The sequence below is a fragment of the Petromyzon marinus genome, chromosome 21 (assembly GCF_048934315.1).
Source record: "Petromyzon marinus isolate PM22_M1 ecotype Great Lakes invasive population chromosome 21, UKy_Petmar_22M1.pri1.0, whole genome shotgun sequence".
Classification (NCBI taxonomy): Eukaryota; Metazoa; Chordata; class Hyperoartia; order Petromyzontiformes; family Petromyzontidae; genus Petromyzon; species Petromyzon marinus.
Window position 1 is genome coordinate 3,144,572 of NC_133687.1, and position 144,179 is coordinate 3,288,750.

The 144,179-nt window shown below is 51.8% G+C and overlaps 4 protein-coding genes across 4 annotated transcripts in view; 2 read left to right on the top strand and 2 right to left on the bottom strand.

Annotated features, from left to right (window-relative positions):
• The first annotated feature begins 14,649 nt into the window (after positions 1-14,649).
• Positions 14,650-16,554, top strand: LOC116944499 (trace amine-associated receptor 365-like). The gene has a single exon (XM_032958157.2). It carries the CDS (start codon positions 14,650-14,652, stop codon positions 15,754-15,756), a length of 1,107 nt encoding a protein of 368 aa, XP_032814048.1. The 3' UTR covers positions 15,757-16,554.
• Positions 16,555-29,716: 13,162 nt separating this feature from the next.
• On the bottom strand, positions 29,717-99,122 carry ENPEP (glutamyl aminopeptidase). Its single transcript, XM_032957908.2, has 23 exons — positions 93,303-99,122; positions 86,744-86,956; positions 72,401-72,531; positions 71,741-72,078; positions 67,007-67,148; positions 63,308-63,439; positions 55,348-55,468; positions 53,939-54,093; positions 52,638-52,751; positions 51,457-51,591; positions 50,647-50,712; positions 50,396-50,461; positions 49,091-49,257; positions 47,454-47,536; positions 43,955-44,085; positions 42,611-42,666; positions 42,156-42,303; positions 39,496-39,569; positions 38,226-38,327; positions 34,531-34,701; positions 33,833-33,973; positions 32,531-32,612; positions 29,717-31,351 (listed from the first exon to the last, which is right to left on the bottom strand). The coding sequence occupies exons 2-23, from the start codon at positions 86,934-86,936 to the stop codon at positions 31,208-31,210; spliced, it is 2,892 nt and encodes a 963-aa protein (XP_032813799.1). The 5' UTR covers positions 86,937-86,956; positions 93,303-99,122; the 3' UTR covers positions 29,717-31,207.
• Positions 99,123-100,579: 1,457 nt separating this feature from the next.
• Positions 100,580-107,400, bottom strand: LOC142925532 (uncharacterized). The gene is made up of 3 exons (XM_076068413.1): positions 106,655-107,400; positions 103,856-103,965; positions 100,580-103,306 (listed from the first exon to the last, which is right to left on the bottom strand). Exons 1-3 carry the CDS (start codon positions 107,307-107,309, stop codon positions 101,837-101,839), a joined length of 2,235 nt encoding a protein of 744 aa, XP_075924528.1. The 5' UTR covers positions 107,310-107,400; the 3' UTR covers positions 100,580-101,836.
• A 21,283-nt stretch (positions 107,401-128,683) lies between these two features.
• LOC142925533 (glutathione peroxidase 3-like) overlaps positions 128,684-144,179 on the top strand; it is a 19,035-nt gene continuing 3,539 nt past the window's right edge. The window contains exons 1-4 of the mRNA XM_076068414.1: positions 128,684-128,877; positions 131,401-131,554; positions 135,906-136,017; positions 140,498-140,597. Coding sequence (XP_075924529.1) covers positions 128,806-128,877; positions 131,401-131,554; positions 135,906-136,017; positions 140,498-140,597 — 438 coding nt within the window. The 5' untranslated portion in view covers positions 128,684-128,805. The remainder of the gene's footprint in view (positions 128,878-131,400; positions 131,555-135,905; positions 136,018-140,497; positions 140,598-144,179) is intronic.

Below are 144,179 nucleotides of genomic sequence, written 5' to 3' on the forward strand. Positions count from 1 at the left end.
TCAAGGATATTGACTTTGAGGGACATCCTACAGCCCATTGTGCCATAGTTCTTCACCAAAGTCTCAACCAGCTCCACGTAGTTTTCGACCTTGTGATTGCCCAGGAAGATACGAACCATTTCGACAAAGCTGTCCCAAGCCGCTTTTTACTTACTAGTGAGCTTCTTGGGGAATTCATTTCACTCCAGGATCTTTTTTATCTGTGGTCCGACGAAGACACCGGCTTTGACCTTTGCCTCAGACAACTTAGGGAAGAAGTCTTGAAGATACTTGAAGGCTGCCGACTCCTGACCTACAGCTCTGACACATTGTTTCACAAGGCCCAATTTGATCTACAGTGGTGGCATCAGCACCTTCCGGGGGTCCACCAGTGGCTCCCACTTGACGTTGTTCCTCCCCACAGAGAACTCGGTCCGCTGTGGCCAGTCCCACCTGTGGTAGTGCACCTTGGTGTCCCTACTGTCCCAAAGGCAAAGATAGCAGGGAAACTTGGTAAAACCGCCTTGGAGACCCATCAGGAATGCCACCATTTTCAAATCTCAGATGACCTCCCAGCCGTACTCATCATACTTCAAGGCGTCCAGCAAGGTCTTGATGCTGTTGTAATCCTCTTTGAGGTGCACCGAGGGAGCCAGGGGAAGAGACGGGTACTTGTTACCATTATGGAGCAGCACGGCTTTAGGCTCCTGGATGAGCTGCCAATGAAATGGCGCCACTAATTCTGGTTACAGGCGACTCCGATTGCCTCGAACAGACTGGTCACATTGTGGCAGAAGCAGAGCCCATCTTGACGGGTGAAGAAGCTGCAAAAAGGTTGGTGACGCTTCCTCTGATCTGCGACTTGCACACTTTCATCCAACAAGTTCCACTGCTTGAGCCTAAGACGTCAAAAACTAGGCAATTGGACTTAGTGACACCAAGATCTCTGATCAAGTCGTTGAGATCTTTTTAGTTGGGCTAATATGGGTTTCTCTCCTCAGCTCCACCTCTGAAACTTTCATCTGGATCTACAACGTCTTCCTCGCTCTCTGACTTGCTGCTCTCGTCTAAAGACAGCTGCTCTCTCTCCGGTGAAGTTAGTACGGGGAACTCGTTGCAGTGTGGCACCGGGGCGATGGGTGAAGGAAGGTCTGGATACGTGATAGCAGGTGCATTCTTGCCAGTCCGACGTTTGGAAGGATCCGCCATGCAGAAGAAGCAGTTGATTGAGCGAACTTCATGGCTCTATTTTCCCCTCTGTACCATCCTACAAAAATACATTTATTTCTCCCGTTACTAATGTGTAAGAGATTGTCGCAACATTTTTCATACATTATCTATTTTTTCAATAACATTGACAATGGTAAAACAATTCAAAAATTAAAAACTTTCACGATACATGTTTTTAAAACAAATTTTATAACATAAAATTCCGAGCAACGATTGCTCATCTTACCTTCCAAAGTTTTTTGCATTTGCTCGCAGGTGAAATGAGGTGCCCAGGGTTTGTCTTGATCCCCAACAGGCATGCCGAAATGTGCCTTGTAGGCCTTACACATCTTAGCAGATGCATCCACAGAGTACTTTCTCGCTCTTGTCTTAATAAATTGGCCACAGACCTAGCAACATGCGTCTGCTGGATGCTTGCAGCCTCTTGATGTCATCTCAGAAAAATGCAGATATGTATCCACTTAGGCAGCTGGAGCTAAACTGAACTGGTGGGCTTAAGGCCCCTGTATTTATACTACTATTTATATTACTGGAAAGTTCTAGAATTTACTCCGAAGTTACTCCGAAGTTTACTCAGCACTGAATCTATCTGGAATGGTTCTGTAAAATAGGTACAATTTCAAAATATCAATGTACTGGTCACAAAAGCAAAGTTTGTGGAGAATAATAGCCATTTTCTGTACTTTCGAGGCATAAGCAATTAGGAAATAACACTTACTACCCAGGTACAATAACAGAACATAGTTACACAGTGATATATTCTCATCACATTTTAGCTGCTGCGCCAGGAGTTGGATTCGAACCGGCGACCTTTGAACTCCACTCGTGACCATGTCCCGTGCTGTGCCCAGCGTCGGTAGGCCTTTGTCCAGCAGTGGATGGATCATGGCTGTGCGTAGAATACCAGACAAAGCACTGTCCATATAATCAGATCTCGAAATCAGCCGCGGTCTATCCAATGCTGGATGAAGCTCTCCCGACAGCCATCAACGCCTGCTCACAGCCACAACAACAATAACCACAAAAACAATAATAGCAGAAACCACAACAATAACCACGACAGTAACCACAACAACAACAACAACAATAGCCACAACAAAACCATAACCATAACAACCACAACTACCACAACAAACTCAACAGAAACCGCGACAAACCACAACAAAAAACAACCACAACAGAAACCATAACAACAGTCACCACAACAGTAACCACAACAACAGTAACCACAACAACAACAATCACAACATGCAGAGGATGCACAACTGGCGTCCCGGGGGAGACCTGACATCAGCTGTGTGGAAAATAAATAAAAAATTAACAAGTCAATCGCCTTGGAATTTCAATAAATGATCACGTAAACTCATTAAATCATAACATTTCAAATTGTGCTTACTACGACGGGAGTCCACAGGTGTCGTCATCCCAACGTGGGAGGGTGGCTGGGGGGGTAAGGGGTGTGAAAAGTCTTCTCTAATTGAGGGCAAATCTCCAGGTGTCCACACACCCTCCCCACCACCTTCTCCTCCCCTTCTTAACCCCCCAAGCCTCCGGCGGGACACCGCGGGAGCGACCTCATAAACGGTGCCGTGAGACGCGCGCAGCCACGCAAGGGCAGACAGACAGGCGGGCAGGCAGACAGGCGGGCAAGCCACGCGCCCCAGGCAGGCAGGAAGACAGGCAGGTAAGCGCCGCACGCGGGCAGACGGACCGACGGAGGGAAGGACGGAGGGAAGGACAGAGGGAAGGACGGAGGGAAGGACGAGGGGGGAAGGACGGAGGGAAGGACGAGGGGGGAAGGACGGAGGGGGAAGGACGGAGGGAAGGACAGAGGGAAGGAAGGGGGAAGGACGGAGGGAAGGAAGGGGGAAGGACGCAGGGAAGGAAGGGGGAAGGACGGAGGGAAGGACGAGGGGGGAAGGACGGGGGGAAGGACGGAGGGAAGGACAGAGGGAAGGACGAGGGGGGAAGGACAGAGGGAAGGACGCAGGGAAGGAGGCACCGCGCAGAAGTCTCCGCGCCCTATCCCAGTGACATGAACTCGCAACGCGACGTTGCGTGCCCGCGGCTTTAATGCCGTGGCCTCGAACATAGGCAACGAAGTATATGTATGTAAGGGAATATCGAACGGACGACGTTCCGGGCAATTGGCCTTCTTTAAAGCACATGCAAAAAAAGGGCCATTGTGCTATGAAAACGGTCGGGGCGTTGCCCGAAACGTCGTCTATATTATATATGTGTTGTTGTTCCTGTTAGGGCCACCCAGTGTTATTGACTGACGCACGTGGTAAGTGGCTGTGCTTGTGTCGCGCTGTCAACACAGCAGCAGCAACAACAACACCACCACCACTGTGTTCAACCACAACCACCACCACTGTGTTCAACAACCACCACCACCACCACCACGCTGTGTTCAACAACCACCACCACCACCACCACACTGTGTTCAACCACCACCACGCTGTGTTCAACAACCACCACCACACTGCAGATCACAACAACTCACCCACTTACTCACCCACTCACCCACTCACCCACTCACTCCCCCATTCACTCACCCACTCCCCCATTCACTCACTCACTCACCCACCCACTCACCCACTCACTCACTCACCCACTTACTCACCCACTCACCCACTCACTCCCCCATTCACTCATCCACTCCCCCATTCACTCACCCACTTACTCACCCACTCACCCACTCACTCCCCCATTCACTCACCCACTCCCCCATTCACTCACCCACTCACCCACCCACTCACTCACTCACCCACGCACTCACTCACTCACCCACTCACCCACTCACCCACTCACTCACCCACTCACTCACTCACCCACTCACTCAGTCACCCACTCACTCACTCACCCACTCACCAACACACACACACCCACTCACCCACTCACTCCCCCATTCACTCACCCACTCCCCCATTCACTCACGCACTCACTCACCCACTCACTCACCCACTCACCCACTCACCCACTCACTCACTCGCCCACTCACCCACTCACTCACCCACTCACCCACTCACTCGCCCACTCACCCACACACACTCACTCACCCACTCACTCACACACTCACTCACTCACTCACCGACTCACTCACTCACCCACTCACTCACTCGCCCACTCACCCACTCACTCACCCATTCACCCACCCACTCACTCACCCACTCACCCACTCACTCACTCGCCCACTCACCCACTCACTCACCCACTCACCCACCCACTCACTCACCCACTCACCCACTCACTCACTCGCCCACTCACCCACTCACTCACCCACTCACCCACTCACTCACCCACTCACCCACTCACTCACCCACTCACCCACCCACCCACACACTCACTCACTCACCCACTCACTCACCCACTCACCCACTCACTCACCCACTCACCCACTCACTCGCCAACTCGCCTACTCAGCATGGCTGCTGCATGAATAATCCGCGATAAGTCGTCACATTATGCGCCGTTTCGCATACACGTTGCCGATTGACGTTTGGAACATGCTCCTTGTATTAAGTGTAAAGTTTCTCGCATGCGTCCTTGTTGTTATCTTTTTATTGCGCAAGACATTATTTTCGTGCCATATTGTGTTTGTTTGTTATGCAGCTGCTGTGCTATCACTGCGACAGGTAAAAGGCGCGCCACGGTGGCTATGAGATGTTAACTACCTCGCCTGGTATGCAGGAGGTCGTGGGTTCGATCCCGACCCTGACACCTGCTGTGTATTTGGAGTCTGCGTCTCTCTCATCATCATCATCACGGTGGCTATGAGATGTTAACTACCTCGCCTGGTATGCAGGACGTCGTGGGTTCGATCCCGACCCTGACACCTGCTGTGTATTTGGAGTCTGCGTCTCTCTCATCATCATCATCACCACGGTGGCTATGAGATGTTAACTACCTCGCTTGGTATGCAGGACGTCGTGGGTTCGATTCTGACCCTGACGCCTGCTGCATATTTGGAGTTTGCGTGTCTCTCTCATCATCATCATCATCACGGTGGCTATGAGATGTTAACTACCTCGCCTGGTATGCAGAAGGTCGTGGGTTCGATCCCGACCCTGACACCCACCTGCTGCTGTATATTTGGAGTGTGCGCGTCTCTCTCTCTCTCATAATCACCACGGTGGCTAGGAGATGTTAACTACCTCGCCTGGTATGCAGGACGTCGTGGGTTCGATTCTGACCCTGACGCCTGCTGTATATTTGGAGTTTGCGTGTCTCTTTCATCATCATCATCATCACGGTGGCTAGGAGATGTTAACTACCTCGCCTGGTATGCAGGAGGTCGTGGGTTCGATCCCGACCCTGACTCCTGCTGTGTATTTGGAGTCTGCGTCTCTCTCCCATCATCATCATCATCACGGTGGCTATGAGATGTTAACTACCTCGCATGGTATGCAGGAGGTCGTGGGTTCGATCCCGACCCTGACACCTGCTGTGTATTTGGAGTCTGCGTCTCTCTCTCATCATCATCATCACGGTGGCTATGAGATGTTAACTACCTCGCCCGGTATGCAGGACGTCGTGGGTTCGATTCTGACCCTGACGCCTGCTGTATATTTGGAGTTTGCGTGTCTCTCTCATCATCATCACGGTGGCTAGGAGATGTTAACTACCTCGCCTGGTATGCAGGAGGTCGTGGGTTCGATCCCGACCCTGACTCCTGCTGTGTATTTGGAGTCTGCGTCTCTCTCCCATTATCATCATCACGGTGGCTATGAGATGTTAACTACCTCGCCTGGTATGCAGAAGATCGTGGGTTCGATCCCGACCCTGACGCCTGCTGTATACTTGGAGTCTGTAGTGTCTTTCTCACTCTCCGTGGTCGCGTGGATTCTTTCCACGGGTGCTCCGGTTTTTGCCCTCCACATTTAGCGACACGCGTTTGGATCATTTGGCTGCGACAATAACAATGTCCACGTGATGACAAGCACACTCGGTTGAACTATCGTCTGTGGCCAGGTCGCTTCTGAAGCAGAGTTCTGTAGCAGCTCAGTAGGGCCTTACCTGGCACAATAACAAAATATATACATCATCTTCTTGGTGCTTTCGGTAAAGTCACTACGTGTAAGGGAAACAATAAAATAATAAAAAAATATAAAACGATAAAATTCTCACGACGTTTCGACTGCAACACAAGCAATCATCACCACAGCAAGAACATTTTCTTTGCTGTGGTTTTCACACCTGATGATGATTTGCTTGTCGAAACGTGATAATTTAATTGTTTTATTATATTATTGTTTCCCTTCTACGTGACTTTACCGAAAGAACCAAGAATATGAATCCCTGCAGTCGCGAAAGCTTTAAATCAAAGAATATATATCGTTTAGTTTTGAGTTTAAAGGCAGTGTGACTTTACTGCGGTCGTAGTTTCCGTTCGCGTGTCGATCCATCGCTTGCGGGTTTTTTTTTTTAATAATTGCAATTCCTGCGCGCGCCGATTCACGTGCGGATGTGAAGCCACCCTTTCGCTTTGCTTCGGCAGATCTCATCGCCGCCGGCCGGAACGGCGTTGCGCACAAAAAGCGCTCGCCACGCGTGAACACAGCCGCAATGCGATCTCGTCCAACGAGCACGAACCATCAATCACGCGGCGCTCCGCTCGTCATCCTCACGGCTGGCCGCTTGCGGCGGCTTGCGGCTCAGCCAGTCGGACAAAGACGTTGGGGGCACCGACGTCGCTCGGCGCTTACAGACGCGTCCCCCCCCCCCCCTGCACGCCGCCTGGAACACCGCTTCCTTGCGATACCGGGGAGGCCTCTTGATCTCCGCGCGTTCAGATCGCCTACGTCGGCAAAACTCATTTCCGCGAGGACTGCTTTTCGTTCCTTGGTTGTGTTGCGCTGCCTCTCCCCTCCGCCACCCCCGTACCTCTGATGAGCACGGTTGGCTACGTACGTCGGTTAAAGAAGTTGCAAAAATGCACGCAGAAGTTAAGATCGTTATGTTCCATTACCCGCGTTGAAGTGCCAAGCGAATATTGTTGATGTCGGAAGCGTAAAAAAAATAAAACCCTCGACAGGAGTTTGTTTGAGCAGCGAGGAAATTTCAGAAACGATTGACATCGTTATACCTTTTGATTTAAAGCTTTCGCGACTGCAGGGAGTCATACCCTTGGTTCTTTCGGTAAAGTCACCACGTAGAAGGGAAACGATAAAATAACGTCGTGAGAATTGTATTGTTTTATATTTTTTATTATTTTATTGTTTCCCTTCTACGTGACTTTACCGAAAGAACCAAGAATATCATTATACATAATGAAGGTTTTTGGGTTAGATCGCGTTATTTATAAATGTGTCGTAACCCTCCACCACCCGACACGGCCAATCAGCAAAAAAAAAGTGTCACGTTGACAAAAGACAAATAATTCACTACTTTAGCCCACCGGTGTGTTGAAGAGTGTAAATGTTGTGGATTCACTCTTCAACACACCGGTGGGCTAAAGTAGTGAATTATTTGTCTTTTGTCAACGTGACACTTTTTTTGCTGATTGGCCGTGTCGGGTGGTGGAGGGTTACGACACATTTATAAATAACGCGATCTAACCCAAAAACCTTTATTATGAATAATATTGGTCGCGAAAGCCTACGTGTTAAAATATCATTATACCTCCTTATTATTAAATGATTAACAGTCTCTTCGTTAAAGCTTTGGTTCCTTGGGTAAAGTCGCGTAGGTAAGAAATGAAATAATATAAAATAAAACAAATCACGGCGTTTCGATCGCAACACAAGCAATCTTCATCAGACGGGAACACCTCAGCAAGAAGAAATGCTGAAGTGGCCGAGAGAGCTCACGTGGCAAGAGTGTGGTGTTCCCACCTGTTGAAGGTTGCTTGTGTTGCGATCGAAACGTCGTGATTTGTTCCATTTTATATTATTTTATTTTTCTACCTACGTGATGACTTTACCGAAAGAATCAAAGAGCGTGGATTCCTGCAGTCACGAAAGCCTCAAATCAAGATTGCGTTTAAATGTCGATTTGAAGCTTTCGTGATTGCAAGGATTCATCTTCTTTGGTTCTTTCGGTAAAGTCACCACCACGTAGAATGAGAATAAAATAATAAATTGATCAAATAAAATAACGCAATAAAATTCTCACGACGTTTCGGCCACAACACAAGCGGCCTTCATCAGGTGGGAACACCACACATTTCTGTGACCAGTCACAAGCCAATCACTCAGCTATTTCAATGCTAAATTCTATGCTAATTCCTTTGTCAAGGCGCTTTGTTTCTTCTCACACAGCTTAAAGGTTGCGATCTGAGCGTGGCTTTGTTCGCTCCAGCGCTGTCCTCCAGACAGTCTCGTCCCTTCACCTGATGAAGGCCGCTTGTGTTGTGGCCGAAACGTCGTGATAATTTTATTGTGTTATTTTATTTTATCAATTTATTATTTTATTCTCATTCTACGTGGTGACTTTACCGAAAGAACCAAAGAAGAAGATTGACTTTGTTTTGTTTTAACAAAAGAAATTGCCTCGCAGATTTGCATTCTTACCTACTGAGTTTTCACAAGCCGGTGTCAAATTCGGGTTATTTTATTTCCGCGGTCACCATCGAAAACGTAACTTGATGTGCATATAGACCCATACATTCCACCAAAATGTTAAGCGATAATCATCATGCATTCATTTCACGGTTGATTCTATTGGTCTCTATGCATGTATGTTGAACTTCTTTCGCGCCGTGCGTAGGCCAGCCGTGCTCATCGGAGCTGTGAGTCTATGGTCCAACAACAACAAACAACAACAAATATCTCAATCTTTCAAGACCCCGCAATTGGACGTGAATGCATGTATGTTGAACTTCTTACCAGCCGTGCGTAGGCCAGCCGTGCTCAACGGAGCTGTGAGTCTATGGTCCAACAACAACAACAAATATCTCAATCTTTCAAGACCCCGCAATTGGACATGAATGCATGTATGTTGAACTTCTTTCGTGCAGTGCGTAGGCCAGCCGTGCTCATCGGAGCTGTGAGTCTATGGCCCAACAACAACAAATATCTCAATCTTTCAAGACCCCGCAATTGGACGTGAATTCGAGACGGCGGTAGTTGTCCTTGACTCATAACGGGCACGAAGCGGTCCCTCCAAGAGCTGTCGCTCGCGGCCCCAGAGCCTCAGGCTGGCCCAACCCCCTGGTCCACAGTGATTTGCGCCCGTCACTGCCTCTGGTGGTTCCACGTCAGCCGACGGTTCGCGCCCTACGCCAAGCAAGCGGGGTTGCCTTCCTGAAAGGTGCCGCGACGAATATCGAAACGACGAGAATCGGAGCGATGTTCGCGGGGAGTCAGCAGGTGGAGGCTTGAGAGGCGGCGGACAACGAGAGGGGACGGATGATGACGATGATGATGACGGTGCTGTGAGCTACGTGAGTGTGTGGGGGGGGGGGGGGGCTTTAGGCGCCGCAAGTCAGGTCGGAGCGGTGTTGATAGCGTGACGACGTAGTTGCGGAACGACGTGGAAAGTTGAGAAAATGTATCACCGTAGCGGGTTCTGTACGCATGTCTACGTGAGTGTATGGGTCTCTGTGGGGATATGGGTCTTCGTGTACCGAGTTCTTTACGCGAGCCGATGGGTTGTGTGTGTGTGTGTGGGTTTATCCGTGTTATCCTACGGGTCTCTGAGCCGATGGGTTGTGTGTGTGTGTGTGGGGTTATCCGTGTTATCCTAGGGGTCTCTGAGCCGATGGGTTGTGTGTGTGTGTGTGTGGGGTTATCCGTGTTATCCTACGGGTCTCTGAGCCGATGGGTTGTGTGTGTGTGTGGGGTTATCCGTGTTATCCTACGGGTCTCTGAGCCGATGGGTTGTGTGTGTGTGTGTGGGGTTATCCGTGTTATCCTACGGGTCTCTGAGCCGATGGGTTGTGTGTGTGTGTGTGGTTATCCGTGTTATCCTACGGGTCTCTGAGCCGATGGGTCTCTGTGATTTCCTCAGTCTTTATGTTATTCCCTACGACTGTGTGTGAGTCAGCGGGCCCCCGTGCGAGTCTATGGGTCTCGATCGGAGTCCTTGGGTCTCCGTGTGAATCTCTCCGTCGCTATGCTAGTCACTGTCTCTATGGGAGTCTATGGGTCTCTATGGGTCTCTATGGGAGTGTATGGGTCTCTATGCTAGTCACTGTGTCTCTATGGGAGTCCATAGGTCTCTATGGGAGTCTATAGGTCTCTATGGGAGTCTATGGGTCTCTATGCTAGTCACTGTGTCTCTATGTGAGTCTATGGGTCTCTATGCTAGTCACTGTGTCTCTATGGGAGTATATGGGTCTCTATGCTAGTCAATGTGTCTCTATGGGAGTCTATCGGTCTCTATGGGAGTCTATGGGTCTCTATGGGGGTCCATGAGTCTCTGTGTGAATCTCTCGGTCTCTATGCTAGTAACTGTCTCTATGGGAGTCTATGGGTCTCTATGGGAGTGTATGGGTCTCTATGCTAGTCACTGCGTCTCTATGGGAGTCCATAGGTCTCTATGGGAGTCTATCGGTCTCTATGGGAGTCTATGGGACTCTATGCTAGTCACTGGGTCTCTATGGGAGTCTATGGGTCTCTATGCTAGTCAATGTGTCTCTATGGGAGTCTATCGGTCTCTATGGGAGTCTGTGGGTTTTTTGGCAGTCTGTGGGTCTCTTTGGGAGTCTGTGGGTCTCTATGGGAGTGTATGGGTCTCAATGGGAGTCTATGGCTCTCTATGGGAGTCTGTGTATCTCTATGGGAGTCTGTGGGTCTCTATAGGAGTCTATGGGTCTCAATGGGAGTCTATGGGTCTCTTTGTGAGTCTATGTGTCTCTATGGGAGTCTATGGGTCTCTATGGGAGTCTATGGGTCTCTATTGGAGTCTATGGGTCCCTATGCTAGTCACTGTGTCTCTATGGGAGTCTGTGGGTTTTTTGGCAGTCTGTGGGTCTCTTTGGGAGTCTGTGGGTCTCTATGGGAGTGTATGGGTCTCAATGGGAGTCTATGGGTCTCTATGCGAGTCTGTGTGTCTCTATGGGAGTCTGTGGGTCTCTATAGGAGTCTATGGGTCTCAATGGGAGTCTATGGGTCTCTATGTGAGTCTATGTGTCTCTATGGGAGTCTATGGGTCTCTATGGGAGTCTATGGGTCTCTATGGGAGTCTATGGGTCCCTATGCTAGTCACTGTGTCTCTTTGGGAGTCTGTGGGTCTCTTTGGCAGTCTATGGGTCTCTATGGGAGTCTATGGGTCTATATTGGAGTCTATGGGTCTCTATTGGAGTCTATGGGAGTCTATGGGTCTCTATGGCAGTTATTATTTTAGTGTTGTTGCATTCACGGTTGCTGAACGCAAGTGAACTGCGCTCCGAAACCGACCACCCGAGTTCGCTTCCCAACCACGGCCAACATCAGTGGTGAATGATATCTGCCGACCTGATAACACCGACCTGGCTATCCCCTAGATCCACTCAGTCTTAAATGAGTACCTGTTGAGTGGTGCTGACCACATCCACCCCATCGTGCGCCGTGCAGGCCCTCAAGGGCGCAGGCTATTTACGTATGGGATACATTCCTGAGAACTGCTACTTAACTCGAAATCACTTAAAGCGAAATCTGCTTTCCTATAGACGCAATGTTGAAATCAGGGGTTGCGTTCCGAGCCGATATTTTTTCCGTGAGAGAAAAGAAAACGCGTGACTAAACATCGTGGAGTGCACACGAATGCACATGATTATGAGCTAACGTACATTTTAACCCAGTGATAATAAAAAAAAAACAATAATTCGATGGAAAAAAAAACCTGGCCGGAGATGGTTGAAGAGCTTGATGATCGAGGCCATGTTGTGGTTGGGTCACGCGGACGAAGAAGGGGCAGAATGGTCTGGCAGCTCTTCATCTGACAATGAATCTGGACCCACGGGGAGGGGCTCCATGGTGGATAGGAGATGTTAACTACCTCACCTGGTATACAGGAGGTCGTGAGTTCGATCCCGACCCTGACACCTGCTGTGTATTTGGAGTCTGCGTCTCTCTCTAATCATCACGGTGGCTGGGAGATGTTAACTACCTCGCCTGGTGTACAGGAGGTCGTGAGTTCGATCCCGACCCTGACACCTGCTATGTATTTGGAGTCTGCGTCTCTCTCTCACTCTCTCTCATCATCACCACGGTGGCTATGAAATGTTAACTACCTCGCTTGGTATACAGGAGGTCGTGAGTTCGATCCAGACCCTGACACCTGCTTTATATTTTAAGTTTGCGTGTCTCTTTCCCCGTGGTCCCGTGGATTTGTCCCTGGCCCTCCGGATGATGCAACTGATTGTGGTGACGGTGCTTATGGTCACTACAATGATTTATGGCTGCATCAACCCCTCCCTCTGGTCTTCGCACCTGATTGGCTCACAGTGACGACATCACATTGACCCACACCTCTATTTAAGACCAAAACAGGATGGACGATTTCTCCACAATTCTGGCTGTCGCCTAATCATGCTGGTTGTTGTTGTAATCACCAACACACAACCGGCTAGTGCTGAACCCGTCAATAGTTATATTCTTAGTTCTTTCGGTAAAGTCACGTTGAAGGGAAACAATAAAATAATACAATGTATATATAAAACAATAAAAATTCTCACGACACACCTGATGACGACCGTTTGTGTTATGGTCGAAACGTCGTGAGAATGTTTTTTATTGTTTTATATATATTTTATTATTTTATTGTTTCCATTCAACGTGACTTTACCGAAAGAACTAAGCATATGAATTACTGCAGTCACGAAAGCTTTAAACCGTAAATAGTTGTCACGTTTTGTTTACGTGACAAACCATTACTAATTGGCTGTGTCAGGGTGGGTGGCGGGTTTAACGACACAACATTTATATTTATGCGATCTAACCCCAAAACGAAACTCCTCTCTCTTATCGGTGATTTCCATGTTCGACTCATAAACCAAAAAGCCCTGAGTTCAAACCCGCGGGCGCGGGAGCCCTCGGCACATCATCACTCCTGGGGTTGTATAAAGCGAGTAGGGTACCAACTTGTGGACTCTCAACAGTCGATGCATTTATTGAGTACATTCGCCATCCCGTCTCTCCGCCATAGTCAACGTGGAATTTTCTAACCACCGATGTTTTGGTGAAAACCCAAAATAAAAGCCCCCCCCCCCCCGATTCGCGACTTTTGAGATTCCCATTTTGGCGAAAACATTTGTATTTCTTGAGCCGCAAATGCGAGAGAGGCAACACGTCCTCTGGGGAGATGGAGCAATGGAATCGTGGTGGAATGCGTGGATCATCAAATCACAGGATCGCGAGGGATGGAGGAGGTGGCTTATTTTGACTTATGATAGTCCAAATAAGCCAGGAATGACGAAGAATCTATGTCATGGCTTTGTAAACGCTATTATTGTACTTTATTATACACGATTGGTAGTTTATTCAATATGATTAAATGTGCTGTTGTATTCGTATATGTAAAACGTTGAATTTTCGATTTTTTTTTGGTGCTATGAATGTCAAAATTAAGGGGGCCACTTTGCTGAGTTTTCATTTGTGGCCAGGTCGCTTTTGAAAAATAAGTTCATACCTCAGTGGGCTTTGCCTGATAGGATGGGGATGGTTTCTTTTGATGTGTTTAACCTTTCTTGTACTATGTATTCCGATCGTGTCTTTGTAACCGTTTGTTGTTGTAACGTTCTTACCCGCCCATACTGAGGACATCTGTGAAAAAAAGAGCTTCATAGCTCATCGGATTCCTCCAGTATGCATCAACATAGTCCCTCATTATATCATTGCTTCTCTGGGGGGGGGGGGGGGGGGAATCGGTCTCGACTCGCATCGTCTCGACTTACGGCACCTTTCCTTGGGTACGTAGCAGGACGCATCTCGGGAGGCCCGCCAGTGTTTGTTTGAATACAGAGACAGTTGAACTTGAATGTTCGGGTGTGAATCGTCTCAAGTCTTCGTCTTACAAGTCTTTGAATCCTCCGTGCTGTTTCTTATTTGTCGTAATGAAGCTCCGTGTCGCCTCCATCAGGGTGAACGCGGTGGAGTCATGCACGATAATTGTCTGTTTGCACGTCGATCCATACTTTGCACGGCACTGTGTATCTTATTAACGTGTGTTTGTTTTTTTACGTCATGCTACTCTTTCGACTTGTTATCAGCAGACACCCGTGTGTGTGTGTGTGTCAGTTGGGAGCGGTGGTCGAGCGGCTGACACGCTGTGCTACAAACCCGGAGACCCAAGTTCCAATTCCCGCTCACGGCCACTATCTGGGCCCTCCCCGAGGTCGACTCAGCCTCAAATGAGCATCTGGTGTGATGTAAAAAAAAAAACGCCACTGGGGAGACAAAGGCGGCCGGGCGTAGCGCTGCCCACCCACTCCCTCGGAATCACACGGGGTGACCTTTTGCCTCGTCTTGTCAGTCGCGAATCTCCACGTCGTCATCCCACAGGCGTCCAAAGGCCATGCCGAACATCACCACCACCAGCACCACCAGCAGCAGCAGCGTCGCCGACGCCGCGCGGCATTGCGTCGACTTCCACGGCTACAACTGCACGGGCCCCAGCCTGGCGGAGCACAGCCGACCCGTGGTCCTCGTCGTCATCAGCGTCTTCATCGCCGCCACCATCCTCAGCAACCTGCTCATCATCAGCTCGGTCGCCTTCTTCCGCCAGCTGCAGACTCACACCAACATCCTGGCGCTCTCGCTCGCCGTCTCCGACTGCTGCATCGGCGTCCTGGTGATGCCCCTGCGCATGATGGGCACCGTCTACAACTGCTGGTACTACGACTACAGCTTCTGCAACGTCTTCTACTTCGTCGACTACACCCTCTGCAACTCGTCCATCTTCCACCTGAGCTGCATCGCCTACGACCGCTACGTGGCCATCTGCGACCCGTTGCGCTACACGCAGCGCGTCACCGACCGCGCCCTCGTGGCGATGTTGCTCGTCTCGTGGCTGGGCGCGGCGCTCTTCACCTCGCCGAGCCTACTGAGCTTCAGCCCCCAGCTCGCGCCCAGCAGCATCGAGAGGGAGGGCTGCCCCGACGACTGCCTCTTCAGCGTCGACGTCTCGCTGCACTTCTTCTACGGCGCGAGCCCATACTTCATCACCATGCTCGTCATCATGGCCGTGTACGCGCGCATCTACCACGTGGCGCGCAAGCAGGCGCGCCAGATCAAGGCAGCCAGCAGCAGCAGCAGCAAGGTTCAGCAGGTCGGTGGTGGTGGTGGTGGTGATGGTGGTGATGATGGTGGTGGTGGTGGTGGCAGCGAGCAGCAGAGGGTGAGCAGCATGCGACGTGAGCACAACGCCACGGTGACTCTGGGCAGCATCATCGCGGTCTTCTTCCTCTCGTGGCTGCCCTTCTTCATCATCGTGCTCGTGTTCCCCTTCGTCGGCAACTTCGACGTCGAGTACGAGGTGGCCACGTGGATGGGCTACATCAGCTCGGCCGTCAACCCGCTCCTCTACGCCTCCTTCAACCGCCAGTTCCGCGGCGCCTTCCGCAAGATTCTGAGCCTCACCATGTTCCGGGCCGGGGCCAGGAACGCCAAGTTGTCCGAGTGAAATGAGCGGGAGATTCACGCCCCTCGCCCCCCCCCCCCCAAGCCACTATATACTACACTATACACTACACTATACACTACACTATACACTAAACTATACACTACACTAGACACTATACACTACACTATACACTACACACTACACTATATACTACACAATTATACACTACACTATATAGTACACAACTATACACTACACTACTATATACTACACTATACATTACACTATACACTACACAACTATACACTACACTATACACTACACAACTATACACTACACTATACACTGCACAACTATACAGTACACAACTATACAGTACACAACTATACACCACACAAATATACACTACACTATACAATACACTATACACTACACAACTATATACTACACTATCCACTACACAACTATATACTACACTATCCACTACACAACTATATACTACACTATCCACTACACAACTATACACTACACTATACACTACACTTTACACTACACTATACACTACACTATACACTACACTATACACTCCACTGTACACTACACTGTATACTACACTATACACTACACTATATACTACACTATACACTACACAACTATACACTACACTATACACTACAAAACAATACACTACACTATACACTACACTATACACTACACTATACACTACACAACTATACACTACACAACTATACAGTACACAACTATACACTACACTATACACTACACTATACACTACACAACTATACACTACACTATAAACTACACTATACACTACACTATACAGTACACAACTATACAGTACACAACTATACAGTACACAACTATACACTACACTATACACTACACTGTATACTACACTATACACTACACTATATACTACACTATACACTACACAACTATACACTACACTATACACTACACTATACACTACAAAACAATACACTATACACTACACTACTATATACTACACTATACATTACACTATACACTACACAACTATACACTACACTATACACTACACTATACACTGCACAACTATCCAGTACACAACTATACAGTACACAACTATACAGTACACAACTATACACTACACTATACACTACACTATACACTACACAAATATACACTACACTATACACTACACTATACACTACACTATACACTACACAACTATATACTACACTACACTATCCACTACACAACTATATACTACACTATCCACTACACAACTATACACTACACTATACACTACACTTTACACTACACTATACACTACACTATACACTACACAACTATACACTACACTATACACTCCACTGTACACTACACTGTATACTACACTATACACTACACTATATACTACACTATACACTACACTATACACTACACTATACACTACACAACTATACACTACACAACTATACAGTACACAACTATACACTACACTATACACTACACTATCCACTACACAACTATACACTACACTATACACTACACTATACACTACACTATACAGTACACAACTATACAGTACACAAACTATACAGTACACAACTATACAGTACACAACTATACACTACACTATACACTACAAAACAATACACTACACTATACACTACACTATACACTACACTATACACTACACAACTATACACTACACAACTATACAGTACACAACTATACACTACACTATACACTACACTATACACTACACAACTATACACTACACTATACACTACACTATACACTACACTATACAGTACACAACTATACAGTACACAACTATACAGTACACAACTATACACTACACTATACACTACACTGTATACTACACCATACACTACACTATATACTACACTATACACTACACAACTATACACTACACTATACACTACAAAACAATACACTATACACTACACTACTATATACTACACTATACATTACACTATACACTACACAACTATACATTACACTATACACTACACAACTATACACTACACTAAACACTACACAACTATACACTACACTATACACTGCACAACTATACAGTACACAACTATACAGTACACAACTATACACTACACTATACACTACACTATACACTACACAAATATACACTACACTATACACTACACTATACACTACACAACTATATACTACACTACACTATCCACTACACAACTATATACTACACTATCCACTACACAACTATACACTACACTATACACTACACTTTACACTACACTATACACTACACTATACACTACACAACTATACACTACACTATACACTCCACTGTACACTACACTGTATACTACACTATACACTACACTATATACTACACTATACACTACACTATACACTACACAACTATACACTACACAACTATACAGTACACATCTATACACTACACTATACACTACACTATATACTACACAACTATACACTACACTATACACTACACTATACACTACACTATACAGTACACAACTATACAGTACACAACTATACAGTACACAACTATACAGTACACAACTATACACTACACTATACACTACACAAATATACACTACACTATACACTACACTATACACTACACAACTATATACTACACTACACTATCCACTACACAACTATATACTACACTATCCACTACACAACTATACACTACACTATACACTACACTATACACTACAATATACACTACACTATACACTACACTGTACACTACACTGTATACTACACTATACACTACAATATATACTACACTATACACTACACAACTATACAATACACTATACACTACACTATACACTACAAAACAATACACTATACACTACACTACTATATACTACACTATACATTACACTATACACTACACAACTATACACTACACTATACACTACACAACTATACACTACACTATACACTGCACAACTATACAGTACACAACTATACAGTACACAACTATACACTACGCTATACACTACACTATACACTACACAAATATACACTACACTATACACTACACTATACACTACACTATACACTACACAACTATATACTACACTACACTATCCACTACACAACTATATACTACACTATCCACTACACAACTATACACTACACTATACACTACACTATACACTACACTATACACTACACAACTATACACTACACTATACACTCCACTGTACACTCCACTGTACACTACACTGTATACTACACTATACACTACACTATCCACTACACAACTATATACTACACTATCCACTACACAACTATACACTACACTATACACTACACTTTACACTACACTATACACTACACTATACACTACACAACTATACACTACACTATACACTCCACTGTACACTACACTGTATACTACACTATACACTACACTATATACTACACTATACACTACACTATACACTACACTATACACTACACAACTATACACTACACAACTATACAGTACACAACTATACACTACACTATACACTACACTATATACTACACAACTATACACTACACTATACACTACACTATACAGTACACAACTATACAGTACACAACTATACAGTACACTATACACTACACAAATATACACTACACTATACACTACACTATACACTACACAACTATATACTACACTACACTATCCACTACACAACTATATACTACACTATCCACTACACAACTATACACTACACTATACACTACACTATACACTACAATATACACTACACTATACACTACACTGTACACTACACTGTATACTACACTATACACTACAATATATACTACACTATACACTACACAACTATACACTACACTATACACTACAAAACAATACACTATACACTACACTACTATATACTACACTATACATTACACTATACACTACACAACTATACACTACACTATACACTACACAACTATACACTACACTATACACTGCACAACTATACAGTACACAACTATACAGTACACAACTATACACTACACTATACACTACACTATACACTACACAAATATACACTACACTATACACTACACTATACACTACACAACTATATACTACACTACACTATCCACTACACAACTATATACTACACTATCCACTACACAACTATACACTACACTATACACTACACTTTACACTACACTATACACTACACTATACAGTACACAACTATACACTACACTATACACTCCACTGTACACTCCACTGTACACTACACTGTATACTACACTATACACTACACTATACACTACACAACTATACACTACACTATACACTACAAAACAATACACTACACTATACACTACACTATACACTACACTATACACTACACAACTATACACTACACAACTATACAGTACACAACTATACACTACACTATACACTACACTATACACTACACAACTATTCACTACACTATACACTACACTATACACTACACTATACAGTACACAACTATACAGTACACAACTATACAGTACACAACTATACAGTACACTATACACTACACAAATATACACTACACTATACACTACACTATACACTACACAACTATATACTACACTACACTATCCACTACACAACTATATACTACACTATCCACTACACAACTATACACTACACTATACACTACACAACTATACACTACACTATACACTACACTGTATACTACACTATACACTACACTATATACTACACTATACACTACACAACTATACACTACACTATACACTACACTATACACTACAAAACAATACACTACACTATACACTACACTATACACTACACTATACACTACACTATACACTACACAACTATACAGTACACAACTATACACTACACTATACACTACACTATACACTACACAACTATACACTACACAATACACTACACAATACACTACACTATACACTACACTATACACTACACTATACACTATACTGTACACAACTATACAGTACACAACTATACAGTACACAACTCTACAGTACACAACTATACACTACACTATACACTACACAACTATACACTACACTATACACTACACTATACACTACACAAATATATACTACACTACACTATCCACTACACAACTATATACTACACTACACTATCCACTACACAACTATATACTACACTATCCACTACACAACTATATACTACACTATATACTACACTATACACTACCCTATACACTACACTATATACTACACAACTATACACTACACAACTATACACTACACTATCCACTACACTTTACACTACACTATACACTACACAACTATACACTACACTATCCACTACACTATACACTACACTATACACTACACAACTATACACTACACAAATATACACTACACTATACATTACACAACTATACACTACACAACTATATACAACACTATACACTACACTATACACTACACTATACACTACACAACTATATACTACACTATACATTACACAACTATACACTACACAACTATATACTACACTACACACTACACTATACACTACACAACTATATACTACACTATACACTACACAACTATATACTACACTATACACTACACTCTACACTATACACTACACTCTACACTATACACTACACAACCATATACTACACTATACACTACACAACTATATACTACACTATACACTACACTATACACTACACAACTATATACTACACTATACATGACACAACTATATACTACACTATACACTACACAACTATATACTACACTATGCACTACACTATACACTACACTATACACTACACAACTATACACTACACAATACACTACACTATACACTACACTATACACTACACTATACACTATACAGTACACAACTATACAGTACACAACTATACACTACACAACTATACACTACACAACTATACACTACACTATACACTACACAACTATACACTACACTATACACTACACTATACACTACACAACTATATACTACACTACACTATCCACTACGCAACTATATACTACACTACACTATCCACTACACAACTATATACAACACTATCCACTACACAACTATATACTACACTATATACTACACTATACACTACCCTATACACTACACTATATACTACACAACTATACACTACACAACTATACACTACACTATCCACTACACTTTACACTACACTATACACTACACAACTATACACTACACTATCCACTACACTATACACTACACTATACACTACACAACTATACACTACACAAATATACACTACACTATACACTACACAACTATACACTACACAACTATATACAACACTATACACTACACTATACACTACACTATACACTACACAACTATATACTACACTATACATTGCACAACTATACACTACACAACTATATACTACACTACACACTAAACTATACACTACACAACTATATACTACACTATACACTACACAACTATATACTACACTATACACTACACTCTACACTATACACTACACAACCATATACTACACTATGCACTACACAACTATATACTACACTATACACTACACTATACACTACACAACTATATTCTACACTATACATGACACAACTATATACTACACTATACACTACACAACTATATACTACACTATGCACTACACTATACACTACACAACTATATACTACAATATACACTACACTATACACTACACTATCCACTACACAACTATACACTACACAACTATATACAACACTATCCACTACACGACTATATACTACACTATACACTTACACTATCCACTACATAGCTATACACTACACAACTATACACAACACTATCCACTACACAACTATATACTACACTATACACGACACAACTATATACTACACTATACACTACACAACTATATACTACACTATACACTACACTATCCACTACGCAACTATATACTACACTATACACTACACAACTATACACAACACTATCCACTACACAACTACATACTAAAGTATACACTACACAACTATGTACTACACTATACACTACACAACTACATACTACACTATACACTACACTATCCACTACACAACTATATACTACACTATACACTACACAACTATAAACTACACTATACAACTATATGCTACACTATCCACTACACTATCCACTACACAGCTATACACTACACAACTATACACAACACTATCCACTACACAACTATATACTACACTATACACTACACATCTATATACTACACTATCCACTACACAACTATACACAACACTATCCACTACACAACTATATACTACACTTTACACTACACTATCCACTTCACAACTATACACAACACTATCCACTACACAACTATATACTACACTATACACTACACATATATATACTACATTATACACTACACAACTATATACTACACAACTATATACTAAATCGAACCCGGGTCGCCAGGTTCGTAGTGAGGCGCTGCGCTAACCGCTGCGCCACCGCTCCCCGCCCACGTCCGATGTGGTGCGCCGGGTATGTAAATATCGCTGTTGCTGGCCTCCTCGGCTGGGAATTGAACCGCGGGATCGTCGGTGGGCGTGGAGAGGCACAATTAGCGTGCAGTTAGCAATTAGCGGCGACGACGATGATGATGGGGGGGGGGGGGGGGCAGGGGAGGGTGTGGGGTGATGGGGAGCCGGGTGGGTCAGAGGTCAGAGACGCGGAGCTGCCGCCGTTGAAATCCTTGGGGTGCTGTTCGGGATTCAGTCACAATCACAGAGAGTCGGACCTGGGTCTCGTAGAGACACGCAGAGACCCATAGACTCAGTGTCGGATTAAGCTAGTTGCGGGGGCCTGTAGCATATGCTATAAAGGGGACCTAAATTAAAAAAACATAAAACACAAAAGTTTTATATTCTCGATTCTTTCGTTAAAGTCACGTAGAAGGGAAATAATAAATAATAAAATAATATAAATATTAAACAATACAATTCTCACGACGTTTCGACTGCAACACAAGCAATCATCATCAGGTGTGAAAACCACAGCAAGAAAATATTGAAAAAAGTGGTGGGTTTTTAAACGTTAGTCCATCTATGTTCGGAAAAGAGGAGGGGGGAGACGAAAATAATGAATGCGGTCTGAAAGCCACCTTAAGCGTGATCAATCAATTAAGACCCGAAATGGTTTATCAAATCATTCCAATGATTGCTAAGCCAGAATCCATCCTCTCGGTTGAAATTGTCTCTGTGTTTGTATATGTGGATAGCCTCATGAACGAATCTCTCATGGTAGCCAGATGGCTTGCAAATGTTTTACTTGCATAGTAATTGTATTTTTTGTTTCATTTGCTATACAGCCGGATAATACGACGAATCGCTAACCTGAAACACCCGGTCGTTCGTAAAAGTTGAAGGCGGTATAGTACTGTAGTAATAGAGCAAGTGCAGAATCACTGCACCGGAATTGATAGCTTGAAAGCGTTTAGCGCGGGGCCCTTGAAAGTGCGGGGCCCGTAGCATTGTGTAGATACTTGTTAATCCGGCACTGCATAGACACACGTAGAGATCTAAACTCGCATAGAAACCCATAGACTTCGATTTAAAGCTTTCGTGACTGCAAGAATTCATCTTCTTTGGTTCTTTCGGTAAAGTCACGTAGAATGAGAATAAAGTAATAAATTAATAAAGCAACACAATATTTTATTAATGTATTATTTTGTTCTCATTCTACGTGGCTTTACCGAAAGAATCAAAGAAGATGAACCCATAGACTTACATATAGACCCATAGACTTACATAGAGACCCATAGATTCGCATAGAGACCCGTAGACTTACATATAGACCCATAGATTCGCATAGAGACCCGTAGACTTACATATAGACCCATAGATTCGCATAGAGACCCGTAGACTTACATATAGACCCATAGATTCGCATAGAGACCCGTAGACTTACATATAGACCGATAGATTCGCATAGAGACCCGTAGACTTACATATAGACCCATAGATTCGCATAGAGACCCATAGATTCGCATAGAGACCCGTAGACTTACATAGAGACCCATAGATTCGCATAGAGACCCGTAGACTTACATAGAGACCCGTAGACTTACATGTCATGTTGCAACTGATTACGGTGACGGTGATTTTGATGTTCGACTCAATTCAAAGGCCCCGAGGTTCAGAATCGCAGTCGCGGGAGCACTCGGCACATCATCTCTCAGGGGTTGTATAAAGCGAGTAGGGTACCAACTTGTGGACTCTCGACAATCGATGCCTTTATGGAGTACATTCAACACCCCCCTCCCTTTCTCCCCGCCATAGTAACGTGGAATTCCCACCACCGATGTTTGATACAAAATGGAAATAAATACCCTGAATTTCGATTTTCGAGACCAACCTTTGGCGAGATATCTTTCGTGAGCCGCCGCTCTGCCGTTCGAGAGAGGCGGAACCTCCTCTGGGGAGATGGAGCGATTAAATCGTCGCCATGATGTTTGGGGCAGCAGGTGCCTCGGTGGATCATCTCATCATTAAGGCGCCACGGTGGCTAGGAGATGTTAACTACCTCGCCTGGTGTGCAGGAGGTCGTGGGTTCAATCCCGACCCTGACTCTCTATCATCATCACGGTGGCTATGAGATGTTAACTACCTCGTCTGGTATACAGGAGGTCGTGGGTTCAATCCCGACCCTGACTCTCTATCATCATCACGGTGGCTAGAAGATGTTAACTACCTCGCCTGGTCTACAGGAGGTCGTGGGTTCGATCCCGACCCTGACTCTCTATCATCATCACGGTGGCTATGAGATGTTAACTACCTCGCCTGGTGTACACGAGGTCGTGTGGGGTCGATCTTGACCCTGACTCTCTATCATCATCACGGTGGCTATGAGATGTTAACTACCTCGCCTGGTCTACAGGAGGTCGTGGGTTCGATCTATATTTGGTCGCATGGATTTTTTTCTCCGGGATCCTCCGGTTTTCCCCTCCACATTTAGAATCGCTACATTATTTCGCTGCTATAAAGTCCTCACATGGTAAGCCACTTGATTGGGCTACCATTTGTGATTAACCAGGTCGCTTAAAACAAAAATAAACTATATAGCTCACTGGACCTTACCTGGTAAAATACAAAAACATCTTTTTTTTTAAATCATTTTCGAATCACAAGATCGTGAGAGGCGGTGTTGGTAGCTAGAGGACAAGGCCCTCATCCAACAGTGGATCGACCAACAGCTGATAATCACGTGCTTTGCTATGCGCCCCCAAGAAATATAAAACGGGTTTAATCAAGCGAGGGGGGGGGGGGGTGAAGGCGCAGCCCTGAAAGTGCTCACGAACGCCACTGCCGGCAGAAGTGTCCTCCTCAATACGAAGCACCGAGACTCTGCCACGAACTCGCCAATGCATCCCAGTAGAGCAGCGGTTCTTAACGTTGCCTGCAGCCCTGCATCACTTTTGGTTCTCAGTCGTAACAAAAACAAAGTATGATGTTTAGAACGACGTTGTGTTTGATGAAACAAAGTGACTTGTTACCGACGTTCACCGTACTGCGTGCGTGTTTTAGATGATTTGCCTTAATAATAAAAGGGTTTTCCCCCTTTTTTTCTGGCAACAAAACTGGAACCTTTCTTTTTTAACAAGGATTCATGTTACTGCATTGACCACAATACCTGCAGTCAAAATGCAAACAAAAAACACGCTATGATAATATATGTGGCATTGTCCTTGAAACTGATTGGTCCACACCAAGGGACGGCTTTTTTGTTTGCATTTTGACTGCAGGTATTGTGGTTAATGCAGTAAACATGAATCCTTGTTAAAAAGGTTCCAGTTTTGTTGCCATAAAAAAGGGGAAAAACCCTGTTATTATATTTTGGTACTGGCAAAGGAGGTCTAATGATGTAGATGCTAACACCGAGCCCTCATTACTTTGATAGTGCATTGTCTTTGAGCTGTACGCCTTTTAGCGTCATCTGGTCGAGCACCAATTGGGTCGAGGCTCAAAAGAAAGCCGTCCCTTGGTGTAGACCAATCAGTTTCAAGGACAATGCATATATTATCATAGTATGTTTTTTGTTTGCATTTTGACTGCAGGTATTGTGGTTAATGCAGTAACATAAATCCTCGTAAAAAGATTTCAGTTTTGTTGCCAGAAAAAAAGGGGAAAACCCCTATTATTATTACATTTTGGTACTGGCAAAGGAGGTCTAATGATGATTTGCCTTCTTCAAAAAACAAATCTGTCCATTCCTCGCACCTCCAGAAAGGGACCACACACCCTCCCACCCCCCCAGGTACAGGGTTCGTGCACCGCAGGTGAAGACGAAACCACCACTGCAGTAGAGCATCGCACACAAGCACACAAGCACACAGATCTCCACTGCCGTGGTGGTGGCGGAAGGCGTGGACATCACTCACCCCACACATTCTAAGCCGTCCGTGCAAACGCTTGGAAGGATGGGATTAAATGTTGACTTGAAGCTTTCGTGACTGCATGGAATCCATACTCTCTGGCTCTTTCGGTAAAGTCATCACGTAGATTGATAAAACAATTGTAAAAAAAAAAGTGATGGGATTAGGCCCAAGCTAAATATCACCGTCCCACCCCAGTGCTCATGACTCATTTTCAGGGGAGGAGATGGGATGGGGTGGTGTTGCCACTTTCGCCCATAAGACATCGTCGGTGTGACCTAGGGCCACCACAAGATTTGAAACCATTGGGGGTGCGTGACAACAGCATGATGATGATGATAGGCAGTGCCGGATTATCCTAGTAGCAAAAGCAGCTACATTAGCCACGGGGTCCGCACGTTCAAGAGCCCCCCGCGCGAAATGATTTCAAGCTATCAATTCCGGTTCAGCGATTCAGCACTTGCTCTATTACTACAGTACTGTACTGCCTTCAACTTTTGTGAACGACTGGGTGTTGAAGGTTAGCGATTCGTCGTATTATTTGTGGCTGTACAGCGAATGAAAAAAAATACAATTACTTGCCTGTGCAAGTGAAAAAATTGGTGTTTTAATGATTACGTGTTTTTATGTTTTATCGAAGGACCCTTCATAACATGATGCTACAAGCCCCGCACTAGCATCATCCAGGGGAGTCTTCGCTGGTTGGGTGTTGTCGGTGGGGGCCGCGAGTCGTCAGGGGCCGCGTTAAAGGCCACCAGGGGCCCCGCCAGTGGCCTGCGGGGGCGAGGGGGTGGCATGCAGTGAAGAGCGCTGGTCCACCCCAGTCGATCGGCATGTCACAATCAGAGGAATATTTTTGATGGAGGAATCCGATGAGCTATAAGGCTCCCTTTTCACGGGTGTCCAGTAATATGTCGCGTGCGGTGGTGGGGTGAAGTGTGGGTAACTGCAACCTCTTCCAAGGCCGTCTGGTGAGGGAGGAAGAGTAGGCCGAGTAGCCCTGTCGAGTGGGGCTCCCCCAGGGCTTCCCGCGAGTGGTGGAGGAGGAGGAGCAGGAGGAGGCCCCTTTTCCGTTAGCGGTGTCGCGAGGCGGTGCTATTGCAGGAGCTGCGCCTCTAACTCCCCCACCCCTCCACGTGCCAAAGTGCCTACGGGGCGACCACTCAACACATTCCCAATCCCACCTCCTGCCCGATGAGAGCATCGCCTGAGGCCCCCTGCAGCACTGGGGGGCCCACCGCGAGGATCATCAAATTCAATAATTACCCCGTCCCGTAATTGTCTCAGCCGTGAGGGACTCCGCTGGCGGAGGTGGGAGGGAGGGAGGGAGGGCTGAGAGGGAGGGAGGGAGGGCTGGGAGGGAGGGAGGACTGGGAGGGGGAGGGAGGGCTGGGAGGGAGGGCTGGGAGGGAGGGGGAGGGCTGGGAGGGAGGGCTGAGAGGGCTGGGAGGGAGGGAGGGCTGGGAGAGAGGGAGGGAGGGAGGGAGGGCTGGGAGGGAGGGAGGGAGGGAAGGAGGGAGGGAGGGAGGGAGGGAGGGAGGGGAGGGCTGGGAGGGAGGGCTGGGAGGGAGGGAGGGAGGGGGAGGGCTGGGAGGGAGGGAGGGAGGGAGGGAGGGAGGGGAGGGCTGGGAGGGAGGGCTGGGAGGGAGGGAGGGAGGGGGAGGGCTGGGAGGGAGGGAGGGAGGGAGGGAGGGAGGGAGGGGAGGGAGGGAGGGCTGGGAGGGAGGGAGGGAGGGAGGGAAGGAGGGAGGGAGGGAGGGAGGGAGGGAGGGAGGGGAGGGCTGGGAGGGAGGGCTGGGAGGGAGGGAGGGAGGGGGAGGGCTGGGAGGGAGGGAGGGAGGGGAGGGCTGGGAGGGAGGGCTGGGAGGGAGGGAGGGAGGGGGAGGGCTGGGAGGGAGGGAGGGAGGGAGGGCTGGGAGGGAGGGAGGGAGGGAGGGAAGGAGGGAGGGAGGGAGGGAGGGAGGGAGGGAGGGAGGGAGGGGAGGGCTGGGAGGGAGGGCTGGGAGGGAGGGAGGGGGAGGGCTGGGAGGGAGGGAGGGAGGGAGGGAGGGGAGGGCTGGGAGGGAGGGCTGGGAGGGAGGGAGGGAGGGAGGGGAGGGCTGGGAGGGAGGGCTGGGAGGGAGGGAGGGAGGGGGAGGGCTGGGAGGGAGGGAGGGAGGGAGGGAGGGAGGGGTGTCGGGAGTGGTGGCGCAGCGGTTAGCGCTGCTCCGCGCTAAGAGCCCGGCGACACGAGTTCGATTCCCGCTCACGGCCAACACCGCCGGTGATTATATCTGAACCGATCCTGGGCCTCGCCTAGGTCGACTCAGCCTCAACTGAGTACGTGGTGCGGTGTGTAAACATCTCCGCCAGGAGATGAGTTCGGCATGAAGAGGGGCGAGCAGCAATCGGACGATCCACCCTCTTTCATTCTCTGACGCCACCACTCACTCATCCACCGCATTCCACCAAGCACCCGAATCATCGTTGGTGGGTACGGTTTAAAAATTGCTTGTTTAAAATAAGTTAAAACTCATGGCGCCGTTAAATTGTTTCAAATTATTTAATTTGAGCTTTGGCTGGCGAACAAAAAAAATATCTCTCCCCCCGAAACCTGGTTTCACTTTAAAGTCGCACTTGTCAAGAACGTAGCGCTGACATCAACCAAGGAGTGACTGCATTTAGTCGCCCTGTCAGTCGCCCCATTATTAAGTCACCCCGTGAGTCACCCCGTGAGTCGCCCTGATGTCGCCCCGTGAGTCGACCCCATGCTCCTCCACGGTATTAAGTCACCCCGTGAGCCACCCCGTGAGTCACCCGTAGTCACCCCGTGAGTCACCCTGTGAGTCACCCCGTGAGTCACCCGTAGTCACCCCGTAGTCACCCCGTGAGTCACCCGTAGTCACCCCGTAGTCACCCCGTGAGTTACCCCGTGAGTCACCCCGTAAGTCATCCCGTAGTCACCCCGTGAGCCACCCCGTGAGTCACCCAGTGATTCACCCCGTGATTCACCCCGTGAGTCACCCCGTGAGTCACCCGTAGTCACCCCGTGAGTCACCCCGTGAGTCACCCATAGTCACCCCGTGAGTCACCCGTAGTCACCCCGTGAGTCACCCGTAGTCACCCCGTGAGTCGCCCCGTAAGTCACCCCGTGAGTCACCCGTAGTCACCCCGTGAGTCACCCCGTGAGTCACCCGTAGTCACCCCGTAAGTCACCCCGTGAGTCACCCGTAGTCACCCCGTAAGTCACCCCGTGAGTCACCCGTAGTCACCCCGTGAGTCGCCCCGTGAGTCGCCCCGTGAGTCACCCCCGTGAGTCACCCCGTGAGTCACCCGTGAGTCGCCCCGTGAGTCACCCGTAGTCACCCCGTGAGTCACCCGTAGTCACCCCGTGAGTCACCCCGTGAGTCACCCCGTGAGTCGCCCCGTGAGTCACCCCGTGAGTCACCCATAGTCACCCTGTGAGTCACCCCGTGAGTCACCCCGTGAGTCACCCCGTGAGTCACCCCGTGAGTCACCCGTAGTCACCCCGTGAGTCACCCCATAGTCACCCCGTGAGTCACCCCGTGTGTCGCCCCGTGAGTCGCCCCGTGAGTCACCCCCGTGAGTCACCCGTAGTCATCCCGTGAGTCACCCCATAGTCACCCCGTGAGTCACCCCCGTGAGTCACCCGTAGTCACCCCGTGAGTCACCCCATAGTCACCCCGTAGTCACCCCGTAGTCACCCCGTGAGTCACCCCGTAGTCACCCCGTGAGTCACTCCGTGAGTCACCCCCGTGAGTCACCCCGTAGTCACCCCGTGAGTCACCCCGTAGTCACCCGTAGTCACCCCGTAGTCACCCCGTGAGTCACCCCGTAGTCACCCCGTGAGTCACCCCCGTGAGTCACCCCGTAGTCACCCCGTAGTCACCCCATAGTCACCCCGTGAGTCACCCCGTGAGTCACCCCGTGAGTCACCCCGTAAGTCACCCAGTGAGTCACCCCGTGAGTCACCCGTAGTCACCCGTAGTCACCCCGTAGTCACCCCGTGAGTCACCCCGCTACACGTGCTCCTGCAGCCAGCCCCCCACGCTGCCCTGGTGTTGCTGTACCCAGGCGATGTTCGTCCGCAGCGTCTCCAGCGCCTGCAGCCGCGAGCTGGCACCAGCACCGGCCTCCGGGTACAGCGAGAAGAACGACTCCATCTGGCGGGGGGGGGCACGGGGGGGCATGGGGGGCATGGGGGGCACGGGGGGCATGGGGGGCATGGGGGGGCATGGGGGGGCACGGGGGGCATGGGGGGCACGGGGGGGCATGGGGGGCACGGGGGGCATGGGGGGCATGGGGGGGCATGGGGGGGCATGGGGGGCACGGGGGGCATGGGGGGGCATGGGAGGGCACGGGGGGGCATGGGGGGCACGGGGGGGCATGGGGGGCATGGAGGGCACGGGGGGGCATGGGGGGGCAGGGGGGTGGCACAGGGCAGGGGGCAAGGGGGGGCACGAGGGGGGGGGAGGGGGGGCATGGGGGGGGCATGGGGGGGCATGGGGGTGGAGACGGGGAAGCACACATGAGTGAGTTCAGGTGTGTCGGTGAGTGAATATACAGGTGAGTGAATATACAGGTGAGTGAATATACAGGTGAGTGAATATACAAGTGAGTGAATATACAGGTGAGTGAATATACAGGTGAGTGAATATACAGGTGAGTGAATATACAGGTGAGTGCGAGAATAGGTGAGAGTACAGTTGAGTTTGCAGATGAGTTTCCGGCTGAGTGTGCAGGTGAGTGAGAGAATACGTGAGCGTCCAGGTGAGCGTGCAGGTGAGCGTGCAGGTGAGCATCAAGGCGAGCGTTCAGGTGAGCATGCAGGTGAGCGTCAAGGTGAGCGTTCAGGCGAGCGTGCAGGTGAGCGTGCAGGTGAGCGTGCAGGTGAGCGTGCAGGTGAGCGTGCAGGTGAGCGTGCAGGTGAGCGTGCAGGTGAGCGTGCAGGTGAGCGTGCAGGTGAGCGTCAAGGTGAGCGTGCAGGTGAGCGTGCAGGTGAGCGTGCAGGTGAGCGTGCAGGTGAGCGTCAAGGTGAGCGTGCAGGTGAGTGTCCAGGTGAGCGTCCAGGTGAGCGTGCAGGTGAGCGTGCAGGTGAGCGTCAAGGCGAGTGTGCAGGTGAGCGTCAAGGTGAGCGTGCAGGTGAGCGTGCAGGTGAGCGTGCAGCTGAGCGTGCAGGTGAGCGTGCAGGTGAGCGTGCAGGTGAGCGTCAAGGTGAGCGTGCAGGTGAGCATCAAGGCGAGCGTGCAGGTGAGCGTGCAGGTGAGCGTGCAGGTGAGCGTCAAGGCGAGCGTGCAGGTGAGCGTGCAGGTGAGCGTCAAGGCGAGCGTGCAGGTGAGCACCTGCCACAGATGCAGCTCCGTGTTGAAGGAGGTGCTGATTCGCTGCACCAGGCGACCCAGGTTGCGATCCGTGATGCCAAACCTGCACAGGTGACACACAGTGGCCAGGTGACACACAGTGGCCACGTGACACACAGTGGCCACGTGACACACAGTGGCCACGTGACACACAGTGGCCAGGTGACACACAGTGGCCACGTGACACACAGTGGCCACGTGACACACAGTGGCCAGGTGACACACAGTGGCCACGTGACACACAGTGGCCACGTGACACACAGTGGCCAGGTGACACACAGTGGCCACGTGACACACAGTGGCCACGTGACACACAGTGGCCACGTGACACACAGTGGCCACGTGACACACAGTGGCCACGTGACACACAGTGGCCACGTGACACACAGTGGCCACGTGACACACAGTGGCCACGTCACACACAGTGGCCACGTCACACACAGTGGCCAGGTGAGGGGGGTGGGGCGTTTGGGGGGGGGAGGGGTGGGGATAATTCGTTGTGCTGGCCTTAAAAGCACTTGCCTCAACAGCCTCGTATAGGCTATACTGGAAATAGTTTTGACACAGACAAAGATCCCCCGTATAACCTACACACACTGTTTGGGGCAAGTGCTGTTCGCGAGTAGCACAGTACACGACGAGGTGAGTGTCCAACATCACGCCCCACCGCCTTTGTCTCTCCAGTGGCGATGTCTACACACCGCACGAGGTATTCATTTGAGGCTGAGTCAGCCTAGGGGAGGCCCAGGACCGGTTCAAATAATCGTCACTGGTGTTGGCCATCAGTGGGAAGTGAACTCGGATGGCCGGAGTTCGTAGCACTACACTACCCCATACACTACATAATAAAGACAAAGATCCCCCGTATAGCCTTAACAGACTGCTGGGGCAAATGCTGTTAGCGAGCAGCACCTATCAAGGCCGGCACGGCACACGAGGGGGTGGGTGGCCAGCACCACGCACGGCGTTCCTTTGCCTCCCTCGTCCTCAATAACGTCACTAGCATCAACACTGCATAAACATATACACACACAGACACGCACGGACACACACAGACACACACAGACACACACAGACACGCACGGACACACACAGACACGCACAGACACGCACAGACACACACAGACACGCACGGACACGCACGGACACGCACAGACACACACGGACACACACGGACACACACAGACATGCACGGACACACACAGACACGCACAGACACACACAGACACACACGGACACACACGGACACGCACGGACACACACGGACACGCACAGACTCCTCACCGTCCAACCAGGTACTCCCAGTTGAGCCGGGTCCAGTCCCAGGCCATAGTTTTGCCGTAGGGGTTGAGCGAGATGTAGCGTAGCACGGTGAACATGTCCTGCGAGCGGATCACGGACTCGTTCTTCAGCAGCTCCAGGTACCTGAACGTGGGCAGGTGGACAGACAGGTGGATGGGTGGATGGGTGGACAGACAGGTGGATGGGTGGACAGACAGGTGGATGGGTGGATGGGTGGAGAGACAGGTAGATGGGTGGATGGGTGGACAGACAGGTGGATGGGTGGACAGACAGGTGGATGGGTGGATGGGTGAACAGACAGGTGGATGGGTGGACAGACAGGTGGATGGGTGGATGGGTGGAGAGACAGGTAGATGGGTGGATGGGTGGATAGGTGGACAGACAGGTGGATGGGTGGATGCACAGGTGGATGGGTGGACAGACAGGTGGATGGGTGGACAGACAGGTGGACGGGTGTATGGGTGGACAGACAGGTGGACGGGTGGACGGGTGGACAGACAGGTGGACCGTCGAAGAGATGTAGGGGTGGACGGGTTGAAGGACAGGTGGACGGGTGGACGTGCGTGGAACCGTCGGAACCCTCTCGCCGACGGAAGCAGAAACCTCGATTCGGCCTCCACCGCTCAACTGCGCTGATCGCACCAACCTCGGCTGACCGTCGCCACGTCGCCCCGGCTCACCGTGCGAGCTGCGAGACGCTGTGGGTGGAGGCGAGGCCGTACAGCAGCTTGTCCTTCTCCTGGGCGAGCGGGCTCTGCATGTAGCTCTGCAGCATGAACTCCCAGGAGGCGTCGTCGCTGTGCTGCTGCATGCCGTAGCGGTACACCAGGAGTCGCACGTTGGGCGCGATGCTGTTCACGCGCACGTGAAGGTTCACACAACAACAACAACAACCGCCATTCGCCGCTAAGTGGCGGTGACGTCACCACGACGACGCTTGTGCCAGGCTATGTGCACCCTGAGGCCACGTGAAGTGTCGAACGCACACTGGCAGGAGGTCACGGGGCAGACCCAGGTGCCACGGGTCGACTGACTGAGATGACTGCTGGCTGATGCACCACCTGTGCCCCCTACTGTGCCAACCTGCTGTGCTTTAGCCACCCGGCGCTCCGCTCGTTGTTCTGAGCGTCGCTCCTCCGCCCTCCGTTGTTGTTGGAGGGCGACTGCCTCCAACTGCCCAGTAGCATCCTACACGAGCCTCCTCCACAGAGGCCGATCTTGACACCGCTGGTTCCAGTCATCGGCAAGTCCACTCAGCTCCACGTCCTCCTGTACCACATCACTCCATCTCCTCTCTAGCCCGTGCCGCGCCCGTTTAGCCCCCTCGATCTGGCCGAACAAAAGCTGTTTCGGCATGCGGTGGCTGGGCATGCGGGCTACATGACCCAGCCATCGCAGCCTTGCCCGCCGGAGGAGCTCACTGATGGGACCTTGCCCAGATCTTTCAAGGATTTGTGAGCTCCTCACACAATCCAGCCTGGTTAAACACAGGATGGATCGTAGGCAGGCTAGCCTAAATGTTTCTAACCGGCAAAGATGTTCCATTAGGGGGTCCACGTTTTGCAAGCGTAGAGAAGGGAGGGAATGACCGTGGCCGAGAAGACCTGAAGCTAAGTGCGGAGCGACAGACCAGGTAGCTTCCACACAGCGTTATGCAACCGATGAAAAGATATTGCCGCTCGACTGATTCGGAGTGAGACCTCTGCTGTTAAACTGGAGCCGGTCATAAGCACACTGTCCAGGTATGGGAAACTCTCCACTCTCTCCACAACTGTCCCATCACCGGTTGGGAGTAGTAGGGGTGGAGTGTCCGATGGTACAAAATACCCAGGAAGGTGCTTAGTTTTGGTGGGGCTAATGGTAAGGCCCCATCTCTTAGTGGCACGCTCCAGTCTCAGAAGCAGCATCTCCAACTCCTCCTCTGAATGAGCAGCTATTACCAAATCATCAGCATACATAACGTGGTTGAGCAATAGGGAGCCATCCCTTGACTGCACCCAGGCATTGATCAGCCTCCCATTATATCTGTACCAAATGGAGATTCCCCGGTACAGCTATTGAAGGCTTCACGAACTACGTGGTCAAAATATATATTAAATAATGTGGGAGCCAGAGGACATCTCTGTCGTACCCCAAGGTGTACAGGGAATGGCTCGGACTCCCGGCCACGTAGTTTTACCCGGGCCTGCTCACCATCATGAAGGTCGTTAATGATCGTGAGCAGAGAGTCAGGGACTCCAAAAACACGAAGAACAAACCAGAGCCCAGGCCGACTGATGGTATCATAGGCCTTGACCAGGTCAATAAAGCAGAGATGTAGGACTTGCTGGAATTCCCTACACCTCTGCTGTAGCAGACGGACAGAAAATATGGCATCTGTGCAGGACCGCCCTTTCCTGAAACCGCATTGGGGCTCCGAAAGCCTCTCCTCAGCGTGCCTGGCAAGGCGATGTTGAATAATCCTTGCCAGGACCTTTCCCGGCACACTGAGGAGTGAGATGCCCCTGTAGTTGTTACAGTCTGTGCGGTCCCCCTTCTTAAAGAGGGGGACCACCAGGGCATCCTTCCAATCCTGCGGAACCCGTCCAGTGGTCCAGACTGTTGTTATGATGTCATATAGGGCAGTCTGTGCACAAACTCCACCCTCCTCAGCATTTCGCTTGGGAGATCATCTCTGCCCTGTGCCTTTTCTGGTCTCAGACTCCGGATCGCCTTCAGTACTTCCTCAACAGATGGCACCTCAGCTAGCCACTCACAGGGGGTGACTTCCTCCAATATATGAGGCACCGCAGCCTCAGCAGGGTCATCCCCACTTTGTGCCACGATGTTTTCCTGGCGGAGGGATTTTCCCTCCCCCAAGACTTCACAGAAATGCTCAGCAAATCTGAAAACCTGTTCCTGGGGGTCGGAGATTGGATCACCGTTTTTTCCCCTAATGATGTAATAGGTGTGGCGCTGCAGGTTACTTTTTTGATGGAGTTAAATAGAGATTTGTGATCACGGGCCACTGAGGCAGACTCCATCTCCTCAGCAACCCGCGACCACCACCCATCTTTGCAGCACCTCACGGCTCTCCGAACCTCCGAGCGAAGGCTGCGGTAAGCCTCCTCATTCTCTGACGTGGGATTCTGTAGGCGATGACAGTGCGCCTGTCGCTTTTTCTCAACTATCCTGAACACCTCCTCTGTCAGCCACAGTCTCTGGAGAGGTCTGGACAGCGTACCCAAAGCAGCCATTGCAGCTGCATGAGTCACAGTCCTAAACCTCGCCCATTTACCCTCGACATCAGGAGGAGTGGGGGACGATGCCAACCCCAGCCGCAAGCGATGATTAAATTCTCGCTTGCAACTTTCATCAGATAACTGAGACCAGGGCACTTTAGGTTGGAATGGGGTCCTGGGTGTGCACCCACCACCGGAGTGGAAGAATGGAAGGCGCATCTTACAGATGACTAGTCGATGGTCAGAGGGCAGATCAGCTCCACGGTAGGTCCTGGTGTCAAGGACATGGGCCCGCATCCACTGGTCCGTCACTATGTAGTCCAGCAGATGTTCTTACTTGGACCCAGCATGCATCCATGATGTTGTGTGGATGCGCCGATGCCGGAACAGCGTGTGGGTAATTACAAGCCCATGGGCTGCACAAAAATCTAGCAGCTTCCTACCATTGTTATTGTGCTGATCTGGCCCATGCCCTCCAATCACTCCAGACCAAGTACCAGCATCATGACCAACCCGGGCATCGAAGTCACCCAACAAGATAACTCTATCCCGAAGGGCCACTTTAGCCAGCACGTGTGACAGGAGGTCATAGAAGGCATCTGACTCATCGGCTTTGCCTGCATCCCTCCACGTATGTTCATCTTCGGTGGGGGCATAAGTAACCACGACCACCACTCCTCGCCTCCGGTTGATGGGAAGGCGAGCCCAAAGTAGCCTGGGGCTTACAGCTTCCCACACCTCATCCGCCACGCTCCCACGCCCCCTTCATTCTTTTGTTCAAAAGAAGAGCAACACCCTGTTGTTTGGCAGTCTGCTGCCCCGAGTAGAGGACTGTCCACCCCTCATGGTGGCAGGAGCCAGAACCGGTCCACTGGACCTCCTGGATGCCACAGAGATCCAGGCGGTACCGGTCCAGCTCCCGACAGAGGAGTGGCAGCCTCTCCTCCGCAGTGAGCGTTTGAACACACGTGCAGGTACACACACGCACAGGTACACACACACACACAGGTACACACACACACAGGTACACACACGTACAGGTACACACACGCACAGGTACACACACGCACAGGTACACACACGCACAGGTACACACACGCACAGGTACACACACACACAGGTACACACACACACAGGTACACACACGCACGAACCTCTGCCCACTCTTCCAGGCATCAAAGAGGTTGGTGGCGTTTGCGAGGGCCTCCTCATCGCCCATGCGGCACGCCAGGCCCAGCACCTGCTCACGCAGCAGCCTGCCCACACGTGACACGTGTCAAACACACACGTGTCACACACACGTGTCACGTGTCACGTGTCACACACACGTGTCACGTGTCACACACACGTGTCACACACGTGACACGTGTCACACACGTGTCACGTGTCATCAACACACACGGGTCACACACACGTGTCACGTGTCACACACATGGGTCACACACACGTGTCACGTGTCACACACACACGGGTCACACACACGTGTCACGTGTCACACACACACGCGTCACACACACACGTGTCACGTGTCACACACACACGGGTCACAAACACGTGTCACGTGTCACACACACACGGGTCACACACACGTGTCACGTGTCACACACACACGGGTCACACACACGTGTCACGTGTCACACACACACGTGTCACGTGTCACACACGGGTCACACACACGTGTCACGTGTCACACACACACGGGTCACACACACGTGTCACGTGTCACGTGTCACACACACGTGTCACGTGTGACACACACACGGGTCATACACACGGGTCATGTGTCACACACACGTGCCACACACACGTGTCACACACACGTCATACACACTGTCACGTGTCACACACACGTGTCGCGTGTCACACACACGTGTCAAACACACATCACACACACGTGTCACACACACGTCATACACACGTGTCACGTGTCACACACACACGTGTCGCGTGTCACACACACGTGTCAAACACACATCACACACACACGTGTCACACACACGTCACACACACGTGTCACACACACGTGTCAAACACACATCACACACACGTGTCACACACACGTGTCAAACACACTTCACACACACGTGTCACACACACGTCACACACACCTGTCACACACACGTGTCAAGTGTCACACACACGTGTTACATGTCACGTGCATTTCATGTGCCACGTGTCATGTAAGCGTCGCTTGTCACGCACGTTGGTGTATATACAACGATGACAATGCTGCTGACAATTGTGATGGTGTTGATGATGATGGTGATGGCAATGATCCTGATGATTATGATGATCACGCCAACGATGCGGATGGTGGTGATGATGATTATGACGTCAATGACAATGATGATGCTGCGGCTGCTGATTATGATGACAATGCCGCTAATGATGACGCTGATAATGATGCTGATGATGATGATGTACTTGTCCAAGTGCTCTCCCTCATCGTTCCACGTCAGCTTAGAGGTGATGGGCGTCACCTGCTGCCGCCAGTATGTCTGCAGTGAACATCGTCACATCATCGTCAACATCATCGCCAACATCATCGTCAACATAACCGTCAACATCATCGTTAACATCGTCGTCAACATCGTCGTCAACATCATCGTCAACATCATCGTCAACATAACCGTCAACATCGTCATCAAAATCATCGTCAACATAACCGTCAACATCATCGTCAACATCATCGTCAACATAACCATCAACATCATCGTCAACATTGTCATCAACATCGTCGTCAACATCACCATCCACATTGTCGTCAACATAACCATCAACATCGTCGTCAACATCGTCAACAACATCGTCAACATCATCGTCAACATAACCATCAACATCATCGTCAACATAACCATCAACATCGTCATCAACATCATCGTCAACATAACCGTCAACATAACCATCAACATCGTCATCAACATAACCATCAACATCGTCATCAACATCGTCGTCAACATAACCATCAACATCATCGTCAACATAACCGTCAACATCGTCGTCAACATAACCATCAACATCGTCGTCAACATTGTCAACATCGTCGTCAACATAACCATCAACATCGTCGTCAACATCGTCAACATCATCGTCAACATAACCGTCAACATCGTCGTCAACATAACCATCAACATCGTTGTCAACATCGTCAACATCATCGTCAACATAACCGTCAACATTGTCGTCAACATCGTCGTCAACATAACCATCAACATAACCGTCAACATCATCGTCAACATAACCATCAACATCATCGTCAACATCATCGTCAACATCGTCGTCAACATCATCGTCAACATAACCGTCAACATTGTCGTCAACATCATAGTCAACATAACCATCAACATCGTCATCAACATCATCGTCAACATAACCATCAACATCGTCATCAACATCATCGTCAACATAACCATCAACATCGTCATCAACATCATCGTCAACATAACCATCAACATAACCGTCAACATAACCATCAACATCATCGTCAACATAACCATCAACATCATAGTCAACATAACCATCAACATCGTCGTCAACATCATCGTCAACATAACCATCAACATTGTCGTCAACATCGTCGTCAACATCGTCGTCAACATAACCATCAACTTCGATCGTCGTCAACATCGTCGTCAACATCGTCAACATCATCGTCAACATAACCGTCAACATCGTCGTCAACATCATCGTCAACATAACCGTCAACATCATCGTCAACATCGTCGTCAACATCATCGTCAACATAACCATCAGCATTGTCGTCAACATCGTCGTCAACATCGTCGTCAACATAACCATCAACTTCGATCGTCGTCAACATCGTCGTCAACATCGTCAACATCATCGTCAACATAACCGTCAACATCGTCGTCAACATCATCGTCAACATGAATCAACATCGTCGTCAACATCGTCAACATCATCGTCAACATAACCGTCAACATCGTCGTCAACATCATCGTCAACATAACCATCAACATCGTCGTCAACATCGTCAACATCATCGTCAACATAACTGTCAACATTGTCGTCAACATCATCGTCAACATCATTGTCAACATAACTGTCAACATCGTCGTCAACATCGTCGTCAACATCGTCGTCAACATCATCGTCAACATCATCGTCAACATCATCGTCAACATAACCATCAACATCGTCGACATCATCGGTAGGTGAGAGGGTGATTGATTGCTTGAATGGGTGAGTTGGTGAGTAGTATCGCGGGTGAGTGGGTGAGGGAGTGCTGGGTGACTTCTTGGGTGAGTGTTTTCATTATTTTGTTGTTCGGTGTGTGAGCTGTTCAGTGGGTGAGCTGTTGGTTGGTTGAGCTGTTAGGTGGGTGAGCTGTTGGTGGGTGAGCTGTTCGTTGGGTGAGCTGTTTGGTGGGTGAGCCGTTCAGTGGGTGAGCTGTTAGGTGGGTGAGCTGTTAGGTGGGTGAGCTGTTCAGTGGGTGAGCTGTTCGGTGGGTGAGCTGTTTGGTGGGTGAGCCGTTCAGTGGGTGAGCTGTTAGGTGGGTGAGCTGTTAGGTGGGTGAGCTGTTCAGTGGGTGAGCTGTTCAGTGGGTGCGCTGTTAGGTGTGTGAGCTGTTCGGTGGGTGAGCTGTTTGGTCGGTGAGCTGTTCGGTGGGTAAGCTGTTTGGTCGGGGAGCTGTTAGGTGGGTGAGCTGTTCAGTGGGTGAGCTGTTTGGTTGGGGAGCTGTTCGGTGGGTGAGCTGTTCAGTGGGTGAGCTGTTTGGTGGGTGAGCTGTTCAGTAGGTGAGCTGTTCGGTGTGTGAGTTGTTAGGTGGGTGAGCTGTTAAGTGGGTGAGCTGTTCGGTAGGTGAGCTGTTCGGTGGGTGAGCTGTCCGATGGGTGAGTCGTTCGATGGACGCCTTGCCAGCTGAGCGGCTGCTTGAGTTGCGATCGGTGTCAGTGTGTGTCACTGTGTGTGTCACACACAGTGACACACACAGTGTTTGTGTGACACACTGACACACACAGTGACACACTCCTCCCTCCCTTCCTCCCTCCCTCCCTCCCTCCCTCTCTCCCCCCTCCCTCCTCCCCTCCCCCCCCGTGCACGTGCTTGCACAGCGCCCCCACCTGGAAGAGGGGGTAGAGGGGCGTGTCCTCCAGCATGTCGCGGAGGTAAGCGACGGCGGCCAGCAGGCGGTCCCAGGGGAAGAGGCTCCGCTCGGCATGCACGTACAGCGTCACGTTCAGCGCCGTCTCGTAGGGCAGTAGCCCCGCCCTGGGGGGGGGAGGTGGAGCGGGCGGGGGGGGGCGGTGGAGACGATGATGAGCTCGGGGGGGGGGGGTCCCGCCTCACGACGTACCCCCTTTAAAAAACAACCAGAGGATGATGAGCGGATCTCGACTCGGGGGGCCAAGCAGGGCCATGGGCCGGAGTAGCGCTGGTGTGTTGACCACGTGACGGCTGCGTGTAGCCTACTGGACGCCTGATTCTGCTATCCCCTCGTGCTGCTGCTCCTGCTGCTGCCGCCGGCGGCGGCTGTGAAACGTCGCACATGGAGCCCCCCACCCCCCACCGCACTGACCGGGCCAATGAGAAAGCGTCGTCGATGAACCCGGCACGGTCACCATCGGAGAACACCTGCCGGCGACAACAACAACAACAACATCAACAACAACAACAACATAAACAACAACAACAACATAAACAACCATAGCAATCACAACGTGAACCATAGCGACATGAACCACAACATACACAACAACAACAATGTAACCATAGCAACATGAACCACAACATACACAACAACAACAATGTAACCATAGCAACATGAACCACAACGTACACAACAACAACAATGCAACCATAGCAACATGAACCACAACATGCACAACAACAATGTAACCATAGCAACATGAACCACAACATACACAACAACAATGTAACCATAGCAACATGAACCACAACATACACAACAACAATGTAACCATGGCAACATGAACCACAACATACACAACAACAATGTAACCATGGCAACATGAACCACAACTTACACCACAACAATGTAACCATAGCAACATGAACCACAACTTACACCACAACAATGTAACCATAGCAACATGAACCACAACATAAACAACAACAACAATATAACCATTGCAACAGAAACATCAACATACACAACGACATCAACAACAACAACAACGTAGCCACAACAACGTAAACAACTAAACCACCACACAAACAACAACAACAACCAACACAACACCGCCATCAACAAAGACCAAGAGAGACATCTTGACCACAGACATGAAGATGGGCGACAGTGGCGACACGCATGGACGCCGTGCCACTGTGCATGCTGACGAGGATCACGATGACGACAGTGACGATGACGACAGTGACGATGAGGATGACAACAGTGACGATGACGACAGTGATGATGAGGATGACAACAGTGACGATGACGACAGTGACGATGAGGATGACAACAGTGACGATGACGACAGTGACGACAATGAGGATGACGACGACGACGATGACGACAGTGACGACGACAGTGACGACAATGAAGATGATGACGACAGTGACGATGACGATGACGACAGTAACGATGACAACAGCGACGACGATGATGACGACGATGATGACGACGATGACGACGATGACGACAACGACGATGACGATGACGACAGTGACGACGACGACAGTGACGACAATGAGGATGATGACGACAGTGACGATGACGACAGTAACGATGACAACAGTGACGACGATTATGACGACAACGACGATGACAACAGTGATGACGACGACGACGATGATGACGACGACGACGACGACGATGCGAGTCTCACGGAACAGCAGGCGTCCATCACAATGGTAAGGAGGTGGAGTGGCACGTGACCCCCCGGCCCCGCCCACGTACCGTGTGGTTGTCCTGCAGCTGCTGCAGGAGGGCAGCCCACAGCTGGGGGCTGTAGGTGACGCGGTAGAAGCCCACGTGGTCAGGGTTCAGCTTGAGCCAGCTGGACGTGGGGTCAGGGGTCAGAGACACCGCTGAAGCGGTGGGAGCGGCGACAGTCACTCACTGAGTCACTCACTGAGTCACTCACTCAGTCACTCACTGAGTCACTCACTGAGTCACTCACTCAGTCACTCACTGATTCACCCACTCAGTCACTCACTCAGTCACTCACTGAGTCACCCAATCAGTCACTCACTGAGTCACTGAGTCACCCAATCAGTCACTGAGTCACTCACTCAGTCACTCAGTCACTCAGTCAGTCAGTCACTCAGTCACTCACTCACTCAGTTACTCAGTCACTCACTCAGTCACTCAGTCACTCACTCAGTCACCCACTCAGTCACTCACTCAGTCACTCAGTCAGTCACTCAGTCACCCACTCAGTCACTCACTCAGTCACTCAGTCACTCACTGAGTAACCCACTCAGTCACTCAGTCACTCACTCACTGAGTCACTCAGTCAATCACTCAGTCAATCACTCAGTCACTCACTCAGTCAGTCACTGAGTCACTCACTGAGTCACCCACTCAGTCACTCACTCAGTCACTCACTCAGTCACTCACTCACTCAGTCACTCAGTCACTCACTCAGTCACTCAGTCACTCACTCAGTCACCCACTCAGTCACTCAGTCACTCACTCACTGATTCACTCATTCACTCACTCAGTCACTCACTCAGTCAATCACTCAGTCACTCACTGAGTCACTGAGTCACTGAGTCACTCAGTCACTTACTGAGTCACTCACTGAGTCGCTCAGTCACTCACTGAGTCACCCACTCAGTCACTCACTCAGTCACTCACTGAGTCATCCACTCACTCACTCACTCAGTCACCCACTCAGTCACTCACTCAGTCACACACTCACTCACTCACTGAGTCACTCACTCGGTCACTCAGTCACTCACTGAGTCACCCACTCACTCAGTCACTCACTCACTCAGTCACTCACTCAGTCACTCACTCAGTCGCCCACTCAGTCACTCACTCAGTCGCCCACTCACTCACTCAGTCACTCACTCAGTCGCTCACTCAGTCACTCACTCAGTCGCCCACTCATTCACTCAGTCACTCCCTCAGTCACTCAGTCACTCACTGAGTCACTCACTGAGCCACCCACTCACTCACTCAGTCGCCCACTCACTCACTCAGTCGCCCACTCACTCACTAATTCACTCACTCAGTAACCCACTCAGACACTCACTCAGTCGCCCACTCACTCACTGAGTCACTCACTGAGTCACTCAGTCACTCACTTAGTCACTCACTCAGTCACTCACTCAGTCGCTCACTAACTCACTCAGTCACTCACTCAGTCGCCCACTCAGTCACTCAGTCGCCCACTCACTGAGTCAATCATTCACTCACTCAGTCACTCAGTCACTCACTCAGTTGCCCACTCACTCACTGAGTCACTCACTCACTCAGTCACTCACTCAGTCACTCACTCAGTAGCCCACTCACTCACTCACTCAGTCGCCCACTCACTCAGTCAGTCGCCCACTCACTCACTCAGTCACTCACTCAATGAGTCACTCACTCAGTCACTCACTCAGTCGCCCACTCACTCAGCCACTCACTCAGTCGCCCACTCACTCAGTCACTCACTCAGTCGCCCACTCACTCACTCAGTCGCCCACTCACTCACTGAGTCGCCCACTCACTCACTCAATCACTCACTCACTGAGTCACTCACTCAGTCATTCACTCAGTCGCCCACTAACTCACTCAGTCATCCAGTCACTCACTCAGTCGCCCACTCAATCACTCAGTCGCCCACTCACTCAGTCACTCACTCAGTCGCCCACTCACTCACTGAGTCACCCACTCAGACACTCACTCACTCAGTCGCCCACTCACTCAGTCGCCCACTCACTCAGTCGCCTACTCACTCACTCACTCAGTCGCCCACTCACTCACTCAGTCGCCCACTAACTCACTCAGTCGCCCACTAACTCACTCAGTCGCCCACTCACTCAGTCGCCTACTCACTCACTCACTCAGTCGCCCACTCACTCACTCAGTCGCCCACTAACTCACTCAGTCGCCCACTCACTCACTCAGTCGCCCACTAACTCACTCAGTCGCCCACTAACTCACTCAGTCGCCCACTCACTCAGTCGCCCACTCACTCAATGAGTCACTCACTCAGTCACTCACTCAGTCGCCCACTCACTCACTCAGTCGCCCACTCACTCACTGAGTCACCCACTCACTCACTGAGTCACCCACTCAGTCACTCACTCAGTCGCCCACTCAGTCACTCAGTCGCCCACTCACTCAGTCGCCCACTCACTCAATGAGTTACTCACTCAGTCACTCACTCAGTCGCCCACGCACTCACTCAGTTGCCCACTAACTCACTCAGTCACTCACTCAGTCGCCCACTCAGTCGCTCAGTCGCCCACTCACTCACTGAGTCACTCACTGAGTCACTCACTCAGTCACTCACTCAGTCGCCCACTCACTCACTCAGTCGCTCACTCACTCACTGAGTCAACCACTCACTCACTGAGTCACCCACTCAGTCACTCACTCAGTCGCCCACTCACCCACTCAGTCGCCCACTTACTCACTGAGTCACCAAATCACTCACCCACTCACTCACCCACTCAGTCGCCCAGTCACTCACTGAGTCACCCACTCACTGAGTAATTTAGTTAGTCACTCACTCTCTCACTAATTCACCCACCCACTCGCTAAGTGACTCACTGACCCAACCACTCACTCACCGAGTCACCCACCCACCTAGCTACTCAGTCGGTTACTAACTCACTCACTCACCCACACACTCACCCACTCACTAAGTCACCCACTCCCTCATTCACTCACCCACTCACCCCCTCACTCACTCAACCACTCACCCACACACTCACCCACACACTCACCCACTCACTCACTCACCCACTCACCCACCCACTCACTCACCCACTCACCCACCCACTCACTCACTCACCCACCCACTCACACACTCACACACTCACTCACACACTCACTCACTCACCCACCCACCCACTCACACACTCACTCACACACTCACTCACTCACCCACTCACCCCCTCACTCACTCAACCACTCACCCACACACTCACCCACTCACTCACTCACCCACTCACCCACTCACCCACCCACTCACTCACTCACTCACCCACCCACCCCCTCACTCACCCACCCACTCACTCACTCGCCCACTCACCCACTCACTCACTCACCCACTCACTCACTCACCCACCCACTCACACACCCACTCACAATCCCAGCCACCCAGTTGCCTGCTCAATTCAAGTAACAGATCCACTCTTACTTTCTCACACAACTTGGAATCGTGCTTTTGTGGCCTGTGCTGGGCAACTCTGTCAATGTGAGAAAGTGGTGTTACCGTGGTGAGCGTGATCCTTACCTGACTGGGTCATGTTGAACATCAGGAAGTCTTGAACGTTGCTAGCGCTGGTGTAGAACTTCAGCGGAACATGCCAGGTGTACCTGCGCCACGTGATCAATATCATCATCAGCAGCAGCAATATCATCAGCAGCAATATCATCATAATCAGCAATGTTTTAGTCATCATCGTCATAACCTTTCTCACATCACCACCATCATTAGCACCACAACAACAACCGCCATTCGCCACTAAGTGGCGGTGACGTCACCACGACGCTTGTGCCAGGCTATGTGCACGTTGAGGCCACGTGAAGTGTCGAACGCCCGCTGGCAGGAGGTCACGGGGCAGACCCAGGTGCCACGGGTCGACTGACTGAGATGACTGGGCGATGCACCACCTGTGCCCCCTACTGTGCCAACCCGCTGTGCTTTAGCCACCCGGCGCTCCGCTCGTTGTTGTGAGCGTCGCTCCTCCGCCCTCCGTTGTTGCTGGAGGGCGACTGCCTCCAACTGCCCAGTAGCGTCCTTCACGAGCCTCCTCCACAGAGGCCGATCTTGACACCGCTGGTACCAGTCATCGGCAAGTCCACTCAGCTCCACGTCCTCCTGTACCACACCACGTCGTGGTTTAGTGGTAATTAATTGAAGGTGGAGGGGTTACCAGCCCCTCGCACCCGTCCAGAGGGCCCCATGTGGCCGCTGTGGTGGTTACTAACGCCATGAAGGGAATGGCCAATCTAAATTGGCTCTCTACCCACGGCACCGCCCACCACAGCGTCGCCGCCCGGCACCACGAGGAGGTAGGGGGGTCGTGTTTGCCGGACCTCATTAGCGCCACCACCACCCCCCATCACCATCACTTCCACTCCCATCATCACCATCACCACCATCCCCATGATCAATGCCACATCTTCATTACCATCGCCACCATCGCCACCACCATCACCACCACCATCACCACCACCATCACCACCACCATTGGCGCACCGTCACTGCCAAACCAACCGCACCGCCGCACCGTCGTCATGGTGACCACGGCCGCACCGTCGTCACGGTGACCACGGCCGCACCGTCGTCATGGTGACCACGGCCGCACCGTCGTCATCGTGACCACGGCCGCACCGTCGTCATGGTGACCACGGCCGCACCGTCGTCATGGTGACCACGGCCGCACCGTCGTCATCGTGACCACGGCCGTACCGTCGTCATCGTGACCACGGCCGCACCGTCGTCATGGTGACCACGGCCGCACCGTCGTCATGGTGACCACGGCCGCACCGTCGTCATCGTGACCACGGCCGCACCGTCGTCATCGTGACCACGGCCGCACCGTCGTCATGGTGACCACGGCCGCACAGTCGTCATGGTGACCACGGCCGCACCATCGTCATCGTGACCACGGCCGCACCGTCGTCATGGTGACCACGGCCGCACCGTCGTCATGGTGACCACGGCCGCACCGTCGTCATGGTGACCACGGCCGCACCGTCGTCACGGTGACCACGGCCGCACCGTCGTCATGGTGACCACGGCCGCACCATCGTCATGGTGACCACGGCCGCACCGTCGTCACGGTGACCACGGCCGCACCGTCGTCATGGTGACCACGGCCGCACCGTCGTCATGGTGACCACGGCCGCACCGAGCTCGCTCACCGGAAGGGCGACGTGGGCTGCTGGGGGTCGGCGTCGGGGTCGAGCAGGAAGCGCCGCTGCTCAACGGAGAACCCCACGGCACCACCGCCCCCCCGCAGGGAGATGAGGGGCAGCCCCATCTGCCTGGTCCACGTGTCCATCACCTCCTTCACGGGCTGGCCGCTCACCTACACCGCCGTCGTCGCCGTCGTCACCGTCGTCACCGTCGTCATCACAGGCACCACCACCATCAGCATCACCATCATCATCATCACCACCACCACCACCACCATCAGCATCACCATCATCATCATCACCACCACCACCACCAGCATCAGCATCATCACCACTACCACCACCATTATCATCACCATCATCACCATCACCACCACCACCATCATCATCACCACCACCACCATCAGCATCAGCATCATTACCATCATCATCACCATCATCACCACTACCACCACCATTATCACCACCATCACCACCACCAGCATCAGCATCATTATCATTACCATCATCATCACCATTATCACCATCATCACCACTACCACCACCATCATCACCATCATCATCATCACCACCACCATCAGCATCAGCATCATTATCATTACCATCATCATCACCATTATCACCATCATCATCACCACCACCATTATCACCACCATCACCATCGGCATCATCACCATCACCACCATCATCATCACCACCACCACCACCATCACCATCATCACCACCACCATCATCAGCATCATTACCATCACCATCACCATCATCACCATCATCACCACTACCACCACCACCACCATTATCACCACCATCACCATCATCACCACCACCACCATCATCATCATCATCACCACTACCACCATCATCATCATCACCACCACCACCAGCATCAGCATCATTAGCATCATCATCACCATAATCACCACTACCACCACCACCACCATTATCACCACCATCAGCATCATCACCATCACCACCACCACCATCACAGACATCATCGCCATTATCACCACCACCAACATCATCAGCATCAGCATCATCACCATCACCATCACCACCACCATCATCATCATCACGACCACCATCATCGGCATCATCAACCGTAGCAGCATCTTCAGCAGCATCAGCATCACCATCATTAGCATCAGCATCATCATCAGTCACCTGCTTCACGGACTCACCGCCCTCCTACATCATCAGTAGCATCGTCAGCATCACGTTAATCATCATCATAAACAGCATCATCAGCATCATCATCAGAAGCATCATCATCAATAGCATCATCAGCAGCAGGAGCACAAGTGGAACCATTACCTGAGCCATCGCCTCCCAGAAGTCATCAGTCTTCGCGTTCCTGAAGTAGAAATGTCTCAGGTAGTTCTGCACCACGGCCGACATCACGACACACAAAGACAAAGATCCCCCGTGTAGCATGATCAGACTGTTGGGGGCAAGTGCTGTTCGCGAGCAGCGCCTACGAAGGCCGGCGCGTTGTGACGATTCCTCGGCTCTTGATTTTTACGTCTGAGTGGATCCGCGTGCGGGCCAGTGCGTGTGCTAGGCACCTGGCATCCCCGCTGGAACGTGTCTTGCCCGATCCAGTCTGACAGCATCCGCAGCAGCGACGCGCCCTGCAACCAGCATCATCGTTAGCGTCGCCATCAGCATCATCATCAGCATCAGCAGCATCATCATTAGCAGCATCTCATCATCATCAGTGTCATTAGCATCGTCATCAGCATCATCATCATCAGCATCAGCAGCAGCATCATTAGCAGCATCTCATCATCATCAGTGTCATTAGCATCGTCATCAGCATCATCGTCATTAGCATCGTCATCATCGTCATCAGCATCGTCATCAGCATCATCAGCAGCATGATCATCGATATCATTAGCAGCATCATCGGCAACATTAGCAGCAGGAGTGGGGGTGGGGGTTGAAGGGTGGGGGAGGGGGGTGTGGGTGGGGGGTGGGGGGTGGGGGGTGGGGGTGGAGGGTGTGGGTGTGGGTGGGGGGTGGGGTGGGGGGTGGGGGTGGGGGTGGGGGGTGAAGGGTGGGGAGGGGTGTGAGGGGTGGGGGGTGGGGTGTGAGGGGTGGGGGGTGGGGGGTGGGGGGGTGGGGGGAGGGGGGTGAAGGGTGGGGGAGGGGTGTGAGGGGTGGGGGGTGGGGAGGGGTGTGAGGGGTGGGGGGTGGGGGGCTCGACAGGGGGTGGGGGGTGGGGGGAGTGGGGTGAAGGGTGGGGGTGGGGGGTGGGAGAGGGGTGTGGGGGGTGGGGGGTGGGGGGTGGGGGGTGGGGCAGGGGTGTGGGGGGTGGGGTGTGGGGGGTGGGGGGTGGGGGGGTGGGGGGCTCGACAGGGGGTGGTGGGGGGGACCTTGCTGTAGGAGATGGAGTCGAAGACGGCGGTGATCTCGCTGGGCGTGGTGACGTTCACGATGATGGCGTGTGAGGAGGTGAGCGCGTCGTCGCCCATCACCGGCATCACGTCGTCGATCATGATGTAGTCCATCTGTGGGCGCGGAGGGGGAGGGGGAGGAGAGTGTGGGAGGGGGGGAGGAGGAGGGGAGGAGGGGGAGGAGGGGGGGGAGGAGGGGGGGAAGAGGAGGAGGGGGGAGGAGGGGGGGGAGGAGGAGGGGAAGGAGGGGGGGAGGAGGGGGGGAGGAGGAGGGAGAGGAGGAGGAGGGGGGAGGAGGAGGAGGAGGAGGAGGAGGAGGGGGAGGAGGAGGGGGTGGAAGAGGGGGAGGAGGAGGAGGAGGAGGAGGGGGAGGAGGAGGAGGAGGAGGGGGGTGACGTGGTGGCAGGCGAACTTCTTTCTCACCGTGCGCACGAGGTGCAGAGGAAGGTCAACAAACTAAACACAAAGAGCAGTCCTCAAGTAGTGAGTGTGAGAGGGTGAGCGAGTGAGTGAGTGTGAGAGTGAGTGAGAGGGTGAGAGTGTGAGTGAGTGTGAGAGTGAGTGAGGGTGTGAGAGGGTGAGCGAGTGAGTGTGAGAGTGAGTGTGAGTGGGTGAGTGTGAGTGTGAGATTGTGAGTGTGAGATTGTGAGTGTGAGATTGTGAGTGTGAGATTGTGAGTGTGAGTAAGTGAGTGAGAATGAGAGTGAGTGAGAGTGAGTGTGAGAGTGAGTGTGAGAGTGAGTGTGAGAGTGAGTGTGAGAGTGAGTGTGAGAGTGAGTGTGAGAGAGAGTGTAAGTGTGAGCGAGAGTGTGAGAGTGTGAGAGTGTGAGAGTGAGTGTGTGAGTGTGAGAGTGAGTGTGTGAGTGTGAGAGTGAGTGTGGGGTGAGTGTGAGTGAGTGTGAGAGTGACTGTGAGAGTGTGAGTGAGTGTGAGAGTGTGAGTGTAAGAGAGAGTGTGAGAGTGTGTGAGAGTGAGTGTGAGTGTGTGAGTGTGAGAGTGAGTGTGAGAGTGTGAGTGTAAGAGAGAGTGTGAGAGTGAGTGTGAGTGAGTGTGAGGGTGTGAGAGTGAGTAAGTGAGTGAGAATGAGAGTGAGTGAGAATGAGAGTGAGTGTGAGTGAGTGTGAGTGAGTGTGAGATTGTGAGTGTGAGTGTCACCTCACCATCCTCCACTCTGGCAGGAAGCTGTGCACTCCCAGGAACTCAAAGTAGCTGGCGAACCCCTCATTGAGCCACAGGTCGTCCCACCACTCCATCGTCACGATGTTGCCGAACCACTAGGGCAGGGGGCACGGGGCAGGGGGCAGGTGGGCAGGGGGCAGGGGGCACGGGGCAGGAGCCACAGGTCGTCCCACCACTCCATCGTCACGATGTTGCCGAACCACTAGGGCAGGGGGCACGGGGCAGGGGGCAGGGGGCAGGGGGTAGCCGGTCAGGGGCCGTACAGCTACGGGGCGGGCAGGAGGGGGCACGGGGCAGGGGGCAGGGGGCACGGGGGTGGTGTCCAGTTGGAGCCGTGGTCGCTCTGCAGCTGCGGTGCTGTCAGCGCCGGGACAGAGCGGCCACCAAGATCCATCCTCCACACGGAGCCACCCCCACGGGGGTCCCTCCAGCCCCCCACGGGGGTCCTCTCAGCCCCCCACGGGGGTCCTTTGAGTCCCCCACGGGGGTCCTTTCAGCCCCCCACGGGGGTCCTTTCAGTCCCCCACGGGGGTCCCTCCAGCCCCCCACGGGGGTCCTCTCAGTCCCCCACGGGGGTCCTCTCAGTCCCCCACGGGGGTCCTCTCAGTCCCCCACGGGGGGCCCTCCAGCCCCCCACGGGGGTCCTTTCAGCCCCCCACGGGGGTCCTCTCAGTCCCCCACGGGGGTCCTCTCAGTCCCCCACGGGGGTCCTCTCAGTCCCCCACGGGGGGCCCTCCAGCCCCCCACGGGGGTCCTTTCAGCCCCCCACGGGGGTCCTCTCAGTCCCCCACGGGGGTCCTCTCAGTCCCCCACCGGGGTCCTTTCAGTCCCCCACGGGGGTCCCTCCAGCCCCCCACGGGGGTCCTCTCAGTCCCCCACGGGGGTCCTTTGAGTCCCCCACGGGGGTCCTTTCAGCCCCCCACGGGGGTCCCTCCAGCCCCCCACGGGGGTCCTTTCAGCCCCCCACGGGGGTCCTCTCAGTCCCCCACGGGGGTCCTCTCAGTCCCCCACGGGGGGCCCTCCAGCCCCCCACGGGGGTCCTTTCAGTCCCCCGTGGGGGTCCATGATTAGTGGGGTAGTGGTGGTGGTGTTGGGGTAGTGGTGGGCTGGTGGTGGTGGTGGTAGAGGGGCGGTGGTGGTTGAGTGGTGGTGGTGGGGGGGGTAGTGGTGGTGGAGTGGTGGTGTTGGTGTTGGGGTAGTGGTGGTGGTGGTGGTGGGGGGGTAGTGGTGGGCTGGTGGTGGTGGTTGAGTGGCGGTGGTGGTGGTGGGGGGCGCCCCCCACCTGGTGCGTGAGTTCGTGTGCCACGACTGCTGCCACGCGCTGCTGGTTGAAGGAGGATGACTCGCGGGGATCGTAGAGGAGGTTGGTCTCGCGGTACGTGATCAGTCCCCAGTTCTCCATGGCGCCCGTCCCAAAGTCCGGGATCGCGATCTGGTCTGAGTGCACGTGGGGAGGTGAGTACACGTGTGGGGGTGAGTACACGTGTGTGTACGTGGGAGTGTGGTGGGTAGACGTGTGTGTATGTGGGAGTGTGGTGGTACACGTGTGTGTATGTGGGAGTGTGGTGAGTGACGTGTGTGTACGTGGGAGTGTGGTGAGTACACGTGTGTGTACGTGGGAGTGTGGTGGCTGACGTGTGTGTACGTGGGAGTGTGGTGGTACACGTGTGTGTACGTGGGAGTGTGGTGGGTGACGTGTGTGTACGTGGGAGTGTGAGTACACGTGTGTGTACGTGGGAGTGTGGTGGGTAGACGTGTGTGTACGTGAGAGTGTGGTGGGTGACGTATGTGTACGTGGGAGTGTGGGTACACGTGTGTGTACGTGGGAGTGTGGTGGGTGACGTGTGTGTACGTGGAAGTGTGATGAGTGACGTGTGTGTACGTGGACGTGTGGTGGGTGACGTGTGTGTACGTGGGAGTATGGGTACACGTGTGTGTACGTGGGAGTGTTGGTATGCGTGGGGGTGAGTACACGTGGGGTAAGTACACGTGGAGTGAGTGTGTACACGTGTGTGTGTGCAAGTGCTCGCTAACACCACTTGCCTCAAAAGTCTATTGAGGCTATACGGGGATCTGTGTTGTGTGTGTGTGGAGCGGTGGTGCATTGGTTAGCGCAATGTGCTACGAACCTTGAATCCCGCTCACACATATACACACACGCGTCCACCCACTTGTAGGCTCACTCACCAATTGGCTCGCTCTCCGATTGGCTCGCTCTCCGATTGGCTCGCTCTCCGATTGGCTCGCTCTCCGATTGGCTCGCTCTCCGATTGGCTCGCTCTCCGATTGGCTCGCTCTCCGATTGGCTCGCTCACCGATGGGCTCGCTCACCGATGGGCTCGCTCACCGATTGGCTCGCTCACCGATTGGCTCGCTCACCGATTGGCTCGCTCTCCGATTGGCTCGCTCACCTATTGGCTCGCTCACCGATTGGCTCGCTCACCGATGGGCTCGGTCACCGATTGGCTCGCTCTCCGATGGGCTCGCTCACCGATTGGCTCGCTCACCAATTGGCTCGCTCTCCGATTGACTCGCTCACCGATTGGCTCGCTCTCCGATTTGGCTCGCTCACCGATTGGCTCGCTCACCGATGGGCTCGCTCACCGATAGACTCACACCCTGATTGGTTCGCTCGCTAATGGCCTCGCCCGCCGAGTGGCCCGCTGCCTGAGTGGCCGTGCGTCACCGCACCCAGCTTGGGTAGCGAGTAGTTCATGCCGAAGTAGCTCTCAAAGTAGTCGAAGATCACGAGGGTTGCGTTCGCAGCAAACTGGGCCGTCACCTCCTGCTCCTCCTGAACGTACACGCGGAGCTGGGGGGCCACGGGGGAGAGGGGGGGGGGCGAGATGTTAACTATCTCGCCTGGTGCACAGGAGGTCCTGGGTTCGATCCCAACCACGACCCTGACGCCTGTTATGTATATATATATATATTTTTTAATAGCAGTACTATTTGCCTACTGCTATGCTATGTCCACGTGATAAGCCCCCTTCGTCGAGCTATCGTTTGTGGTGGCCCAGGTCGCCGCACAGCTCAGCGAGGGCTTTACCTGGTAAGGTAAAATAGATCACCAGTCGACCAAGCGTCAGGAACCCCAACCCCACGGCTCCCACCTCCTGCTGTTTGGGTGTGGGACTGCACGTGGGGGATACTTTTGCTTATTTTCCGCGTGTCTGTACGCGCGCGTGTGTCTGTGTGTGTGTATCTGTGTCTGTGTGTGGTGGGGAGCGATGGTGTAGCGGTTAGCGCTACGCTGCGCTATGAACCCGGCGACCCGGGTTCGATTCCCGCTCACGGCCAACACCAGTGACGATTTTCTGAACCGGTCCCGGGCCTCCCCTAGGTCGACTCAGCATCAAATGAGTACCTGGTGCGGTGTGTAAACATCGCCACTGGGGAGACAAAGGCGGTCGGGCGTGGTGCTGGCCACCCACCCCCTCGTGTGTACCGTTCCGGCCTTCATAGGTGCTGCTCGCTAACAGCACTTGCCCCTACAGTCTGTTAAGGCTATATGGGGGATCTTTGTCTTTGTTTTTTTGGGGGGGGAGGGAGCGGTGGTGCAGTGGTTAGTTGCGCATGCGCCGCGAAATCCGGCGGCCCGAGTCAAGGCTCGTGGCTACGGTCGCTAGCGGCGAGCACCGGAACCGCTGCTGGCTGCTGGGCTTCCCGCAGGTCGGCTCGGCCTTAAATGAGTGCCTGGAGTGATGCGCGAACATTGCTGCTGGTGAGACAAAGGCGGCCGGGCACGGCGTTGGCTACGCACTGTTTGGCTTCCGCTACACGAGGGGGGGTGGGTGGGTGGCCGGCCAGCACCAAACCCGGCCGCCTTCGTCTCCCCAGTGGCGATGTTTACGCATCGCATCAGGCGGTCATTCGCGGCTGAGTCGGCCTAGGGGAGGCCCAGGACCGGTTCAGTTGATCGTCATTGGTGTTGGCCGTGAGCGGGAATTGAACTCGGGTACGCTCGCGTACACACACACACACGCGCGGGAGCGTACACGCGCACGTCCACACACAGGTACACATACACAACAGCCGCCATACGCCACTAAGTGGTGGTGATGTCACCACGACGCTTGTGCCAGGCTATGTGCACCCTGAGGCCACGTGAAGTGTCGAACGCCCGCTGGCAGGAGGTCACGGGGCAGACCCAGCAGGTGCCACGGGTCGACTGACTGAGATGAGTGGCTGATGCACCACCTGTGCCCCCTACTGTGTCAACTCGCTGTGCTTTAGCCACCCGACGCTCCGCTTGTTGTTGTGAGCGTCGCTCCTCTGCCCTCCGTTGTTGTTGGAGGGCGACTGCCTCCAACTGCCCGTAGGCAGGCCAGCCTAAATGTTTCTAACCGGCGAAGATGTTCCATTAGGGGGGTCCACGTTTCGCAAGCGTAGAGAAGGGAGGAGGAATGACCGTGGCCGAGAAGACCTGAAGCTTAGTGCGGAGCGACAGACCAGGTAGCTTCCACACAGCGTTACGCAACCGATGAAAAGATATTGCCACTCGACTGATTCGGAGTGAGACCTCTGCTGTTAAACTGGAGCCGGTCATAAGCACACTGCCCAGGTATGGGAAACTCTCCACTCTCTCCACAACTGCCCCATCACCAAGGTGCAGTGTCCGATGGTACAAAGTACCCAGGCAGGTGCTTAGTACGTACACACGCACGCACGCGCATACACAAAGACAAAGATCCCCCATATAGCCTTAACAGACTGTAGGGGCAAGTGCTGTTAGCGAGCGCCTATCAAGGCCGGAACGGTACCCGAGGTGATAGATGGCCAGCACCACGCCCGACCGCCTTTGTTTCCCCAGTGACGATGTTTACACACCGCATCAGGTACTCATTTGAGGCCGAGTCGACCTAGGGGAGGCCCAGGACCGGTTCATATAATCGCCACTGGTGTTGGCCGTGAGCGGGAATCGAACCCGGGTCGCCGGGTTCTTAGCACAGCGTTGCGCTAACCACTACACTACCGCTCCCCACGCACGCGCGCACACACGCACACACACATGTACACACACACACGCGTACACACGCACACGCGCGTACACACACACACGCGTACACACACGCACACGTACACACACGCATACACGCGCGTACACACACACACGCGTGCACACACACACACGCGCGTGCACACACACACACGCGCGTGCACACACACACACGCGCGTGCACACACACACACGCGCGTGCACACACACACACGCGCGTGCACACACACACACGCGCGTGCACACACACACACGCGCGTGCACACACACACACGCGTACACACACACACGCGCCCCGCGTGGCTGTTATCTACCTGCAGGGCCACTCGATCCTCCATGAACCCGACTGAAATGAGCCCCATTAAGAGATATCGCAAGGTAATCATCAACTCACGTGTGTGAGAGTGTCCCCGTGTCTCTCTCCACGTGTCTCCGTGTCTCTCCACGTGTCCCCGTGTCTCTCTCCACGTGTCTCCGTGTCTCTCTATGCGTGTCTCCGTGTCTCTCCGCGTGTCTCCGTGTCTCTCCACGTGTCTCCGTGTCTCTCTCCACGTGTCTCCGTGTCTCTCCACGTGTCTCCGTGTCTCTCTCCACGTGTCCCCGTGTCTCTCTCCATGCGTGTCGCGGTGTCTCTCTCCGCGTGTCTCCGTGTCTCTCTGCGTGTCTCCGTGTCTCTCTCCGCGTGTCTCCGTGTCTCTCCGCGTGTCTCCGTGTCTCTCCACGTGTCCCCGTGTCTCTCTCCACGTGTCTCCGTGTCTCTCTCCACGTGTCCCCGTGTCTCTCCGCGTGTCTCCGTGTCTCTCTCCACGTGTCTCGGTGTTTCTCTATGCGTGTCTCCGTGTCTCTCCGCGTGTCTCGGTGTCTCTCTATGCGTGTCTCCGTGTCTCTATGCATGTGTCTCAGTGTCTCTCCACGTGTCTCCCTGTCTCTCCGCGCGTGTCTCGGTGTCTCTCTCCACGTGTCCCCGTGTCTCTCCGCGCGTGTCTCCGTGTCTCTCTGCATGTGTCTCCGTGTCTCTCTCCACGTGTCCCCGTGTCTCTCTCCATGCGCGTCGCGGTGTCTCTCTCCGCGTGTCTCCGTGTCTCTCTGCGTGTCTCCGTGTCTCTCTCCGCGTGTCTCCGTGTCTCTCCGCGTGTCTCCGTGTCTCTCCACGTGTCCCCGTGTCTCTCTCCGCGTGTCTCCGTGTCTCTCCGCGTGTCTCGGTGTCTCTCCATGCGTGTCTCGGTGGCTCTATGCATGTGTCTCGGTGTCTCTCCACGTGTCTCCGTGTCTCTCTCCACGTGTCCCCGTGTCTCTCTCCGCGTGTCTCCATGTCTCTCCACGTGTCTCCGTGTCTCTCTCCACGTGTCTCGGTGTCTCTCTATGCGTGTGTCTCCGTGTCTCTCCACGTGTCTCCGTGTCTCTCTCCGCGTGTCTCCGTGTCTCTCCGCCTGTCTCGGTGTCTCTCTATGCGTGTGTCTCCGTGTCTCTCCGCGCGTGTCTCCGTGTCTCTGCGCGTGTCTCGGTGTCTCTCTATGCGTGTCCCCGTGTCTCTCCACGTGTCTCGGTGTCTCCCTATGCGTGTGTCTCCGTGTCTCTCCACGTGTCTCCGTGTCTCTCTCCGCGTGTCTCCGTGTCTCTCCGCCTGTCTCGGTGTCTCTCTATGCGTGTGTCTCCGTGTCTCTCCGCGCGTGTCTCCGTGTCTCTGCGCGTGTCTCGGTGTCTCTCTATGCGTGTCTCCGTGTCTCTCCGCGTGTCTCGGTGTCTCTCTATGCGTGCGTCTCCGATGTCTCTCCGCGCGTGTCTCCGTGTCTCTCCGCGTGTCTCGGTGTCTCTCTATGCGTGTCCCGTGTCTCTCCACGTGTCTCGGTGTCTCTCTATGCGTGTCTCGGTGGCTCTATGCATGTGTCTCGGTGTCTCTCCACGTGTCTCCGTGTCTCTCTCCACGTGTCCCCGTGTCTCTCTCCATGCGTGTCGCGGTGTCTCTCTCCGCGTGTCTCCGTGTCTCTCTGCGTGTCTCCGTGTCTCTCTCCGCGTGTCTCCGTGTCTCTCCGCGTGTCTCCGTGTCTCTCCACGTGTCCCCGTGTCTCTCTCCGCGTGTCTCCGTGTCTCTCCGCGTGTCTCGGTGTCTCTCTATGCGTGTCTCGGTGGCTCTATGCATGTGTCTCGGTGTCTCTCCACGTGTCTCCGTGTCTCTCTCCACGTGTCCCCGTGTCTCTCTCCGCGTGTCTCCATGTCTCTCCACGTGTCTCCGTGTCTCTCTCCACGTGTCTCGGTGTCTCTCTATGCGTGTGTCTCCGTGTCTCTCCACGTGTCTCCGTGTCTCTCTCCGCGTGTCTCCGTGTCTCTCCGCCTGTCTCGGTGTCTCTCTATGCGTGTGTCTCCGTGTCTCTCCGCGCGTGTCTCCGTGTCTCTGCGCGTGTCTCGGTGTCTCTCTATGCGTGTCCCCGTGTCTCTCCACGTGTCTCGGTGTCTCTCTATGCGTGTGTCTCCGTGTCTCTCCACGTGTCTCCGTGTCTCTCTCCGCGTGTCTCCGTGTCTCTCCGCCTGTCTCGGTGTCTCTCTATGCGTGTGTCTCCGTGTCTCTCCGCGCGTGTCTCCGTGTCTCTGCGCGTGTCTCGGTGTCTCTCTATGCGTGTCTCCGTGTCTCTCCGCGTGTTTCGGTGTCTCTCTATGCGTGCGTCTCCGATGTCTCTCCGCGCGTGTCTCCGTGTCTCTCCGCGTGTCTCAGTGTCTCTCTATGCGTGTCCCGTGTCTCTCCACGTGTCTCGGTGTCTCTCTATGCGTGTGTCTCCGTGTCTCTCCACGTGTCTCCGTGTCTCTCTCCGCGTGTCTCCGTGTCTCTCCGCCTGTCTCGGTGTCTCTCTATGCGTGTGTCTCCGTGTCTCTCCGCGCGTGTCTCCGTGTCTCTGCGCGTGTCTCGGTGTCTCTCTATGCGTGTCTCCGTGTCTCTCCGCGTGTCTCGGTGTCTCTCTATGCGTGCGTCTCCGATGTCTCTCCGCGCGTGTCTCCGTGTCTCTCCGCGTGTCTCGGTGTCTCTCTATGCGTGTCTCGGTGGCTCTATGCATGTGTCTCGGTGTCTCTCCACGTGTCTCCGTGACTCTCTCCACGTGTCCCCGTGTCTCTCTCCGCGTGTCTCCATGTCTCTCCACGTGTCTCCGTGTCTCTCTCCACGTGTCTCGGTGTCTCTCTATGCGTGTGTCTCCGTGTCTCTCCACGTGTCTCCGTGTCTCTCTCTGCGTGTCTCCGTGTCTCTCCGCCTGTCTCGGTGTCTCTCTATGCGTGTGTCTCCGTGTCTCTCCGCGCGTGTCTCCGTGTCTCTGCGCGTGTCTCGGTGTCTCTCTATGCGTGTCCCCGTGTCTCTCCACGTGTCTCGGTGTCTCTCTATGCGTGTGTCTCCGTGTCTCTCCACGTGTCTCCGTGTCTCTCTCCGCGTGTCTCCGTGTCTCTCCGCCTGTCTCGGTGTCTCTCTATGCGTGTGTCTCCGTGTCTCTCCGCGCGTGTCTCCGTGTCTCTGCGCGTGTCTCGGTGTCTCTCTATGCGTGTCTCCGTGTCTCTCCGCGTGTCTCGGTGTCTCTCTATGCGTGCGTCTCCGATGTCTCTCCGCGCGTGTCTCCGTGTCTCTCCGCGTTTCTCGGTGTCTCTCTATGCGTGTCCCGTGTCTCTCCACGTGTCTCGGTGTCTCTCTATGCGTGTCTCGGTGGCTCTATGCATGTGTCTCGGTGTCTCTCCACGTGTCTCCGTGTCTCTCTCCACGTGTCCCCGTGTCTCTCTCCATGCGTGTCGCGGTGTCTCTCTCCGCGTGTCTCCGTGTCTCTCTGCGTGTCTCCGTGTCTCTCTCCGCGTGTCTCCGTGTCTCTCCGCGTGTCTCCGTGTCTCTCCACGTGTCCCCGTGTCTCTCTCCGCGTGTCTCCGTGTCTCTCCGCGTGTCTCGGTGTCTCTCTATGCGTGTCTCGGTGGCTCTATGCATGTGTCTCGGTGTCTCTCCACGTGTCTCCGTGTCTCTCTCCACGTGTCCCCGTGTCTCTCTCTCCGCGTGTCTCCATGTCTCTCCACGTGTCTCCGTGTCTCTCTCCACGTGTCTCGGTGTCTCTCTATGCGTGTGTCTCCGTGTCTCTCCACGTGTCTCCGTGTCTCTCTCCGCGTGTCTCCGTGTCTCTCCGCCTCTCTCGGTGTCTCTCTATGCGTGTGTCTCCGTGTCTCTCCGCGCGTGTCTCCGTGTCTCTGCGCGTGTCTCGGTGTCTCTCTATGCGTGTCCCCGTGTCTCTCCACGTGTCTCGGTGTCTCTCTATGCGTGTGTCTCCGTGTCTCTCCACGTGTCTCCGTGTCTCTCTCCGCGTGTCTCCGTGGCTCTCCGCCTGTCTCGGTGTCTCTCTATGCGTGTGTCTCCGTGTCTCTCCGCGCGTGTCTCCGTGTCTCTGCGCGTGTCTCGGTGTCTCTCTATGCGTGTCTCCGTGTCTCTCCGCGTGTCTCGGTGTCTCTCTATGCGTGCGTCTCCGATGTCTCTCCGCGCGTGTCTCCGTGTCTCTCCGCGTGTCTCGGTGTCTCTCTATGCGTGTCCCGTGTCTCTCCACGTGTCTCGGTGTCTCTCCACGTGTCTCCGTGTCTCTCTGCATGTGTCTCGGTGTCTCTCTGCGTGTTTCCGTGTCTCTCTGCGCCCGTCCCCGTGTCTCTCTGAATGTGTCCCCGTGTCTCTCCATGCGTGTCGCGGTGTCTCTCTATGCGTGTCTCAGTGTCTCTCTGCATGCGTCCCCGTGTCTCTCCGCGTGTCTCCGTGTCTCTCTGCGCGTGTCTCAGTGTCTCTCTGCGCGTATCTCAGTGTCTCTCTGCATGTGTCTCCGTGTCTCTCTGCGCGCGTCCCCGTGTCTCTCTGCATGTGTCCCCGTGTCTCTCCATGCGTGTCGCGGTGTCTCTCTATGCGTGTCTCAGGGTCTCTCCGCGTGTCTCCGTGTCTCTCCGCGTGTGTCTCCGTGTCTCTGCATGTGTCTCTGTGTCTCTGCGTGTGTCTCTGCGTGTGTCTCAGTGTCTCTCCACGTGTCTCCATGTCTCTCTGCGTGTGTCCCCGTGTCTCTCTATGCGTGTCTCGGTGTCTCTCCACGTGTCTCCGTGTCTCTCTAAGCGTGTCCGTGTCTCTCCACGTGTCTCAGTGTCTCCCCGCGTGTCTCCGTGTCTCTCCGCGTGTGTCCCCGTGTCTGTCCACGTGTCCCCGTGTCTCTCTGCGTGCGTCCCCGTGTCTCTCCGCGTGTCTCCGTGTCTCTCCGCGTGTGTCCCCGTGTCTCTCCACGTGTCTCCGTGTCTCTCCGCGTGTGTCCCCGTGTCTCTCCACGTGTCCCCGTGTCTCTCCGCGTGTGTCCCCGTGTCTCCCCGCGTGTCTCCGTGTCTCTCCACGTGTCCCCGTGTCTCTCCACGTGTCCCCGTGTCTCTCTGCGTGTGTCCCCGTGTCTGTCCACGTGTCCCCGTGTCTCTCTGCGTGCGTCCCCGTGTCTCTCCACGTGTCCCCGTGTCTCTCCACGTGTCCCCGTGTCTGTCCACGTGTCCCCGTGTCTCTCCGCGTGTGTCCCCGTGTCTCTCCCCGTGTCCCCGTGTCTCTCCACGTGTCCCCGTGTCTGTCCACGTGTCCCCGTGTCTGTCCACGTGTCCCCGTGTCTCTCTGCGTGCGTCCCCCCGTCTCACCGGCACACCGCGTGACGAGGTGCGCTCCACGAAGATGAACTGGTGCACGGCGAAGCAGACGAGGTAGGTGCTCATCGGCACAGAGCGCGCGAACCTCGTCCAGAGCAGCCCCGAGCTGTGAGTGCCATTCTCCTACATCACCATCATCATCACCATCATCATCACCATCATCATCATCACCATCATCACCATCATCATCATCACCACCATCATCATCATCATCACCATCATCATCATCACCATCATCATCACCATCATCATCATCACCATCATCACCATCATCACCATCATCATCATCACCATCATCATCATCACCATCATCATCATCATCACCATCATCATCACCATCATCATCATCACCATCATCATCACCACCATCATCACCATCATCATCACCATCATCATCACCATCATCATCATCACCATCATCATCACCATCATCATCACCATCATCACCATCATCATCACCATCATCATCATCACCATCATCACCATCATCATCATCACCATCATCATCATCACCATCATCATCATCACCACCATCATCACCATCATCATCACCATCATCATCACCATCATCACCATCATCATCACCATCATCACCATCATCATCACCATCATCATCACCATCAGGGCAATCACCATCATCATCACCATCACCACCATCATCATCACCATCATCATCACCATCATCACCATCATCATCACCATCAGGGCCATCATCATCACCATCATCATCACCATCACCACCATCATCACCATCATCATCACCATCAGGGCCATCATCATCACCATCATCACCATCATCACCATCTTCATCACCATCAGGGCCATCATCACCATGAGGGCCATCATCACCATCATCATCATCACCATCAGGGCCATCATCACCATCAGGGCCATCATCACCATCATCATCACCATGATCACCACAATCATCACCATCATCACCACGATCATTGACATCATCATCATCACCACCATTGTCATAATCACCATCATGACCATCATCACCATCATGACCATCTTCATCACCATCAGGGCCATCATCACCATCAGGGCCATCATCATCATCACCATGATCACCACAATCAACACCATCATCATCATCATCACCATCATCACCACGATCATTGACATCATCATCATCATCACCACCATTGTCATAATCACCATCATGACCATCATCACCATCATGACCATCTTCATCACCATCAGGGCCATCATCACCATCAGGGCCATCATCACCATCATCATCACCATGATCACCACAATCAGCACCATCATCATCACCATCATCATCACCATCATCACCACGATCATTGACATCATCATCATCACCACCATTGTCATAATCACCATCATGACCATCATCACCATCATAACCATCATAATCACCATCATCACCACCATCATGACCATCATCATTATCACAATTATCACCACGATCATTACGATCAACACCAGTACTACTCTATCATCACTACTATCATCACCATAATCATCACTATCATCATCACAATCATCACCATCCCAAACTCTGCCAACCACCGCATTCCCAAGCAACTACCGTTTGGTGGGACAGAGGGGGATAAACGGGCACGGCACGGGCTGGAGAAAAGATAGACTCATGGGTGAGTGGATGGGTGAGTGCATGGGTGAGTGAGTCGTTGAGTGAGTGGATGAGTAAGTGGATGGGTGAGTGCATGGGTGAGTGAGTCGTTGAGTGAGTGGATGAGTAAGTGGATGGGTGAGTGCATGGGTGAGTGAGTCGTTGAGCGAGTGGATGGGTGAGTGCATGGGTGAGTGAGTAGTTGAGTGGTTGAGTGAGTGGATGGGTGAGTGCATAAATGAATGAGTGGTTGAGTGAGTGGGTGAGTGAGTGGATGGGTGAGTGCATGGGTGAGTGAGTCGTTGAGTGAGTGGGTGAGTGAGTGGATGGGTGAGTGCATGGGTGAGTGAGTCGTTGAGTGAGTGGGTGAGTGAGTGGATAGGTGAGTGCATGGGTGAGTGAGTGAGTCGCTGAGTGAGTGGGTGAGTGAGTGGTTGGGTGAGTGAGTGGTTGGGTGAGTGCATGACTGAGTGAGTGATTGAGTGAGTGGATGGGTGAGTGAGTGAGTGGGTGAGTGAGTGGATGGGTGAGTGCATGGGTGAGGGAGTCGTTGAGTGAGTGGGTGAGTGAGTGGATGGGTGAGTGCATGGGTGAGTGAGTCGTTGAGTGAGTGGATGGGTGAGTGCATGGGTGAGTGAGTGAGTCGCTGAGTGAGTGGGTGAGTGAGTGGTTGGGTGAGTGAGTGGTTGGGTGGGTGCATGACTGAGTGAGTGGTTGAGTGAGTGGATGGGTGAGTGAGTGGATGGGTGAGTGAGTGGATGGGTGAGTGCATGAATGAGTGTGTAGTTGAGTGAGTGGGTGAGTGGATGGATGAGTGAGTCGGTGAGTGAGTGGTTGAGTGAGTGGGTGAGTGAGTGAGTGCATGGGTGAGTGGGCTAGCGGAAGCGATGGACTGATGCGCTACAGGGAGATGTGGAGCTGAGTGGATTTGCCGATGACCGGTATCAGAAGTGTAAAAGTCGGCCTCTTTGGAGGAGGATGGTGGTGAAGGACGCTACCGACTGAGCAGTTGGAGGCAATTGCCCTCCAGCTACAACGGAGGGCAGAGGAGCGATCCTCACAACGATCAGCAAAGTGGTGAGCACCGTTGGTGTATCTGCCGATCGTCTCAGTCAGTCAACCCATGGCACCTGGGTCTGTCTGTCCGTGCGTGCAGTGAATGAGCAAAAAGGCGAGTGGGCGACCAGGTAAGCGAGAGAGTGAGTGGGCAAGCGTGTGAGTGAGCGTGTGAGTTAGCGAGTGAGTGAGCGAGTGGGCGAGTGCGTTAGCGAGTGAGTGAGCGAGTGGGCGAGTGGGCGAGTGAGTGAACAAGCAAGTGAATGGGCGAGTGAGTGAGCGAGCGGGCGAGTGAGTGAACGGTTAAACGAGTGAGCCAGCAAGTGAACGGGCAAGTGAGTGAGCGAGTGGGCGAGTGAGTGAACGGTTGAGCGAGTGAGCAAGTGAACGGGCGAGTGAGTGAGCGAGCGGGTGAGTGAGTGAACGGTTAAACGAGTGAGCCAGCAAGTGAACGGGCAAGTGAGTGAGCGAGTGGGCGAGTGAGTGAACGGTTGAGCGAGTGAGCAAGTGAACGGGCGGGCGAGTGAGTGAGCGAGCGGGTGAGTGAGTGAACGGTTAAACGAGTGAGCCAGCAAGTGAACGGGCGAGTGAGTGAGCGAGTGGGCGAGTGAATGGTTGAGCGAGTGAGTGAGCGAGCAAGTGAATGGGCGAGTGAGTGGACGAGTAAGTGGGCGAGTGAATGAACGGTTGAGCGAGTGAGTGTGTGAGCAAGTGAACGGGCGAGTGAGTGGGCGAGTGAGTGGGCGAGTGAGTGAACGGTTAAGCGAGTGAGTGAGCAAGCAAGTGAACGGGCGAGTGAGTGAGCGAGTGGGCGAGTGAGTGAACGGTTGAGCGAGTGAGTGAGCAAGCAAGTGAATGGGCGAGTGAGTGAGCGAGCGGGCGAGTGAGTGAACGGTTGAGCGAGTGAGTGTGTGAGCAAGTGAACGGGCGAGTGAGTGAGCGAGTGGGCGAGTGAGTGAACGGATGGGTGGGTGAGTGAGTGTGTGAGCAAGCAAGTGAATGGGCGAGTGAGTGAGCGAGCGGGCGACTACCTCTGGCGGCATGTTGGAGAGCGCCGAGTACTCCCTGGGGTAGGAGAGCGTCACCGTGAATGTCGCCTTCCTGTCGGGCTCGTCCAGGCACGGGAAGGACTTGCGCGCGTCCGTGGGTTCGTGGTCCGTGGCCGCGATGTAGCTGAGAGGGGCGAGGGAGGAGAGGAGAGAGAGAGGTAGGGGAGAGAGAAAGGAGAGAGATGACAGAGAGAGGTAGGTGAGAGAGGGAGGTGGGGGAGGCTCAGCGTCTCCGACTCGTCCACGATGAACCCCACGAGTATGTGCCAGAGGCAGTACACTGGACAGAGAGCGAGAGCAAGCGACTGCTACTACTTAACTACAATTTGTTGTATCATACCAGACGAGGCCCAGCTGAACTCTGCAGTTCCTTCGCAGAAGCGACCCGGCCACTAATGATAGCTCAGCAAAGTGGCTGTCGCGTGGACGTTAATCGCAGCGAGAGACACACGCGCAGACTCCAAATCTACATACAGCAGGCTTCAGAGTCGCAATGGAACCCCACGACCTCTCGTATACCGGGCGAGGGAGTTGACATCTCCTAGCCACCGCGGCGCGCGACGCAACGGGGAGGGATAGAGACCCAGATTCGTCGCTCCCTCCGCGACGTAGCCATTGTCATCGTCGCCACTCACCCCACAACACTCACCCCACAACACTCCTCACCCCCCAACAACAACAACCGCCATTCACCACTAATTGGCGGTGATGTCACCACGACGCTTGTGCCAGGCTATGTGCACCCTGAGGCCACGTGAAGTGTCAAACGCCCGCTGGCAGGAGGTCACGGAGCAGACCCAGGTGCCACGGGTCGACTGACAGAGATGACTGAGATGACTGGCTGATGCACCATCTGTGCCCCCTGCTGTGCCAACCTGCTGTGCTTTAGCCACCCAGCGCTCCGCTCGTTGTTGTGAGCGTCGCTCCTCCACCCTCAATTGTTGTTGGAGGGCGACTACCTCCAACTGCCCAGTAGCGTCCTTCACGAGCCTCCTCCACAGAGGCCGATCTTGACACCGCTGGTACCAGTCATCGGCAAGTCCACTCAGCTCCACGTCCTCCTGTACCACATCACTCCATCTCTTCTCTAGCCTGTGCCGCGCCCGCTTAGCCCCCTCAATCCGGCCGAACAAAAGCTGTTTCGCCATGCGGTGGCTGGGCATGCGGGCTGTATGACCCAGCCATCGCAGCCTTGCCCGCCGGAGGAGCTCACCGATGGGACCTTGCCCAGATCTTTCAAGGATTTGTGAGCTCCTCACACAATCCGGTCTGGTTAAACCCAGGATGGATCGTAGGCAGGCCAGCCTAAATGTTTCTAACCGGCGAAGATGCTCCATTAGGGGGGTCCACGTTTCGCAAGCGTAGAGAAGGGAGGGAATGACCGTGGCCGAGAAGACCTGAAGCTTAGTGTAGAGCGACAGACCAGGTAGCTTCCACACAGCGTTATGCAACCGATGAAAATATATTGCCGCTCGACTGATTTGGAGTGAGACCTCTGCTGTTAAACTGGAGCCGGACATAAGCACACTGCCCAGGTATGGGAAACTTTCCACTCGCTCCACAACTGCCCCATCACCAATGGGGAGTTGTGGGGGTGGAGTGTCCGATGGTACAAAATACCCAGGCAGGTGCTTAGTTTTGGTGGGGCTGATGGTAAGGCCCCACCTCTTAGTGGCACGCTCCAGTCTCAGCAGCAGCATCTCCAACTCCTCCTCTGAATGAGCAGCTATTACCAAATCATCGGCATACATAACGTGGTTGAGCAATAGGGAGCCATCCCTTGACCACACCCGGGCATCGATCAGCCTCCCATTATATCTGTACCATATGGAGATTCCCCCGGTAAAGCTATTGAAGGCTTCACGAACTACGTGGTCAAAATAGATGTTAAATAAAGTGGGAGCCGGAGGACATCCCTGTCGCACCCCAAGGTGTACAGGGAATGGCTCTGACTCCCGGCCACTTAGTTTTACCCGGGCCCACTCACCATCATGAAGGTCCTTAATGATCGTGAGCAGAGGGTCAGGTACTCCAAAAGCACGAAGAACAACCCAGAGCCCAGGCCTACTGATGGTATCATTGGCCTTGACCAGGTCAATAAAGCAGAGATGTAGGTCTTGTTGGAATTCCCTACACCTCTGCTGTAGCAGACGGACAAAAAATATGGCATCTGTGCAGGACCGCCCTTTCCTGAAACCGCATTGGGGCTCCGCAAGCCTCTCCTCAGCGTGCCTGGCAAGGCGATGTTGAATAATCCTTCCCAGGACCTTTCCCGGCACACTGAGGAGTGAGATGCCCTTGTAGTTGTTACAGTCTGTGTGGTCCCCCTTCTTAAAAAGCGGGACCACCAGGGCATCCTTCCAATCCTGCGGAACCCGTCCAGTGGTCCAGACTGTTGTTACGATGTCATATAGGGCAGTCTGTGCAAAAACGCCACCCTCCCTCAGCATTTCGCTTGGGAGATCATCTCTGCCCGCTGCCTTTCCTGGTCTCAGACTCCGGATCGACATCAGTACTTCCTCAACAGATGGCATCTCAGCCAGCCACTCACAGGGGGTGACTTTTTCCAATATTTGAGGCACCGCAGCCTCAGCAGGGTCATCCTCACTTTGTGCCACGATGTTTTCCTGGCTGAGGGATTTTCCCTCCCCCAGGACCTCACAGAAGTGCTCAGCAAATCTGCAAACCTGTTCCTGGGGTTCGGAGATTGGATCACCGTTTTTTCCCCTAATGATGGTAATAGGTGTGGCGCTGCAGGTTACTTTTTTGATGGAGTTAAATAGAGATTTGTGATCACAGGCCACTGAGGCAGACTCCATCTCCTCAGCAACCCGCGACCACCACCCATCCTTGCAGCGCCTCACGGCTCTCCGAACCTCAGAGCGAAAGCTGCGGTAAGCCTCCTCATTCTCTGACGTGGGATTCTGTAGCCGATGACAGTGGGCCTGTCGCTTTTTCTCAACCATCCTGAACACCTCCTCTGTCAGCCAGGGTCTCTGGGGAGGTCTGGACCGCGTAACCAAAGCAGCCATTGCAGCTGCATGAGTCACAGTCCTAAACCTCGTCCATTTACCCTCGACATCAGGTTGAGTCGGGGAAGATGCCAATCCCAGCCGCAAGCGATGATGAAATTCTCGCTTGCAACTTTCATCAGATAACTGAGACCAGGCCACTTTAGGTTTAAATGTGGTCCTGGGTGTACACCCACCACCGGAGTGGAAGAATGGCAGGCGCATCTTACAGATGACTAGTTGATGGTCAGAGAGAAGATCAGCTCCACGGTAGGTCCTGGTGTCAAGGACATGGGCTCGCATCCGCTGGTCCGTCACTATGTAGTCCAGGAGATGTTCTTGCTTGGACCCGGCATGCATCCATGATGTTGTGTGGATGCGCCGATGCCGGAACAGCGTGTTGGTAATTACAAGCCCATGGGCTGCACAAAAATCTAGCAGCCTCCTACCGTTGTTATTGAGCTGATCTGGCCCATGCCCTCCAATCACTCCAGACCAGGTGCCAGCATCATGGCCAACTCGGGCATTGAAGTCAACCAACATAATGACTCTATCCCGAGGGGCCACTTTAGCCAGCACCCGTGACAGGAGGTCATAGAAGGCATCTGACTCATCGGCTTTGCCTGCATCCCTCCACAGATGTTCATCTTCGGTGGGGGCATAAGTAACCACGACCACCATCCCTCGCCTCTGGTTGATGGGAAGGCGAGCCCAACGTAGCCTGGGGCTTACAGCTTCCCACACCTCACCGCCACGCTCCCATACCCCCTTCATTCTTTTGTTCAAAAGTAGAGCCACACCCTGTTGTTTGGCAGTCTGCTCCCCCACGTAGAGGACTGTCCACCCCTCATGGTGGCAGGAGCCAGAACCGATCCACTGGACCTCCTGAATGCCACATAGATCCAGGCAGTACCGGTCCAGCTCCCGACAGGGGAGTGGCAGCCTCTCCTCCGCAGTGAGCGTTCGAACATTCCACGTGGCCATCCGTAGTGGTTTTTCGTTGTTTCTGGAGGAGCCCCGAGAGTAGATATTCAATATCCTGGCTCCGCCAATTGGGGTTTGGCCAGGAGACGTCATAGACGCCTGTCCCCCCGGGGCCTCCGGCACAAGCTTATTAGTTATATACTTAATTCGCCGTTTAGTGGTAATTAATTGAAGGTAGAGGGGTTACCAGCCCCTTGCACCCGTCCAGAGCCACCGTTTAGCCCCTGTGGTGGACACAGATGCCATGAGGGGAGGAGCCAATCGAAATTGGCTCCTCCCCCCACAGCACTGTCCACGACAGAGTTGCCCATCCGGCACTCACCCCCCTACACTCCTCACCCCACAACACTCACCCCACAACACTCACCCCCCAACACTCACCCCACAACACTCCTCATCCCCCAACACTCACCCCACAACACTCCTCACCCCCCAACACTCCTCACCCCCCAACACTCACCCCCCAACACTCACCCCCCCAACACTCACCCACCAGCGCTCACCATAACACTCACCCCAACACTCACCCCACAACACTCCTCACCCCCCAACACTCCTCACCCCCCAACGCTCACCCCCCCAACGCTCACCCCCCCAACACTCACCCACCAGCGCTCACCATAACACTCACCCCAACACTCACCCCAGAGCTCACCCCAGAGCTCGGCCCCCCCCCCCCACCCCCTGCAGTGCTCCCCCCCCCCCCCCACGCAGTACTCACCGCGTGGTGCCCCCCACGACGTAGGCGACGCTGTAGAAGCCGACGAGCGTCCCTGTGAGCGGCGCCGAGAAGCTCAGCGTGAGCAGCACGTCGTGGCCTCCCGCCTGCAGCGCCCGCGAGGCCTCCACCACCAGGTACTCGTTGCCCCGCCAGCAGAAGCAGTCCGCCACCCCCACCGCCACCAGCGAGCCCCCCACGACCTCGTCGAGGACGGGCTGCGCGGTCAGCGTCTGGCCGCGGACGTGCACCAGCAGGTAGGGGCCGGGGGGCCGGCCCGCCGCCAGCGAGAGGCGGATGCGGACCTCGCCGTTGTACGTGGAGCCCGCCAAGTCGGGCACCTGCGGGGGGCCGTGGGGAGATTGGTGGGGGGGTGGGGGGGTAGGGGTGGGGGGTAGGGGTGGGGGGGTAGGGGTGGGGGTGGGGGGAAAGGGGTGGAGGCGGAGAGTCGTGGGTTGAGGGTTGAGTGTTGCGGGTCGTGGAACGTGGAGTGGTGAACTCTCACCTCGTGTGACGGGGGTGGTGGTGTGTGGTAAGACTGCTTGTCGTGTACCCCCCCCCCACGTGTACCCCCCCCCCACGTGTACCCCCCCCCACGTGTACCCCCCCCCGTGTACCCCCCCCCCCCACCGCGTGTACCCCCGCAGGCGAGGTGCCACACACCTCGATGTCCACGTCGTAGTGTTGCGCCACAGTGTCCCTGGGCAGACGGAAATCGTTCCAAGGACCATCGCCAACGGAGGATCGTGGGGGGCAAAATCCAGGGGGGTCGGTGGGGGGCACCGGGGGGGCTGCTGGGGTGGGGAGGGGCGAGAGAGAGAAAGAGTTCAGGCTGAATCTCCCAAGTGAGGCGGCGGTGGTGGTGGTGATGGTGAGAAGTTCTCTCCGTCGCCTGGAATGGAGGAGGTCGTGGGTTAGATCCCGACCCTGCCTCCTCTAGGAATGTTCTAACCCCGTGGTGGCCGCGTGGATTCTGCTCTTCGAATGCTCCGCCGTTGCCCTCCACATTTAACATTGACGTCCACGCATTCAGAGTAGTTGCCTGCTGCTGCTGCTATAACATTCCACATGACGACGATTAGCCCACCTTGAACGAATCCTAACCCGACTTGAACGAATGATAGCCCGACTTGCACGATTGATAGCCCAATCATTTGTTCAAGGAAAAGGTCGCTTCTGATAAAGAGCTAAGTAGCTCGGTGGGCCTCACCTTGTAAGAAAAAATAAAAACACGTAGTTTAGTTTAATAGGTAAACAGTTTAAACGGCGTAGCGCATGCCCCTCACGCGCCTGACGGACGGACGGACGGACTGGCGCGCAGCTCAGCGGGAATTAGACGTTCCGGCCTCAACGAGCGTCGAGGCATTGGCGGCTCATCGCCCGTGTACAGCCCTGTAGAGCCAGTGGTGGAGATTCCACATTCCTATGGTGGGGGGGGTGGATCTATCCATAGGGCAACCACGATATTTGTTTCATCCGCTACCCGCGCCACCGAAGGGAGGGATGACGTCTGACGGCATTCAGTGTTTCATCCGCAGAGTCAGGCAGGCATGCTTGAGCCCTTGCTGTGAAACTGCTTGGTGTTTATAGGCAGGCAACGCTTTCGACATTTAGTGTCTCATCAGCAACGAATGCTCGGTGAACTGCTGGGTGTTTTGTAGGCAACGACCCTCTCCGTTAGCCCCGTTGTCCCCTAGCTCAACACGGCACTTAGCGGGCCGTCGCAGACGTAAAACTGCTGACGGCCGAACCCCATTTCCGTGAGCCATTAGATAGGCGCTATCAGTGAGGGATCAAAGTCGCGTTCGACGAGGCTGTGTTCAGCATCGTTACGAGGTCTTCTAATGCTTTTTATTGGAGCTGTGGATATAAACCGAAGCACGTACCTGGGGTGGGTTCGCAATGCCGGCACGCATGCAGCCACGCAAGCACATCAGGCCACAACACTCACTCACAGAGACAAAGGGCCCTCGCAGAGACTTCAGACTTTTTGGGGCAAGTGCTGCTCGCGAGTAGCATCTCTCACGGCCGGCACGGCACACGAGGGGGTGAGTGGGGGTGGGGGTGGGCCAGCAACAACGCCTGCATGCTTCTGAACTTGGAGGGGAAAAACCGGAGGAAGATAAATCCACGCGGCCACGGTGAGAACGCGCGAGCTCCAAATCTACAGCAGCAGCAGCAGCAGGAGGCGTCAAGGGTCGGGATCGAACCCACGACCTTCCGCATACCCGGCGAGGTAGCTAACATCTCCGAGCCACCGTGGCGCCACGCGATGGCCCTCCTCTTGCGTAGGACGTCACGGGATCTTGAACGTCCACTGTGCGTGAGGTGAGGACCAAGTGTCACCACGATTCGTGCACACGACCGCAGTATTAACCAGGGTGGCCGCTCGATTCGAGCCATTGGCATCCACAACAAGTGGCCCTAACCCAACGTCCCGAACGCTGACGGCTGTGCCATGCTGACGAGTCGTCATGAAGATGAAGGCGGTGTACTCGTGTCTCTCCGTGTCACTGCTTGCATGCTCAGCTCCGCCGAGGTGGTGGTTTAGACAAGGCTGAGAGTTTTGCACCTGCCGTGTGATGATGACGTTGCGAGCACGCAGGGCAAAACTCGGGAGCGGTTCCAACATGCAGTGTCTCATCAGCAGTCCGGCGCACTTGAGCCAATGCTGCTGAACTGCCAGGCGTCTATAGCTAAGGACCGGTTTTGACATGCAGAGTCTCATCAGCAGGGTCACGCTCACTGAAGCCAATGCTGAACTGCCAGGCGTCTATAGCAAAGGACCGGTTTTGACATGCAGAGTCTCATCAGCAGACTCACGCTCACTGAAGCCAATGCTGAACTGCCAGGCGTCTATAGCCAAGGACCGGTTTTGACATGCAGAGTCTCATCAGCAGGGTCACGCTCACTGAAGCCAATGCTGAACTGCCAGGCGTCTATAGCCAAGGACCGGTTTTGACATGCAGAGTCTCATCAGCAGGGTCACGCTCACTGAAGCCAGTGCCGAACTGACAGGCGTCTATAGCCAAGGACCGGTTTTGACATGCAGAGTCTCATCAGCAGGGTCACGCTCACTGAAGCCAATGCTGAACTGCCAGGCGTCTATAGACATTGACCGGTTTTGACATGCAGATTCTCATCAGCAGTCCGGCGCACTTGAGCCAATGCTGGTGAACTGTCAGATGCCCACATTGTGTTCCCACGCCGTTCACGAACTTGCTATCCGCGAATCGCGTCTGGTGCTCGACACGAAAGTGCCGAGAGATGAAAGTGCCGAGAGGCACAGGCGATGAGTGCTAAAAGCGATGAAACCAGCACGGTTAGCTACGCACGGCGCAGATGAAGTGCAAACGTACAATGGGGTACAAAGTGACGAGATCATTTCCGTAGATTTCATTGATTTTTCTTTTTTTAAACGCATTCACACGAGGACATTCGTTCAAAGAGAAAGATCGGTTATTCGTGGGCCAATGAAGCATCCCGCGGAATGTACAAATTGACGAGTCGCGAGGTGAACGCCGCAGAGGCAAGGACCGGCCTCATTGCAAATTGACCAGGGGGTCGGTGACCAGTGTAAAGGTCACTCGCTCGTCCCGTTACAGAGTAACTCGTCCAGTCACGTGGCGGCTCGGTGGTTTCACGATCGCCGTGGCCGAGACACTGAGACAGCGCCAGCGAGATGCTGGGTCCAGGGTTCAAGGCCTCCGGGTCTTGGTGTCTGAGTGTGTCTCGGTGATTGTACGCGTGTGTGTGTGTGTGCGCGTGTGTGTGCGTGCGTGATACTGGGGAGCGGTGGCGCAGCGGTTAGCACGCTGCTGAGCCGAGCTGGATTCCCGCTCACGGCCGACACCAGTGACGATTCTCCGAAACGGTCCTGGTCCTCGCCTAGGTCGGCTCAGACTAAAACAGCTGGTGCGGTGTGTTAACATCACCACTGGGGGAGACAAAGGCGACCGGGGGTGTCGCCCACCCGCTCGTGTGCCGTTGCCGGTCTTACGAGGTGTTCGCTAACAGCACTTGCCCCTACAGTCTGCTCAGGCTATAGGGGGGATCTTTGTCTCTGCATGCACGGTGAACTTGTTTCGAGCCCTGCGCAGCCAACGGTGCTAATGGGAGGTGCGGGGGATGAGCACCAAACTAACCACAGAGAGCAGCTCTAAAGGAATTGGTCTCCAATTAAATTATTTGAAAGTGGACAGCTCCAGTGGCTGCCTCGTTTCGGAAGGGAGGAGCGTTCCAGACGGCCGCAGAAGCGCGTCTGGAAGCGCCGCGCAATGCGGCGACCAGTATAGTGTAGTGTATAGTGTAGTGTATAGTTGTAGTGTATAGTGTATAGTTGTGTAGTGTATAGTGTAGTGTATAGTTGTGTAGTGTATAGTGTAGTGTATAGTTGTGTAGTGTATAGTGTAGTGTATAGTTGTGTAGTGTATAGTTGTGTAGTGTATAGTGTAGTGTATAGTTGTGTAGTGTATAGTGTAGTGTATAGTTGTGTAGTGTAGTGTATAGTGTAGTGTATAGTGTAGTGTACAGTGTAGTGTATAGTGTAGTGTATAGTGTATAGTGTAGTATATAGTTGTGTAGTGTATAGTGTAGTGTATAGTGTAGTGTATAGTGTAGTGTATAGTGTAGTGTATAGTGTACTGTATAGTGTAGTGTATAGTGTAGTGTATAGTGTAGTATATAGTTGTGTAGTGTATAGTGTAGTGTATAGTGTAGTGTATAGTGTAGTGTGTAGTTGTATAGTGTATAGTGTAGTGTATAGTTGTATAGTGTATAGTAGTATATAGTGTAGTGTATAGTTGTGTAGTATATAGTGTAGTGTGGTGTATAGTGTAGTGTATAGTGTAGTGTATAGTGTAGTGTAGTGTATAGTGTAGTGTATAGTGTAGTGTATAGTGTAGTGTATAGTGTATAGTGTAGTGTATAGTGTAGTGTATAGTGTAGTGTATAGTGTAGTGTATAGTGTAGTGTATAGTTGTGTAGCATATAGTGTAGTGTATAGTGTAGTATATAGTGTAGTGTATAGTTGTGTAGTATGTAGTGTAGTGTATAGTGTAGTATATAGTTGTGTAGTGTATAGTGTAGTATATAGTTGTGTAGTGTATAGTATAGTGTATAGTGTAGTGTATAGTGTAGTGTGTAGTTGTGTAGTATATAGTGTAGTGTATAGTTGTGTAGTGTATAGTGCAGTGTATAGTGTAGTGTGTAGTTGTGTAGTATATAGTGTAGTATATAGTTGTGTAGTGTATAGTGTAGTATATAGTTGTGTAGTGTATAGTGTAGTGTATAGTGTAGTATATAGTTGTGTAGTGTATAGTGCAGTGTATAGTGTAGTGTATAGTGTAGTGTACAGTTGTGTAGTATATAGTGTAGTGTATAGTGTAGTGTATAGTTGTGTAGGGTATAGTGTAGTGTATAGTGTAGTTTATAGTTGTGTAGTGTATAGTGTAGTGTATAGAGCAGTGTATAGTTGTGTAGTATATAGTGTAGTATATAGTTGTGTAGTGTATAGTGTACTGTATAGTGTAGTGAATAGTGTAGTGTATAGTTGTGTAGTATATAGTGTAGTGTATAGTAGTGTATAGTGTAGTGTATAGTAGTGTAGTGTGTAGTGTAAAGTGTAGTGTGTAGTTGTGTAGTACATAGTGTAGTGTATAGTGTTGTGTAGTGTATAGTGTAGTGTGTAGTATATAGTGTAGTGTATAGAGTAGTGTATAGTTGTGTAGTATATAGTGTAGTATATAGTTGTGTAGTGTATAGTGCTGTGTATAGTGTAGTATATAGTTGTGTAGTGGATAGTTTAGTGTATAGTTGTGTAGTGTATAGTGTAGTGTATAGTGTAGTGTATAGTTGTGACGTGTATAATGTAGCGTATAGTGTAGTGTATAGTTGTGTAGTGTATAGTGTAGTGTATAGTTGTGTATAGTTGTGCAGTGTAAAGTGTAGTATATAGTTGTGTAGTATATAGTGTAGTGTATAGTGTAGTATATTGTTATGTAGTGGATAGTGTAGTATATTGTGTAGTGTATAGTTGTGTAGTGTAAAGTGTAGTATTTTGTTGTGTAGTGGAGAGTGTAGTGTATAGTTGTATAGTGTACAGTTGTGTAGTGTATAGTGTAGTGTATAGTGTAGTGTGTAGTTGTGTAGTATATAGTGTAGTGTATAGTGTAGTGTATAGTTGTGTAGTATATAGTGTAGTGTATAGTGTAGTGTATAGTGTACTGTATAGTTGTGTAGTGTATAGTGTAGTGTATAGTGCAGTGTATAGTTGTGTAGTCTATAGCGTAGTTTATAGCGTAGTGTATAGTGTAGTGTGTAGTTGTGTAGTATATAGTTGTGTAGTGTATAGTGTAGTATATAGTTGTGTAGTGTATAGTTTAGTGTATAGTGTAGTATATAGTGTAGTATATAGTTGTGTAGTGTATAGTGCAGTGTATAGTGTAGTGTGTAGTTGTGTAGTGTATAGTGCAGTGTATAGTGTAGTGTGTAGTTGTGTAGTATATAGTGTAGTGTATAGTGTAGTGTATAGTTGTGTAGTATATAGTGTAGTGTATAGTGTAGTGTATAGTTGTGTAGTTTATAGTGTAGTGTATAGTGCAGTGTATAGTTGTGTAGTGTCTTGCGTAGTGTATAGTGTAGTGTATAGTGTAGTGTGTAGTGTAAAGTGTAGTATTTTGTTGTGTAGTGGAGAGTGTAGTGTATAGTTGTGTAGTGTACAGTTGTGTAGTGTATAGTGTAGTGTGTAGTTGTGTAGTATATAGTGTAGTGTATATTGTACTGTATAGTTGTGTAGTATATAGTGTAGTGTATAGTGTAGTGTATAGTTGTGTAGTGTATAGTGCAGTGTATAGTTGTGTAGTGTATAGCATAGTGTATAGCGTAGTGTATAGTGTAGTGTGTAGTTGTGTAGTATATAGTGTAGTATATAGTTGTGTAGTGTATAGTGTAGAATATAGTTGTGTAGTGTATAGTGTTGTATATAGCGTAGTGTATAGCGTAGTGTATAGTGTAGTGTATAGTGTAGTGTATAGTGTAGTGTAGTGTATAGTGTAGTATATAGTTGTGTAGTGTATAGTGCAGTGTATAGTGTAGTGTATAGTGTAGTGTATAGTTGTGTAGTGTATAGTGTAGTGTATCGTGTAGTCTATAGTGTAGTGTATAGTGTACTGTATAGTTGTGTAGTGTATAGTGTAGTGTAGTGTACAGTTGTGTAGTATATAGTGTAGTGTATAGTGTAGTGTATAGTTGTGTAGTGTATAGTGTAGTGTATAGTGTAGTTGTGTAGTGTATAGTGTAGTGTATAGTGTAGTGTATAGTTGTGTAGTGTATAGTGTAGTGTATAGTGTAGTGTGTAGTTGTGTAGTATATAGTGTAGTGTATAGTGTAGTGTATAGTTGTGTAGTGTATAGTTGTGTAGTGTATAGTGTAGTGTATAGTTGTATAGTATATAGTGTAGTGTAGTGTATAGTGTAGTATATAGTTGTGTAGTGTATAGTGTAGTGTTTAGTATAGTGTGTAGTTGTGTAGTATATAGTGTAGTGTATAGTGTAGTGTATAGTTGTGTAATGTATAGTGTAGTGTATAGTGTAGTGTATAGTGTAGTGTATAGTTGTGTAGCATATAGTGTAGTGTATAGTGTAGTATATAGTGTAGTGTATAGTTGTGTAGTATGTAGTGTAGTGTATAGTGTAGTATATAGTTGTGTAGTGTATAGTGTAGTATATAGTTGTGTAGTGTATAGTATAGTGTATAGTGTAGTGTATAGTGTAGTGTGTAGTTGTGTAGTATATAGTGTAGTGTATAGTTGTGTAGTGTATAGTGCAGTGTATAGTGTAGTGTATAGTGTAGTGTGTAGTATATAGTGTAGTATATAGTTGTGTAGTGTATAGTGTAGTATATAGTTGTGTAGTGTATAGTGTAGTGTATAGTTGTGTAGTGTATAGTGCAGTGTATAGTGTAGTGTATAGTGTAGTGTATAGTTGTGTAGTATATAGTGTAGTGTATAGTTGTGTAGGGTATAGTGTAGTGTATAGTGTAGTTTATAGTTGTGTAGTGTATAGTGTAGTGTATAGAGCAGTGTATAGTTGTGTAGTGTATAGTGTAGTGTATAGTTGTGTAGTGTATAGTGCAGTGTATAGTTGTGTAGTGTATAGCGTAGTGTATAGCGTAGTGTATAGTGTAGTGTGTAGTTGTGTAGTATATAGTGTAGTATATAGTTGTGTAGTGTATAGTGTAGAATATAGTTGTGTAGTGTATAGTGTTGTATATAGCGTAGTGTATAGCGTAGTGTATAGTGTAGTGTATAGTGTAGTGTGTAGTTGTGTAGTATATAGTGTAGTATATAGTTGTGTAGTGTATAGTGCAGTGTATAGTGTAGTGTATAGTTGTGTAGTATATAGTGTAGTGTATAGTGTAGTGCATAGTTGTGTAGTGTATAGTGTAGTGTATAGTGTAGTGTATAGTTGTGTAGTATATAGTGTAGTGTATAGTTGTGTAGTATATAGTGTATTGTAGTATATAGTGTAGTGTATAGTGTAGTGTATAGAGCAGTGTATAGTTGTGTAGTATATAGTGTAGTATATAGTTGTGTAGTGTATAGTGCAGTGTATAGTGTAGTGTATAGTGAAGTGTATAGTTGTGTAGTATATAGTGTAGTATATAGTGTAGTGTATAGTAGTGTATAGTGTAGTGTATAGTAGTGTAGTGTGTAGTGTATAGTGTAGTGTGTAGTTGTGTAGTATATAGTGTAGTGTATAGTGTTGTGTATAGTTGTGTAGTGTATAGTGTAGTGTATAGTTGTGTAGTATATAGTATATTATAAAGTGTAGTGTGTAGTTGTGTAGTATATAGTGTAGTGTAGTGTATAGAGTAGTGTATAGTTGTGTAGTATATAGTTGTGTAGTGTATAGTCCAGTGTATAGTGTAGTATATAGTTGTGTAGTGGATAGTGTAGTGTATAGTGTAGTGTATAGTTGTGACGTGTATAATGTAGCGTATAGTGCAGTGTATAGTTGTGTAGTGTATAGTGTAGTGTATAGTTGTGTAGTGTATAGTTGTGCAGTGTATAGTGTAGTATATAGTTGTGTAGTATATAGTGCAGTGTATAGTGTAGTATATTGTTGTGTAGTGGATAGTGTAGCATATTGTGTAGTGTATAGTTGTGTAGTGTAAAGTGTAGTATATTGTTGTGTAGTGGAGAGTGTAGTGTATAGTTGTGTAGTGTATAGTTGCGTAGTGTACAGTTGTGTAGTGTATAGTGTAGTGTATAGTTGAGTAGTGTATAGTTGTGTAGTGTATAGTGTAGTATATAATTCGATTTAAAGCTTTCGTGACTTCAAGGATTCATCTTATTTGGTTCTTTCGGTAAAGTCACGTAGAATGAGAATAAAATAATAAATTGATAAAATAAAATAACACAATAATATTCTCACGACGTTTCGGCCACAACACAAGCGGCCTTCATCAGGTGAAGGGACGAGACTGTCTGGAGGACAGCGCTGGAGTGAAAAAGCCACGCTCAGATCGCGACCTTTAAGCTGTGTGAGAAGAAATAAAGCGCCTTGACAAAGGAATTAGCATAGAATTTAGCATTGAAATGGCTGAGTGATTAGCTTGTGACTGGTCACAGAAATGGCTATGTTAAAGTTAAAGCATACACATCCGCTTAGGCACCCGTTGACAAAGGAATTAGCATAGAATTTAGCATTGAAAGAGCTAAGTTAAAGCATACACATCCGCAGAGGCACCCCTTGACAAAGGAATTAGCATATAATTTTTACATTGAAATAGCTGAGTGATTAGCTTGTAACTGCTCACATAAATAGCTATGTTAAAGTCAGAGCATATACATTCACAGAGGCACCTAGTACAAATCAAACAGGATAATTTAGCATTGAAATAACTAGGCGAATTTTAGCATTGAAATAACTGAGTGATTAGCTTGTGACTGGTCACAGAAATGGCTATGTTGAAGTCAGGGCCTACACATCTGAGCTATTCACAATAACTGGGTATACACTACAATATATAATGAATACTATATAGTGAACCAATAAAAAAAACTAAAATATAAATTACCTCAATGTTATCAATAAACTCTATATATTCTCCAATCACCTAAGCTACCAACAATAAGTCGTTATATATCACAAAGCTATATGGCGGAAACAAAAAAAATGGGTGTATTCTTACCCTCAACTTTAGCAACACGGATAGCTACGGGCCCCGTTCAGACGGACGAGTTCATCCATGGTCGGAACAGAGAAGGGGGAGAGAGACAGCTGCGAGGCGCTGTTATACTCCATGTTGCAAACCGTACCATTAACCGTGGTGTGAGAGGTATTAAGAGTCAATGCCAGCGAGAGAGCTGCGGTCTGAAGGTCATCGTAAAATACAATTCATTAAGAACGGAAATGGTTTAAAACATCTTTCCAATGGTTATTAAGCCAGAATCCATCTTCTCGGTTGAAATTTTCTCTGTGCTTGTATATGTGAATGGCCTCATGAACGAATCTCTCATGGTAGCCAGTTGGTTTGCATAGAACCTCCGTCTTGGAGAAGTCAATGTCATGTGAGCCCACTGAATTATAACAGTGATCTGCCACGGCAGAGGAATTCGTTCTACCGTGTTTCAAGTCTGCTTTATGTTCGCGGATGCAGTCCGAGATATGTCGTTTGGTTTCTCCAATGTAGTTACTACCACAGAGGCACTTTAGTTTGTAAACGCCCGGGTACTGTGTGTCTGGAACAGCATCTTTTACAGATGGAACTAGATCACGGATTTTATGTACTGTGTTGAATCGGACCTGGATCTTGTGTTTATTCAGGATTTTGGAGATCTTTTTAGTGACCCCTGCAATGTAGGGTAAGGTGATGGTTTTGAGTGGCTCCACAAGAGGATCCTTCTTCATGACTGGAGTGATGGCTTTGCGGATTGTGTAGTCGGAGTAACCATTAGCCCTGAGAGCCTGGTGTACGTGCTTGAGTTCACTGGTAATGTGTTCCTGGTCGGAAATGCATTGGGCTCTATGGTATAGAGTCTTGATGAGGGAGTTCTTCTGGGATGGATGGTGGTGGGAATCCGGTTTCAAGTAAGCATCTGTATGGGTAGCTTTCCTGTAGACAGAGTGGCTCATTGAACCATCATGTCTCCTTTTAATTAAGACATCCAAAAATGGTAGTTTGCCATCTTTTTCGACCTCCATGGTAAATCTGATGGCTGGGTGTATGGAATTGATGTGGTCGCAGAATTGGTCTAGAGCAGGCTGGCCATGTGGCCAGATGACAAAGGTGTCATCCACGTACCTCTTCCATAAGGTCGGGCGTAGAGTGGCAGTCTGGATGGCGTCAGTTTCAATTTTTTCCATGAATACGTTGGCTACAACCGGAGATAGGGGGGAGCCCATTGGGGTGCCCTCAGTTTGTTTGTAGAAAGTTCCATTCCAGGTGAAGTATGTGTTGGTTAAGTAATGTCTCACCAGGGGGGGTACATCAGTATGCAGTCCTTGATGAACCAGGTCTTCAATGATAGCGATGGTGTCAGGTACCGGGACTTTGGTGAACAAGGACACCACGTCAAAACTGACAAGCAGGTCGTCTGGGTACAGGGAAATGCCTTTTGATTGTCGATACCAGGTGAGTAGAATTTAGTACCGCAGAGGTGGTTTTTCCAGTGAAAGGTCGCAGTATATCAGCTAGAAAACGTGCCAGTTTATAGGTGGGGGAGTTGATAGTAGAGACGATGGGACGAAGGGGTGTATCTTCTTTGTGTATCTTTGGAAGGCCATATAGACTCCAGCGCTGTCCTCCAGACAGTCTCGTCCCTTCACCTGATGAAGGCCGCTTGTGTTGTGGCCGAAACGTCGTGAGAACATTGTGTTATTTTATTTTATCAATTTATTATTTTATTCTCATCCTACGTGACTTTACCGAAAGAACCAAAGAAGATGAATCCTTGCAGTCACGAAAGCTTTAAATCGAAATTTAACCGCCTCTACGGGGAGGGATTCCACACAACCTTAAGATCATTCAACAGACTCCGGGATAAGAAGGCTCAACTAATTGAGTCTCTCACCTTTCTGAACAGATGCCGCGACTCTAAGGTAATACCAACCGCATTTACACTAACCTCTGCTGCTGCAACTTCTCTCAATGCAAAACGAATTCTAGCTAGATCTAGCTTCGCTCTTATCTCGGAAAAAATCAGACTTACACGCGCCGAACTCGATCAGTTAGACAAGACACTCTACAAATCACACTTAACATTGACAGCAACAATGTCTACATCGGATTGGGAACATGTAGACAATTTGAATACCTCTTCGGCTGCCACTATGTCGACCAAATGTAGGGACAATTTGATTTCCAAATTCAATCACCTCTCCAACAAAAAATCAGATCGACACACCGAAAAGATAGACGTCAACAAAGTCGTAATTAATCGCAGTAACAGTTCCATTTCTGATGGTCTGAAATCAGTTTTAGCTAAAGGTCTAAACTTTGCTGTCACACCGAGACACTTACCGGTTAAAGATATCATTGCCCATGTCGACGTTGCGCTCAAGAGCTTGAGTCACATCTCTGCAGATGTAACAAGATCTGAAATCGCTGCAACTCTCAAAAACGCTAAGTTGCCACCCAGCAACATCAACAAAGACGAACGTTTTGAATTATCTCAATAAAAAAGAGGTGATATTGTCGTCCTCTCAGCCGACAAGGGCAATGCCACTTTACCAGTGAACTCAAGCACGTACACCAGGCTATCAGGGATAATGGTTACTCGGACTACACAATCCGCAAAGCCATCACTCCAGTCATGAAGAAGGATGCTCTTGTGGAGCCACTCAAAACCATCACCTTACCTTACATTGCAGGGGTCACTAAAAAGATCTCCAAAATCCTGAATAAACACAAGATCCAGGTCTGATTCAACACAGTACATAAAATCCGTGATCTAGTTCCATCTGTAAAAGATGCTGTTCAGACATACAGTACCCCGGCGTTTACAAACTAAAGTGCCTCTGTGGTAGTAGCTACATTGGAGAAACCAAACGACATATCTCGGACCGCATCCGCGAACATAAAGCAGACTTGAAACACGGTAGAACGAACTCCTCTGCCGTGGCAGATCACTGTTATAATTCAGTGGGCTCACATGACATTGACTTCTCCAAGACGGAGGTTCTTTGCAAACCAACCGGCTACCATGAGAGATTCGTTCATGAGGCCATTCACATATACAAGCACAGAGACAATTTCAACCGAGAAGATGGATTCTGGCTTAATAACCATTGGAAAGATGTGTTAAACCATTTCCATTCTTAATTCATTGTATTTTACGATGACCTTCAGACCGCAGCTCTTTCGCTGGCATTGACTCTTAATACCTCTCACACCACGGTTAATGGTATGGTTTACAACATGGAGTATAACAGCGCCTCGCAGCTGTCTCTCTCCCCCTCCTCTGTTCCGACCATGGATGAACTCGTCCGTCTGAACGGGGCCCGTAGCTATCCGTGTTGCTAAAGTTGAGGGTAAGAATCCACCCATTTTTTCGCCATGTAGCATTGTGATATATAATGACTTATTGTTGGTAGCTTAGCTGATTGGAGAATATATAGAGTTTATTGATAACATTGAGGTAATTTATATTTTAGTTTTTTTCATTGGTTCACTATATAGTATTCATTATATATTGTAGTGTGAATAGCTCAGATGTGTAGGCCTTGACTTCAACATAGCCATTTCTGTGACCAGTCACAAGCTAATCACTCAGTTATTTCAATCCTAAATTCGCCTAGTTATTTCAATGCTAAATTCTCCTGTTTGATTTGTACTAGGTGTCTCTGTGAATGTATATGCTCTGACTTTAACATCGCCATTTCTGTGACCAGTCACAAGCTAATCACTCAGCAATTTCAATGCTAAATTCTATGCTAATTCCTTTGTCAAGGGGTGCCTCTGCGGATGTGTATGCTTTAACTTAGATATTTCAATGGTAAATTCTATGCTAATTCCTTTGTCAAGGGGTGCCTCTGCGGATGTGTATGCTTTAACTTTAACATAGCCATTTCTGTGACCAGTCACAAGCTAATCACTCAGCCATTTCAATGCTAAATTCTATGCTAATTCCTTTGTCAAGGCGCTTTGTTTCTTCTCACACAGTTTAAAGGTCGCGATCTGAGCGTGGCTTTTTTCACTCCAGCGCTGTCCTCCAGACAGTCTCGTCCCTTCACCTGATGAAGGCCGCTTGTGTTGTGGCCGAAACGTCGTGAGAACATTGTGTTATTTTATTTGATCAATTTATTATTTTATTCTCATTCTACGTGACTTTACCGAAAGAACCAAAGAAGATGAATCCTTGCAGTCACGAAAGCTTTAAATCGAAAAATGATGCTGCTGCTAATGATGATGATAATGTAGCTACTTCTGCTGCTAATGATGATGATGCTGCTAATGATGATGCTGCTACTTCTGCTGCTAATGATGATAATGATGCTGCTAATGATGATGCTGCTACTTCTGCTGCTAATGATGACAAGGATGATGATGCTAATGATGATGCTGCAACTTCTGCTGATAATGATGATGCTGCTACTTCTGCTGCTAATGATGATAACGATGATGCTGCTAATGATGATGCTGCTACTTCTGCTGCTAATTATGATAATGATGATGCTGCTAGTGATGATGCTGCTACTTCTGCTGCTAATGATGACAATGATGATGATGCTAATGATGTTGCTGCAACTTCTGCTGATAATGATGATGATGCTGCTACTTCTGCTGCTAATGATGATAACGATGATGCTGCTAATGATGATGCTGCTACTTCTGCTGCTAATGATGACAAGGATGATGATGCTAATGTTGATGCTGCAACTTCTGCTGATAATGATGATGCTGCTACTTTTGCTGCTAATGATGATAACGATGATGCTGCTAATGATGATGCTACTACTTCTGCTGCTAATGATGACAATGATGATGCTGCTGCTAACTTACTGGTGCTGCCGCTAGGTGGAGGAGGTTTGGTGCTCTCCCCCTTCTCGTCGCACTCCGAGCCCTTGAGGCCCAAGCCAAGGCCCAGGCCCAGGGCCAGGGACAGGCCCAGGATGAGCGCGGCACCCAAGATGAGAAGGCTCTTCGAGGGCCAGCGGCGCCGCTGCCGTGGTTGGGGTTTACTGTCCATCTCCATCTGGGGGGTCGTGGCTCTTCCTGGGAAACAGCAGCAGCAGCACAAGCATCGTTTGCAGCAGTAGTAGAAGCATCATCAGTAGAAGCATCATCAGCAACAGCAGTAGAAGCATCATCAGCAAGAGCAGTAGAAGCATCATCAGCAACATCAGTAGGAGAATCATCAGCAACAGTAGTAGAAGCATCATCAGCAACATCAGTAGAAGAATCATCAGCAACAGTAGTAGAAGCATCATCAGCTACAGCATTAGAAGCATCATCAGCAACAGCAGTAGAAGCATCATCAGCTACAGCAGTAGAAGCATCAACAGCAACAACAGTAGAAGCATTATCAGCAACATCAGTAGAAGCATCATCAGCTACAGCAGTAAAAGCATCATCAGCTACAGCAGTAGAAGCATCATCAGCTACAGCAGTAGAAGCATCATCAGCTACATCAGTAGAAGCATCATCAGTTACAGCAGTAGAAGCATCATCAGCAACAGCAGTAGAAGCATCATCAGCAACAGCAGTAGAAGTATCATCAGCAACATCAGCAGAAGCATCATCAGTTACAGCAGTAGAAGCATCATCAACAACATCAGTAAAAGCATCATCAGCAACAGCAGTAGAAGCATCATCAGCTACATCAGTAGAAGCATCATCAGCTACATCAGTAGAAGCATCATCAGCTACAGCAGTAGAAGCATCATCAGCAACATCAGTAAAAGCATCATCAGCAACATCAGTAAAAGCATCATCAGTTACAGCAGTAGAAGCATCATCAGCTACATCAGTAGAAGCATCATCAGCTACAGCAGTAGAAGCATCATCAGCAACATCAGTAAAAGCATCATCAGCAACATCAGTAAAAGCATCATCAGCTACAGCAGTAGAAGCATCATCAGCAACATCAGTAAAAGCATCATCAGCTATAGCAGTAAAAGCATCAGCAACAGCAGTAGAAGCATCATCAGCAACAACAGCAGTAGAAGCATCATAATCAACATCAGTAGAATCATCATCATCATCAACATCAGTAGAAGCATCATCAGCAACATCAGTAGAAGCATCATCAACAGCAGTAGAAGCATCATCAGCAAGAGTAGTAGAAGCAGCATCAGCACCAGCAGTAGAAGCAGCATCATCAACAGCAGTAGAAGCATCATCAGCAACAGCAGTAGAAGCATCATCAGCAACAGCAGTAGAAGCATCATCAGCAGCAACAGTAAAAGCGTCATCAGCAACATCAGTAGAAGCATCATCAGCTACATCAGTAGAAGCATCATCAGCTACATCAGTAGAAGCATCATCAGCAATAGAAGCATCATCAGCTACAGCAGTAGAAGCATCATCAGCTACATCAGTAGAAGCATCATCAGCACCAGCAGTGGAAGCATCATCAGCTACATCAGTAGAAGCATCTTCAGCACCAGCAGTAGAAGCATCATCAGCACCAGCAGTAGAAGCATCATCAGCAACAGCAGTAGAAGCATCATCAGCTACAGCAGTAGAAGCATCATCAGCTACAGCAATAGAAGAATCATCAGCAAAATCAGTAGAAGCATCATCAGCAACAGCAGTAGAAGCATCATCAGCTACAGCAGTAGAAGCATCATCAGCTACAGCAGTAGAAGCATCATCAGCAACAGCAGTAGAAACATCATCAACAACAGCAGTAGAAGCATCATCAGCAACAGCAGTAGAAACATCATCAACAACAGCAGTAGAAGCATCATCAGCAACACCAGTAGAAGCATCATCAGCAAAATCAGTAGAAGCATCATCAGCAACAGCAGTAGAAGCATCATCAACAATAGCAGTAGAAGAATCATCAGCAAGAGCAGTAGAAGCATCATCAACATCAGTAGAATCATCATCATCAACATCAGTAGAATCATCATCAGCAACATCAGTAGAAGCATCATCAGCAACAGCAGTAGAAGCATCATCAGCAACAGCAGTAGAAGCATCATCAGCACCAGCAGTAGAAGCATCATCAGCAACAGGAGTCGAAGCATCAGCAGCAGCATCAGCAACGGTACAAGTATCATCATCAGCATCATCAGCTGCAGCAGTAGAAGCATCATCAGCAACAGCAGTAGAAGCATCATCAGCAACAGCAATAGAAGCATCATCAGCACCAGCAGTAGAAACATCATCAGCTACAGCAGTAGAAGCATCATCAGCAGCATCAGCAACGGTACAAGTATCATCATCAGCATCATCAGCTGCAGCAGTAGACGCATGGACCGCATCGTATGAGCCGTTCGTCCCGTTGTGCGTTAACTTTTCCTGGCCTATGGTGATGTTTGTGGGCACTTTCATTTTCTTACACTTGTGTAATTCATAGCGCCACTTTCGCCGATAAGACATCATCGGAGTAAGGGCCGCCACACATTGTAAACCAGTGGGGTGGGGGGTTGTGACAGCAGCATAGTGATGATGGGGGGGGGGGGTTGTTCGTGTTTTGTCGGTGGGGGCCGCAGGTCAGAACCCGCCGGGGACATGCTATGAAGAACGGTGGGGGAGCCCCCCCCCCCACTCACCACCACTGTGAACATTAACTCACTCACTCACCATCACTGTGAACATCAACTCACTCACTCACCACCACTGTGAACATCAACTCACCCACTCACCATCACTGTGAACATCAACTCACTCACTCACCATCACTGTGATCATCAACTCACTCACTCACTCACCATCAATGTGAACATCAACTCACTCACTCACTCACCACCACTGTGAACATCAACTCACTCACTCACTCACCACCACTGTGAACATCAACTCACTCACTCACCACCACTGTGATCATCAACTCACTCAATCACTCACCATCACTGTGAACATCAACTCACTCACTCACCATCACTGTGAACATCAACTCACTCACTCACCACCACTGTGAACATCAACTCACTCACTCACCACCACTGTGATCATCAACTCACTCAATCACTCACCATCACTGTGAACATCAACTCACTCACTCACTCACCACCACTGTGAACATCAACTCACTCACTCACCATCACTGTGAACATCAACTCACTCACTCACTCACCACCACTGTGACCATCAACTCACTCACTCACTCACCATCACTGTGACCATCAACTCACTCACTCACCATCACTGTGAACATCAACTCACTCACTCACCACCACTGTGAACATCAACTCACTCACTCACTCACCATCACTGTGACCATCAACTCACTCACTCACCATCACTGTGAACATCAACTCACTCACTCACTCACCATCACTGTGACCATCAACTCACTCACTCACTCACCATCACTGTGACCATCAACTCACTCACTCGCCACCACTGTGACCATCAACTCACTCACTCACTCACCACCACTGTGACCATCAACTCACTCACTCACTCACCACCACTGTGACCATCAACTCACTCACTCACCACCACTGTGACCATCAACTCACTCACTCACCATCACTGTGACCATCAACTCACTCACTCACCATCACTGTGAACAGCAACTCACTCACTCACCATCACTGTGAACATCAACTCACTCACTCACTCACCATCACTGTGACCATCAACTCACTCACCACCATCACTGTGAACATCAACTCACTCACTCACTCACCATCACTGTGACCATCAACTCACTCACTCACCATCATTGTGACCATCAACTCACTCACTCACCATCACTGTGAACATCAACTCACTCACTCACCATCACTGTAACCATCAACTCACTCACTCACTCACCACCACTGTGACCATCAACTCACTCACTCACCATCACTGTGACCATCAACTCACTCACTCACTCACCACCACTGTGAACATCAACTCACTCACTCACTCACCATCACTGTGACCATCAACTCTCTCACCCACTCACCATCATTGTGAACATCAACTCACTCACTCACTCACCATCACTGTGACCATCAACTCACTCATTCACCATCACTGTAACCATCAACTCACTCACCATCACTGTGAACATCAACTCACTCACTCACCACCACTGTGAACATCAACTCACTCACTCACCATCACTGTGACCATCAACTCACTCACTCACCATCACTGTGAACATCAACTCACTCACTCACTCACCATCACTGTAACCATCAACTCACTCACTCACCATCACTGTGACCATCAACTCACTCATTCACCACCACTGTGAACATCAACTCACTCACTCACCACCACTGTGAACATCAACTCACTCACTCACCATCACTGTGACCATCAACTCACTCACTCACCACCACTGTGAACATCAACTCACTCACTCACTCACCATCACTGTGACCATCAACTCTCTCACCCACTCACCATCATTGTGAACATCAACTCACTCACTCACTCACCATCACTGTGACCATCAACTCACTCATTCACCATCACTGTAACCATCAACTCACTCACTCACCATCACTGTGAACATCAACTCACTCACTCACCACCACTGTGAACATCAACTCACTCACTCACCATCACTGTGACCATCAACTCACTCACTCACTCACCATCACTGTGAACATCAACTCACTCACTCACTCACCATCACTGTAACCATTAACTCACTCACTCACCATCACTGTGACCATCAACTCACTCATTCACCATCACTGTGACCATCAACTCACTCACTCACTATCACTGTGACCATCAACTCACTCACTCACTCACCATCACTGTGACCATCAACTCACTCACTCACTCACCATCACTGTGACCATCAACTCACTCACTCACTCACCACCACTGTGACCATCAACTCACTCACTCACTCACCATCACTGTGAACATCAACTCACTCACTCACCACCACTGTGAACATCAACTCACTCACTCACCATCACTGTGACCATCAACTCACTCACTCACCACCACTGTGACCATCAACTCACTCACTCACTCAAAAGAAGACAAAGACAAAAATTCCCTGTATAGCCTTAACAGACTGTTGGGGCAAGTGCTGTTAGCGAGCACCTATTAAGGCCGGAACGGCAAACAACGGGGTGGTGGGTCAAATCAACTCCCGGCCGCCTTTGTCTCTCCACTGGTGATGTTTACACGCCGCACCAGGTACTGCACTCATTTGAGGCTGAGTCGCCCTAGGCGATGCCCAGGACCGCTGCGATACACGGAGGGGGTTCCTGGTGCCAACATTACCACGCCCGGCCGTCTTTGTCTCCCTCATGCTGCTGTTGTTTTACACAGCGCAACCAGATTTCTCATTTCAGGCTGAGTCGACCGGAATCTTATCGCAGCGTGCTAACCACTACACAACCGCTCCTCACTTCACATATATAAAGACAAAGGTCACCCGCGTAGCCTGTCACAGACTGTTGGGGCAAGTGCTGTTAGCGACTTGCAGGCCGGCACGGCTTACACGAGGGGGTCGGTGGCCAGCACCACTCCCGGCCGCCTTTGTCTCCCTCGTGCCGAGATGTTAACTACCTCGCCTGGTATACAGTCTCTCTCCACGTGTTCGCGTGGATTCCCCTCCACATTTAGAAGCGACATCACGCGTTTAGACTCTTTGGCTGCTATGCATGTCCGCGTGTGATCGGCCACTTCGGTGAGCTTCTGACAAAAAAAAGAGAGCCCTATCGCTCAATGGGCCTTTCCTGGTCGAAATTAAGTTTAGTTAAATCTTTACACGCCGCACCATGGACTCGTTTGAGGCCGAGTCGATCTACGGGAGGCCCAGGGCCGGTACAGAAAATCGCCGTGAGCGGGATTCCAACTCGGGGCTTCGAGTTAATACGCACACACACACACAATTGTGCACATACACACAATTGAATGATGATGATGATGTTGGTGGTGATGAAATTAAATGACTGACGATGATGTTGTTGCTTGGTGATGATGATGATGATTGTGGTCTGCATCTGGCGGAGAGGCTCGCGTGTCCACGCAATGCGCATCTTCAAAATCCGATGAGCTATAAAGCTCTAGATTTGAAGCTTTCGTGACTGCATGGATTCATGCTGTTTGGTTTCTTGGGTAAAGTCACGTGGGTAGAAAATAAATTAAAATGAACCACGACGTTTCGGGCGCAACACAAGCGTCCTTCTTCAGGTGGGGATAACGTAGCACAAACGCTTCAGTGTGTCTCAGACACACTGACGCGTTTGTGCCTTCACAACGTTGTCCCCAACTGAAGAAGGACGCTTGTGTTGCGCCCGAAACGTCGTGACTTAATTTAGTTGTTTTCATTTGTTTTAATTTTTTTTTACCTACGTGACTTTACCGACAAAAGCAAAGAGTTGCGAGCTATAAAGTAACTTTTCACAGATTTCCCATCTTCGTGACGACGACGATGATGAAGATGATGAAGATGATGATGATGAAGATGATGATGAGTTACCTTGCTTTCCTCTTCAGCTCTCCTCTCCGGGTCTGAGTGAAGACTTCGTGTGGACTTTGGAATCCACCAATCATCCTCCCGGCTCCTGCTGAAGTTCCACACCCCCCCCCCACCACCACCACCCGCTGTCCCTCTACCTCCCTCTCGATGTCCCTCAGCCACTCACACAGAGAGCCACAGACTCACACAGAGAGCCACAGACTCACACAGAGAGCCATCGACTCACACAGAGAGCCACAGACTCACACAGAGAGCCACATACTCACACAGAGAGCCACAGACTCACACAGAGAGCCACAGACTCACACAGAGAGCCATCGACTCACACAGAGAGCCACAGACTCACACAGAGAGCCACATACTCACACAGAGAGCCACAGACTCACACAGAGAGCCACAGACTCACACAGAGACTAACACAGACCCACACTCACACAGAGATCCAGACTCCCACAGAAACCCACAGACCCACACAGAGACCCATATACTCACAGAGAGACTCACACAGAGACCCACAGACTCACACAGAGTCTCACACAGAGATTCACACAGACTCACACAGAGTCTCACACAGAGATTCACACAGACTCACACAGAGTGTCACACAGAGACCCATAGACCTACACAGAGCCACAGACTCACAAAGAGACCACAGACTCACACAGAGAGCCATCGACTCACACAGAGAAAGACTCACACAGAGAGCCACAGCCTCACACGGAGAGCCACAGACTCACACAGAGACCAACAGACTCACACAGAGAGCCATCGACTCACACAGAGAACCATAGACTCACACAGAGAACCACAGACTCACACAGAGAGCCATCGACTCACACAGAGAGCCACAGACTCACACAGAGAGCCACAGACTCACACAGAGAGCCATCGACTCACACAGAGAGCCATCGACTCACACAGAGACCACCGACTAACACGGAGAGCCACAGACTCACACAGAGATTAACACAGACCCACACTCACACAGAGACCCATAGACTCCCACAGAAACCCACAGACCCACACAGAGACCCATATACTCACAGAGAGACTCACACAGAGATTCACACAGACTCACACAGAGAGTCACACAGAGACCCATAGACTCACACACAGCCACAGACTCACAAAGAGACCACAGACTCACACAGCAAGCCATCGACGCACACAGAGACAGACTCACACGGAGAGCCATCGACTCACAGAGATAGCCACAGACTCACACAGAGAGCCACAGCCTCACACGGAGAGCCACAGACGCACACAGAGAGCCATCGATTCACACAGAGACCCATAGACTCACACAGAGAGCCACAGACTCACACAGAGAGCCACAGACTCAGACGGAGAGCCACAGACTCACACAGAGACCCATAGACTCACACAGAGAGCCACAGACTCAGACGGAGAGCCACAGACTCACACAGAGACCAACAGACTCACACAGAGAGCCATCGACTCACACAGAGAACCATCGACTCACACAGAGAGCCATCGACTCACACAGAGAGCCACAGACTCACACAGAGACCAACAGACTCACACAGAGAGCCATCGACTCACACAGAGATCCACAGACTCACACAGAGAGCCACAGACTCAGACGGAGAGCCACAGACTCACACAAAGAGCCACAGACTCACACAGAGACTAACACAGACTCACACAGAGACCCACAGACTCACACAGAGACTCACACAGAGCTTCACACAGACTCACACAGAGAGTCACACAGAGACCCATAGACTCACACAGGCACAGACTCACACAGAGAGCCATCGAGTCACACAGAGAGCCACAGACTCACACAGAGGGCCATCGAGTCACACAGAGAGCCACAGACTCACACGGAGAGCCATCGACTCACAGAGATAGCCACAGACTCACACAGAGAGCCACAGCCTCACACGGAGAGCCACAGACGCACACAGAGAGCCATCGATTCACACAGAGACCCATAGACTCACACAGAGGGCCACAGACTCACACAGAGAGCCACAGACTCAGACGGAGAGCCACAGACTCACACAGAGACCCATAGACTCACACAGAGAGCCACAGACTCAGACGGAGAGCCACAGACTCACACAGAGACCAACAGACTCACACAGAGAGCCATCGACTCACACAGAGAACCATCGACTCACACAGAGAGCCATCGACTCACACAGAGAGCCACAGACTCACACAGAGACCAACAGACTCACACAGAGAGCCATCGACTCACACAGAGAACCATAGACTCACACAGAGAGCCATCGACTCACACAGAGATCCACAGACTCACACAGAGAGCCACAGACTCAGACGGAGAGCCACAGACTCACACAAAGAGCCACAGACTCACACAGAGACTAACACAGACTCACACAGAGACCCACAGACTCACACAGAGACTCACACAGAGCTTCACACAGACTCACACAGAGAGTCACACAGAGACCCATAGACTCACACAGGCACAGACTCACACAGAGAGCCATCGAGTCACACAGAGAGCCACAGACTCACACAGAGGGCCATCGACTCACACAGATAGCCATAGACTCACACAGAGAGCCACAGACTCACACAGAGAGCCATCGAGTCACACAGAGAGCCACAGACTCACACAGAGGGCCATCGACTCACACAGATAGCCACAGACTCACACAGAGAGCCACAGACTCACACAGAGAGCCATCGAGTCACACAGAGAGCCACAGACTCACACAGAGAGCCATCGACTCACACAGAGAGCCATCGACTCACACAGAGAGCAATTGACTCACAGAGAGCCGTCGACTCACATAGAGAGCCACAGACTCACACAGAGAGCCACAGACTCACACAGAGACCAACAGACTCACACAGATAGCCACAGACTCACACAGAGAGCCACAGACTCACACAGATAGCCACAGACTCACACAGAGAGCCACAGACTCACACAGAGACCAACAGACTCACACAGAGAGCCACAGACTCACACAGAGACAGACTCACACAGATAGCCACAGACTCACACAGAGAGCCACAGACTCACTCAGAGAGCCACAGACTCACACAGATAGCCACAGACTCACACAGAGAGCCATCGACTCACAAAGAGAGCCATTGACTCACACAGAGACACAGACTCACACAGAGAGCCATCGAGTCACACAGAGAGCCACAGACTCACACAGAGGGCCATCGAGTCACACAGAGAGCCACAGACTCACACGGAGAGCCATCGACTCACAGAGATAGCCACAGACTCACACAGAGAGCCACAGCCTCACACGGAGAGCCACAGACGCACACAGAGAGCCATCGATTCACACAGAGACCCATAGACTCACACAGAGAGCCACAGACTCACACAGAGAGCCACAGACTCAGACGGAGAGCCACAGACTCACACAGAGACCCATAGACTCACACAGAGAGCCACAGACTCAGACGGAGAGCCACAGACTCACACAGAGACCAACAGACTCACACAGAGAGCCATCGACTCACACAGAGAACCATCGACTCACACAGAGAGCCATCGACTCACACAGAGAGCCACAGACTCACACAGAGACCAACAGACTCACACAGAGAGCCATCGACTCACACAGAGAACCATAGACTCACACAGAGAGCCATCGACTCACACAGAGATCCACAGACTCACACAGAGAGCCACAGACTCACACAAAGAGCCACAGACTCACACAGAGACTAACACAGACTCACACAGAGACCCACAGACTCACACAGAGACTCACACAGAGCTTCACACAGACTCACACAGAGAGTCACACAGAGACCCATAGACTCACACAGGCACAGACTCACACAGAGAGCCATCGAGTCACACAGAGAGCCACAGACTCACACAGAGGGCCATCGACTCACACAGATAGCCATAGACTCACACAGAGAGCCACAGACTCACACAGAGAGCCATCGACTCACACAGAGAACCATCGACTCACACAGAGAGCCATCGACTCACACAGAGAGCCACAGACTCACACAGAGACCAACAGACTCACACAGAGAGCCATCGAGTCACACAGAGAGCCACAGACTCACACAGAGAGCCATCGACTCACACAGAGAGCCATCGACTCACACAGAGAGCCATTGACTCACAGAGAACCGTCGACTCACATAGAGAGCCACAGACTCACACAGAGAGCCACAGACTCACACAGAGACCAACAGACTCACACAGATAGCCACAGACTCACACAGAGAGCCACAGACTCACACAGATAGCCACAGACTCACACAGAGAGCCACAGACTCACACAGAGACCAACAGACTCACACAGAGAGCCACAGACTCACACAGAGACAGACTCACACAGATAGCCACAGACTCACACAGAGAGCCATCGACTCACAAAGAGAGCCATTGACTCACACAGAGACACAGACTCACACGGAGAGCCATCGACTCACACGGAGAGCAATAGACTCACAGAGCCATAGACTCACATCGAGAGCCACAGACTCACACAGAGCGCCATAGTCTCACACAGGGACCCGCAGACTCACACAGAGACCCACAGAGGGCCAGACTCACAGAGAGCCACAGACTCACACAGACCCACATACTTACACAGATCCCAATAGACTCACACAGAGCGCCATAGACTCACACAAAAACCCGCAGACTCACACAGAGACCCACAGAGGGCCAGACTCACAGAGAGCCACAGACTCACACAGACCCACATACTTACAGAGATCCCAATAGACTCACACAGAGCGCCATAGACTCACACAGAGACCCACAGACTCGCACAGAGATCCACAGACTCGCACATAGACCCATAACACTAACAGATAGCCGGAGGTTCACAAAGACTCAGAGACCCATATACTCACACAGACAGCCAGTCTCACAGAGTCCCACACTCGCAGAGCCAAAAAACTCACAAAGATACTTAGAATCACAGAGACTCAGAGACTCGCACAGTGACTCACAGAGACCCGCTCACACTGAGACCCAAACTCGCACATATACGTAGAATCACAGACCCACGGACTCGCACAGAGACTAACACACAGACCCACACTCACACAGAGACTCACACAGAGACCCAGACTCACACAGAGACTCACACAGAGACCCACAGACTCGCACAGACTCACACAGAAACCCAGACTCACACAGTGACTCACACAGAGACGTACACAGAGACCCACAGACTCGCACAGAGACGTACACACACCCACACTCACACAGATACTCACACAGAGACCCAGACTCACACAGAGACTCACACAGAGACCCACAGACTCGCACAGACTCACACAGAAACCCAGACTCACACAGAAACCCAGACTCGCACAGAGACTCGCACAGAGACTAACACACAGACCCACACTCACACAGACTCACACAGAGACCCAGACTCACACAGAGACTCACACAGAGACCCACAGACTCGCACAGACTCACACAGAAACCCAGACTCACACAGAAACCCAGACTCGCACAGAGACGCGCACAGAGACGTACACAGAGGCCCACAGACTCGCACGCAGCCAACACAAACTACACAAGAATTCACGGCCAAACAAATCCGCATCGTGCTGTGAACGCGTCTCGAGGCGGCTCAGCGAGGCCGTCCCGGGCTAAGAGAGAGGCGCCCAACAGTAGACCTGAGTTCGAGTCCCGCTCACGACGGAGTCCAGCCCAACACCACCAGAGACAAATGCCCTGGAACCGGCCCCCATGGGACCCGCCTAGGTCTACTCGGCCTCAAAACGCCTTTTACCTGGAGCGGTGTCCCGACATCAACACGGGGAGGGGGGGGAATACAAAGGCGGCCGGGCGTGGTTGCTGGCCCACACACCAACCACTCCCTCCCCGCCGTGTCGTGTGACGTTGTCGTCTTTTAATATTTAAAAGCGCTGGAGCGACCACTGATGAAGGCGCATGGCTTGGCAATGTCGCCCTCTGGTGGCTAAACACGCGTGGCGATGGCGCTTTGGTGACAAATTAAAGACAACCATCCCCACCCACCCACCCCGCCATCATCTCACACTCACACACTCATCCACAAAGACAAAGGTGACCCCCCACCGTATAGCCTGCACAGACTGTTCGGGCAACTGCTGTTAGAGAGCACACGACGGGGGGGTGGCTGTTCCCAGCGCCACGCCCGGCCGCCTTTGTCTTCGTCGGCACTTCGGCGATGTACTCATTTGAGTCTGAGTCGACCTAGGGGGGGAGGGGAGGGCGGAGGCCCTGGACGGGTTCAACGGGACTCGAACTCGGGTGGCCGGGTTCGTAGCCCAGCGCACGAACCGCTCCACCGCCACTCCCCACCGAGAGCCACACACAGCCCCAGCTGCTGCTGCTGCTATACACACAGACACGAAGACCTCCCCGTGTACACAACGCCACCAGGGAGACAAAGGCGGCCGGGCGTGGTGCTGACCCCCCCCCCCCCACCCCCGCCCGTCTCGTGTGCCGTGCCGGCCTCCATTCGGTGCTGCTCGTCAGCAGCACTTGACCCGACAGTCTGCCAAGGCTACACGGGTGACCTTTGTGTGTGTGTGTGTGCTCGTACCTTTAGCGAGCTCCGATTAATATGGGGGCGCCACGGTGGCTAGGAGATGTTAACTGCCTCGCCTGGTACACAGGAGGTCGTGGGTTCGTTCCCCACCCCCGACGCCTGCTGCTGCTGCTGTATATTTGGAGTTTGCGGCTCTCTCTCTCTCTCTCTCATCATCATCATCACCATGGTGGCTATGAGATGTTAACTACGTCGCCAGGTTTACAGGAGGTCGTGGGCTCGATCCCCTCCCTGACACCTGCTGCTGCTGTTTATTTGGAGTTTGCGGTGTCTCTCTCTCTCATCATCATAACGGTGGCTAGGAGATGTTAACTACCTCGCCTGGTACACAGGAGGTCGTGGGCTCGATCCCCTCCCTGACACCTGCTGCTGTATATTTGGAGTTTGCGGTGTCTCTCTCCGCCGTGGTGGGTTTTTCTCCAGGTCCTGCGGTTTTCCCCGCTCCACATTTCTGATCGCACTCCGCGCGGTTTCAGCGTTTGTCTGCTGTGCTATGGATGTCCACGCGACAATGACGATGATGATTATGATCACCCACTCCGTTGAGCTATCACGCGATAGCCAGGGTCGCTTCTGAAAACACAAAGAGCCAAATAGCTCAGGTGGGGGTGGGGGGGGTGGGGCCTTACCTGGTAAAATAAATAACAACGAAATTGATGGATAGTTTTAACATCGCCAGCACCAGCGCCCGCCCCAGTCCCGTGTGAATGACAACGCCGGACACGCGCGTTCTGAATAAATACGTTGTCGACGTTTTATTTCAGTGCGTAGATTTGGGGAGGGGGGAGTTTGGGGAGTAATTACACTGGAAGGGTTGCCCAACCGCACACAATCGACCAATTTAGTTGATAAATTAACACCGACGTCTTGGACTCGCGGATACGACGTGAAAGTATTCGCGGATATGAGTCCCGCCCCCCCCCCCACCTCACCCCCCCCCACCGCCGCGGTGACTCAAACCCGCCCGTCGCATTCACATCAATTGTTTGTCTTTCTGTCATTTCGCCGTGTCTGCAGTTCACTCGCCGACTCCTCCACACGGGGGTGGACCCCCCCAAGGTGATGGTGCGAGTCCGCGTGGTCAGTCGTGGCGAACTCGGTGATGGTGCGAGTCCGCGTGGTCAGTCGTGGCGAACTCGGTGACTGTGTGAGTCCGCGTGGTCAGTCGTGGCGAACTCGGTGACTGTGTGAGTCCGCGTGGTCAGTCGTGGCGAACTCGGTGACTGTGTGAGTCCGCGTGGTCAGTCGTGGCGAACTCGGTGACTGTGTGAGTCCGCGTGGTCAGTCGTGGCGAACTCGGTGGTGGTGTGAGTCCGCGTGGTCAGTCGTGGCGAACTCGGTGACTGTGTGAGTCCGCGTGGTCAGTCGTGGCGAACTAGGTGGTGGTGTGAGTCCGCGTGGTCAGTCGTGGCGAACTAGGTGATGGTGTCAGTCCTCGTGGTCAGTCGTGGCGAAGACGGTGATGGCGTGAGTCCGCGTGGTCAGTCGTGGCGAACTCGGTGATGGCGTGAGTCCGCGTGGTCAGTCGCGGCGAAGACGGCGATGGGAGAGAGCGTTCGGGAGAGCGAGGGAGCACGTGCAAAGTGTGTCAGGCGATGGGACGCCAGGATCCAGGAAGATTCCACAGCTTTTACAGGTTTCATAGGTTCAACAGGTTTACCATTCTTTCACGTTTCCCATATTTCCCGCATTTTTTTCAGATTTCCCAGGCTTCCCGGGCTTCCCATATTTCCCAGGAATTCCGTATACATACATTCTTCAGGTTTCCCCAAGGTTTCGCCAGATTTCCCAAAGGTTTCCCACGACAGCGACCACACAACAGAGACGGTGGGTGATAGCTGGGGGTGTGTGTGTGTGGGAGGGCACAGGTAGCACACACCCATCGCCCCCATCACCCCATCGGCACGCTGTCCCCATCACCACCGTCACCTTCACCACGTGCCCGACCACCCCCCCCCCCCCGCTACCCCCACCGCGCCGCCCCCATCACCGGCACGTGCATCCGAGCGCGGCCATGCCGTCGTACAGCTTGTACGCGATGCCGCCGCCAGGCTCGAGCACGAGGACGCTGACGGCGCCGTAGTGCGAGGGCACGCAGGAGGCCTTGCCCGCGCCCAGCCCCGGCCGGGCCTCCTCCACGATGGTGCACACGACGGCGTGGTTGGGCGCCCCCAGGGCGTGCAGGAGGCCTCGGGGGCACTCGCCGCGGCAGGCGCCCGCCTCGTAGCGGTGCGGCGCGATGATCCACCGGTCCCAGCCCAGGTCGCCGAAGCTCACCGACAGATTGTGCAGGCGGCAGCCGCGGCGGTAGGCGCCCGAGTAGCCCCGCGCCGACAGCCACTGCTGCCGCTGCTGCTGCCGGGGTGACGATGCCAGGGAGGAGGTGGAGGAGGAGGACGAGGTGGAGGACGAGGTGGAGGAAGTTTGACGCCGATCCGGGGTCTCGTGCGGATCGACCCCCTCGGGCAGCAGCGAGCGCGCCACCCTGCGCCTCGCCCTCGTGCCCTCGGCCACGGGGGCGCCCAGCGACGTCCCGGAGGGGCACGGGGCCCACCACCAGAGGCCCTCGCCGCACCTCCAGGGCCCGCTTCTGGAGCTCAGCTTCGATGCGCTGGCGGTGGCGGTGTCCGCCATCGTCGCGATCTTCCTCCTCCTCCTCCTCTTCTTCTCCTCCTCATTAAACATCGTCTTCAGCTTCTTCTGCTTCTTCCACCACAGGGCGTCGAAGCTTTGCCCAACCCGGCTCCCCGCGAGACGCCAGGCGGGGTGGGGGTGGTGGTGGTGGTGGTGGTCCCCTTCCAGGGACCCCGGGACATCCCCGAGGAACCACGGCGAGGAGACCTCCAACTCCTCAGACTTTTCCTCTCCTGCCAGAGGCGGCAACGGCACCGCCGCCACCGCCGCCGCCACCGCCCCCAGGAGGTCGTTCGAGTAGAGGAGGAGGAACGGCGGCACGGCAGCACGACGAGGGACGGACGTGCAGCTCCAGGCCACGCGAAGCGCCGGCAGCGGGGAGGAGGAGGAGGAGGAGGAGGAGGAGGTGGTGGGAGACGAAGATCCAGGGTGGTTCAAGAGGCGCGACACGGGCCCCGTGACGTCCACCTCGAACCACTCGCCCAGCGACACCCTCGGGGCAGCCTCCGGCCCGGGGTCCGAGACGAGGTCCCCGCTGGAGACCGGAGTGGGCTCGGCGCCGAGGTTCGCTGGGACACGTGGGTTGGATGGTTTGGAGTCCGGAGTTGGATGTGCGGTGAGGTTCTGTGTAACGTCTGGGTTCGAGTCCGGGTGAGGCTTGGGCGCTGGTTGAGGGTTCCGGCTGGGGCCTGCGCTCGGCCTTGACGTCGTCTCTCGGTTTGGGTTGAAGTCCCGGTCCGGGTCGGGGTCTCCGCTGGCCTCTGGGTCTCCCGCGGGCTCCGAAGCTCCGTGGTTCGCTCCGACGTCATCCCTCGGCAACATCTGGAAGCACGGGAGGGCGAACCGTCAGCGGTGCTCCAAGTGGGCCCGTCTCGTCAGTGGCCCGGTTCACCTCCACCAATCACCGCTGGTAAACGGTCACTGGTTAACACGTGCGGGTATCACGTGGCGCCACATGGTGACGTGTTAGCTATGGGGTAACGAGTTAGCTACGGGGTAACGTGTTAGCTACGGGGTAACGTGTAGTGCAACGTGGTGACACGTGGGGTATCACGTGGCGTCACATGGTGACGTGTTACGTGTAGTGCAACGCGGTGACACGTGGGGTAACACGTGGGGTAACACGCGTGGAGTGAAGCAGGCGTTACACGCATGAGGGTTACGTGCCAACATGGGGGTGAAACGCACGTTAGTGTGGGAGGTGACGTGGTAAGGAATGTGGGGGTAACACGTCTGGTAGTGGGTGGCGAGTACATGGGGGAAGTGGGGTGGGGGTAACACGTGTGGTGGGTGGGGGTGGTAACACGTGTAGTGTGGGGGGGTCACGTGGTAACGGTGGGGGTGGGGAGGTCACGTGGTAACGGCGGTTACCCGCAGGGAGCACGCGGAGCGGCCGTGGGCGTCCCCAGGGTAGACGAGGGCAGCGCGCAGCAGCAGCTCCCCACGCGGCACCGCGCTCAGGTCAAAGGTCACCACCTCGGCTACGCACCCGGGTCAAAGGGTCAACATGTCAAGGGGTCAATATGGCAACGGGTCAAGGGGTGGAACTATCGCACAGTCCAGTGACGATGTTAACACTTCGCACAGAGTGCTCATTTGAGGCTGGCTTGACCTAGGGGATGCCCCAGTCCGGTTCAGATTATCGTTACTGGTGTTGGCCATGAGGCGGAGTCGAACTCGGGTCCCTGGGTTCAGAGTCCAGCGTGATAACAGCTTCACTACCACTCACAAACACAACAACAACAACAACAACCGCCATTCGCCACTAAGTGGCGCTGACGTCACCACGACGCTTGTGCCAGGCCATGTGCACCTTGAGGCCACGTGAAGTGTCGAACGCCCACTGGCAGGAGGTCACGGAGTAGACCCAGGTGACTGAGATGAGTGGCTGATGCACCACCTGTGCCCCCTACTGTGCCAACCTGCTGTGCTTTAGCAACCCGGCGCTCCGCTCGTTGTTGTGAGCGTCGCTCCTCCGCCCTCCGTTGTTGTTGGAGGGCGACTGCCTCCAACTGCCCAGTAGCGTCATTCACGAGCCTCCTCCACAGAGGCCGATCTTGACACCGCTGGTACCAGTCATCGGCAAGTCCACTCAGCTCCACGTCCTCCTGTACCACATCACTCCATCTCTTCTCTAGCCCGTGCCGCACCCATTTAGCCCCCTCGATTTGGCTGAACAAAAACCGTTTGGGCATGTGGTGATTGGGCATGCGGGCTACATGGCCCAGCCAACGCAACCTTGCTTGCCGGAGGTGCTCACCGATGGGACTTTGTCCAGATCTTTCGAGGATTTGTGAGCTCCTCACACAACCCAGCCTGGTTAAACCCAGGATTGATCGTAGGCAGGCTAGCCTAAATGTTTCTAACCGGCGGAGATGTTCCATTAGAGGGGTCCACGTTTCGCAAGCGTAGAGAAGGAAGGGAATGACTGTGGCCGAGAAGACCCAAAGCTTCGTGTGGAGCGACAGACCAGGTAGCTTCCATACTGCAGCGTTACGCAACCGATAATAATATAATGCCGTTCCACTGATTCGCAGCGAGACCTCTGCTGTTAAACCGGAGCCGGTCATGAGCACACTGGCCAGGTATGGGAAACTCTCCACTCTCTCCACAACTGCCCCATCACCGATTGGGAGTTGTGGGGGTGGAGTGTCCGATGGTACAAAATACCCAGGCAGATGCTTAGTTTTGGTGGGGCTGATGGTAAGGTTTCACCTATGAGTGGCACACTCCAGTTACAGCAGCAGCACCTCCAACTCCTCCTCTGAGTGAGCCGCAATTACCAAATTATCGGCATACATAACGTGGTTGAGCAATAGGGAGGCATCCCTTGACCGCACCCGGGAATTGATCAGCCTCCCATTTTATCTGTACCACTACGTGGTCGAAATATGTTAAATAATGTTGGAGCCAGAGGACATCCCTGTCGCACCCCAAAATGAACAGGGAATGGCTCCGACTCCCGGCCACGTAGTTTTACCCGGGCCTGCTCACCATCATGAAGGTCCTTAATGAGCGTGAGCAGAGGGTCAGGGACTCCGAAAGCACGAAGAACAAACACCCTCACCCACCCAAACCCACGCGCCCTCATCCAACTCAGACACTCGAACCCTTACACCCCCACACACATCCTTACAACCTCACCCATTCTCACCCTTACACCCACTCACACCCTTATCTCTCACCCACCCACCCACCCAATCTATCTTTCACTCACCCACCCACCCACCCACCCAATTTATCTCTCACTCACCCACCCACCTAATCTATCTCTCTCACTCACCCACCCACCCAATCTATCGTTCACTCACCCACCCACCCAATCTATCCTTCACTCACTCACCCACCCACCCAATCTATCTCTCACTCACCCACCCAATCTATCTCTCTCACTCACCCACCCACCCAATCTATCTCTCTCTCACTCACTCACTCACCCACCCAATCTATCTCTCACCCACCCACCCAATCTCTCTCTCACACACCCATCCACCCAATCTCTCTCTCACACACCCATCCACCCAATCTCTCTCACACACCCATCCACCCAATCTCTCTCTCACACACCCATCCACCCAATCTCTCTCTCACACACCCATCCACCCAATCTCTCTCTCACACACCCATCCACCCAATCTCTCTCTCACACACCCATCCACCCAATCTCTCTCTCACACACCCATCCACCCAATCTCTCTCTCACACACCCATCCACCCAATCTCTCTCTCACACACCCATCCACCCAATCTCTCTCTCACACACCCATCCACCCAATCTCTCTCTCACACACCCATCCACCCAATCTCTCTCTCACACACCCATCCACCCAATCTCTCTCACACACCCACCCACCCAATCTCTCTCTCACACACCCATCCACCCAATCTCTCTCACACACCCACCCAATCTCTCTCACACACCCACCCACCCAATCTCTCTCTCACACAACCACGCCTCCTCATCTCTCAGCCGCCCACCCAATCTATCTCTCACACAACCACCCACGCCTCCCCATCTCTCACTCACCCACCCAATCTATCTCTCACCACCCACGCCTCCTCATCTCTCACCCACGCACGCCTCCTCATCTCTCACCCACCCACCTTCCTCATCTCTCACCCACCCACGCCTCCTCATTTCTCACCCACCCACGCCTCCTCATCTCTGACCTGTGGCCGCGGGGTCCCGCTGGGCTCGGCTGAGCCCGGCGGGCGGGATGAGTCTCGCGGTGTTGCTGGGGATGGCGCTGGGACCGCCCCGCGGCCGCCCGTTCTCGTCGGCCTCCCGCCGGTACAGCGCCCGCATGTAACGCACGTGGTGGCGGTGGTGGTGGTGGTTGTTGTTGTTGTGGTGGCCGTGGTGGTGGTGAGAGTCCTCAGGGCCTCGCGACCCACGCGTTGCGGTGGAAACTCCACCACCAACTCCACCACCAACTCCACCACCAACTCCACCACCAACTCCACCACCAACTCCACCACCAACTCCACCACCAACTCCACCACCAACTCCACCACCAACTCCACCACCAACTCCACCACCAACTCCACCACCAACTCCGCCGGCAACGTCGCTGTGGTTCAAAATGTGGCGGAGAAACGGCGACGGAAATCGGTGTAGAGAGACAAAGGCGGCTGCGGCGGTGGCTGGAACACTCTCAGCATCTGCTGCTCCTCCTGCTCCTCCTGCTCCCGTTGCGCCGTTCTCTCCACCGGCGGATTCGCGAGGCTCCTCGCAGGCGACGAGACCGAGAGAGCACGCGACACAGAGGCCGACTGGGAATAACAATCCCCGACACACCACCATCATCATCACCACCATCTTCATCTTCGTCGAATTCTTCTTCTTCTCCTCCTTCTTCTTCCCGCTGTGCGCCCTCTCGCCTCCTGAACGAGACCCGCCAGGGCTGGGGCGGACCCGGGCGTAGCTATTTAAACCTCATCACGTGGATCGCTAATTGGCTTGGGGGGTGGGGGCTGGGGATGAGGTGTTGGTGGGGGTGACGGGGCGTGGCTAACAGGTGTAGGGGGGTGGGAGTGATCAGGGGGGCGTGGCTAACAGGTGTAGGGGGGTGGGAGTGATGAGGTGGGGATGGAGGGGGGGCGTGGCTAACAGGTGTAGCGGGGTGGGAGTGATGAGAGGGGGCGTGGCTAACAGGTGTAGGGGGGTGGGAGTGATGAGGGGGGCGTGGCTAACAGGTGTAGGGGGGTGGGAGTGATCAGGGGGGCGTGGCTAACAGGTGTAGGGGGGTGGGAGTGATGAGGTGGGGATGGAGGGGGGGCGTGGCTAACAGGTGTAGGGGGGTGGGAGTGATGAGGGGGGCGTGGCTAACAGGTGTAGGGGGGTGGGAGTGATGAGGGGGGCGTGGCTAACAGGTGTAGGGGGGTGGGAGCGATGAGGTGGGGATGGAGGGGGGCGTGGCTAACAGGTGTAGGGGGGTGGGAGTGATGAGGGGGGCGTGGCTAACAGGTGTATGGAGGGTGGGAGTGATGAGGTGAGGGGTGGTGAGGGTGGGGGGTGGTGAGGGGGGGTGGCCTGGCTAACAGGTGTAGGGGGGGTGGGAGTGATGAGGTGGGGGGTGGTGAGGGGGGTGGAGGGGGGCGTGGCTAACAGGTGTAGAGGGGGTGGGAGTGATGAGGGGGGCGTGGCTAACAGGTGTAGGGGGGTGGGAGTGATGAGGGGGGGCGTGGCTGACAGGTGTAGGGGGTGGGAGTGATGAGGGGGGCGTGGCTAACAGGTGTATGGGGGGTGGGAGTGATGAGGTGAGGGGTGGTGAGGGTGGGGGGTAGTGAGGGGGGGGGGCTGGCTAACAGGTGTAGGGGGGGGGGTGGGAGTGATGAGGGGGGGGCGTGGCTAACAGGTGTAGAGGGGGTGGGAGTGATGAGGGGGGCGTGGCTAACAGGTGTAGAGGGGGTGGGAGTGATGAGGGGGGGTGTGGCTAACAGGTGTAGGGGGGGTGGGAGTGATGAGGGGGGGCGTGGCTAACAGGTGTAGTTCATAAACGTCATTGGTGCAGGGAGGGGGGTGAACTCCCAAGAGGCGTCGTGTGAAGAGCAACCACTCATTGTGTGCGGCATTGGCATGTTATGTGTTTGATGGGTGACGTTTCGGGTAATGGTCCTTCTTCAGAGTACATCATCAAGAGAGGGCGAGCAAGAGAGACAGAGTGGGTGATAAGAGTTGGGAGGCTGCCCTTGTTCACACCGCGCTCCCCGGTGAGAATTATATTTTACTCTCGTTTCCTGACGAACAACTGTTACCACGCCTAGCAGGGTCTATCCACTGCTGGATGAAGATGAATGTGGTCATGATGTCTCTAGCCTCTGGTCTCTAATCCACGTGTTCCTCTCTCTGCCTCCTCAGTCTCATTCTAAGCGTGCATCTCCTCCACGCCGATTGGAGCCCCGCTCAGTACGTCTCGTCCACAGGGCGTGTTCACGACCGCGCTTTGTTACTCACTCCCAACAATCTATAACTACGTTCAACAGTGGAATCGTTGTTTTTTTTTAAATTCCAGATGCTGACATCAATTTGAAATGAAATGTGAGGCATCACACCACCGGGGTCCCGACAACCTGAGCCTCTGGAGCTGCATGAGGCTCTTTGGCTGCCCCCTTGCGGCTCTTTGGCTGCCCCCTTGAGGCTCTTTGGCTGCCCCCTTGAGGCTCTTTGGCTGCCCCTTGAGGCTCTTTGGCTGCCCCCTTGAGGCTCTTTGGCTGCCCCCATGAGGCTCTTTGGCTGCCCCCCTTGAGGCTCTTTGGCTGCCCCCATGAGGCTCTTTGACTGCCCCCCGTGAGGCTCTTTGACTGCCCCCTTGAGACTCTTTGGCTGCCCCCTTGAGGCTCTTTGGCTGCCCCCGTGAGGCTCTTTGACTGCCCCCGTGAGGCTCTTTGACTGCCCCACGTGAGGCTCTTATGCTGCCCCGTTGAGGCTCTTTGGCTGCCCCCTTGAGGCTCTTTGGCTGCCCCCGTGAGGCTCTTTGACTGCCCCCGTGAGGCTCTTTGGCTGCTCCCGTGAGGCTCTTTGACTGCCCCCGTGAGGCTCTTTGGCTGCCCCCATGAGACTCTTTGACTGCCCCCGTGAGGCTCTTTGGCTGCTCCCGTGAGGCTCTTTGGCTGCCCCCGTGAGGCTCTTTGACTGCCCCCGTGAGGCTCTTTGGCTGCTCCCGTGAGGCTCTTTGACTGCCCCCTTGAGGCTCTTTGACTGCCCCACGTGAGGCTCTTTGACTGCCCCCATGAGTCTCTTTGGCTGCCCCCATGAGACTCTTTGACTGGCCCCTTGAGGCTCTTTGGCTGCCCCTTGTGACTCTTTGACTGGCCCCTTGAGGCTCTTTGGCTGCACCATGTGACTCTTTGGCTGCCCCTTGAGGCTCTTTGGCTGCCCCCTTGAGGCTCTTTTGCTGCCCTCTTGAGGCTCTTTGACTGCCCCCTTGAGGCTCTTTGACTGCCCCCTTGAGACTCTTTGACTGCCCCCTTGGGGCGCTTTGGCTGCCCCCATGAGACTCTTTGGCTGCCCCCTTGAGGCTCTTTGACTGCCCCCTTGAGGCTCTTTGGCTGCCCCCTTGAGGCTCTTTGGCTGCCCTCTTGAGGCTCTTTGACTGCCCCCTTGAGGCTCTTTGACTGCCCCCTTGAGGCGCTTTGGCTGCCCCCATGAGACTCTTTGGCTGCCCCCTTGAGGCTCTTTGACTGCCCCCTTGAGGCTCTTTGGCTGCCCCCATGAGACTCTTTGGCTGCCCCCTTGAGGCTCTTTGGCTGCCCTCTTGAGGCTCTTTGACTGCCCCCTTGAGGCTCTTTGACTGCCCCCTTGAGGCTCTTTGGCTGCCCCCATGAGACTCTTTGGCTGCCCCCTTGAGGCTATTTGGCTGCCCCCCTTGAGGCTCTTTGGCTGCCCCCTTGAGGCTATTTGGCTTTAATAACATGAGATTGGGTTGTTTATCTCTGTGGTTTACAAAACAAAGCAAAGTCTTACACGAGCACACCACGGTGACCTTGAAGAACTGAAACATCGTATCGTTGATGGCGCTACGCCGTCATCCATCTGTAGTGAGTTCAACTGAGTCGCAGACGCACTTCTTGGAGTCAACACATTTATTAAACCCAACACACGGGGTGCTACCCCTTAACACATTGACAACCTATGGTGGTGGACCACCAGGCTAACTGCACTAATTACACTGGCGTTAGCTACGACGGACCGGTCCCTGGCCCAGGTCCACGTGTCGGTGACTCTTGTAGGAACGTAGAACGTAGATTCTTCAGGATGAACAACAGCAGCCGGTCCCGCTCGGGGACCCGGCTTATATCCTCTGTGGTGGCGGGGATGGCTCCGCCCTTAGCCACGCCCACCTTCTAGAATCCTCCAGCAGGTTCTCGACCCTGACACGTTTTTCACGTTCAAGTTTCATTTATTAGGAATAGCCCTGTGAGCCATGCGGCTCTTAAGTCGGGTGCAACCGCAACAAACAAAATATGAATCTACATTGCAGAAAACTATTACACCACAACCAGACCAAAATGAAGCTACATAAACAATGTAACAACAGTAATCATAGGAACTGTGATTTTTAATTTATACATAACACGTACGACAAAACCTGCAGCCATAGCTGGCAGCACGACACTCCCAGTGTATGATGTGTGAGTGAGTCAGCAGCAGCGTGAGTGAGTGTATGATGTGTGAGTGAGTGTATGATGAGTGAGTCAGTGTATGATGTGTGAGTAAGCGTATGATGAGTGAGTCAGTGTATGATGAGTCAGTCAGTGTATGATGAGTGAGTGAGTGTATGATTTGTGAGTCAGCGTATGATGAGTGAGTCAGTGTATGATGTGTGAGTGAGTCAGTGTATGATGAGTGAGTCAGTGTATGATGAGTGAGTCAGTGTATGATGTGTGAGTGAGTCAGTGTATGATGAGTGAGTCAGTGTATGATGTGTGAGTGAGTGAGCAGCAGCGTGAGTGAGTGTATGATGTGCGAGTGAGCGTATGATGATTGAGTCAGAATAAGGTTGAGTGAGTGTATGATCTGAGTCAGCGCACGATGTGTTAGTCGGCGTATGATGAGAGAGTCAGTGTATGATGTGTGAGTGTATGATGTGTGAGTCAGCGTATGATGTGTGAGCGAGTCAGCGGCAGTGTGACTGAGTGTATGATGTGCGAGTGAGCCAGCACACGATGAGTGAACCTGTGTATGATGAGTGAATGGGTCAGTGGTTGTGCGAGTGTATGATGTGTGAGTGAGTAAGCGCATGATGAGCGAGTCAGTGCATGGTGTGAGTGAGTCAGTGCATGGTGTGAGTGAGTCAGTGTATAATGTGTGAGTGAGCCAGTGCATGATGTGTGAGTGAGTCAGTGTATGATGTGTGAGTGAGTCAGTGCATGATGTATGAGTGAGTCAGACATGATGTGTGAGTGAGTCAGTGTATGATGTGTAAATGAGTCAGTGTATGCTGTGTGAGTGAGTCAGTGTATGATGTGTGAGTGAGTGTATGATGTGTGAGTGATTCAGTGAATGATGTGTGAGTGAGTCAGTGCATGATGTGTGAGTGAGTCAGTGTATGATGTGTGAGTGAGTAAGCGCATGATGAGCGAGTCAGTGTATGATGTGTGAGTGAGTCAGTGCATGATGTGTGAGTGAGTCAGTGTATGATGTGTGAGTGAGTCAGTGCACGATGTGTGAGTGAGTCAGTGCATGGTGTGTGAGTTAGTCAGTGTATGATGTGTGGGTGAGTCAGTGTATGATGTGTGAGTGAGTCAGTGTATGATGTGTGAGTGAGTCAGTGCATGATGTGTGAGTGAGTCAGTGTATGATGTGTGAGTGAGTCAGTGTATGATGTGTGAGTGAGTCAGTGCATGGTGTGTGAGTTAGTCAGTGTATGATGTGTGGGTGAGTCAGTGTATGATGTGTGAGTGAGTCAGTGTATGATGTGTGAGTGAGTCAGTGTATGATGTGTGAGTGAGTCAATGCATGGTGTGTGAGTGAGTCAGTGCATGGTGTGTGAGTGAGTCAGTGCACGATGTGTGAGTGAGTCAGTGCACGATGTGTGAGTGAGTCAGTGTATGATGTGTGAGTGAGTCAGTGAGTGATGTGTGAGTGAGTCAGTGCACGATGTGTGAGTGAGTCAGTGTATGATGTGTGAGTGGGTCAGTGTATGATGTGTGAGTGAGTCAGTGTATGATGTGTGAGTGAGTCAGTGCACGATGTGTGAGTGAGTCAGTGCATGGTGTGTGAGTTAGTCAGTGTATGATGTGTGGGTGAGTCAGTGTATGATGTGTGAGTGAGTCAGTGTATGATGTGTGAGTGAGTCAGTGCATGATGTGTGAGTGAGTCAGTGTATGATGTGTGAGTGAGTCAGTGTATGATGTGTGAGTGAGTCAGTGCATGGTGTGTGAGTTAGTCAGTGTATTATGTGTGGGTGAGTCAGTGTATGATGTGTGAGTGAGTCAGTGTATGATGTGTGAGTGAGTCAGTGTATGATGTGTGAGTGAGTCAATGCATGGTGTGTGAGTGAGTCAGTGCATGGTGTGTGAGTGAGTCAGTGCACGATGTGTGAGTGAGTCAGTGCACGATGTGTGAGTGAGTCAGTGTATGATGTGTGAGTGAGTCAGTGAGTGATGTGTGAGTGAGTCAGTGCACGATGTGTGAGTGAGTCAGTGTATGATGTGTGTGGGTCAGTGTATGATGTGTGAGTGAGTCAGTGTATGATGTGTGAGTGAGTCAGTGTATGATGTGTGAGTGAGTCAGTGCATGGTGTGTGAGTGAGTCAGTGCACGATGTGTGAGTGAGTCAGTGCACGATGTGTGAGTGAGTCAGTGTATGATGTGTGAGTGAGTCAGTGAGTGATGTGTGAGTGAGTCAGTGCACGATGTGTGAGTGAGTCAGTGTATGATGTGTGAGTGGGTCAGTGTATGATGTGTGAGTGAGTCAGTGTATGATGTGTGAGTGAGTCAGTGCATGGTGTGTGAGTGAGTCAGTGCATGATGTGTGAGTGAGTCAGTGCATGATGTGTGAGTGAGTCAGTGTATGATGTGTGAGTGAGTCAGTGTATGATGTGTGAGTGAGTCAGTGAGTGATGTGTGAGTGAGTCAGTGCACGATGTGTGAGTGAGTCAGTGCACGATGTGTGAGTGAGTCAGTGTATGATGTGTGAGTGAGTCAGTGAGTGATGTGTGAGTGAGTCAGTGTATGATGTGTGAGTGAGTCAGTGAGTGATGTGTGAGTGAGTCAGTTTCGTCTCCCTCTGCTCGCGCCGTCGGCCCTCCCCCCGTCGCCCCGTGTAGACTTTACCGGTCACGTGTCCTTCGGGGTCAACCAGAGTGCCATGGGCCCTTGGTAACCCCATTCCCATGGCCGGCACTCTCACACCCCATCCTGTAGGGGGCGGCACTGCACGCAGAGCGTGGTGCCACTCAGCACTGTCAGACAGCGCTCACAGAGCCCCTTTAGGGCCGGTACTGCACGCACATCCACGTGGTGCCCGCGATGGCGATACATCGCACGCCGTGCCTTTCTAGAGCCGGCATTACACGCTAACAAAGTGAGTAAGAAGCGAGTAAAACCCCTATGCGTGCCTCAACAATAAACAAATAAATATCCAAGCACACCTATACAATATATACACCGCCTACACATTTACTGTAACAAACGGGGAAAAGGGATGGAAGAACAACAACAACAACACGAGAGAGAAAAGAAGCCGCAGTAAAACGCGAACGCTCGGAACCCCCCTCCTCCATCACCAACCTCTCACCACCCTCACCGTGTAACAACACCCGCAAGCGCCATGAAGGCTAGGCTCAGCCAATAACTGATACGGCTTGCCGAGTGCGACAATCAACGGACGGTGTGGGAGCGTGTGTGTATGGGGATTACAAAAACCGTAGAGTCCGTGTGGCCGGGTTCCCAGGGGAGGTGAGCTCGCTTCTCCCTGGAGGTGGTCCCGGCGGGGGGTGGTTGGGGGGGCGGAACATGCAAATGTCTTGTCGAACCGGGCTCCTCACGAAGAGCAAGTCGGCCGAGTGGACGGGCTCTCCTCTCCCGAATCCAGTGGCGATGGCAGAGGCGGCGGCTCGGGGGACGTTCGGCGCACGGCACCTAAGGACCACGTGACTCTGCCGAGGACCGACCTCAGCGGTAACGCACCTCAGATCGCCGGTCACGTCGGACACTCGGCCCTCTGCGGTGTGGGGACGGAACGAACTCGCGCAGAGCGATGAAAGGCTTGAGGCGTGACGGACGAACAAACCAACTCTGCCGAAGCAAGCGAATCTGAACACACTGCGGTGGAAACGACCCGAATGACATCAACCGGCCCACTCCATGGTTTAAATCATTTGGGCGACGTTCCCACTGGTACCTGTGGACAGTGCAACCAGGTGCTGTCCCTTGGCGCCCACTCATGTGCCGAAGTGCAGGAACCCCTCAGCCGCTCATTTGCCAATTGGCCCGAATTGTAATTTTCCCTGGAAGCCTCCTAAAAATTTTTGTTTAGCCTTGTTTGGCATGGCTAATAATTGGACATCAATCGGGGGGTTGTGTTCTCACCCGTGCATTAAAAAGAAAGGTGAGTAGCGGTTGGATGCGTGAAGGAGCCATCCTATATGCAGCCAGCAATCCGGGAATATGCAAATCCCAGTCAAGTTGGGACTCGCTGACCTGATGATTCAACATCGAGGCCAGAGTCCTTTGCTGCCGCTCAACCATTGCCATCCATCTACGGGTGGTATGGTATGTGGCGCAGTGCGTGAACTCTACTCCGTGAGCTGCAGAGACTGTGGTCAGACCGGTGGGGGAACGGGTTTTGGTAGAGAACACGCCAACCAGGCCTAGGGAAATGTAGGCTATTTATGGACGGACCTCTCACGGGATTGGCCCAGGGACCGAACAATAGGCTGCGCAGACCTATAAAATTAGTGCCCGAATCGGCAGTGGGGGCGCAACTCAGAAGCAGCAGCAGCAGCGGCGGTGGCGGCGGCGGCGGCGGTGGCGGCGGCAGCAGCAGCAGGAGTGGCTGGGTGAGCTCCCAACCTCAAGGAGCGACACGAGTGAGGACCATGGGACCGTCGACTGTAAGTAGGAGTTGAGTGCTGTCTCCAACTCTACAGAATAGACATCGTACAGGGAAGCATTAGGTGATGGTATTATTTTTGTTACATGTTTCCAGCGGCTGACCTGGGGAGTGAACGAGGGCTGGTGGGACATCTGGGACCACAAGAGGCGTGCCGGGAGCGTCAGGAGCAGGGACGCAAGCGAGCTGCAGCCTGGCACTGGCCAACAGCGAAGTCGGTTGCCATCGGGTTACCGGGGTGGCCACTTGGGCGGCCCACGGACATCTCCCACTGTCCGAGCACGGGAACTCTGCGAAGCGGAGTTGCATAGGGGAGGTGGAAACCCCTGGAGGAGGAACACGGGAACTCTGAAGCAGAGTTGCATAGGGGAAGTGGACGACCCCCCCCCCCCTTTCCCCCCCCCAAAAGCTTCTGTGTGTGTCTCGGGGAAGCAATAGCGACCTTAGGTGTGAGTGGATGTGTATTGATTCTTATTCGGTTGATGTTCTTTGTGGTAGCCTGCTCCACAGCTGTAACTCCTCTGCCTTGGATGGTTGGCATCAGCTCGGGAGTAATAAAAAGCTGACATCCCTAACAGCCGGGGCTCTGAGTGGTCGAACACCATCGCAACTCGATACACCCCAACCTTCAGCCCTCCTGATTAGGCATTGTAACATGGTGATGTGCGTATTTTCTTCGTTCCCAACAAATCGCATCCCTCGCGCAGCAATTTCGAAGAAAAATGTTTTGCCCTGTTCGGTCAAAAGACGTTCGGGAGCACCCCTGTCCATTACGAAGCCATTGAGGAACGCCTCGGTGATCATTGGGAAGAGGCCAGGCCACCGGCCATCGTGAAAATTACTCGACTCCCATTAGCAAATATTTATTCCCATGCGGGGTAGTGGGAAATGGACCCAGAATGTCCAAAGCAACCAGTTCATTTACGCGGGAGACCTGAATCAATTGCAACGGTGGACAACAGGGTTTCGCCGGCGGTTTCCGCCTCGTGCACTGTACTCAACCTTTCAACAAATCACCGACATCTTCCACCATGCCGCACCAGAAGAAGTCCAGCTCAAGTGTGGCCGACGTCTTGTGCACAGTGCAACAGTTACTCGTGTACCGCCCAAATGACCTTACCCCGCAGGGCAGTGGGCACAACAATGTCATAACGGTGCAACACACCGTCCCAATGCATGAGCAGTCTGCCTCTGAGAATGACAGAGGCGCCACCCCGTCGATCCACACCCCCCGTCGGCCTCCTTTACCCGGCATCGCAATTTAAGCAGGGAAGCGTCCTCAACCTGGAGGCGCCCCCGTTCTTCACGGTTCAGCCCAACGACGGCGTCGCTCGCCACCGGACCCTCGGCCACCTCGGAGGTTCCAACCTCGGCTGATGCCGCAAGAGGAGGGGGCGAGTGCTCGGCGGGCGGTTTACAGCACCCAAAGCCCAAAAAGCACGCGCACCCATTGCTCGTTGGTAATCGCGACAGGGCAATCCGCGGTCGTGTGTCGGGAGCCTTTGCGATACGTAACATGAAAGGAATGGTCCCGGAGGACCTCGAACCAACGTGACAGTTGGCCCAACTGCAGTTCAGTATGCAGCGCGTAGTGCAGCGCTGCATGGTCAGAGCGCACCTCAAAGTGTTTACCATACTCTTAGGGGCGATACTCTTGCACTAAAAATGCAGTAGCTAACAGTTCCCAACGTGTGACACAGTACCATTGTTTCGGCTGGAGATAGCACTCTGCTTCCATATGCGATGACACTCTCGACGCCATTGACAACTTAAACAGGACAGCTCCAAGTCCAGTGTTACAAGCGTCTGTGTTAAGGACAAACGGCAAGGAAAAATCGGGATATCGGAGGGGAGGGGCCTTCACCAAGCCATCCCGGAGCACAACAAATGCGGCCTCCTCCTCCCCGCAATGGAATTTCTGACCCTTTGCCGTCAAGGCGTGGATCAGTTTAGCGATGGTAGCAAACCCGGCGACAAAACGGCGGTAATAGGACGCAAATCCTATGAAACTGCGCACCTCCCCCTCTTGCATGGGGGTCGGCCAAGTATGGACACACGCGGTCTTGTCCGGGTCAGCCGCAATACCCGATTTACTTACTATGTGGCCAAGATACCTTACCGATTTTTGGAGGTGACACTTCTGCGGTTTAAACTTCAGGTTGGCCGCACGCATCTTGAGAAAGACGGCACACAACCGTTCGATGTGTTCGTCAAACGTACGGCTGAAAGCGATAACATCATCGAGGTGGTAGATCAGGCACGGGTCCCACTAGAGAACAGCCAGAACCAGTTCCATCAATCGCTGGAACGTAGCCAGCGCGAAATGAAGACCCATCGGAAGCCATTTAAATTTGAACAAGCCTTGCGGTGTATGAAAGGCTGTTTTGGGCTTGTAGGCTTCATCTAGTGGCAACTGCCAAAACCCGGACAGGAGGTCAAGAGTGAAAAAGAACCATGGTCCTGCTATAGCATCTAGAGTCGTACATCCGAGGTAGAGGGCACGCGTCAGCAACAGAGATCTTTAAAGCTTATGGAAGTCCAAACAGCAGCGCAAGCTACCATGCTGCTTTTTAACAAGTACAATTGGGGCTCCCCATTGGCTCGTGGACAATGAAACAATACACCACGGCTAACATTTGCTAAACCGCCAGCTGAACGTGTTCTTTTTCCATAGGGCTCAGCCGGTAGGGATTCTGCCGGATGGGAGCGGCGTCACCCGTATCAATGTGATGACTCAAAAGCGTAGTACGGCCGATGTCAAATTTCCCTTTGCTAAAAACATGATAATATTCACGCAAAAGTGCCCTCAATTTCCCCCTCTGGACCTCGGACAATTCCACTTTTCCGAACAAAGCTTATCTATCCACCCTCCATCAGAACTCTTGTGCTGCCGATTATTTGATGCGGCACCCACACTGCCAACGATGCTTCCCTCACAAAGCGCTGGCGACGCATGAGCTAGCACGGTACCTTTTTGAATGACCGACGTCTCTAATCCTGCGTTAAGGACCTGAATAAAGGGTTCCTGACCATTGGATACCAATGTCTGGGCCCCTACAAACGACAATCCACGACTGACTTTATTAAGTGGGTGCCAAGAGGATGCCTCCCGCTGTCGCCTCCTGGTCTAGCAGCTTCTGCAGTCGCAAGGCGACCAACATTTGCACGCCAGGGGGAATCTTAACCATCCTACGTGCAAGTGCCTGCACGGTAGTGTAAGCTGTCCACAAGCGAGTGGGAGAAGGCATGAATGCCATTCGATGGCCGGATGGTAATTCAATGCACCCTTTGTCGATCAAAATTTTCAGAGGCATCCTCCCCCAAAAGTCAGTCCTGAGTAAGCAAGGAATAACGAGGAATGTTGACACAAGAACCGGCCCCGTCAATTTGACATCCGCAATGCACACCTCCACTGTGTTTTTGTTTTTTTGTTTGTTGTGGTTGCACCCGATTCAAGAGCCGAATGGCTCACAGGGCTATACTAAAATAAAATAAATAAATAATAAACTGAACTGAACTGTTATTCTACCAATGATGCCCAATGAGCCGCCATTTGCGGCAAAACACGGAGCTTCGACAGGACATTTAGGGGGTAAAATGTTATAAATCAATTCTGAGATGATGGTCACTGACGCACCAGTGTCAACGAGCACCCTGATCTCAACCCCCTCTATCAACCCAATAACAGCGGATTAACCTGCGGTCGCGGCAACCACTCTGTGGGTCAGCTCCGACCACTGACCCGGTCGGAGCAGCCGGTCGGCCCGATGAAAGTCCGAACCCTCCCAGCACCGATGCACGACCGGAACAGAACCCGAATGAACGAGATGCGTGAGGTGGAATCAGGTGCCGAGTGCGAGATGTGTCGCGACTCGCCTTTGGGTGTAGCGAATTGGAGGACGCGGCAGCCCGGCGAGACGTAGCACACAACGGGCCCGCTCCCAGGACGAGGAGATGTCTTCCGCTGCCGTTGGTCGTCCGCCCGTCGCACCACGCCGTGCCCTCGCCAGCCTCCTCCCTGGGTCGATGCGCTGGCTGGGACGGGCTCCACCTCTTCAGGTGTATCGCGCGCCTCTCGAGGCGCGGTGCACGCCGCCAACACCTTGTGCCGTTGCAAGAGCTGTTGCGCCAGATGCACCTTGCAACCTTGATGGATGATGGATCGTCGTCGTCGTCGCCGACAGCTGGCAGGACGATGTTGAGGTCCTTGGCTAAAGCCAGCAATCTCTCGAGGACCAGCGCGTCGATTCCGTCGTGGTCCATCGTTGGAAAGGCAGCCTTCGCTAGCGCCAAAAGTGCGCTATGGAAGGCGAGGGGTGCGTCGGTTTCCCCTTTCCCCCGCCGTCTGGTCAAAGGCTTGAGTCGGCGTGGCTCCTCTCCGACGGCGGGATGGTGAGAAACGCCGCCAGGGCGTCGTCATCAAGGGCGGCGAGCAGTGCTCGCCGTGCCTCCACCTCCGCGCACCCCGCGAAGTTCGCGTTCATCAGGAACCGCCGCTTGAAGGCGACCCAGTCGCCTCCGGCATCGGTAAGTTACTTATCGAAAGGCAGTCGTCGCCGGAACGATGGAACGTCCGCGGGCGATTTGGACGCATCTTCGGATTTTGGGCGGGCTCCGCGCTCCGCGCTTCTGACAAGATGGCGGCCTCAAGCGTGAGCTGCGCCGCAGAGGTTCCCGCTTGGTGGGAAATGGCGGCGGGAACTTAGTTTCCACGCGGCTCCACTGCACCTGCGTCCACCGCTGGCTCCTCATGGTGGAGCTCCGCGACGATGTCCACGCCGCGGCTTGGGGGGAGTGCTCTTTCCCCGACGGCGGTGAGCCGTCGTGCGCCGCTGCTCCTCGCCTCCGTCCTCCGGGGTCACCATCCCCGGGGCTGTTAGAGGGATGAGGTCTTCATCTTTATATTCTTAGCTCTTTCGGTAAAGTCACGTTGAAGGGAAACAATAAAATAATAATATATATAAAAAACAATAAAAATTCTCACGACGTTTCGACCATGTGTTGCAGTCGAAACGTCGTGATAATTTTATTGTTTTATATTATTATTATTTTATTGCTTCCCTTCAACGTGACTTTACCGAAAGAGCTAAGAATATGAATCACTGCAGTCACGAAAGCTTTAAGTCTTCATCTTTGTTGTCTGACTTCCTGGTACGTAGTCTACGTCACGTAGCCATGACCTAAGATTTATAACTTTACTAGAGAATGTTTGGCCACTTCCGACACTCGTTGTAGCGATATTCTTGGTTCTTTTGGTAAAGTCACGTACACTGTAGATAGAAAATAAAAATAAAAATTAAATTAAATTAAAATTAACGATAAAAATAATAAATTGAAAATAATAAAAGCAAAAAACCCGCGACATTTCCATCGCAAAGCAAGTGGTCTATGACCCTTACAGAATAGGGTGTGAGTGGGAATGGGGTTACCAAGGGCCATGGCACTCTGGTTGACCCCGAAGGACACGTGACCGGTAAAGTCTACACGGGGCCCCCAGGTGGGGGCTAGCGGTGGTCACGTGTCAGGGACGAGAACCTGCTCGAGGATTCTAGAAGGTGGGCGTGGCTAAGGGCGGAGCCATCCCCGCCGCCACAGAGGATATAAGCCGGGTCCCCGAGCGGGACCGGCTGCTGTTGTTCATCCTGAAGAATCTACGTTCTACGTTCCTACAAGAGTCACCGACACGTGGACCTGGGCCAGGGACCGGTCCGTCGTAGCTAACGCCAGTGTAATTAGTGCAGTTAGCCTGGTGGTCCACCACCATAGGTTGTCAATGTGTTAAGGGGTAGCACCCCGTGTGTTGGGTTTAATAAATGTGTTGACTCCAAGAAGTACACCTGCGACTCAGTTGAACTCACTTCAACTGAATATTGACTTAAAACTTTCGTGACTGCAAAAATTCATATTCTTGGTTCTTTCGGTAAAGTCATGCAGATATAAAAATATATATATAAATAAAAATAATACATTTAAAATAATGAAAGCAAAAAACCCACGACGTTTCCATCGCAGCACAAGCGGTCTTCATCAGGCGGAGAGAAAAGAGGGGACAAGCCTCCAAATGCAACTCCTTACAAGGGCTTCCAAAGTGAGTGGGCGGGGGACGAGAGGAGAGCTGCGTGGTGCAAACAGCACGCCAATGTAGGAGTAAACAATGGGGGGAGGAAGGGGGGTTGAGATAAGGGGGAGAGAGAAAGGGGGGTGGAGATAATAGGAGGAGAGAGGGGGGTAGAGAACGGGGGGGGGGGGGGCATTGCACCTCGCTACACCCATCCACACTGCTGACGGTAGAGGTTGACAAGAAAACACAACTCATGTCATGACCCAAAGTGTTTGATGACATCTTTCCAATGATTGCTGAGTTTAAAACCGTCGTCTCGGTTGAAAATTGTGTCTATATATATGGATGGCTTCATGAACGAATCTTTGTTGATAGCCAGTCAGCTTGCAAGGTACCATCGTCTTAGAGAAGTCAATTTCATGTGAGCCAGCCACATTAAAGTAATGATCAGCCACGGCAGAGGTTTTGGTCCTGCCGTGTTTCAGATCTGCCTTATGTTCACGAACACGGTCCGAGACATGTCGTTTGGTATCTCCAATGTAACTGCTGCCGCAGATACAGCCTAGTTTGTATATGGCGGGATATTGCATGTCAGGAATCTTGTCCTTCACAGATGGGATCAGATCACGAATTTTATGCCCTGTTAAATCGGACCTGGATCTTGTGTTTGTTCAAGATTTTGGAAATATTTTTGGTTATCCCTACTATGTAAGGCAAGGTGATGGTTTTGATTGGATCTTCAGATGGCTCCTTCCTCACGGTTGGGGTGATGGCCTTGCGGATTGTGTAGTCAGAATATCCATTCGCCTTGAGAGCCTGGTGTACGTGTAGTGACATTGTGAATGTCACCGTGTAATGCCGGCTCTCGCGAGGCACGGCGTGTGATGCATTGTCATCGTGGACACCCCGTAGGTGGGTGTAGTACCAGCCCTAGAGGGGGCTCGGTGAGCGCTGGGATAGCGCTCAGTGGCACCACGCGTGGCGTGCAGCGCTGACTCCTACAGGAGGGAGTTTGAGAGTGTCAGCCATGGGGTGAGGTTACCCTAGGCCATGGCACTCTGGTTGACCCTGGAAGGCACGTGACAAGTAAGATCTACACAGGAGCCCCAGGCGTGGGCTAGGGGGTGGTCACGTGTCAGGGTGAGATCCTACGGGAGGGGTCGAGAAACCCCAGGAGGTTTCTCAAAGGTGGTCGTGGCCAAGGGCGGGGCCAGCCACGACCCGGGACCATACAAACCAGGGTCCCCACAGGGACCGGGGCTCTGCGTTGCTCTCGTGATCTGAAGATCTACGATCTACGTCCAAGAAGAAGTCACCAACGCGTGGACGAGGACCCAAGCCAGGGTCCTGTCCATAGTAGCTACTCCCACCACCACAGGTTATCTGGTAAAGGGGCAGTAACCCCTTTGTGTTACGTGTTGGTGTCAATAAATGTGTTGCCTCCAAGAAGTGCGTCTGCGACTCAGTTGAATCCACTACGTACGTGTTTGAGTTAACTGGTCATGTGTTCATGGTCGGAGATACATTGAGCTCTATGGTGTAGCGTTTTGAAGAGGGAATTCTTCTGGGAAAGATGGTGGTGGGAATCAGGCTTTAGGTAGGCGTCAGTATGGGTTACTTTCCTGTAGACAGAGTGGCTCAATTAGCCACCTGGTCTCTTTTTGATTATGACATCCAAGAAAGGTAGCATGTCATCCTTTTCTACCTCCATGGTGAATTTGATTGTTGGGTGTATGGAATTGATGTGGTTGAGGAATTGTTTCAGAACCAGTCGGCCATGTGGCCAGATGACAAACGTATCATCCACATATCTCTTCCACTATGCAGCTCTGAAGGGTTTGGAACACATCGCTGCAGACGTGACAAGATCTGAAATCGCTGCAACCCTCAAAAGCGCTAAGATACTGGTTTTGATATTCAGTGTCTCGTCAGCAGTCGGGCTGGCTTGCTTGAACCAATAAACTAAACTATTTTTATTCTACCAGGTAAGGCCCACTGAGCAATCCAGCTCTTTTTAGAAGCGACCTGGCCACAAATGATAGCTGAACGGAATGGCTTATCAAGTGGAAATTTATGACAGTATGCCATATACTCTAGACGCGGTGATGTTGATTTTAAACGTGGAGGGGGAAAAACCGAGAACCCGGAGAAAAATCCACGCGACCACGGGGAGAGAGACACGCAAACTCACCTTGAATCTCACTCGCCCACTTATTTCCTCGCTCACTCATTCACTCGCCCACCCACTCATTCACTCACCGTGTATATTGCTCACGCACTCACCCACTCATTTCCCCGCTCACTTATTGACTCACCTACCTGCGGAGAGAGACACGTAAACTCCAAATATACAGCAGCAGCAGCAGGCGTCAGGGTCGGTATCGAACCCGTGACCTCCTGCGTACCAGGCGAGGCAGGTCACATCTCGCCACCGTGGCACCGCCAGCTGTCGATGGGCAAGGACGGGTTTCGACATTCGGTGTCTCATCAGCAGATTGCGCGTGACTCGAGTTCATGAAAAGTTGCTGGCAGGAAGGCCCCGAGCAAGGACCCCTCCCCCCCGCCCCGAGGAAGAACCCAGAGGTCTGATAAGTTCGGACCGGATGTTTTCCATTTCCGCTCATTCATTATCAGAACAAAGGGGGACATCACGTGGTGCGTAAACACCGGGGTGGGGTGGGGGTTTGAGGGGACATGAGGTCAGCACAAACCCCCCCCCACCCACCCCCTCACCCCCCGCTACCCCCCACGATCATAAAGTCCGTAACAAAAACCTCAACACGTTTGCCGCGTCAATAACACGACTGCGCTCGCGCGTGCGTGTGTGTGGCCGTGTGTGGCCGTGTGGCCTTAAAAGCAAATGTTTATCGTAGACGACGTTTCGAGCTATGGCCCCTCTTCGCAGCGCGTACACGGAGAAACCAGTAGGGAGACAGAGTGGGTGGACATTACGGGGTGGAGACTGCACCGCGCACAACTTTTACAATGAGATTCATATTCGGCACCTCCACCCGCCACATCCACTCCATCTCTCTCCTGGCCTCTCCCTATCCACGTGATATGAATAAGGACCCCCCCCCCTCCTCCCCCCACACACACACACACACGGAACGTCTTGTAATGTTCGTTGGTTGTGCACCACGGTGCCTAGGAGATGTTAACTACCTCGCCTGGTATACACGAGGTCGTGGGTTCGATCACTGACGATGCCAGCTGCTGTATATGTTGGAGTTTGCGTGTCTCTCTCTCTTTCTCTCTGAGACCGCGTGGATTTTTCTACGATTCCTCTGGTGTTTTCCCTCCACGATGTAGAATCAACATCACGCGTTTAGAGTACCCACGTGACAAGCCACTTCGTTGAGCTATCATTTGTGATTGCCAGGCCGCTTCTGATAAAGAGCTTTGTGGCTCAGTGGGGTCTTACCTGGTGAAATAAAAAAAAAACATGTTTAGTTCGTAGTGTAGTTTATGCACCGCTGCCCATGCAAGCAGCAATCACGAGATGTAATTTGTGTAATGAAATAAATAAATGTTCCATTTAAAAAAAAAGGTGTTATTCTGTTCCAGAACGATGCCGTGTTATGATCTTCACATCCATCGGCCTCATCGGCTTTTGAATCAAATATAATGATAGCGTGCATTGTATATTCGGCCAGTCCTCGTTCAACGCGTGTTCACACAACGCGGGACAAGCCCATTATAGCGCGATACACGCGCGTTATAACGCGGTTTCTGAGAATACATATAGACCTGTACATATATAGATTTATATACACGCATGTATTTACGTGTATACATTGTCTATGTATACACATACACACACACGTAACTATAAATATATTCAAACATAAAAACAAAGGTCCTCCGATTAGCCTTAATCGACTGCAGGGGGCAAACGCTGTACGGGAGTAGCACCTAATGAAGGCCGGCACACAGAGGGGGAGTCCCGGTTCGGATTATTCGTCACAGCTCTTGCTAGTTTGAGGACGTAGAGCAGGGGGATAACTACTCCACCGTAAAGGCGACAGGCAGCGTTCGCCACTGAGCTGCGATGACGGCACCACGGCGCTTCTTGTGCCAGGCTAGGTGCACTGTGAGGCCGTCACGCGGAGTGTGGAAGGCTCGTCATGGGGCAGCAGGTCAGGTCAAAGGCCCAGGTGCCATGGGATGACTGGCTGAGATGATTAGCCGATGCACCACCTGTGCCCCCTATTGCGCCAACTCGCTGTGTTTTAATTCGCCCGGTGCTCCGCTCGTTGTTGTTGGCATCACTCCTCTGCTCTCCGTTGTTGTGAGGGCGACTGCCTTCAAATCCCACACTCTTACACACTCACTCTTACATAACAACAACCGCCATTCGCCACGAAAGTGACGGTGACGTCACCACGGCGCTTGTGCCAGGATATGTGCATGTTGAGGCCACGTGAAGTGTCGAGCGCCCGCTGGCAGGAGGTGACAGGGCAGACCCAGGTGCTACGGGTCGACTGACTGAGATGAGTGGCCGATGCACCACCTGTGCCCCCTACTGTGCCAACTTGCTGTGCTTTAGCTGTTCGGCGCTCCGCTCGTTGTTGTGAGCTTCACTCCTCTGTCCTCCTTTGTTGTTGGAGGACGACTGCCTCCAACTGCCCAGTAGCGTCCTTCACGAGCCTCCTCCACAGCGGCCGATTTTGACACCGCTGGTACCAGTCATTAGCAAGTCCATTCAGCTCCACATCCTCTTGTACCACATAAATTAATTTCATTTCTAGCCTGTGCCGCGCCCGTTTAGCCACCTCGATCTGGCCGAACAAAAGCTGTTTAGGCATGCGGTGGCATGGGCATGCCAGCTACATGACCCAGCCAACGAAGCCTTGCCTGCCGGAGGAGCTCACCGATGGGACTTTGTCCAGATTTTTCAAGCATTTGTGAGCTCCTCACACAATACAGCCTGGTTAAACCCAGGATCGATCGTAGGCAGGGCAACCTAAATGTAAAGAAGGGAGGGAATGACTGTGGCCGAGAAGACCTGAAATTTCGTGCGGAGTGACAGATCTGGTAGCTTCCACACAGCGTTACGCAACCGATGAAAATATATTGCTGCTCGACTGATTCGGAGTGAGACCTCTGCTGTCAAACCGGAGCCGGTCATGAGCACACTACCCAGATATGGGACACTCTCAATTCTCTCCAACTGCCCCATCACCAAATGAGAGTTGTGAGGGGTGGAGTGTCTGATGGTACAAATACCCAGTGCTTAGTTTTGGTGGGGCTGATGGTAAGGCCCCACCTCTTAGTGGCAAGCTCCAGGTTCAGCAGCAGCGCCTCCAACTCCTCCTCTGAGTGAACAGCAATTACCAGATCATCGGCATACATAACGTGGTTGACCAACAGGGAGCCATCCCAATAGGGACGCATCCCTTGACCGCATCGGTCAGCCTCCCATTGTAAAAATAGATGTTAAATAATGTGGGAGCCAGAGGACATCCCTGTAATACCCCAAGGTGAACAGGGAATGGCTCCGACTCCCGGTCACGTCGTTTTACCCGGGCCCACTCACCATCATGAAGGTCCTAAATGATCATGAGCAAAGAGTCAGGGACTCCAAAAGCATGAAAAACAACCCAGAGCCCAGGCCTGCTGATGGTATCATAGGCCTTGTCCAGGTCAATAAAGCAGAGATGTCGGTCATGTTGGATATTCCTATACCTCTGCTGTCGCAGACAAACAAAATATGGCATCTGTGCAGGACTGCCCTTTCCTAAAACCACAATGAGGCTCCACAAGCCTCTCCTCAGTGTGCCTGGCAAGGCGATGTTGAATAATCCTTGCCAGGACACTTCCCGGCATACTGAGGAGTCTGTGCGGTCCCCCTTCTTAAAGAGGGAGACCACCAGGGCATCCTTCCAATCCTGCGGAACCCGTCCAGTGGTCCAGACTGTTGCTATGATGTCATATAGGGTAGTCTGTGCACAAACGCCACCCTCCCTCAGCAGTTTGCTTGGGAGATCATCTCTGCCCAGTGCCTTTCCTGGTCTGGATCGCCTTAAGTACTTCCTCAACAGATGGCACCTCAGCCAGCCACTCACTGAGGGTGACTTCTTCAATATTTGAGGCACCGCAGCCTCAGCAGGGTCATCCTCACTTTGTGCCATGATGTTTTCCAGGCTGAGGGATTTCTCCTCCCCCAGGACCTCACAAAAATGCTCGGCAAATCTGCAAACCTGTTCCTGGGGGTCGGAGATTGGATCACCGTTCTTTCCCCCAATGATGGTAATAGTTGTGGCATTGCAAGTTACTTTTTTACGGAATTTAAAGAGCGATTTGTGATCGCGGGCCACTGAGGAAGATTCCATCTCCTCAGCAACCCGCGACCACCATCCTTGCAGTGCCTCACGGCTCTCCAAACCTCCGAGCGAAGGCTGCGGTAAGCCTCCTCATTCTCTGCCGTGGGATGCTGTAGACGATGAGATTGGGCCTGTCGCTTTTTCTCATCGGCCTTGCCTGCATCCCTCCACTGATGTTCGTCTTCAGTGGGGGCACAAGTAACCACGACCATCACTCCTCACCTCTGGTTGATGGGACGGCGAGCCCCACAGAAGCCTGTGGCTTCCAGCTTCCCACACCTCACCGCCACGCTCCCACGCCCCCTTAATCATTTTTTTCAGAAGAAAGGCCACTCCCTGTTGTTCGGCAGCACCACGCCTGGCCGCCTTTGTCTCCCCAGTTGAGTTGTTTACACAGCGCCCCAGGTACTCTCTTGAGGCCGAGGCGACCTAGTGGAGGCGCAGAACACTCACTCTTGATCAGAGTCTGCACAGCAGCAACTCTGGCGATTATTTCGTGTTTGTCTTGCAATAAAGTTGAGTAACAACATGTTCCGAACGCAACACCCCACCCCCCTCCCCCACCGCTCTACCCCCCCCCCCCCCGACCACCACCCCACCCACTCCCCGTCCCTCCCAGACCCCCTCATCCTAAGTTCTCACCCGGGTCTCGTGTTTCCTGTTATTGGCACTCCCTTGGTTTTGGGATAAAAGTGGTCGTTGCGTGGAGAGTCTCGCATCCAAGGGACCCAGGTCCCGCTAGCGGCTCTCTCATTGAGGACTCGAGGAGGGTAGGGGGGGGGGGGCGCGCTCCAGCAGACGAGAGGGGTCGCGTCGGGGGTATCGGTGTGTGGCGAGGGGGGACCCCCAGGGGGACCCCAACGCCACGTGGGAGATGTGGGCTCGAACGCTCACTCTGGTCGCGGCGGTGGCCGCGGCGGTGGTGGCGGTGACAGGCGAAACGCAGGTACACGCACACGCGCACATACGTGTACACATGTCCACACACACACGTGTACACACACACACGCACGTGTACACACATACACGTGTGTGTGTGTGAACATGTGTACGCACACACGTGTGTACGCACATGTGTATGTATACACAAAGATCCCCCATATAGCCTTAACAGACTGTAGGGGCAAGTGCTGTTAGCGAGCACCTATGAAGGCCGGAACGGTACACGAGGGGGTGGGTGGCCAGCAACAACGCCCGACCGACCTTTGTCTCCCCAGTGGCGATGACTTTACACACCGCCCCAGGTACCAATTTGAGGCTGAGTCGACGTAGGGGAGACCAGTGGCGTTACTTGGGGGGTGCGGGGGGGTGCAGACTGCACCGGGTGACACCAAAATGACTCTACACATTTTTTTCGTGCAGTGTTTCAGCAGCAATTGTTTTTATATATATAAAAAAAATATTCCCAGCAGTTAGTTACAACAAAAACATTATTTTTCGTAAGCCCAGCTTACATGTGCTGTATCAATACAACCTACAAGGCGACAACTCTGTCCCAATTTACTTTGTGAACCTTCCTTCGAATGCGCTCCGGTCAGAGCCGTCATTGTTACAGTGACGCATCGAGTCACGTGGTTTCGTCTGCACGCGCCACAAGCTCGCGTTTCTGTAATCGCTGATTTTGGCAAATTTTCTGGTGTTTTAGCGACAATATCGTGGTAATGTGTATTTGTGAACCCATATCAATAGCTTCTTTGAGAATGAAGTAGTAATTAAAGGAAATATTGTAATTTAAAGGTGTAATTTTAATTTGTGCCAGTTTTTCATGTCACTACTATTGCCATTACATTCAGTGGTATACGGGAATTACGATTTGCGAGTAACATTAGCACAACAAATATTACTCAGGATTCTGTACGGTCTGGTACGGGCGGAGGTCCATGGGGGGTGACACCAACCCTCGTGACGCCACTGGGGGAGACCCAGAACCGGTTCAGGATAATCGTCACTGATGTTGGCCGTTAGCGGGAATCGAACCCGGGTTGTGAGGTTCGTAGCCCAGCACGCTAACCGCTGCACTACCGCTCCTCACTCACATGTACACACACACACACGTGTACACACACACACACGTGTACACACACACACGTGTACACACACACACACGTGTACACACACACACTCGTGTACACACACACTGGTGTACACACACACACGTGTACACACACACACGTGTACACACACACACGTGTACACACACACTCGTGTACACACACACTCGTGTACACACACACTCGTATAGCCTGACCAGACTGTTGGGGCAAGTGCTGTTAGCGAGCACCTATGAAGTCCACACATACGAACACACACACAGACGAACACACACACATACACATTCTGACACACACATAGATCAAAGACTGGGATTAGTCGGAACCTTAAACGTACACAAGGGTATGCACACCTACACAAAACCGTGCACGTGCACAAATACTGCTGGGGTTGGTGCTGCTGCTGATGTTGCTGCTGCTGCTGATGTTGCTGATGATGATGCTGTTGCTGCTGCTGATGTTGATGCTGTTGGTGTAGCTCGTTCAGCGCCAGTCGGCTGTTCCTATACTGTCCATCATTGTAATGGTCACGGCAGTGTTGCTGACAGTGGAGATGCTGTGGTTATTGCCGATGGGGAGCAGTGGTGTCGCGGTTAGCGCTGCGCTGCGCTCCGAAGCCATGGACCCGAGTTCGACTCCCGCTCACGCCCAACACCGGGGACGATTATCTGAATCGGTACTGGGCCTCGCCTAGGTCGACTCAGCCTCAAATGAGTACCTGGTGCAGCAAGGCCGTAGCCATGGAGTCAACATTGGGGGGGCGGACCAAATCTTCCAGGGTGTCTGGGGGTCCCAACCCACAAAAATATCTCGATTTGAAAACGAATTTCTTGCCATTTGCTGCCTAAATATATATTTAAAAAAATGCACACACATGGGATGGACTTTTTATTTATTTAACACAAAATGTCCAATAGTGTATTGTATTTACATTGCTCTGTTTTAACATTTTTACCATTTCTTGTTTCATTGTATGTAATGGCAGAGATTAGGGATTAATAAAGTACAACCATAGCCACAATCATATAAACAGAAATCTATGCATTGATTTAAATGAAGGCAAGTCCAGGTATTGTGGCCAAGGTTAAGCAAATTCTTTTTATTTACATAGCATAGCAATTTGTTTTTTATAGCAAAATATTGGGGGGGGGGGGGGCATTTTGAGCATATGTGTGTCCCCCCCCCCCCCAATATATATTATAATAACCGCCTTGCGGTACAGTGTGTAAAATCGTCGCCAATCGGGAGACAAAGGCGGGCGGGCGTGGTGTTGGCCACCCACCCCCTCGTGTGCCACAGTGCCGATCTTCATGCCCCAACAGTCTGTTACAGGCGACACGGGAGGTGGGGAGGGGTCTTTGTATTTGTTGCTGATGCTGCTGCTGCTGATAATCATCCTCATTATCACTATCCGGCAGGTGGAGTGCACGGGCGGGGCACGTGACTCGGTGCACAACTACTCAGCGTGGACTCTGAATGAGTCTCGCCTGGTCCCGCTCAGCGAGTTCAGAGGTCAAGTGCTGCTCGTGGTCAACGTGGCGACCTTCTGAGGGCTCACGACCCAATACTGGGGTAGGGACAACTGCCACTGGGGGAGAGGGGTCCCCTCGGCTAAAATAAATCACTCAACGTGGCGACCTTCAAAGGCGATGTTCTTCACTAATTTTTAGAGGGGGTGGGTTGCCACTTTCGCCGATAAGCCATCGTCAGTGTGAGCGGGGGTTGACGCAACATTTGAAACCTTTTGGAGGTTGTGACAGCAGCACGATGATGATGATGATGATGGGGGTGGGGGGGGTCTTCGCTGTTTGTGTGTTGTCGGTGGGGGCCGCGAGTCGTCAGCGGCCGCACAAAAGGCCACCAGGGACTTCGCCAGTGGCCTGCAGGGGCCTTGCAATGAGGAACGCTGGGCTCAGGGATAGCTCACGGCTCAATGCTGGTGTAGGGACAGCTGCCACTGGGTGGTCCCCTAGGCTAAAATAAATACATCTACCTCGTGACCTTCTGAGGGAGGGCTCGCAACCAAATAGTGGGGTAGGGACAGCTGCCACTGGAAGGGTCCCCTAGGACAAATGATAACAGTGTAACATTTTTATTTCTTTGTTGTTCCTGGGTAGTAAGTGTTATTTCCTAATTGCTTATGCCTCAAAAGTAGAGACAATGGCTATTATTCCACACAAACTTTGCTTTTTTGACCAGGACAATGATATTTTGAAAGTTACCTCTTTCCAGAACATTCCAGATAGATTCAGTAGTGAGTAAACTTCGGAGTAAATTCTAGAACTTTCCAGTAATATACATAGTAGTATAAACACAGGGGCCTTAAGCCCACCAGTTCAGTTGAGCTCCAGCTGCCTAAGTGGATACATATCTGCTTTTTTCTGAGATGGCATGAAGAGGCTGCAAGCATCCAACAGACGCATTTTGCTATGTCTGTGGCCAATTTATCAAGACAATAGCGAGAAAGTACTCTGTGGAAGCATCTGCTAAGATGTGTGAGGCCTACAAGGCATATTTCGGCATGCCTGTCGGGGAACAAGACAAACCCTGGGCACCTCATTTCACCTGCGAGCAATGCAAAACAAAAACTCTGGAAGGTAAGATGGACAATTGTTGCTCAGAATTTTATGTTATTGAAAAAAACATATGATATATGAAAAATGTTGCGAGAATCTCTTACACATTAGTCATGAGTGAAATAAATGCATTTTTGTAGGATGGTACAGAGGGGAAAAGAGAGCCATGAAGTTCACTATCCCAAAAATTTTGCGGGAACCCACTGACCACTCAAGCAACTGATACTTCTGCATGGTGGACCCTTGCAAAACGTCAGACTGGCAAGAATCCACCTGCTATCACGTACCCGGACCTTCCTTCATCCACACTGCCATGAGCTTCCCGTACCCACTCCTTCGTATAGAGAGTAGCCGTCTTTAGAAGAGAGCAGCAAGTCAGAGAGCGAGGAAGATGTTGTAGATCCAGATGAAAGTTTCAGAGGTGGAGCTGAGGAGAGAAACCCATATTACCTCAACCGAAAAGACCTCAACGACTTGATCAGAGATCTTAGTCTCACCGAGTCCAATGCCGAGCTTTTGACGTCTAGGCTCAAGCAGTGGAACTTGTTGGATGAAAGTGTGCAAGTCGCAGATCAGAGGAAGCGTCACCAACCTTTTTGCAGCTTCTTCACCCGTCAAGATGGGCTCTGCTTCTGCCACAATGTGACCAGTCTGTTCGAGGCAATCGGAGTCGCCTGTAACCAGAATTAGTGGCGCCTCTTCATTGACAGCTCATCCAGGAGCCTAAAGCTGTGCTGCTCCATAATGGTAACAAGTACCCGTCTCTTCCCCTGGCTCACTCGGTGCACCTCAAAGAGGATTACAACAGCATCAAGACCTTGCTGGACGCCTTGAAGTATGATGAGTCCGGCTGGGAGGTCATCTGAGATTTGAAAATGGTGGCATTCCTGATGGGTATCCAAGGCGGTTTTACCAAGTTTCCCTGCTATCTTTGCCTTTGGGACAGCAGGGACACCAAGGCGCACTATCACAGGTGGGACTGGCCACAGCGGACCGAGTTCTCTGTGGGGAGGAACAACGTCAAGTGGGGAGCCACTGGTGGACCCTCGGAAGGTGCTGATGCCACCATTGCACATCAAATTGGGCCTTATGAAACAATTTGTCAGAGCTGTAGATAAGGAGTCAGCAGCCTTCAAGTACCTTTAATACTTCTTCCCTAAGTTGTCTGAGGCAAAGCCGGTGTCTTCGTCGGACCACAGATAAAGAAGATCGTGAAGTGCAATGAATTCCCCAAGAAGCTCACTCGTAAGGAGAAAGCGGCTTGGGACAGCTTTGTCGAAGTGGTTCGTGGCTTCCTGGGCAATCACAAGGTCGAAAACTACGTGGAGCTGGTTGAGACTTTGGTGAAGAACTATGGCACAATGGGCTGTAGGATGTCCCTCAAAGTCCATATCCTTGATGCTCATCTTAATAAATTTAAGGAGAACATGGGAGCGTACTCGGGGAGAAAGGCGAGCACTTCCATCAGGATATACTGGACTTTGAACGCCGCTACCAAGGACAGTATGACGAGAACATGATGGGAGACTACGTTTGGGGGCTGATTCGTGAAAGTCATTTACAGTATAATCGTAAATCTCGAAAAACGACTCGCTTCTAAAATCTTTTGTAGTAATTTTTGTATTACTTTAGTATAAATACATGTTAATTTTTATTCATATGTTGTTTTTTTCTGACTTTGTGAACGAAAAGATACCAAATTCGCCCGTTTTCTCATTGAAAAATAAGTCAATTTCAAAATATCAATGTCCTGGTCACAAAAGCAAATTTTGTTGGGAATAATAGCCATTTTCTATACTTTTTAGGCATAAGCAATTAGGAAATAAACTCACTACCTAGGAACAAACATTGTGTTACATAGTGTAATAATTAAGGGGGTACGACCAGGAGATACAGTTCGGGGTTAGAGCTAAACTTGTATATTTGTAATGCGTAGGCTTTCGCGACCAATATCATCCATAAAAGGTTTTTTTTTGTTAGATCGCGTAAATATATAAATGTGTCGTTAAAACCCGCCACCACCCGACACAGCCAACTAGTAAGGGTTGTCACGTAAACAGAACGTGGCCAATTCGTCACTAGGACAGCACGCCAGTGTGTTGCAGAGCCAAGCCACAACATTTACAATCTGAGTACGACGTTTCGCCAGTAATCACAACTAGCTTCATCAGGCGACAGCCAGATTTGTGGAGAAGTCCACCCGTTTCGTTCCTTACACAGAGGCGTAGATGTGGTGACCACACTTCTGCGCTCTCGCGCCACGTGGCGGGGGGGGGGATTACTGAGGCAACGTACATTATGCATGTCCATTATGCGAGCGCTTTGAACTTGTCCTTCCTGTCTATTGCGTTCATTAAAATAGCCCTACCAACGGGAATCCCTACTGAAGTACGCTGCCCTTTGATAGATGTTGCGCCATAACAAGGCGCTGAAAGTCGCTTTACCTGCCACCACTGTCACTGGATAAACCCCCCCCTTGAGTGGCCCGTGACCGGAGGTTGACACCCCAGACCCCCAAGGGCTGGGGGCTGGGGGGGATAGAGACCGCCCACCGATTTTAAGACCCTTTCGGATTTAAGGCCCTTTAAGACCTTCCAGAAGGCTCCGGCTGTGGGGTCATTAGGGGAGGGGGTAAGCCCCGACCTGGGGATAAAAAGCCGGCCCTCTGAAAGGGTCTGGCAGTGTTCACCAACTCAAGCCTGAAGACATCCAAGACCTGAAGACTGGACCAACACCCGGGGACCCTCAACCGAGGCTCTTGTCAGAGCTGGGTTGGAGCGGACCGGTGGTGGGACCCGTACCCTAGCAGGGTCTGGTCAGTCTAGCCTCCCTTAGCGGCCGTGGCAAGGGACCTGGGTGTAGAGTAGCCCGAGGTGTGTAGGAGATACTGGAAGGGAGGCTGTGCCTCCCTTAGGCTATCGGGTTGAAGGGGCCGTACCCCTTCGTGTTAAAGTCGCCGTTAGTAGAGTTGGTGAAATAAACGCGTTGCCGCCAGAAGTCGTCTCCGTGTAGTTAGTAGACACACAACATAGGCATGCATTTAAATAATGTATTATTTGATTATTCGCTTCCACGCAGCACTAGGGCGATAGCTATCCGAACGGTTAAAGTTATTTTTATTTCTTTCGATTTCGATAGATTATCGAATTAGTCTTGGCCAGTAGTAGATAGTTTTGCACCGAACTTCAACATTATCAAAATCAACTGAGTGTCCTTGTTGGCACGGGTGTTCAGCTACTGCTGACAGTTGCATTTGGGAGAATTTAATCTTTGTCTGATGTTCTTTTAGTCTCGTACTGATCATTCGTCCATCACCCCCCCCCCCCCCCGCCTCACGCTCCCACCAGACCTGAATGCACTACATTCCCATCTCCCAGAGTTCCAGGTGCTCGCTTTCCCGTCGAACCAGTTCGGGAAGCAGGAGCCTGGCTCCAAGGAGGAGATACTTCCCGGACTCAAGTAGGTGGCCGTTATGGATCTGTCTCTCTCGCTCACTCTTACTCTCTCTGTCTATCTGTCTCGCTCACTCTTACTCTCTCTGTCTATCTGTGTCTCTCACCCTCTCTCTGTCTATCTGTCTCTCTCGCTCTTCCTCTCTCTGTCTATCTGTCTCTCTCGCTCACTCTTACACTCTCTCTGTCTATCTGTGTCTCTCTCTCGTCCTCTCTCTGTCTATCTGTCTCTCTCACTCACTCTTCCTCTCTCTGTCTATCTGTGTCTCTCTCGCTCACTCTTCCTCTCGCTCTGTCTCGCTCACTCTTACTCTCTCTGTCTATCTGTGTCTCTCTCTCGTCCTCTGTCTATCTGTGTCTTTCACCCTCCCTCTATCTATCTGTCTCTCTCGCTCACTCTTCCTCTCGCTCTGTCTCGCTCACTCTTACTCTCTCTGCCTATCTGTGTCTCTCTCTCGTCCTCTCTCTGTCTATCTGTGTCTCTTTCTCGTCCTCTCTCTGTCTATCTGTGTCTCTCTCGCTCACTCTTCCTCTCGCTCTGTCTCGCTCACTCTTACTCTCTCTGTCTATCTGTGTCTCTCTCTCGTCCTCTCTCTGTCTATCTGTGTCTCTCTCTCGTCCTCTCTCTGTCTATCTGTGTCTCTCTCGCTCACTCTTCCTCTCGCTCTGTCTCGCTCACTCTTACTCTCTCTGTCTATCTGTGTCTCTCTCTCATCCTCTCTCTGTCTATCTGTGTCTCTCTCGCTCACTCTTCCTCTCGCTCTGTCTCGCTCACTCTTACTCTCTCTGTCTATCTGTGTCTCTCACCCTCTGTCTATCTGTGTCTCTCTCGCTCACTCTTCCTCTCGCTCTGTCTATCTGTGTCTCTCTCTCGTCCTCTCTCTGTCTATCTGTGTCTCTCTCGCTCACTCTTACTCTCTCTGTCTATCTGTGTCTCTCTCTCGTCCTCTCTCTGTCTATCTGTGTCTCTCGCTCACTCTTCTTCTCGCTCTGTCTCTCTCACTCTTACTCTCTCTATCTGTGTCTCTCTCTCGTCCTCTCTCTGCCTATCTGTCTCTCTCTCTCGTCCTCTCTCTGTCTATCTGTGTCTCTCTCGCTCACTCTTACTCTCTCTGCCTATCTGTGTGTCTCTCTCGTCCTCTCTCTGTCTATCTGTCTCTCTCGCTCACTCTTCCTCCCGCTCTGTCTCTCTCACTCTTACTCTCTCTGTCTATCTGTGTCTCTCTCTCGTCCTCTCTCTGTCTATCTGTGTCTCTCACCCTCTCTCTGTCTATCTGTCTCTCTCGCTCTTCCTCTCTATGTCTATCTGTCTCTCTCGCTCACTCTTACTCTCTCTGTCTATCTGTGTGTCTCTCTCGTCCTCTCTCTGTCTATCTGTCTCTCTCGCTCACTCTTCCTCTCGCTCTGTCTCGCTCATTCTTACTCTCTCTGTCTATCTGTGTCTCTCTCTCATCCTCTCTCTGTCTATCTGTGTCTCTCTCTCGTCCTCTCTCTGTCTATCTGTCTCTCTCGCTCACTCTTCCTCTCGCTCTGTCTATCTGTGTCTCTCTCTCGTCCTCTCTCTGTCTATCGGTGTCTCTCTCGCTCACTCTTCCTCTCGCTCTGTCTCGCTCACTCTTACTCTCTCTGTCTATCTGTGTCTCTCTCTCGTCCTCTCTCTGTCTATCTGTCTCTCTCTCGCTCACTCTTCCTCTCGCTGTCTCGCTCACTCTTACTCTCTCTGTCTATCTGTGTCTCTCTCTCGTCCTCTCTCTGTCTATCTGTGTCTCTCTCTCGTCCTCTCTCTGTCTATCTGTGTCTCTCTCTCGTCCTCTCTCTGTCTATCTGTGTCTCTCTCGCTCACTCTTCCTCTCGCTCTGTCTACCTGTGTCTCTCTCTTGTCCTCTCGCTGTCTATCTGTGTCTCTCTCGCTCACTCTTCCTCTCGCTCTGTCTATCTGTGTCTCTCTCTCGTCCTCTCTCTGTCTATCGGTGTCTCTCTCGCTCACTCTTCCTCTCGCTCTGTCTCGCTCACTCTTACTCTATCTGTCTATCTGTGTCTCTCTCTCGTCCTCTCTCTGTCTATCTGTCTCTCTCTCGCTCACTCTTCCTCTCGCTCTGTCTCGCTCACTCTTACTCTCTCTGTCTATCTGTGTCTCTCTCTCGTCCTCTCTCTGTCTATCTGTGTCTCTCTCGTCCTCTCTGTCTATCTGTGTCTCTCTCTCGTCCTCTCTCTGTCTATCTGTGTCTCTCTCGCTCACTCTTCCTCTCGCTCTGTCTACCTGTGTCTCTCTCTTGTCCTCTCGCTGTCTATCTGTGTCTCTCTCGCTCACTCTTCCTCTCGCTCTGTCTGTCTGTGTCTCTCTCTCGTCCTCTCTCTGTCTATCTGTGTCTCTCTCGTTCACTCTTCCTCTCGCTCTGTCTATCTGTGTCTCTCACCCTCTCTCTGTCTATCTGTGTCTCTCTCGCTCACTCTTCCTCTCGCTCTGTCTATCTGTGTCTCTCTCGTCCTCTCTCTATCTGTGTCTCTCTCGCTCACTCTTCCTCTCGCTCTGTCTATCTGTGTCTCTCTCTTGTCCTCTCTCTGTCTATCTGTGTCTCTCTCGCTCACTCTTCCTCTGGCTCTGTCTATCTTTCTCTCTCTCGTCCTCTCTCTGTCTATCTGTGTCTCTCTCGCTCCCTCTTCTTCTCGCTCTGTCTCTCTCACTCTTACTCTCTCTATCTGTGTCTCTCTCTCGTCCTCTCTCTGCCTATCTGTCTCTCTCTCTCGTCCTCTCTTTGTCTATCTGTGTCTCTCTCGCTCACTCTTCCTCCCGCTCTGTCTCTCTCACTCTTATTCTCTCTGTCTATCTGTGTCTCTCTCTCGTCCTCTCTCTGTCTATCTGTGTCTCTCACCCTCTCTCTGTCTATCTGTCTCTCTCGCTCTTCCTCTCTATGTCTATCTGTCTCTCTCGCTCACTCTTACTCTCTCTGTCTATCTGTGTCTCTCTCTCGTCCTCTCTCTGTCTATCTGTCTCTCTCGCTCACTCTTCCTCTCGCTCTGTCTATGTGTCTCTCTCTCGTCCTCTCTCTGTCTATCTGTCTCTCTCGCTCTTCCTCTGTCTCTCTCACTCTTACTCGCTCTGTCTATCTGTGTCTCTCTCTCGTCCTCTCTCTATCTGTGTCTCTCGCTCTTCCTCTTGCTCTGTCTCTCTCACTCTTACTCGCTCTGTCTATCTGTGTCTCTCTCTCGTCCTCTCTCTGTCTATCTGTGTCTCTCTCTCCTCCTCTCTCTGTCTATCTGTCGCTCACTCTTCCTCTCGCTCTGTCTTGCTCACTCTTCCTCTCTCTGTCTATCTGTGTCTCTCATCCTCTCTCTGTCTAGCTGTGTCTCTCTCGCTCACTCTTCCTCTCGCTCTGTCTCTCTCACTCTTCTTCTGTCTATCTGTGTCACTCTCGCTCACTCTTCCTCTCGCTGTCTCTCGATCTCTCTCTCTCTGTCCCTCTGGTGCCGCGGCGATATCACCACTCACGAAACAACATCAGATATCGCGACGGCCTGTGACGATTATCGCGATATTAGTTTCCCCACATAACCAGGGGGTCGGCACCCTGCGGGTCCGGAGCAGCATGCGGCGGCTCTTAAAGGGACTGCTTCGTGGTCGTTATGGTTTAAGGACAACCACCACCGTCTCGTGTTCACCACAGTGCATTGCTGCGGCTCTTGCGATGTTGAAGGGGGGTTATCTTTTTACGGAATTCAAAAAAAAATTCTCTTTTTGTTATTTTTGGCTGCCCACATCACTGCGTGACGCAACGACCCAGCGGTAGCTCGAGATTCGGGGTTCGAACCCGTCCGGCCGGCTGCCCTGGTTAATACTGCGGAGCACGTTAACTCTGAATTTCATTAGAAGGGCACCACGGTGAATGGGAGATGTTGACTACCTCGCCTGGTGTATAGGAGGTCGTGGGTTCGATCCTGACCCTGTATACGTTGGAGTTTGCGTGCTCAATCTCCCCGTGGTGGTCGCGTGGATTTTTCTACGCGTACTCCGGGTTTTTGCTTCCACATTTAGAATAAACAACGTGTGTTTCGAATATTTGGCTGACATATATTTGGATATGATGAGCCACTTCGTTGAGCTATCATTTGTGGCCAGGTCGTTTCTGAAGAAAAAGAGCTATCTAGCTCAGTGGCCCTTACCTGGTAAGATACAAGATATTTGTTGTTTTAACAACAAATGTTGGCTGCTTCACTCACGCAATGGATGTTTAAGATTCCCTGGCGTAATTCGCAAGCGTGGCCACTGGGGCCACGGTTTAACTTTGCCAAAATGAACACCGCAAATTATTCAATTGGGATGATGGGGTCATACCCCACTCTCCTCTCCCTCGCCTCTCTCTTTCTACAACTTCCCTCCATCTCCTCTCTGTCGCGTCTTCCCCATCTCTCTCCTCTCCCCCCCCCATCTTCTCTCATCTCCCCCACCTCATCCGTCTCCCACCTCCCCCGCCCGCCCCGCCCCCCAGGCACGTGAGACCTGGGAAGGGTTTCGAACCCAACTTTCCGATCTTCAAGAAGGGAGACGTGAACGGGGCGGAGGAGCAGCCACTCTACACCTACCTCAAGGTGGGGGGCGGGGGGGGGGGTTGGGGAACAGTGCCCCCCACCCACACCCCATGCACCCCGGGGCCTCTCACCCCAGCGGGGGGCGGGGGGGGGCTCAGAGCGGGGGGTGTGGGGGGGTAATGTGAGTTGTGATGGTGATGATGGTAATGTGAGTGATGGTGGTGGTGGTGATGGTGAGGGAGTGATAGTGTAGCGGTTAGCGAGCTGCGCTATGAACCTGACGACCCGGGTTCGATTCCCGCTCACGGCCAACACCAGTGACGATTATCTGAACCGGTCCCGGGCCTCCCCTAGGTCGACTCAGCCTCAAATGAGTACCTGGTGCGGTGTGTAAACATTGCCACTAGGGAGACAAAGGTGGTCGGGCGTGGTGCTGGCCACCCACCCCCTCGTGTACCGTTTCGGCCTTCATAGGTGCTGCTCGCTAACAGCACTTGCCCCTACAGTCTGTTACGGCTATACGGGGGATCTTTGTCTTTTTTATGGTGACCATGGCAATGTGAGTGGTGATGATGGTGATGGTGATCATGGCAATGTGAGTGGTGATGGTGATCATGGCAATGTGAGTGATGATGATGGTGATCATGGCAATGTGAGTGATGATGATGGTGATCATGGCAATGTGAGTGATGATGATGATGGTGATCCTGGCAATGTGAATGATGGTGATGGTGGTGGTGATGGTGATCATGGCAATGTGAGTGATGATGGTGATGATGGTGATGATGGCAATGTGAGTGATGATGGTGATGGTGATCATGGCAATGTGAGTGATGATGGTGATGGTAATGTGAGTGATGATGGTGGTGGTGATGGTAATCTCAGTGATTATGGTGGTAATAATGATGGTGATGGTGGTGGTGATGGTAATGTGAGTGATGGTGGTAGTAATGATGGTGGTAATTATGGTGATGGTGATGGTAATGTGAGGGATGGTGGTAGTAATGATGGTGGTAATTATGGTGATGGTAATGTGAGGGATGGTGGTGGTGATGGTAGTGATGGTGGTGGTGTTGATGATCGTCCGGCAAAAACAACCCCCTACCTCCTCGTGGTGCCAGGCGGCAAAGCTGTGGTGGGCAGTGCTGTGGGGGGAGGGCCAATTTAGATTGGCCTTTCCCCTCCATGGCGTTTGTAACCACCACGGCGGCCAAATGGGGGCCTCTGGGCGGATGCGAGGGGCTGGTAACCCCTCCACCTTCAATTAATTACCACTAAACCACTACGACAAAATGTAATAAATAAGCTTGTGCCGGAGGCCCCGGAGGGACAGGCGTCTATGACGTCTCCTGGCCAAACCCCATTTGGCGGAGCCAGGAAACTGAATCCTAACCGTTGGGGCTCTTCCAGAAGCAACAAAAAGCCACTACGTGTGGCCACGTGGAAAGTTCGAACGCTCACTGCGGAGGAGAGGCTGCCACTCTTCTGTCGGGAGCTGGACCGGTACTGCCTGGATCTCTGTGGTATTAAGGAGGTCTGGTGGACCGGCTCTGGCTCCTGCCACCATGAGGGGTGGACAGTCCTCTTCTTGGGGCAGGAGACTGCCAAACAACATGGAGTGGTGACTCTTCTTCTGAACAAAAGAATGAAGGGGGTGTGGGAGCGTGGCGGTGAGGTGTGGGAAGCTGTATGACCCAGGCTACTTTAGGCTCGCCTTCCCATCAACCAGAGGCGAGGAGTGGTGGTCGTGGTTACTTATACCCCCACCGAAGACGAACATCCGTGGAGGGATGCAGGCAAGTCCGATAAGTCAGATGCCTTCTATGACCTCCTGTCACATGTGCCAGCTAAAGTGGTCCCTCGGGATAGAGTCATCTTGTTGGGTGACTTCAATGCCCGAGTTGGTCATGATGCTGGCACCGGGTCTGGAGTTATTTGAAGGCATGGGCCAGATCAGCTCAATAACAATGGCAGGTAGCTGCTAGATTTTTGTACAGCCCATTCGCTTGTAATTACCAACACGCTGTTCCGGCATTGGCACATCCACACAACATCATGAATGCATGCCGGGTCCAAGCAAGAACATCTGCTGAACTACATAGTGATGGAACAGCGTATGTGGGCCCATGTCCTTGACACCAGGACCTACCGTGGAGGTGATCTGCCCACTGACCATCGACTAGTCATCTGTAAGATGCGCCTGCCATTCTTCCACTCTGGTGGTGGGTGTACACCAAGGACCCCATTCAAACCCTTAGTGGCCTGGTCTCAGCTAGCTGATGAAAATTGCGAGAATTTAATCATCGCTTGCGGCTGGGGTAGGCATCATCCCCCACTCCTCCTGATGTCGAGGGGAAATGGGGGAGGTTTAGGACTGTGGCTCATGCAGCTGCAATGGTTGCTTTGAGTACACGGTCCAGACCTCCCCAGAGACCCTGGCTGACAGAGGAGGTGTTCAAGCTGGCTGAGAAAAAGCGACAGGCCCACTCTCATTGGCTACAGAATCCCATGTCAGAGAATGAGGAGGCTTACCGCAGCCTTCTTTTGGAGGTTCAGGGAGCCGTGAGGTGCTGCAAGGATGGGTGGTGGTCGCGGGTTGCTGAGGAGATGGAGTCTGCCTTAGTGGCCCGCGATCACAAATCGCTCTTTAATTCCATCAAAAAAGTAACCTGCAGCACCACACCTATTTACCATCATTAGGTGAAAGACCGATGATCCAATCTCCGACCCCCAGGAACAGGTTTGCAGATTTGCTGAGCATTTCTGAGGTCCTGGGGGAAGGGAAATCCCTCACCCAGGAGGAAAACAACGTGGGACAAAGTGAGGATGACCCTGCCGAGGCTGAGGTGCCTCAAATATTGAAAGAAGTCACCCCCTGTGAGTGGCTGGCTGAGGTGCCATCTGTTGAGGAAGTACTGAAGGCGATCCAGAAACCAGGAAAGGCACGGGGCAGAGATGATCTCCCAAGCGAAATGCTGAGGGAGGGTGGCGTTTGAGCACAGACTGCCCTATATGAAATCATAACAACAGTCTGGACAACTGGACAGGTTCTGCAGGATTGGAAGGATGCCCTGGTGGTTCCCCTCTTTAAGAAGGGGGACCGCACAGACTGTAACAACTACAGGGGCATCTCACTCCTCAGTGTGCGGGGAAAGGTCCTGGCAAGGATTATTTAACATCGCCTTGCTAGGCACCCTGAGGAGAGGCTTGTGGAGCCCCAATGCGGTTTCAGGAAAGGGCGGTCCTGCACAGACGCCATATTTTCTGTCTGTCTGCTACAGCAGAGGTGTAGGAAATTCCAACAACACCTACATCTCTGCTTTATTAACTTGATCAAGGCCTATGATACCATCAGTAGGCCTGGGCTCTGGGTTGTTCTTCGTGCTTTCGGAGTCCCTGACCCTCTGCTCCCGATCATTAAGGACCTTCATGATGGTGAGCGGGCCCGGGTAAAACTACGTGGCTGGGAGTCAGAGCCATTCCCTGTACACCTTGGGGTGAGACAGGGATGTCCTCTGGCTCCCACATTATTTAACATCCACGTCGTTCGTGAAGCCTTCAATTTCTGTACCAGAGGAATTGCTGCTCACTCAGAGGAGTAGTTGGAGGCGCTGCTGCTGAACCTGGAGCTTGCAACTAAGA

What these genes read in the sequence shown, in the direction of transcription:
- LOC142925532 (XM_076068413.1), bottom strand. Translation starts at nt 107,309, where the DNA reads ATGAAGATGGTGGTGATGATGATGGTGGTGTGTCGGGGATTGTTATTC. An exon ending in GCGGGACCCCGCGGCCACAG is followed by an intron (nt 103,966 to 106,654) that starts GTCAGAGATGAG and finishes CCGGGTGCGTAG; the next exon opens with CCGAGGTGGTGACCTTTGAC. An exon ending in GCTCCGCGTGCTCCCTGCGG is followed by an intron (nt 103,307 to 103,855) that starts GTAACCGCCGTT and finishes CCGTGCTTCCAG; the next exon opens with ATGTTGCCGAGGGATGACGT.
- ENPEP (XM_032957908.2), bottom strand. Translation starts at nt 86,936, where the DNA reads ATGGAGATGGACAGTAAACCCCAACCACGGCAGCGGCGCCGCTGGCCC. An exon ending in CCTCGTCACGCGGTGTGCCG is followed by an intron (nt 55,469 to 63,307) that starts GTGAGACGGGGG and finishes GTGGCCCCCCAG; the next exon opens with CTCCGCGTGTACGTTCAGGA. An exon ending in CAGCCCACGTCGCCCTTCCG is followed by an intron (nt 47,537 to 49,090) that starts GTGAGCGAGCTC and finishes CACGTGGCGCAG; the next exon opens with GTACACCTGGCATGTTCCGC.
- LOC116944499 (XM_032958157.2), top strand. Translation starts at nt 14,650, where the DNA reads ATGCCGAACATCACCACCACCAGCACCACCAGCAGCAGCAGCGTCGCC.